We start from the raw sequence: 135,326 nt of genomic DNA on the forward strand, positions 1-135,326 counted from the left end.
AGGAAGCATTGTAGGAGCCAGAAGGGTCAAGGACATCACAAGAAAACCACAGAATCAACTAACCTGGGCTAGTAGGAGCTCACAGAGTCTGAACTGCCCGCCATCCAGAGAGCTTGAATGGGACTAACTCTGCGGTGTATGTTACAGTCGTGTAGCTCGGTCTTCCTGTGGGGCTCCTAACAGTGGGAGCAGGGCTGTCTCGGATTCGGTTGCCTGCTTTTGGGACCCTTTCCTCCTACTGGGTTACCTCATCCAGCCTTGATAGGAGAGGAGGTGTCTAGTCTTCCTGCAACTTGGTATGCCATAGCTGGCCGATATACAGGGGAGGCCTGCCCTTTCTAAAGAGAAACAGAGGAGGAGGCATGCAGGGTGGAGGGAGTGACTGGGAGGAGAGGAGGGAGGAGGGGAAGCCGTGATAGGGCTGGGGGAGAGTAATTAATGAATTACTTAATTAGAATCAGAAAGGACAAATGAAGCTTAAAGTGGGCAGAAGGGAAGGAATAACAGAGATTCAGCGAAGTTAGAGAACTTAGAACCACTTTCCAAAATCAACCAAGCTAGAAGTGACAAGCTCTGCACCTGACCACCTAAGAAAAAAGGTAAAAATAAGTAAAACTGGGAAGTTTACGAAAGTGCAGTACAGTTAATGCCACAGAAATAAAAACACACCCAAGTGGACTATAACAAACAACTATACCTTAACAAACTAGCCTAGAAAAATCCATCAATAGTATACAACAGATAAGACTAAATCAATAAGAGATTTAACAGGCTAAACCAATAAACTAAATAATGAGAGGTTTAAATAGTAACTAAAAGAAAAGAAAAGCCCGGACTGACCAGAGTGGCAAGTAAATCTACCAAAATGTAAAAGAGCTAACATCAGTTCTTCTCACACTCTTCCAAAACGTAGAACAGAAACACTCCCAAATTATGTTTTACTTATTTTATGTGTGTGGGTGTTTTACCTACATGTATGTCGGCGCACCATGTGTGTGCCTGGTGTCTGTGGAAGCTAGAGAGTGTTGGGCACCCTGCAACTGAAGTTACAGTTGTGAGCTGCCACATGGGTGCTGGTAATCAAACCTGGATCCTCTGGAAGAGCAGCTTTTGCTCTTAGCCACTGAGCTGTTCCTCCACACCCCGCCCTGTCCACCACCACTTTTAAGGCAGGATCTTGCTATGTAGCACCAGCTGACCTGGAACTTACAGAAATATGCTTGTCTCTGCCTCCCACATATCAGAGTCAAAGTGTGCAGCACAAGGCCAGGCTTGATTCTTTTTAGGCTGCCAGCATTTTCCTGATATAAAACCAAACAAAGACACTACAAGAAAAAAGTATAGACCAACATGCATAACAATACGAATGCAAAAAATGTTCAACAAAATACTACCACACAAAATTCAACATCACATTAAAAATATCATACACCAGGATGGATTACAAGGAGGCATGGATGATTCCACATACACAAATCAATGTGATATTTTAACAAAATGAAGGAACACTATGAAATTCATTCTAAGAAGCCAACATTAATCTCATACCAAAACTATATAAAAACACCACATAAAAAGAAAGCTATCAATCAAATTCCCTGGTGAAAATATATGCAAAAAGTTACAACACAATTCTTGCAAACCAAATTCAAAAGCACATTAAGAAGGTTATACTCCATAACCAAGTTAGTTTCGCCACAGAGATATAAGAATGGTTCAACACACAAAATTCAGTAAGTATAATAAGGCACAGAAGCAGACTTAAGGATGAGAAATCACATGATTACCCCAATCAATGCAGAAAACTCATTTGACAAAGAAACTAGGAATCAAAGAAATATACCTCAACATAATAAATGCTATATACCACAAACCCACTAGTCAACATTATATTACATAAAAACTAAGAGCATTTCCCCTAAAACTTGGCACAAGAATGTTTACTCTCTTTTTTCCACATTTATACATTAGAGTACTGTCTTAACTAGATCAAGAAGACAAGAGAAATAAAATGGATACGAAAAGAGAAGAAGGACAATTATCCCTATGTACAGACAACATGATCCTATACTTCAAAGATCCTAAAATCTTAGTAAGCCACCAGAAATCTTAGTAAACCTTGAGCAAAGTATCAAGATATAAAACATCCAAAAATCAGCAGCTTCTCTATATACCAATAACAAACCTGCTGGGAAAAAAATCAGGGAGGGGGCAGGAATCCCATTTTTCTAAATAGTTTCAAAAAAAAAAAAAAAAACACCTAGCAGTAAACCTAACCAAGAGATAAATGGTCCCACTTTCATATAAAAGTATAAAAACTTTTAATACATTCAAAAAGAAAATGGGGACATTAGAAAATGGAAATAACCCCCATGTTCATGAATTATCAGAATTAATATTGTAAGGGTGACTATGTTATTAAACACAATTTACAGATTCAATGCAATCTTTATCAAAATCCCAAGGACATTGCCAGATGTGGTAGCACAACCCTTTAACACCAGCACTCAGGAGGCAAAGCCAAGAGGATCTGCACACACATGCATACACAAAGAAGAAAAAGAAACAAAAACTGCTTTGTGTTTCCACCTCACCCTAATTAGAATGACTATCATCAAGAAAACAAATGACAGCAAATGCTAGCAAGAACGATGGGGAGAGGGAACACTTATTCGAGCTGGTGAGAATGTAGACTTCTGCTATCATTATGGAAATCAGTATACACATTCCTCCAAACACTCACAAGAGAATACCATACGAGCCAACTGCAGCACTCCTGGGGATGCACCTGAGAGACTCGAAGTCAACATACCACAGATATTTGCACAACCACATTTTTTGATGTATTATTCACAATAACCAGGAAATTAACTAGCGTAGATGCCATCAATAGATGAATGGATAAAGAAAATATGGCATGAATACACAATGGAATTTTAGGCAGCTGTAAAGAAAAATGAAATCATGACATTTGCAGAAAAATTGATGGAACTAAAAATCATTATGCCAGCAATAAAATCCAAACTCAAAAGGACAAATACCACAATTTCTCTCACACGCAGAACCTGGGTTTAAATGATATATGTGTGTGCACACATGTGTATGTGACTATAAGGTGTGTTTGTGCTTCCAGGTCATGAAACTAGAAAGGGGATCATGAGAAGAGAAGGATCTGACGGGGACAGACAAGATAACGGAATACACGTGACTCGGAAGCAGAAAAGGGAAGACAAGAAACCAGCCAGAGAGGAGACAGGAAGCACCGGGTAAGGATGTGGGAGTGTGGGGGGAAGGGGAAGGGGGGTGAGGGTGTATGAGTAATAATAAAGTATAATGGTACAAATTATGAAAATGCCACATGAACCCCATTACACTGTATGCTACCCTAAAAAAATAATTCTTGTTTGTTTGTTTTTTGGTTTTTTGAGACAGGGTTTCTCTGTGTAGCTCTGGCTGTCATGAAACTCACTCTGTAGACCAGGCTGGCCTTAAACTCACAGAGATATCCCTGCCACCACCTCCCAGCTTCTAAAAAATAATTTTTTAAAGATGGGAAAGAGTGAGGTTAGAGAGATGGCTCAGTGATCATGAGCACTTGCTGCCAGGAGACCCAAGTTTGGTTCTTAGGACACATCAGGTCCCCTTCCGGCCTCTACGAGCACCAGCATTCATGTGGCATACACACATGAATAAGAAATAACAAAAAATAAATCATTGTTTAAATGAAAAATAAATCACAAAATGGGAAAAAGTAGAGCTGTCCTTTGGCATCCATGGTATATGGCTCCACGGATGTTCGCGTCCCTTGTGTAGAATGGCATATTCTAACCTTTACTAATTACTGGTTTATAATGAGAAATCTGCAGTTCTTACCATCCCACTCTAGAAGTGCTAACTGGGGCTTTTTGAAGTCAGGCTCCTGTTCTCCAGTAGAGACTTGTAACCGGGCCTCACCGGCGCATGTCCATTCTGCAGTATCAAGAGGTGTTTGAGTCCTCCTAGACAAGGGGCCTTGACGTTAGGAACTACGTCAGTGTTTGGGTGGTCTTTATGAGCCAGGGTTGAAGCCTGGCTGAGAAGGGGCCCAGACTAACTTAGCTGAAGTTTGTTTGGTCAAGGATCTTTGTTAGCATGCACAAGCCATGACCTGTTTCTAAGTAACAGCGGAGAAACAAATGTGGAGTTCACACCCCAGCCTAATCACAGGCTAAGTAAGAAAAATAGGAGCCTCAGGGAAAAAATAAAGAATAAAGCAAAATAAACGTAATGGCTTGTCTGTGGAATTGGATGGTAAAAATCTAAGTGCCACCCTGTAAGACACGAAGGAGCTCCTCAGAACCCATTCCCCCAGGGCCTCATGTTTGAGTCACTGGCAACATGTCCGTTCATTTGGTTCTGTTTCCTGTTGAATTTGGAAGGTGTGTGCATAGGTCACATTTTAGAACCCACAGCCTGGTTCCACACGTCTGTCAGGAGTCCTCTTGATCCTGAAGCAGAGATCCTGAAGTCTCTGCAGTACTGGGTAGTGTGTCCTGACACTCTGGGAACCCCCGGGAACCCCGCCCTCCCCACCCGCTCTCTGGCTCAGGCTAGAAGGTTCCCTGTGTTCCTTCTGCACATTCGCCTCCCTCAAGCTTTCCTTTTCCAGGCCCCTCTTGGTTACAGCTTTCAGTCACTTGTTTCATTTGTCAGATATCAGAGGATGGTAATGTGACAGACGGAAACAACAACAGAGAGACAGATGTACAGACAATGAGAGAGTGTGAATGTGAATCTAGGCTGCTTCTCCCCAGTCTCAGGGAATCACAGTGACCCCAGCCACTGTGGGGTCCCAGTGAGATCCTAATGAGAGTAGCCAAGGATTCCCTCGCTTGTACATTCATCACTCATTCTCGCCTGTCTTACCACCTAGAGTGTTTATCACACACAGAGACTCCAGCCAGCTGGGAATTTGCAGTCTAGGGTAAGAGTCTTGCTAAATAAAGCCAGAGCTGTGAGGCAGGTGCTAACTGTAACTAGGAAAACAGGCTGTCTGCCCACTGGAGGGAGGAAACAACTGCAGAGCGGCCAGGAAACGGTTGCCCAAGGAGGGGGAGGTGAGATCGCCGGGGAGCCTTGCATCCGTGCAGAGGGAGGACACAGTCCAGCGGAAACCCTCTCAGTATGAACAGCTTGAGCGAAGGTTTGGAGGCGACCAAGCGCACCAGGCCCCTGATCAGCGGCAGTTAGCTGAACAGGGCAGAAATGGACCGCGCAGCTGGAAGGGACAGGACTTTCAGCACAGGCTCTGACCAGCCTCTGAAGGCTGGATGATGAGGAAGCTGAATTCTGTCCTTCCAATCTGTGGTTTTCTCATACACCATATGCAGTTGCTGGGGGTCTGAGCTGAGATAAACCACAACTGTAAATACATACCGGATTTCAAAGATGGAGTACCAAAGAAAAACCAGTGCTCATATGTGCCTGTGATATTGGCTGCTCATTAAAATGATTATATTTGGGACATGTTGTGTCAAATCAAATGTATCATTAGAAATCATTTCACCTTTTTTAAACTTTTGTTTTTATGCTTAAGGATAATTTTATTAACATTTAAAAGAAAAACAACAGGGTAGGCAGGCTGAAAGTATCAGCAGCTACCCAAAAGAGGAAGGGAGGTAGAGAAGAGAGAGAAAACCCTTTCCAGTTAGGTATGGAGTGTCAGCAAACAGCCACCCAGCAAAAAAGTGCCGGAGAAAGTATTTGCATTCTGGCCCACATTCCAAAGAAAGAGACAGAAAAGAATAAAAAAAGGAAAAGCTCCACCTTTCTGAGTCAGGACTCAGATGAGGGAATCTCACTGTGCTGCCCAGGCTAACCTCGACCTCCGGGACTATATACTCATGCCAGCATACACGGTCACTGTATTTGAATGTAGCCACCAGAAGTTGGGGGCTGTGACTGTGGCTTGCCCGGTGCCTTAGAATACGGGAAGCAGTCAGCAGGTGAAGGCGAGTCTGGACAAACGGACGGTTAGGACAGAGGGTGAGGCAAGGCTACGGCAGAGGGAGGGGTAGGAAGCCCAGGGGAGGCTGGGAGAGAAACAACTCAGATAAAAGGTAGATAATTACCCGACATGAAGGAAGGACAGGCCACACCCATGACAGGCAAAGCTAGTTAAGCATTTCACGTAAATTTGTCAGTGTTAGGCCGTCAAGAAGGTTCAGCTCAGCAGGTGAAGGTGCTTGCTGCCAAGTCTTAGGCCCTGGGTTTGATCCCTCAGGCACACATGATGGGAAAAGAAATGACTCCCTCAGTCAGATGGCAAGCCCCTGTTGATGCAGGTAACACCTACACTACTCACTGAATGCAGAGAAAGTGAGCCGGTGCCTACCTGGAGCCCTTACCCCTACCGGGTAGTGTTCATAGTACTGGAAGATACTCTGTACTACTCTGCACACTACCAATGGAGAGAAGTAAACCCCAACCCAGCTACCAACCTTCAACCCACCAAAGTGACCTGCCCGTGAGATATGCTGGTGCAGTGGCCACACAAACTGATTTGAGCTGAGACCCACTCTGGGGTAGAACCCATATCCAACACTGCCTAGGTGGTCAAGAACATGATGAGACTAGGCAGGCCATAAACCCAGGGGAAAACCAAATACTATTGTTCAGCCAAAGGAATGCAGAAAAAAAATGATTCCTACTAACATTCTGCTATATTCACAGATCCCTGCCTTGCTCAGCCATCATCAGAGAAGCCTCCTCCTGCACCAGACGGGAACGAACAGAGACCCACAGCCAGACAATATGCAGAGTAAGGAGATCTTGGAACACTCAGCCCTAAAAGGGATGCCTCCATCAAATCCCTCCCCTCAGGGCTCAGGGAACCCTAAAGAAGATGAAGCAAAAAAAGTGAAAGAGCCAGAGGGATGGAGGATGCCAGGCAATCAAGGCTTCTAGACACAGCAGGGCTGGTGCACATGTGAACTCCCAGAGATTGACAGCAGGCACAGCCTGCATGGGTCTGCACCACATAGGGTCCCAGAGCCGAAAGGAGGGTACACATACCCGTCCCTAACCCAGAAGCTATCTCCAGTTGGTAGCTATCTGCAAATGAAATACTAGTTTTCTCCAAGGAAGTCTCACTGGGAAACAAACCACTCTTAAAGAGAGGCCCCGTGCCCAGGCGCAGATGTCAGCACAGCACAAACCAACAGCATCTTGGGTGTGGGTGTGTGAGTGTGTGTGTGTGTGTGTGTGTGTGTGTGTGTGTGTGTGTGTAACTTGTACACCAACAGACTCACACAAGGTAACTCAGAGTTTCAGCAGTCTATTTTGAGCTGATAAACATTTGTCAGAATGCTCCACCTTCTGCCTGTCCTCCACTCACACTGTACTCACTGAAGTCACAATTTACAACTCTCCCTGTGAAGTGTTCATTAATATCATTTAACCATAGTTGTTTGTAATACTTTTGTCCACTGACTTTCACAGAATGACGGTTGACTTACTAACCTGTTGCAGTAATAAAGAATTATTTCACAGGATGTTAGTGGCACACATCTTTGATCCCAGCACTTTGGAGGCAGAGGCAGGAGGATTTGAGTTCCAGGACAGCCAGGGATACACAGAGAAACCCTGTCTCAAAAACACAAATAAATAAATAACAGTAATAATAATAATAATTACTTCTTGTGTATATGTTTTTTTAAATGCCGGCTGGCCTATCACTCTCCTGCACAGAAGGTAGCTGTAGCTCACCCCGGGGACCTTTACTGATATCTGGATCCACCCGGGGTTGCCATCACTCACAGGGGGGTCATGTGCTGTGTGCTGCATCTGGTAGCAGAGGCCAGAGAAGTTGTTCAACACCCACAACACAAGGCAGCTCCGTGACAAGGCAGCCCCATCCCAAACATCACTAGTACCAAGGAGGGGAACCTGCTCTAAGCCTGTCACTTGACATCCGCTCTCCCCCGAAGTAGAGGGCCAGTGATGGTGTTTCCTAAACTTTACTCTGTGACTGTGAGGGTGACAATAGAAGACGCTGTCCCTGGCAAGGAGGTTCCCCTCCAAGATGTTTCTGTCATCCACTTGACCCATGATCATAATGAGTATGCTGTTCATGGTGCCTGGCCAATCTGAGAGTGACTAGTCAGGTTCTGGGGACTAGCCAGTTATTACATTGGTTCTGAAATCACAAACCAGCCAAGCCAAACTCAGAAAAAGAGCTTTAATTCTATAATCCAGCCTCCAGTGGGGCTCACAGCAACATTGCAAGACATGGAAAAGCTGAATGGCTCCATCTTCTTGGCTCTGTGAAACCCCAATGCTCTACTCCTCCTTCCTATACCAGCCTCACTGAGCAAAGCAAAGGGCACCTCCAGAGCCTGGGATTCCGAATCTGTAAACTACTTTTCTCCTCCTCTCTCCCTCTCTATCCGGTTCTCCTTTTCCTGGCTCCGGAGCCCCATGGCACAGTAATACACAGCCTCGTCCTCAGGCTGCAGTTCAGAGATCCTCAGATAACCCAGGTTCCTGGCCACATCTTTGGATCCAGAGAAACGAGGGGGTATATTGGGACCCTGGTGCTTGTCTGAGCGTGAGAAATATCTCAGCAGGAACCTGGGAGGGTGGCCTGGATGCTGCTGGTACCAGTAAATGCTGTAAATGTTGATGTTATGGTTGCTGCTCAGGGCACAGGAGAGGTGGATGGTGGTTCCAAGCGAGGAAGAGGCAGACGGTGGCTGATACAGCGTGGGCTGAGGGCCACAACCTGAGAAGACAGAACCGTGGCCATCACCGGGGCAGAGCAGGGCAAGAGGAGGGGCCAGGAGGCTCTGGGCCCCAAGAGTTCCTTACCTGTCAGGTGAGCCACCAGCATGAGCAGGACGGAAGTCCAGGCCATGGCTTACGACCGAAGCAGTCTGCTTCCCACGGCCACTGCTCCTGGGGCCCCCGCCAGCTGGGAAACACTCTCCTCCCTGCTTTGAGAAGAGGGTCATTGCATCCCTGGTCCCTGCTCACCACCCTCCCAGGCTTTCTGGGCTCTGTAGGTCACTTACCAGAATGGTCTGATGGCAGCCTTGGTGGCCCTGCCTTTGTCCCGTAGAAGCGTACTGCGAGGAAGCACCTGCTAGAAACTTGTGGACCAGAACCCAGGAGCTGCCTGGTGGACTCATCTCCCTGAGGGAGAGTGACCTCAACTCCCCTGAGAAGCTGAGCCTCTCGGAAAAAGATTTCTTGTTCACTTTTAAATGCCTGTGAACTGGGACGAGAGCATGCATCCTCAGGGCAGTGAAAGCACCTCTTCACACAGCAGGAAACCAGGGTCTCAGAAGGAGTGGGGTGCTCTGATGCCTTCTAAGTTCTGAAGAGCCTTCAACCCAGTTCTTTCTGTCCTAGAACAAAGCCACGTAATGAGACTTCAAAAAAGAAGCAACAGAGATCATAACCTGGTGGAGAAAAGGAGGGGCAGGTCTTTAGGATGTCATCCCTGCCAGGATGTTACAATGATAGTTTAACTACAGACACTTGTGCTATCAGACTATTGTCCCCAAAGAATTAAGATTTCCCCAGGAACCTTGTTCTGTGAGAGGGAAGAGGCTGAAGCCTTGGGACCAGTCACTGAAGGGACTTGCCTCTGAGGAAGAGATTTCACTCAGTTCTGACAACTTATCAGATCACTATGAGACCATGATGGGTAGATTATGGGTGAGACCTCACCTTTGAATGAAAACAATAAATAAAAAGGAAAGGACATGACCACTCCTAGGTATGGTGGAGGAAATCTTTATTATAGATAAAAGGGAGAGCATAGTCAGAGGCAGAGACACCTGGGAAAGTCCAGAGTGGACATGACCAGACTGAGCTGGGCCCTGTGAGGTGGAGAAAGGGAGAGGGAGAGAGGAACCCCGTGCAGCAGCCAGGAGGCCAAAGGTACAAAGGGCAGGTAACCAATAATGTCTGGGTTACATAGGGAAGAGCCTCCGGGGGAAGGTAGCCCAGCCCCTGGGATGGAGAGTTCAGGGTAGAGGGCGGGGTCTGTCAGCAGGTGAGGACTGAGGGGTGCTGGAAGAACCCAGAGGGCACATCTGCTTTGATATGTTAAATAGGCACCTCAGCCATTTGTCCAGGTTTGAGACCTAACAACCTTGACCGTGACTGTGTGGCTAAGCGTAGCTTTTGCTCTTTACTTAAACCTAAGCCTCATGTCAGGACCTCAAAACCTTGTGGGGAGATTCACGAGACTGCTTTGGTTGTTCCTCCGTCACGTGTGGGCACACTGGATAAACCTCCTCTCTTTGCTTTTTGGTATTACTCATCTCTTTATTTTTATTTACTTCATGTGCACATGGCCAGCTTGACAGCCACTGTCTACAGGCTGGGCCAGCTTAGCTGCCTCTTTAATTGATGTACCGAGGATGGGTGACCAACCCGAGCTTGTTGGAACTGTCTGGGCCCAGTCTTGATAACAGAGTGATGCTTTAAAACCAGGATTGGATTGTTGCTGTTGTTTGTTTGGTTGGTTGGTTTGGTTTTGGGGGGTTGTTGTTTTGTTTTGTTTTGGTCTATGGTTTTTGCTTTTTTGAGACAGGGTTTCTATGTGCAGCCTTAGCTGTCCTGGAACTCACTTTGTAGATCAGGCTGGCCTTGAATTCACAGAAATCCATCTGCCTCTGCCTCCCATGTTCTGGGATTAAAGGTTATATGTTGCTACACCAGGCTATTAAAAACAATATGCTAATAAAGTCATGAAAACTATTTTAAAATTTCTGTGATCCTAACCCTCTAGAAAAATTTTATACATCATCTTCCGGATATATTAACACAAATAGTACAGTCTGCAATATTATAGATGGCGTTTTGTTTTGTATAGTCTGTAGTCCAGGCTGGAATGAAACTCACTGTGTAGCCCTGGCTGGCCTCTAACTCTCCGCCTCAGCCTCCTGATTGCTGGATTCCTGGTGTGAGCCACCATCCTTGACTATGTTTCTAACTCTGAAAGAAGCCTGCTGTCTATAATTTCAAAATTTTAATTATTAATAGCATCTGTTTTTATAATCATAATGACCATCATCATTATTGCTATCTCTGGATGATTTGGGGGATGCAGGGAGAAGGGACATAGTGGAGGCTTGGAGTTCCTCCCTCTGTACCAAACCGGACACAGGCGGCTGGGCACCCGGAACTCACCAGCCTCGGAACTTGCAGACACCGGAGTGTCGACATCGGAGAGCAGACGAGGGGACACCACAAGCGGACCGAGCCGGAAGTGGGTCCACGGGTGGCCACCGGGAGAACCCGGCCGGAGCGAGCGGGAGCTGCGGCGGCCCAGCGGGTGAGCAGTGGGCTGCTGGCCGCGCGAGGAGGCGGAAGACGCCGGCTTTCTCGGCATTTCCGGAATAATAGCGGCGCTCAGGCCCGGGCGGGGGCGGGGGGAGGGTCCCTGCGGGGCGCCGCTTCCTCGCCGCCCGCCCGGCCTCGCGCTGGGGCCTCTGGGCAGCGGTGGCCCGGCGCTTGGGGAGCGACTGTTGCTGCTCCGCCGAGCTCGCCGCGGCCCCGAGTGAGGTGTTCCCCCACCCGCGCGTAGGGAAACGGGCTCCGGGAGGCCGTGCTGCCCGCGGAGGCCTGCGCTCCGCCTTCTGCGCCGAAGGTTCCACTGCTTACCTCCCGGAGCCTGCTCGGTCCGGAGAGCGCGACCGGTCTTGGAGAAAAACTTGGGTGAACCGGTCAACTAGAATGGAAGGCCAGCATCTTACGCGCAGGTGAAAGGGAAGGCGGTGACCTCTCTTAACCGGTTTGTCACTCACGCCTCTGGGAACTGGACGTGAGAAGCCAGAAGAGTTAAGGGTTGATAGTTGGAGAGGCAAAACAAACAAACAAACAAAAGAAAACGTTTGCCAAGGTTCCTTGTCCCTAGCTTGTATTGTTATGGACTGCAGTTTACTCTAGCTTTAAAAACTTAAACTGGTGAGACGGCCCATCGCTTTTGCCACCAAGCTTGACAGCCTGATTTCAGTCCCCGGAACCCACATGGTCAAAGAAAAGAGCTGAATCCCACACGTTGTCCCTGATCTCCACTTGTGACGTGCAGCACGCGTGCACCCGTACATGCACACACACATAAAATACATGTTTTTTAAATTTTTAAGTAACTCCTACTTTATAGAGATATTGGTAGATAGAGCTGCAGCGTACTCGATACAAAGAAGGGGCTTAAGAGGTAGGCCTGTTTTCCTGGGTCTGTGAGTGTTTAAAAATCACTGGAGTATTAAAATCTCAGACTTTGGGTGCTTTACTGGCCCCTTTCAGGCCTTCTCATCAAGTTAAATCTACTACTTCATAAGACACTGACCCAAAAGGAAATGCCCACATTTCCAGTGTCTCCCACAGGACACAGTGATGGTGGCATTGTGGATGAGATTTGACAAGGTATAAACAGGCTGTCTTGCTATTCTCTCTTTACAGTCAACACCTAAATAGCACTTGCTTACCTAACGCCAGAATAGGACAAACTGTAGTCTCACAGCCTTGACAAATAAAATCAAACTTGATGTATCTTGTAGGTTTATGTTACAGAGTATTTTATATATTTAAGTGATTATATCTAAAAATCTTAGCTAGACATTTTGTTATATGCCTATATTCCCAGCACTCGGGAGTGAAAGGCAGGAAGATCAAGAATTCAAGGCCGTCCTGGGCTACATGGTGAATTTGAGGCCAGCACTGGCTACATGAGGCCCTGTCTCAATGCCCAGTCTCTCCACACACACAGAAAGCAAAAACTTAAGTAAATAGAAGTGTTACTAAATCAAAAGTGTGAATGTGGTATGTAAGGGGTGCTTGTAAGCTGTCAAATTCAGGTTTTCTCATTTGTTTTCATTTTGAAATGGAAGATGTGCCTTAACCGGAAATCAGGAGATCTTGAGATTAATCACAACTACATCTTCTTTTTAAAAGGTAGAATCTGATCTGGGAAAAGGAAAGTGTTCTGGGCTAGAAGGAAGGAAACTTATATTCCTTTCCTGGATGGATGGATGGATGGATGGATGGATGGATGGATGGATGGATGGAAGGAATATATATATATATATATATATATATATATATATATATATATATATATATATATATATATTTATATATATATAAATTCCAATTATATTCCTTTTCCTGGGTAAGTGATATAACCCTGCTAAGGCAGAATGTCTGTGTCTGAAGGGACTTGCCAATCTATTCAGTAACCTAGGGTCTTGGGTTGCAGAGGAGGGGTAGAGATACAAAATTCCCAGAACTTTGAAACCATGGAAGAAGAGCTCCTAGGAATGAAGGTATTTGCAGTACTCTATAGTTAAAGTCAGGTGCTGCTGCTGTTGTTTTTGTGTGATGAGGCCTCACTGTGAAGCCCTGGCTGTCCTGGAACTCACTGTATAGACCAGACTGGCCTCAAACTTACACTAAGAGATCTGCCTGCCTCTGCCTCCTACCACGCCCTGACTAACATAAGTTTTGGTTTTGGTTTCTTTTTGTTTTTAAAGCATCTGTAAGCATTTTATTCACGTTACAGATAAAGTTTTCTCATGCAGTGGTGTTTGCTCACCATCCTCTACTTCCCATTAGAGTGAGCGAACAGAGGCCTCTGCTCTCCCATCCCTTGCCTGTGTTCTGGGGGCTGTAAGACAGGAACCTGAGAGTCCACACCAGGCTTAGTAGTTAGGTACCACAGGGAAGTACAGCAGAGATACTCTCAGAGGCCGCAGGATAAAATCTTAGAGCACCCATTCTAGAGCAAACGGGTCCAGGGCACATCCACATGCTGCCCTCCAGCTCTAGTGTGACCCACATTCCTTATAGAGCAATATAATGACAATGTGCCCATCCCAGCAGCGCTGGCAGGACTGTCCAGGGTCTGGTCCTTTCTTCCCTCCTGCTTCCAGTTTCCTTTCTCGTCTCTGTCCCCTTTAAATTTCACTTCTGGTCCTCTGGCTCTGGTTAAGCCAAAACTTGACCAGCATGGACATCAGAGGCACAGCTGTCCACACACACATGCATTGGACATCAGAGGCACGGCTGTCCACACACACATGCATTGGACATCAGAGGCACGGCTGACCACACACACATGCATGGACATCAGAGGCACGGCTGTCCACACACACACGCATTGGACATCAGAGGCACAGCCGTCCACACACACATGCATGGACATCAGAGGCACGGCTGTCCACACACACATGCATTGGACATCAGAGGCACAGCTGTCCACGAACACATGCATTGGACATCAGAGGCACAGCGGTCCACACACACATGCATTGGACATCAGAGGCACGGCTGTCCACACACACATGCATTGGACATCAGAGGCACGGCTGTCCACACACACATGCATTGACATCAGAGGCACGGCTGTCCACACACACATGCATTGGACATCAGAGGCACGGCTGTCCACACACACATGCATTGGACATCAGAGGCATGGCTGTCCACACACACATGCATTGCTCCAGCAGACAGGCCTTGTGCACTCAGTGCCCAAGATAAGCAGTGACCTAGACCCAGTCCATGCAGAGATGGACCTATGATGCCCAGGATGGTTTTCAGGGGAAATAGGTCAGGAAGTCAGAACAAGTACATTTTTGAATAGCTTGGCTTTTTCCCCCCTGAGATTGTATATTTAAGGAAAACGTTCAAGTTCTTATTGGTGCAAATTTTATTTCTTTGTGGCCCTACAGCAACGACTGTGGCAGCCTAGGCTAACTGTGACTTCGGCTGCTTCCATGTGTCATAAGGAGTAACAAACCCCTTTCTAGGAGGAGTTTGCATTGACATCTCCATTGTTTGTGGACAGTGCTCTTTGCAGCCCATATTCTAAAATCCATTGTCTTTGTTCTCTTTGATCAGTCATAGACACCCATGGCACCAAATTTTTAAATAGTACAGAAGGGGTTGTGACAAGCTAGAGCCACCCCCCCACCCCCCACCCCCAGACCTGCATACCCTCCTTAGGCACCTGCTTCTGAGTTATGTGCAGATTCACCTGCCTTTTGTAAACGAGCACGTGTACACAGAGGCATGTTTGGTCACTGGTAGCGATGCTTCATGTTTGGGTAACTTGCACGGGGTTCCCTATGTAACTCATCCTGGCAACCTGTGGGTGTTCTGTTGTACTTACATGTCATTTCTTCATGTAACCAGTTCCCTCTTGACTGCTAGGTTGGTTCTGATCTTTTACTTTGAATGATAATGCTGCGGAGAATTCCCCCAGCGGTGGTTTCTCATAGATGTCTCATCTTGTCCTCCCACCACAGTCCTGTCCTGCCTCATAGGGCTCACTGTCCACACGAACAGTCTTGCGAGCACTTACCACTTGTTTCTGTGGTCTCCCCTAGGGACACTCTCCCTCCTCGGATAAGTGTTAGTTATCCTAGCCTATCCATATTCTTGGTTCAGGATCTTGATGGCCAAGAGTTGCTCCCTCTAACTTCATTCCCACCTTAGTACCAAGCCTCTTACCATCAGCACCCACAGAACACAGTGTTGTAGCCCTTCCCAGCACCCTCTCCTTACCCTCCCTACAACCAGGCTGCCATCTTGACCATGCCTCTCATCCTCTGCCTCTCCTGAGCTAGAGGTGCCACCTCCTTTGCTTCCTGCCTGGCCCCCTCCCTAGGCTGTCCTCCAGGCCCCTGCCTGGCCCCAGCCTGCCTGACCCCTCCCCAGGCTGTCCTCCAGGCCCCTGCCTGGCCCCAGCCTGCCTGGCCCCTCCCCAGGCTGTCCTCCAGGCCCCTGCCTGCCCCCACCCCAGGCTGTCCTCCAGGCCCCTGCCTGCCCCCCCCAGGCTGTCCTCCAGGCCCCTGCCTGGCCCCAGACTGCCTGGCCCCTCCCCAGGCTGTCCTCCAGGCCCCTGGCTTCCTGCCTGGCCCCAGACTGCCTGGACCCCCCCTAGGCTGTCCTCCAGGCCCCTGGCTGGCCAGCTGCCTCTCATCCCTTGGTCCACTCTGCTGTCACTCCAGTAGCTCCCCACGCCCTCGTCTTCCTTCTGTGCTGGACGGTTTTCACAGTGGCATGCCATCCTCCTAAAAGGAGCTGTAAAGCGCACTTAGAGTTTTCTGGAACTCATCCCACTCAGCCTTTGCTTTTGTCACTGGACAGATGGTCCCCATCAAGGTCACTGGGGTCCACTTAGGTTGCTTAAACCTATGGTCAGGTCTGGCTACTCTGTCACGCGTCCTACATCTGACACTGTGGTGGTGTCAAAAAGACCACCGAAGGGCTCAGTTCCCTAGATTTCAGGCCTCACCTCTCCCGCCACCTCCTGATGGCTCCTCTTCATCTCCTTGGCTCCCAGCTGCAATCCTTCCATGTAGCACTGCTGCTTCCTCTGCCATACCCAAACTGCCCCTGAACTCTGACTTGACCTGCTTCTCTCTCAAGTTTTCATCAACCAGCAGGAGTCTCTTCCTTCAGTTGCCTGAGCCAGAAATCTAGAGGTTGTCTGTGTTATCCCGTTGTCTAGCCCTGGCTCTTCAGGGTCCGGTCACCTGTGTGTCAGCCAGAGGGCCCCTTAGTATTTGAGATCAGGTTGTTGTACTCCAGGGCAATCCTTCACTGCCACCCAGCTTCCCCACCCCACACCGCCCACTTTATTGCCGCTCCAACTGTCCAGCCATGTCTCTCCAGGCCTCACCTTCCCTGATCCCTTCTGCCTGCACACCTCTCCCAGATGCCATCTTGTGCAGCCCTACCCTGTCTCTTACCCTCCCCACCTATGGAGACCCCGCACTGCAGTGTGAGCTCTAAGAGGACACGAACCAGTGTTGCTTTGCACCATCTTACCTGAGCCCAGAGAGCTGCAGGGCAGCAGTGGTCCAGACGGGAGGCTTGCGTGTTCTCCTGCAAGGTATTGCTGGCCATAGTACAGTGTATTGTGGGTTAGTTAAGACAGATGCCTGGCCAAGGGCTATGGTGTGAGAAGAGAGGCCTGACTGGTAGACAGCGTTAGAAGAGCTCGGAGGCTGATACAGCGCTGTGCGAGAGCCTGGCTTTCATACCCTGCCCAAACAATAAGCCAAGAAGAAGAGGGGTCACCAAACGGTATTTTTCAGAGTGGTAGAGTAGTCCAGCCAGGGAGTACTGGCAGAGGCTCTAAATGGATGTCTTTTGGTTGGTTGTGGTTTTGCTATTATGAGGTAAAGTCTCATGTAGTCCAGACTGGCCTTGAGTTCCCTGTGTAGCCAATGACTTTCAACTATTGATCCTCTCACCCTACCTTCCAAGTGTCCAAATATGGTTATTGTTGTTTTGTTTTTTAAAACATTTTTAGTGAAAAAAAGATTTTTTTCATACAACATATTTTTATCATGTTTTCCCCTCCTCTAATTCCTCCCCACCTCTCTACACACCCAACTTTGTATTCTCTTCTCCCCACTTTAAAAAAAAAAGCAGCACACACACACACACACACACACCAGTACAAATGAAAATCAGTCAAGGAAAATGTCAATAAGACAAAAAATGTCCAAACAAAGCAAAATGAGACAAAAAGACTACAGAAATATGTTCAGTTCATTTTGGGGTGGCCAGCTACTCCTAGGCATGTGGCCTGCCCTGAGGAGCAGTTAATACACACATTGAGACTGCTGGAGAAAAGGAAGTTCCCCTTTGCCAGTGGATATCAGTTGCAGATAGCGTCCTGATCGGGGTGGGGCCTGGGTCCACTTCCTTCCCTCAGCCCTGCCACAGTCTCTGAGTTCACGTGTGCGTCAGTTCTTCAGTGTCTGGAAGACACTTTATTGAAGTCTTCTATCACCCCTGGCTCTTAAAATCCTTCTGCCTCTTCCCCGTAGCTGCCTGAGCCCTGAGGGGAGGGGTTTGGTAGACATCCCACTTAGATCTAAGTCTCTTCTCTGCGCACGGTCCTGTTGTGAGTCTGTTGGTTCCGGTCTCCTGAGCAGGCACTGATGTGGGTGTAGCAGAACAGTAGTATTTGGTTTTGCCAAATGTAAGAAAGGAAAGTGACTTTCCTTGTTCTTCCCACTTAGCCACCCTGCCAACCCAGTCGTGTTGCTTATCCCTACTAATGGGTTTCCTCGTGACATTCTCATACATGAATATGATGTGTTTTTGTCACACTCATGACCGAGTGCCCTTTGTGCCCCATTCTCTGGGATTCCCTTCTTCTTCCCAACTTGTTGCCCTCTGCTTTCACACCCGTCATCTTTGTGTGTGACCCGGTGAGTTTCACTGGGTTATTTACAGGTCCTGGACATCTCCAGTAGCTACACCGATGAAGAAAATGTCTCTCCTTCCCTCAGCAAGTGCTGGTGTGTGCCGTTAGGTCCTTGCTGCCTGGGAGAAAGCGTCCCACCGCGCTTCACTCCTGCCTCTAGCTTGTACCTGCTTCTGCCCTCTTCAGAGCGGTCCCTGAGCACGGGAGGTAAGATGATGTATTGTCGTGTCTTCCCTTCAGGAGTCAGCGTGTGGAGCTGCAGAGGCGGCATTTCTGAGCTTTTCTCCTGCTGTTGTCTTGGGTGTGGTGCTGCAGTCTGTGGCCCTGACAGCCTGGAGCAGGAATGAAGACCGTGCTCATGGTAGCAGAAAAGCCATCCCTGGCACAGTCCATCGCCAAAATCCTCTCCCGAGGTGAGAAAAAACAAAAGTACTAGGCTGTTTGATGGCTTTAATCTGTAAGCACTGTCATTTGTGCTTTTTACAGCATTTCTTTTCCAAAAATGTGCCTCCACCAGCTGGTAGGGTGAGCTGGGATTGGCAGGTTTTAGGAAACACCTCAGTAGCGAATCTCCTGTGGCGTGCTGTGTCGACACAGAGTACGAGGGCTGAAGCCTCCAGGGAAGACAGTGGAGTAGAACTGCTGTGTCTGTCAGCACGCTGCACCAGTTGGGGTGCAGTCATAAGTGCAAGAAGCAATCCTGGGAGGAGGTAGACGAGACTAAGTCTTGGATTTTACACCACTAGATATTCACTACTGCCTACTGAGCCCTTGATGTAGTTAGAGTTACCCCTTCGACATCTCACAAGTGACCGGTGACCTGAGAGCCAGGAAAGTAGGGGAAGATTTGCCCATCAGGATCCACTCTGCCGTTGAGGGTTGGCAGATAGGAGTTGTTTCCCTCTAAACAGGAAGAGCACTTGGACCTTGACCTCCCTTTTACCAACAGTTGGAGGAGGAAGAACCCCTAGTTAAGCTGAGAATACATCCAGAGGTCCAGAGGGGTACCTCATCTCCAAGTACCAGGAGTGTTCGGCTGAGGGAACATATTATAGTACATGATAATTAGGAGGTTTCTGGCAACCTTAAAATCTAACTAAATGAAGGTAGAATTCAAATCAAGAAGGGAAAACAGAAATGCAGTGAGAGTCCAGGAGTCTCTGCCTTGAGTTCCCAGCCAGGATGGGACTCTGGCGTGAGTCACCATCACATTTTCATAGATGCCTTTGTCCCTGAGCACTGTAAGGTCGCCCCGTACCTAGTTAACTGCAGGTGGGCTGGGGAAAGTCACAGTGACCTCTGAGGGTCAGCATGTAGGCTCAGGGACCCACAGCATCTCCAACTCAGTCTCACAGTTGTCTGTGGCCTTGCCTCCCCAGGGAACATGTCCTCACACAAAGGGCTGAATGGGGCATGTTCAGTGCACAAGTACACAGGAACCTTTGCTGGCCAACCTGTCCACTTCAAGATGACATCTGTCTGTGGTCATGTGATGACCCTGGATTTTCTGGGTAAGATGACCTCTCCCCTCCTGCCCCTGACCTATTGAAAGGAGCACTGTACAGTACTACCCAGGGTCCAGTTAGAGCCTGTTTCCAGCAGGTCATGAAGTGGTTAGCAACTGGGTAAGGTAGCCACACCCATCTGCACGATGCACCTACCGTATCCCGGGAGCTGCAGAGGCCGAGCCTTGTGAAGTGTGAAGTGTGATTCAGTGTCTTCGTGGATGTGGTTTACAGGAAAGTACAACAAGTGGGATAAGGTGGATCCCGCAGAGCTGTTCAGCCAAGCTCCAACGGAGAAGAAGGAAGCTAACCCCAAGCTGAACATGGTCAAGTTCCTGCAGGTATGTCAGGAGGGTGAGCTCACCAAGGAGGCCCTCCAGCCCCTGTGTCGCAGGTGGCAACAGCGCTCTTGTTGCACCGTCATTTGTGTCCTCGTCCACATCTGGGACACCAAGGCTCTTGCTGGCAGCCCTGGACCATCTTTCTGCTGGAAACTCTGCTCCCCCACAGGGCGTTTCCATGTCTGGTTCCATGTCCCAGACATCCTTGTGACTGGAGAGCAGATATTCTGCTTTTATAATGGCTCAGCTAAGGGGTTTTCCCAGTTTTAAAATAAATATGTACGGAATGGAGAGATGGCTCAGAGGTTAAGGGCACTGGCTGTTCTTCCAGAGGTCATGAGTTCAATTTCCAGCCACCACATGGTGGCTCACAACCATCTATGATGAGATCTGGTGCCCTCTTCTGGCATGCAGGCATACATGCATGCAGAACACTGTGCACATAATAAATAAATAAATCTTTTATAAATAGCTAAATATGTACATATTATTTTTTAAAAACTGAAAAGTAAAGATAAGCTTAAAGAAGAAAAAAAATCTGAACACATGACCCAAAACAACCACTGTTAATATTTAACTGTTTCATTTTGGCTCTTTTAAAATTTATGTAGGTTGGGACATTAAGGTCATATTGTAGAACAGGAAAAGGGTCAGTGAAAGTGGACAAGAAAAAATAATGGAGTTGAATATATTCAAAGTATATTATATACATGTTTGAAAAACATTGAAAATAAAACCTTCAGTAAATCTACTTTAATCTTTTATTTCCCTCGGAAAACTATGGAGCACGTGTATGTTTTGTTACCACATAATAAAAATATTTTTAAATGCCTGTCACAGGGACTAGAGAGATGCTCAGTGGGTCAGAGCACTTGCTGCACAAGCGTGAGGACCCCAGTTTGGATCCCCGCACCCGTGGTGAATGCTGTGGAGGGCAGAGGCAGGAGGATCCCTGGGGCCTGCTGACCAACCATGTATCTACAGGGTCAGTGAGGGGCAGACAGGACGGTAGAGCAGGGCACCGCACCTCCTCTGGCCTCTGCCAGCAGGCTTCTGCACCCACACAGCCACGCACATGCACCACCCCACACGCAGAAGGATGGCTCACATTGTAATGATAAGTTTTTGATCTAACAGGATGATAGTTCTGAACCAAAATCTTTTCTGGGTGCTGAGACAGCCTCACTTCAGACAGCTTCTTGCTCAGCCCAGGCTTGGTCCTCCGACTGGAAGCTCAGTACCCGGCTCCATCTCCTGTCCCCAGAGGGGAGTGTCACAGAGATGCTTGTCAATGTCTGCTTTGTGACAGGTGGAGGGCAGAGGCTGTGACTACGTCGTGCTGTGGCTGGACTGTGACAAGGAAGGCGAGAATATTTGCTTTGAGGTGAGTATGGGACCCAGTCTGTTCCCTTCAGACCTTCTCCCCACCCCCTGACCTGATTGTCACACTGTTCCTGAGGCCAGCATAGGGAATATAGTGGCTTTAAAAAAAGTCTCCTCCCACTCCACTTCAGAAAGTGTGTGGCTACTTTAAAATACATACGCCTAGGGCTGGAGAGATGGCTCAGTGCTTAAGAACATTGGTTGTTCTTACGAAGGACCCAGATTTATAACCATCTGTAACTCCCAGTTCCGGGGCATCTGATGCCCTCTTCTGACCTCCCAGGGCACCAGGCATTCACGTGGGGCACATACATACATACAGGCAAAACACTCATACACATAAAGTGAAAAAAATTAAATCTTTTTTTTATTTCATTTTTTTAATGCATAAACTAGGGCCATCAAGATGTCGCCTCATGTAAAGGTGCTTGCCACCAAGTCTGACAACCTGAGTTCAGTTCCCAGAGCCCCACAGAGTAGGAGAAAGCCAAGTCATGAAAGTTGTCCTCTGACCTCTACACTCACACCACGGCTCATGCGAGCACACCCACACCCACACTGATAATAATCATCATTATCTTCATTTCTTTTTTTAGGCCCCATTCTGGACAGGTACAAGCTTCAGGGTCGTCAGTGTTTCCCTAGCTCCATGCCCGTTGCAGGCCTTTAGTTGCTATAGTTAATATCCTTGGCAATCTCCTAATATGTATCAGTTTTGTCTGTCTGTCTGTCTATATGTGTGTATACTGTGTACATGCCTGATGCCCTCAGAGATCAGAAAAGAGCACCAGATTCCCCAGAACTGGAGTTGCGCATGGTTGCAGGCCTGAGTCCTTGGTAATAGCAACAAGTGCTCTTAACCAGTGAGCCGTCTCTCTAGCCACAGACCTCGTCTCCCACCTTTACATGTCCTCGGCACTACTCCCTACTACCTGTAGGGAGCCTCCTACAGGGAGGCTGGTGACGTTTCCTGTGTGCCCTCTGTAATGACACTTGAATGCTGCTGGCTGGTCCTGCGGGTCCTGCTGTGGCTCCATAGAGGTCACCTCTGTCCTTATTCCCAGCCCCACCTGGGATTGGCACACTTGAGTGCAGGAGATGGTTCCAGTAAACAGGAACTCAGGGCGCCCAGCATTCTCCTGCCGCTCTCTTAGCAAACTTAATTGTATACTGTCTCTTCTCAGATACCCGCTTCTCTCCTTTCCCTGTGCACCCCACAGGAGTACCCCCTCTGGGGCTAGAAACAACAGCAGCTCATGGACCACTGCTTTCCCATAATGATGCCACTGCATGCCCCAGCTTCCCTGGTGACTTTCCTCCCCCTGAATGGCCTCAGCAAGTCTCAATTCCAGGGCCACCTATGCATAGCTCACACACACAGCATTTCCTCTTTTCCTTCTCTGTCTTTTCTCCAGTCATACAAAAATTCTACCTATCCTTCCAAGCACTCCCTACTCCCAGAAAAGGGAAGGGATTTGGGGCCATGAGGCCCTTTGTGGGCTTAGTAAAGTAAGAGAGGTAGTGGCTGTGGGCCACACTAAGGCAGGAACTGGGCTGAGGAGGCAGGTGCATACCTTACGTGGAAGTGTGTACAACTAGAAAGAGAGACAGCAAGGGATTTGTGGGGAGGCCAAGACATCTAGAAGGACAAAGAAATATAGGAAGGCCTGGTATGGGTGGGGAAGGGTTAACCTGGAAGGGGCCAGCCCAGCAGTGGGGGTAAAGAGTGAATTAATCACTGCCAGGATCCTTTCTTCCAGGTCCTTGATGCCATTCTGCCGGTCATGAATAATGCCCACAGTGGTGAGAAGACAGTGTTCCGGGCCAGGTTCAGTTCCATCACTGACACAGACATCTGTAATGCCATGACCCGCCTGAGTGAGCCAGACCACAATGAGGCGCTCTCAGTGGATGCCCGCCAGGAGCTAGACCTGCGCATCGGCTGTGCGTTCACCAGGTGCTGTCTCCTGCCACATGCAGACTGTCCCTTTAGCCAGGATTCTGCCTCTCCTCGGCCCTCAGAACCTGCATAAGCTACCAGAGATACCTTTTTTTAAAACCTCAGTAAAATAACTGTTGATCAGATGCACATCACACCCGCCACAACTTCATAAGCAGATTATTTGTGTGCCCTGTGTCCTCACTCGGTCCTGTGCACACAGGACGGACATCCTGCTCCTCTTTGGTGGCTTCTTGCTCTGTCACTTCTGCCTTCTTCTAAGTGAGGAGCATCCTCCTTGTGTGCCCTCTCTACATGTACCCCCAGATGCACAAGCTAGGTTGGCACAGGATTTGCCTAGAATGAAGTATTGATCTGCCCTCTTTCTCTCTTCCCCAACCCTCTAGGTTCCAAACAAAGTATTTCCAGGGGAAGTATGGAGATCTAGACAGCTCTCTCATCTCCTTTGGGCCGTGTCAGACTCCTACCCTGGGATTCTGTGTGGAAAGACACGATAAAATCCAGTCCTTCAAACCAGAGACGTACTGGGTACTGCAGGCCAAGGTTCTCTTCCCTTCTCTGTTCCTGTGCGGTGGTGTAGGTTTGGGATGTGGACTCTGAGAGTTTGACCAGTCAGCATCAGCACTTCGTTGGTCCAGGCTAAAAGCACAAGTGTGGGTTATAGGACCAAGCAGTTGTTGGTCCTGGTGCCCAGGGGGAAGAGGCACCAGCTTTCATGTGGACGATAGGCTAGGCTGAATCTGGATACATTACATTTGGATGGATAAGTAGGAGTGAGTTCCCTCTGGGGTGCGTGACGAGGTCAGCCATTCAGCCAGTGTCTGCAGTGGGGAAATCCACGCATAGGATGAAGACTGGGCTTTCCGATTGTATCCGTGTTTAGAGCCTTTTTACACAAGAGCCTCCTAAAGCATAACAGAGGTTTAAAGTGTAGGGCCGAGGACTGTGGGGATGGGAAGGTACTTTTGTTAGGCAGGTCTTGATAGGCAGGAGCAGAGTGAGAAGTACAGCTCTGTTCAGGTGTTCCTTTAAGGCCCTCCGTCAGCAGGGCCTCGGGACTATCTCATGCTCAGTGGGTGAGAAGAGTGAGGTGTCAGCTCTGGACCCATAGCTCAACAGTTAGGAGACATTGGAACAAGGCCGTTTGTCTGTGGACAAAACCAGCCTCCTCTGCTTGGCTTTGTTCCCCGCAATGTGCTTTCCTTTTGTCTTTCCTACAGGTTCATACCAACAAAGAGGAGTCTCTCCTTTTGGACTGGGACCGAGTTAGAGTTTTTGACCGGGAGATTGCGCAGATGTTTTTAAACATGACAAAGCAAGAGAAAGAAGCTCAGGTATTCTTTCTCTGTCCACATCTGTCACATCTGTCCTGGATGGGCGGGCCTTAGAAACCCTATGGTCAGAGGAATCATTGTGGCCTTTTTGAAATGCAGATGGCTTCTTGGTTATTCACACATACATTCCTGACGTACTTCTGCCCGTGCAGCAGCTGTGGAGCACTGCCCCAGCTGCTGTCCCCATCTGAGACACTGCCCCGCCATTTCCACTCCTCCAGTATTCCCAGGTGCAAGGTCTCCCCTGGCAGGACTCCATTTCACACCGGTGTTTTTTCTACACTATCCAAAGCTACTAGCTGCAGCTGGACCTTTGTTCACACTAGTGAGCTTGCCCGAGGTCACACAGCTAGAAGGATATAGGTCTAAAATCTCTATTCAGTCACCTTTCCCCTCCGGTGGTGGTGTTTTTTACTCGGGGCTTTTTTGGACCAGAGGAGTCTGCTTCTTGGTGATTAGGAAGCCGATGCAGCTCAGCAAGGCTGGCTGCACAGGAAAGAACCAGGTCCTGCAGCTGCCACAGCACCCGGCACTCACCCTCTTCCCGCCCTCCATCAGGTGCATTCTAATCGCCTTTTTCAAGCCTTGTGCTGATGCCATTTTGCTCAGAATCTGCTGACTCACAAGTGAAGCTGTTTGATATTGGTAACGCTGATGTCAGGACCCACCCCAGGACCCTAACCTCCAGTGCCCCATGCACACATGTTTGTTGGTCTGGAATCTAGAATGTGTTGCCCTGGCCAGTCTGTGTGAGGTTGGTAAAGGCAGGAGACTGGCTGGTTTGTTTGGATTATTTTTACAGTAGACAGAGAGTCAACTTTTCCATGAGTATTCTACCCCATAGTGGAAAGTGGTAGCTCACCAGACAAGCATGGCTTATAGATAATTTCAAAATGATTACCATTGAGCAAGTGTGAGATTTAGCATAGAAACATGACTTGCAGCTTCCCTTAAAAAATAGGAAGGTTTTGCAATGCCAGTGATAAACAGCCCGCAGGCTAGCCTGGGCTTCCCTGACACGGCCCGCAGGCTAGCCTGGGGCTTGGCCTATGTTGACTTGAGTGGGATTTACATCTACAGCCCCTTCCTCCACATTTTCTTCTTCCTTCAAGAAAAATAGGGAGTGTGTTTCTTCTCTTCCCCTCCCCCTTGCTTTCCTGATCTAAATACTCAGTTCAATTGTCAGGCTGCTGGGGAAAGTGAATTTCAGGAGCAGAAAGACCAAATGATTCAGTTCAGACCTTTGTCCACACATTTCAACTCTGTTATGGCTTTTTCATCTTGCCAAATGTCCCTCCATCTCTCTTGACCTTAGGTGGAGGCTACAAGTAGGAAAGAAAAGGCCAAGCAGAGACCGCTTGCCCTGAACACTGTGGAGATGCTGCGTGTGGCCAGCTCAGCTCTGGGTATGTAGAAACATTTCTCCAAAGCCCCACCCTCCACCCCACCCCCAAAGACATCTTTAGACCAGCATAGGGCAGAGCCAGTGTCTTAACCCACACCAAGCACCTCTCATGCTGTGGTGTTTGAAGCTTTGAGGGTGGGGGGCTTGAGTCTCATTTGAATTTCCTTTCTCTGTAAGTCCTAGACTAGGACTCCTCTGAATGCCCCTTCCTTAGCTGTCACAAGAGTCAAGCTGAAATATCGGTGGTCTTCGACAGTCTATCCTAAAGCGCTGTCCTCAGCGCTGGCAATGATACAGCAATGCCATCAAATGATCAGTAGCCAAGTGCCAGCTCCCAGGTTAGAGCGATAGGACAAGCTCTCTTAGAGTGCTGAAGCCTAGGACACAGAACTGAGGTGTAGTCCCAGCAGCCTCAGCTCCTCAGAGACCTAGATCCAACTCTGGCCACGTCACCAGCACCGCCACGACACTGTGAAGTGGTACCGTGGCACGGTGGGCAGTGTTCCCATTGGGCCGCTTTTGCAGATTCAGGGCCTCAGCTTTGGACAGGCTGTGTCCCAGGTGCCCAGCCAACCATTACCTCTGAACCCTGGCAGTGCCCACTAAGAGCCATCTTTGCCCTCTTAGGAGGTGCTGGTCTATTTGGGGAGAAAAGGAAAATGCCCAAGCCTGTGGGTGAGCTCCTGGCCACCTTCCAGACACCTGAGCCGCCTGTTTTTTGCAGGTATGGGACCACAGCATGCCATGCAGATAGCTGAGAGGTTGTACACACAGGGCTACATCAGCTACCCACGGACAGAAACCACTCACTACCCCGAGAACTTTGACCTGAAGGGTTCTCTGCGGCAGCAGGCCAACCACCCGTACTGGGCAGACACGGTGAGTGGGGTAGGCCTTGCCCTGCACAGCCCGTCAGCTGTGGACAAACCCAGGACCAGTGGGAAGCAGCCAGCCTGACGGGACTCTGCTTTGCCTCCCCTCCCCCAGGTAAAACAGTTGTTAGCAGAAGGCATCAACCGCCCACGGAAAGGCCATGATGCTGGTGACCATCCTCCCATCACACCTATGAAGTCGGCTACAGAGGCTGAATTAGGTATTGGGTACTCCTCTGCCCAACATGCTCACACTCCTCAAGCTTCCGGGGTGGGAAGGGCAAGCTGCCATAGGCACTGGGCACCAGCGGACAGGCTCAGGCCTCTTACCAGTATGGCTGCTACTCAGCCTGTCACTGGCCTAGGGAAGACAGAAGTGAGATGGTTGCAGGACACAGACAGCGTGGTGTCGGGGAGTGAGGCGGAGCAGCAGCACTCAAAGGCGGACTGTGCCGCCTGCCCAGCCTAAGGTTGTTCTGAGGACCGTGCTCCTGAGGACGCCAGTAGACAAGGGAGAGCAGGGCCATGGAACCCGGAGTGAAGCAAGAGAACACTCACAGCCGTGCCTAACGAGCGGTCCTCTAGAAACACCGTAGCGGGCCATCCGGCAGTGGAGCCGCTTCCCTCGCCGTATTTTCCTGCCTCCTTTAGGCTTTGAGGCTGGGGACAGGGCTAATGGTATGGCATTTGCCTGGCATGTGCTTATAGCCCTGCACTCAGTTCCTGCCATCATTGAGTATTCCCACATCCTTGATACCCATGCCAAGGCTCTGGTTAGTCCAGGGCGCCTGGTAACGCTCAGCCTTTCCAGGGGGTGACGCGTGGCGACTGTACGAGTACATCACCAGACACTTCATTGCCACGGTGAGCCATGACTGCAAGTACCTCCAGAGCACTATCTCCTTCAGGATCGGGCCTGAACACTTCACATGCTCAGGAAAGACAGTCATCTCCCCAGGTAAAATGGCAGGCCACGGGGTCCCTGTCTTCTCGTCTCCACAGAGACATGGGATCCCTGGATGGGAGGCCCAGGTGGGAACCTCAAATGACAGTGGTGTCTCTCTAGGCTTCACAGAGATCATGCCTTGGCAGAGCGTGCCCCTGGAAGAGAGTCTGCCCACGTGCCAGAAGGGCGACACCTTCACTGTGGGTGAGGTGAAGATGCTGGAGAAGCAGACGAGTCCCCCAGACTATCTGACTGAGGCTGAGCTCATCACACTCATGGAGAAGCACGGTATCGGTGGGTATCCAGATCTGGGGTTTCCGTTCCCCGGGCCCTGGGCAAGCATGCCCATGACCCCTGTGCACCCGGTCAGCGTGTGGTGACAGGTGGCCCAGTGTAGGACCCATGGCTCCAGCTGATCCACTGTGTACAGCTGTTTGCAAGGCCTTCCATCTGAAGATGTGGTGCAGCCTTGTGCACCATGGGACCAGGACGCACTGAGAAGTGTCTACCAGACTCAAGGTTAGCCCAGGATTCTGAAAGATTCCTCGGACAGATCAGCAGCCTCCCCAAAACACAGCTAACTAGGCAGGCTTACCCTAGAATTCTGGTCTAGGTCCCTGAAGTGAATCCTGACAGTAACCTCAGCCTGCAGCAGTTCCTATTGATGGCATAGCCAAGTGCTGAGAACCTTTTCCACATCCATGACTTCTAGTAGCCACATGTGAGACTGGACCCAAAGACCAATGTGCACTTCAGTTTGGGACAGTGAACAGAGTTCTTGTGTGACCTTCTGAACAGGAGAGTGAGAGCAGTACTGTTGAACAGGGTCCAGGGCCATGTAAAAAAGGCTTACCTTCCTGGGCGTAACGACTCATATCTGTAATTCTAACATTTAGGAAACTGAGAAAGAAAGACTGCCACAAGTTCAAAGCCAGCCCGGGCTATGCAATGAGACTCTGTCTTTAAAAAAACACTGACTATAGCAGCCATCCAGGGACTCCTGCATGTCAAACTCCCATGATCGGGGCCAATTCCTACCCTTGGCTCTGAGCCGTGGAACCTCTGACGGCTCCTGAACCCCCAGTGCCGGTGTCTCCCCTGTGAAACTCGCTCAGAGTACCCGTGGGGGATACATGTCCCCCTGCCAGCACCGGCAAGTGTGCAGTCAGGGTTAGGCTCCATTTTACATCCTCTGAGCAGCAGCACAGCAGAATGCCTCACCTTCCACTTTTCTGCCAAGAAACTTCTGCAGGGTGAAAGAAGCTGCATCCCCGGAGTGGGAAACATGCCTTGGGCATTGGGAAGGGCCTAGAGAAAGGGAGAAGGTGAGAGAGGAAATGGGTAAAACTACCCAGGTTCAACAGTAGCTTAATGAGCTCTCTCTGAGAGAAGCTGGACCCTGACATAAGAGGGTGTTATGTGCCACAGTCCAGGTGGAAGAGGCCAAGTTGCATTTAATGTTTTTAGGGAATGCTCTCTGACCTTAACAGAGTCCTTTACACTCTCTGGGCTTCTGTAGTCTAACTGCAGAACTAAAATGAACACAATGAAGACTGTTCCTGGATTCACAGGTGTGCCAGCACAGTACAAGGAGAGCCCTGCTCTGTCTTGGGAGCCTTTCTGCATCATAGCTTCTGGCAGCCATACACAAGACAGCAGTCTGGACCCAGTGAGCAAAATAAGCTTCAGTTTGTGACATGATACTCCTCCTTCCATGGGTATCTGGAGGGTCCAAAAAACCAGGGTTCCTCTGACAGGTGGATGTAACTGGAGTGCATAGTCCAGAGCATCTTGTTGGGGCAGGCTGAGGAATACCCAGAGCCATGCTGTGCCTTCCAGGGACTGATGCCAGTATCCCTGTGCACATCAACAACATCTGCCAGCGCAACTATGTCACTGTGGAGAGTGGCCGCCGGCTCAAGCCCACCAACCTTGGCATTGTCCTGGTGCATGGTTACTACAAGATTGGTGAGTCTCTCTCCCCACCACCTATGGCCTGCTGGGCTTCCCAGCTCCTTCCTGTGCTGCACCTCCGCTGCCTCCTGAAGTGGCCCTGTGCTCCTCGTGCGTTTCCCCAACCCCACTGCAAAGATGCTGTGGAGACTCTGGAATTTGACGGATGAACAGATTATAATGGGTCCAACAGAGGGTTCTCCTGCAAACCAAACCTGGTTTCTCTGCTAAGATACCTACCATCTCTGCCCACTAAAGTGTGCCCCTAGTTCTTTGGGAGATGGAGAAATACAGCACAAGATTTCTACACAAAAACCTTTTCTGATGGGAAATCAAGAAGTCTGATGGCAGTAGGAGCTGCCCTTGATGACTTCCAACTCTAGACCAGCAGTCCAGGGGGTCCAGGAAGACTGGGTCAGGCAGGACGGCAGTTCTTGCCGGCCTGGTGGGGCGGCAGGGTCCTGGGTCCCAGTGCCCACAGCAGCATCCACCCGCTGGCTTACAGATGCAGAGCTGGTGCTCCCCACCATCCGCAGTGCGGTGGAGAAGCAGCTGAACCTGATTGCCCAGGGCAGAGCCGACTACCACCAGGTCCTGGGCCACACCCTGGATGTCTTCAAGAGAAAGTTTCACTACTTTGTTGATTCTATTGCTGGTAAGAGCTGCCTCTTCCCTGCCCCTCGTCAGCAGCCATTCCAACAAGACAGAGCCTCCTGATGCCCACTCCCAGAGCTGACGTCACAGCACTGAGTCACAGCACTGACGTCTCCTCGTTAGCTGTTGTCGGGAGCGGGTTAATTAACGTCCACAGCAGGGGTATACCAAGTCGATGAACAGGGCTGTAGCTCCCTAGTCTATCACTGGCAGACAGTCTCACTTGGCCCCTTGACTGTGTGTGCTGGCCTCTGTCTGGTTCAGCCAGTTCCACCAAGCCATCTCTTGGAGGGAGGGCTGCCGAGGACCAGGAGGGACATGACTCCTGTGTTCTGCTTGCTCTCAGGCATGGACGAGTTGATGGAGGTATCCTTTTCGCCCCTGGCTGCCACAGGCAAGCCCCTCTCGCGCTGTGGGAAGTGCCATCGATTTATGAAGTATATCCAGGTATGTGCAGCTTGGGGGACTGTAGCCACTCTGGCCGCAGCGTTCCACACAGACGTCGCCTTAAGCCTCCACTTTGTCATTAGTCACGCAGAAATAATGTCCGTTGTCTTAATTATCACACAGAGTGATCGAAAGGCCCGGATCGGCACCAGTAACGACATAAACAAACCACCAGACCAGTGCGCGGTGTCCACTCACTCTTGTCACCATCTCTCTCCTTTTTCCCTGACATAGGGCTCCTCTGTGCAGCCCTGGCTGCTCTGGAACTCACTCTGTAGACTGAGCTGGCCATAAACTCACAGACATCCACCTGCCTCTGCCTCTGCCTCCCGAGTGCTGGGATTAAAGGCATGCGACCACCACCCACTGCCATCGTTTCTCTTGCTCCCATGAATATTGTTAACATTCTGGGGCTTTACAGTGTGTGTGTGTGTGTGTGTGTGTGTGTGTGTGTGTGTGTGTGTGTGTGTGTGTGTGTGTGTGTGTGTGTGTGTGTGTGTACGCGTGTACGCGCCCGTGCATGCGTGTGAGTGTGCACACATACATACATGCATTTCATAACATGTGAAGGTCAGAGAACAACTTGTAGGAGTCAGCTCTCTCCTTCCATCACATGAGCTCTAGGGATTGAACTCAGGCTTAACATGATGCACGTTTACCTGATGAACCATCCACCAGCCCCTTACTTTAGAATCCTTGCCTTTGTGAGGGAGGTAGGAAAGAGGAGATGTGGTAACCGTGCTTCATACCAGTGCTTGAGAGGTCCTTGCCTGACACTGAATTACGCATTCTGCGTATCTATCTGTTAGGTGGTCTCCATTACCTGTTCAGGGCTGTGAAGGGGAGGACATCGAGGAGAGAGTCAGACCCAGCAGCCCTCACCCCTGCTTATTGTCCCATCCCATAGGCCAAGCCAAGCCGCCTGCACTGCTCCCACTGTGACGAGACCTACACCCTCCCCCAGAATGGAACCATCAAGCTCTACAAGGAACTGCGGTGCCCGTTGGATGACTTTGAACTGGTCCTGTGGTCCTCCGGCTCCCGGGGCAAGAGCTACCCACTGTGTCCCTACTGCTATAACCACCCACCCTTCCGAGACATGAAGAAAGGTGAGTGTGCATGGCTGTTCCCAGCTTCACACTTACCAGACTCCAGTGGGGCCGGCCCCTTACCCTGCCTTCCCTACCTGTACCCACTAATACTCATCAGGGACCCCAGGAAGTACTTGGGCCACTGCTCGGGCACTGGGTATGCCTGGGTCATAAGTGAACAAGCGCTTGTTCACTTAGGAGCTGGGCTGGGTGAGAGGCAGGGGCCTCAGACAACGACACCTGTCACACAAAGCCCCCTAGGCTCTCAGACACCGCTGCTGTCTTCCTTTGCATTCTTTGCTGGAAAAAAAAGAGAGAGAGAGAGAGCATGTATCCAGACTAAGCAGAGCCACCAGAGGGCCTCAGTGCCCACACCCACTCTGGAGGTACCATCCCCTATCAGACTGGGAGTCAGTACCTTTCTTTGTTACCCGTGGCACTTATAAGGAGTCCTCAGGGGAACTTGATCTGCATTCATACTGCCAAGATAATTAGGGTCTCTTCCTGCCCCCAAGTGGCTTACAGAGCAACAGTTAAGTATCAGATGATCTGAGGGCAACCTAGAATAAGCTTCAGAAGCAAAATGAGGGTTTAGGGGTCAGTTGGAATCCCCAGAGCATTGAGGACTGAACATTTTTAGATAAGCCGAAACTGAATGATAACAGTTAGAACCCAGGCCAGTGTGAACAAGATGCCCCCAAAGCAGGCTAAGAGTACCACTTTGTCTGACATTGAAAGCAGCCAGAGATGAGGGAGCCAAGACAGCTTTAGGTCACTGGACTCCTCTTCCCTCAGGCATGGGCTGCAATGAGTGCACACACCCCACCTGCCAGCACTCACTGAGCATGCTGGGCATTGGCCAGTGCGTGGAGTGCGAGAATGGAGTCCTGGTTCTGGACCCCACCTCCGGTCCCAAGTGGAAGGTGGCCTGCAATACATGCAGTGTGGTGGCACACTGCTTTGAAAATGCGTACCGAGTACGGGTATCTGCTGACACCTGCAATGCCTGCGAGGCTGCCTTGCTTGATGTAGACTTCAACAAAGCCAAGTCTCCCCTTCCTGGCAACGAGACACAGCACACAGGCTGCATCTTCTGCGACCCCGTCTTCCAGGAGCTGGTGGAGCTGAAGCATGCAGCCTCCTGCCACCCCATGCACCGAGGTGGTCCTGGAAGGAGGCAGGGTCGTGGGCGGGCCCGGGGCCGGAGGCCTCCAGGAAAGCCCAACCCCAGGCGGCCAAAAGACAAGATGTCAGCCCTGGCTGCTTACTTTGTATGACAACCCATCTTCCCTCACTCCAGCTCCAGTTTGGTGTGGACACATCATGGTGGTTGTCTTTAAGCCACTGAAACCATTAAAATGCTTTTTATTTTGTATTCTCTGGAGCAAAAAGCCTGGGACCTTTTACTGGTGAAAGGGGGTGGAGGTTGCACCTATGGAAACCTATGCACCTGTACCCCTTCATCCTGTGTGGTGATATATTGTCACCCTGATAAAATTTGCCTGAAGATCAGAGGACAGAGCCAGCCACTAGATTAAACATAGATGCCAGGCAGTGGTAGCACACACCTTTAATCCTAGCACTCAGGAGGCAGAGATCTGTCTGGATCTCTGTGAGTTCAGAACCACCCTGCACTACATGAGATTGATTCAGTCTAGGAGAGAAACAGAGCCAGGCAGTGGTGGCACACACCTTTAATCCCAGTAGTTGGGAGTCACATGCCTTTAATCCCAGCACTAAGGAAGTGACATGGCTGGGTGGAGAAAGGTTATTTAAGAAGTGAGACAGGAACTAAAGCTTTTCAGGCTGAGGAGTTCTAGAGGTGAGACATGGCAGTGGCTTGTTCCTTTGTCTCTCTGATCTTCAGGCAAATTTTATTAGGGTACACAGGATATCACCTTTCCCCTTTTTGCTCTAAAATAATAAAAGGTTACAACTAATATAAGAAAAACTGTATACAGTAATTACAATAAGTATATACAGTATATACAGTCAAGAATTAAAGTCCAGTCCATTAACATTTGACAGAATCAGGGAAAATATTCCATTATCTATCCGATTTTGGTGAGTCCAAAATGTACCTAATTCACTTTCTATCTTAACTTGTATCACCAACCGAAAACTATCTTTTGATGTCTTTCAAACTTATACACTTTATACCTCTGTAGTGAGTTTCTTTTCTGAATTTGTTAACAAGGAAAACTATAACTATCTAGTTTTCAACTCCCTCAGAGACCCAAGAAGTAAATAATATTACCTAAGTAAACAGAAAGTGCAGGCAAGCGACTTCCAAAAAATGTGAGAAATGACAAAAACAACTGGCTGCCTGGGCAGTCACCCTAGGTTTCTCTGCAATGTTGGGGTATCTACCTTCAGCTTACAGGCCTACCATATCTGACAGACTCATCTGTGAAGCAGGATTTTCTAAAGAGCCTTCCTACTTTGTCTTGGCAAGGATCAGCAGTCCTTTCTTTTGTGTCCTGCTTGTCCATTTGGACAGCATACGGTCAGCAGTCGAGGCAAGGGCAGTTTCTTGCTCGGTGGCTAACTTGCCACAAAGAAAGTAAACTCCATGTGGAGTGTCTTCGATGCCCATCCTCATCTCTGAAGTAGATTGGTGCTGCCAGGAGCAGACTGTCTCATAGACTTTAAAAAAAAAAATCTATGGGGTTGGGGATTTAGCTCAGTGGTAGAGCACTTGCCTTGCAGCACAAGGCCCTGGGTTCGGTCCTCAGCTCCGGTAAAAAACAAAAAACTAGTTATCAAAAAAAAAATCTGTTATTAAAACATCTTAAATTCCATAACATCAAACATTTGCACAGGAGTCCGGCCAGCTCTTACACAGCCTTGATGATATCTATCATTGGCAGTTCTTGTAAGGTTACTGGTTAGGTTAAGGTTGGCTGTTTGAAAGCCTTAGGCTGTTTCTCTGTAACCTTATAATGCAATGCTGAGACTGGTTCTCCTTTAAATTTCTGTCTGGGTCTGAATATCTGATCTGTTTTAACTAAAACTAAAACTTTTATTTTGGTACTCATATTATCCATCTTTTTCAATGGTAAAACAGAAACGATCAAACAATATTTATAATTGAGATTACATAAATTCCACCAACATTAATTATCCTCTCATTTAATTGTTCCATTTTTAGACCATCAATCGTATTACCAAATAGAGACCAAACTCCCTGCATTGTAAATAATGTTTCTGAATTTGTTAACAAAAACTTCCTTTTAACTAATTCCCCCCTTTAAGGAACCCCAATTGACTCCAAATCTGCTGACAGTGACAGTTGAGGTGACGGTGTGGCAGCAGCCTGAGGAGGGGCCCAGGGAAGGCCAGACCCACGGGAGAGGGGAGAAGTGGGGAGCCCGCTGCCTGCACAGGGGAAGTGTGCAAAAGCGGCAGCTCCTGCGGGCTTGGAGCCCAAAACCTGTGGAGTGCGCTGCAGAGAGGCTGCAGCAGCAGCTTAGCCGGCAGGGGCGACTCTGGCCACGTGCAGCTCTCCTGAGCCGATAAATTCATGAATTTGTCCCCAAAAGTTGGATGCCAGATATAACTTGAATTCTAATAGATATTTTAATACAAATCCTGGAGCCTGATATTGGGGTAAATGCTGAAAGATCAGACCGGGAACAAGCCACTGCCACGTCTCACCTCTAGGACTCCTCAGCCTGAAAGCCTCTGGTTCCTGTCTCCTCATGCCTTACGTAACTCTCTGCTCAGCCATCACTTCCTGGCATGAAAGGTATATGTGCTTCCCAAGCAAAGGCATGAGATCTCAAGTGCTGGGATTAAAGGTGTGTGCCACCACTGCCTGGCTCTGTTTCTCTCCTAGACTGAGTCAATCTCATGTAGTCCAGGGTGGCTTTGAACTCACAGAGATCCAGACAGGTCTCTGCCTCCTGAGTGCTAGGATTAAAGGTGTGTGCCACCACTGCCTGGCTTCTGTGTTTAATCTAAAGGTTTGTTCTGTCCTCTGATCTTCAGGCAAATTTTATTAGGGTAACAATATATCATCACAATCCTGTGCGTGTTTAAAGTGCACCCTGCTCTGGCCACACCATGGCAATGCCAGCAAGAAAGCCACCTGGGACCATGGGGAGCATTCAGCCTGTGTGTGTACATGTACAGTGGTGTAGCTGTTCACAACACAAGCACTGGGCAGTCTGAGGTTAGCAGGAAGATGGGCACAGCAGCCATAGCAGCCTTGACAGACCAGGTGGAGCTGGCAGAGCCAGGTGAAGACTCAGTCTAGGTCTCAATCCCGTGCTCACTGCCTGCAGCCTAGCTCCCTGATCCCTAACCCGTTTTTATGGCCCGCACTCAGAAACCCCAAGCAAATCTGGCACATAGAATATGTGTGTGACTCTGGTAACGTTGTGGGTCTGTTTTCACTCCTGTTCTCATCATGAGTCTGTATTACCTCAGACAGGCAGCTGGGTACCCCATTTTCTAGATTTGAAATGCCAGATCTACAAAATACTCGGTAAGCCAGCCAGATTGCTCTGTGGTAGCTGGTGTAGCTGTGGCCACCTTTCTGACTGCAGCCCCTTCCTGTGTTCCTTCACCCACCCAGCGTGGGTTCCTGTTTCAGTTGTGAAAGAAACTGACTGCCCTCCGGCCCTGCCTTGCCATGTCCTGCAGGGGCTCAGCAAGACAGCCACTCTGTGGAATGCTTGGTTGAGAGGTAGCCGGTAGCATTCCCACAGGAATCCTCCCTCTGCAGTAGATTCACCGTCACACAAGGCAGGGAGACTCGTGAGAAAGCCATAAGACAACTAGTAGTCTATCCGCATGGCCCCACCAGGCTTCCCGCCTGAGCCCTGATAACCATAGATCATACAACAGAGGAAGAGGTGATACCTTGGGAAAGCTGCCCAGAGTAGTGGACCAGGAAGCTGCATAGAAGTTGCTGGAATGTGTCCCAGGAGTACAAGCTATAGGACAAAAAGGACACTCAGAACCTAGCCTCTCCACTCAGTCAGAATCTGGAACCTTAATAAGGCCACATGTCTTTGAGTTGGATACCTAGCACAAAGCTGTGGCTTTGCTATTCGGCCCATTCGGCCCAGTTCCATCTTGAATAGACTACAGGTGGGCAGCTCAGTGTGCAGTTAATTTGGGCTTGGGGAAAAGACTGTCCTATAGGCCTTAAACCCAGACTCCATTCCATCTTTAAAACCACACGGGCCTCTTAATGTGTCCCTGGGTTTATCCTGAAATTGTCCCTTTTGTGTAGAACTGCACTCTGAACCCCTGGCCCCTCACCTTTCATCCTCATCCTTGCTAATAGGTCAACTGGGGATGATTAGGACGAGCGGTGAGGCGTGTTCTAAGCCTGAACTGTCTTTGGAGCAGCTATGTCCTGGCATCACTTCTGCTTTGGAAGCTGATGAGGTCAGCGCTACAGGGCAGCCTGTGTTATTTGAGGCAAGCAGGATCTCAGGCTAGCCCTCCTTGTCTTTACTTGTGGCTCATGGTGGCAGGACCAGTGGTTTGTCCCCCGGCACTGCAGATTCCATTTCTGTTACCTTGTGATTGCAGTGCACATTGACATGAGGAAGTCTGTGTCATCGGGTGCAGCACCCTCCCAGTGCTGTAGAAGGTATGGACCTGTATATATATCATTCCTCCCTATCTCTGTGAGGACAATCGGTACCCAAGAGGGGGCCAGTAATCCATCACTGAGGTTTTTAAAGCCCAAGAGTGATGTATCTGGTCTCTGACAAGGGTGATATGGGCTGATGTGATTGGGAGGTTGTGTGCATCCACCTACAGAGTGTTCAGAGCAAGCTTCTGGAAAAGGCTTTAGGGGGCTGGGAGAGAGAACATGGATGGGAGATCTGGGACCTCCTGGCTCTACCCTACAGCTTGGGTGTTCCTTGCTGGAGAAGCACAGGTTTGAGCTAAGCTGGTTGGTAGAGCTAACTGAGATTCCTTTGACAAGAATAAAAGTTAAAAGCTTTGGTATAATGGACTGCAGGCAAGGCATGAACTATGTGGACAGCAACTTCAGGGTATGTCCTTGGCCTGGAGCCTAACAAGGGAGGGTAAGTTCCCAGTGCCTACCTTTGCTGCCTCCCTGAGCCGTCACCCTCAACTCGAATTACTTACCTCACCCCGTTATAACTGGCCTCAAACCTGGCTCAGATTGAGTGAACCAGGACCCTGCTTCTTGCATAGCAGACAGACACTCTCCCCACCATGCAAACACACACACACACACACACACACACACACACACACACACACACACACACACACACACACACCCAGTCCCCACACTCTGGAAGCGATTTCATTTCCAGGCTCATGGCTTCCCTGAAACCTTCCAATCAGAATTCCCTGAGACCTTAGTTCCCTAAGTCAGTGTGGTCTTGATGGCATGTACTTGTCAGCACAGTTCTGAGGGGCAAACAAAATGAAACAAATTGTTATAAAACCATAAGTCTCCCACAACAGATTAAAACAGATTAATTTGCAGAATTTCTTTTGTGATGTCACCTGAAGCCTTTTTTAAGATAGGGTTTCTCTGTGTAGCCCCGGCTGTCCTGGATCTCACTCTGTAGACAAAGCTGGTCTTGAACTCACAGAGTTCCACCAGCCTCTGCCTCCCGAGTGGTGGGACTGAAGGTGTGCGCCAACACTGCCAAACTACCAAACTTGTCCTTAAGGCTGCCTTTACTACCCAATGTAGTAAGAGAGTGTTCATTTCCTGTTTGATAGCCCAGGCCTCAGGCGACTTACCTCACTCTCAGTGGCCAGGCGGTCCTGCTGAGCACCCGGGGTCAGGATCAGGGACCCTGACCACATGGAGCCGGTTCCTAGGGGCAGGACCACAGTGAAACTTGAAGGGTGCTTCCGCACTGCACACAGGCACCATACCCGTCCATTGCTATCAGATGAGTGTGTTCTTTCAAAGAAAGCATTCCCATGACCCTCTCATTTAAAAATGAAACAAGCGAACGTGACCCAGAGGCATGCGCCTCTTGTCTCTGTATGTAGCCACATCCCTGCCCTGCAGCTGATCGCACAAGTTGTTTAATTTCTGAGCCTTGGGAAGCAAGGACTGCTTTCTGCCGACTCAAGCTTGGAGAAGTGGAGCGGCTCCCTGGCAAACGGGCACGTCTCCTCCCAAAAACAAGGGGCCAAGAGGCCGCCAGGGGGCAGCAGAGGCCCACCCGAGGCCCTGACTGCGCTTGCGCGGAGCCTGCGGCGCCCCAGGACGGGAAGTAGGCGTGGCCGGCCCAGAGCAGCTCGTGGGGAGCACTGCGGCAGCCTGGCAGGTGAGGCCCGCGGGGTGCTAGGGATGGAGGACGAGGGTGGAAGACTCCGGCCAGGGTGGCGGTCAGGTGGGGGCATGAGGTGCATGAGGGTGGAAAGAGACGGAGGAGGAAATGGAGAGGCGAGAAAGCACTAAGGCCAGGACGGGTTTCGGGGGCCCGAACTCAAGGGACGCGGGGTTGCCAGTGAGCAAAAGAGCGGGGCAAGCAACCGGGACCCTGCGGGGCTGAGGCAAAGCGTGGGCGCTAAGGACACAGAACTGGGAGTCCATTGACCCCATGGGGTGTGGCTGAACCCAGGTCCTGGAGGGGCTGAGCCGTGAGGCAAGTGGGAGTCCCACGGCGTGACAGCCCTCGGTTTTCAAGGCTCTCCCGTTCCCACCCCCAAGCGTGGGGGCCAGGCCCACGGCCCTGCCCCAGCCCTGCTAGTGAAGGCCCCACATTGTCAGCCTGAGTGTCTGGCGCCCCGGCGCCCCTGCGTGTGTTTAAAGCTGGTGTTTTACGCCTGGCTTGGAGACTCGGTCTGAAGCTGTTGAACTGGATTGGGCTGAGCCTCAGTCATGAAGCCCGGGGCTCCACCGTTACCGCTGTGGTCTCAGGCCAGCCCTAAGCTGTCTGTGTCAGGAGGAAAGGCACCAGGCTGTAGGAATGTCTGTAACATCCAGAGAGGCCCAGCGGAAGGCGGTGGGCTCCTCCACCAAGGCCTTCTACTTCCAGGCCCCTTGAGTAACAGATGTCTTCCCAGTATATCCTGGGACAAGTTCTGTGAACGGTCCTCCCCGGAGGAACTGAGCCCACCTCTGCCTCAGGGTCTGTATGCTCATACCCCGCCCTTTGTCAGATTTCACTTTTCTCCACAACAAACTGGGCTGGAAATGGCCAAGGCACTGAGCACCAGAGTCCTCAACTGAGTCCCGTGCGGTCCATTTCTCGTTTATGACCTTAGACTAGTACTTTCCCCCAGCACCGTTTTTTGTTTTTGTTTTTTTTCAGCTGCAGCGTGGCCTGATGGCACTCATAGTTCTGAGAGGTAAACAGAACAAATGTTTTAAAAACCATAAACCTCCCACAACAGATTAATTTTCAGAATTCCTTTGTGATGTCACCTGAGGCCAACCCTGTCTTTAAGGCTGTCTTTGCTATCCAGCGTGCTAAGGGGGCATTTTCATTTCCTGTTTCGTAGCTCCAGGCCTCAGGCTACGTACCTCACTCTTAGTGGACATTCAGTTTGCTGAGCACAGAGGGCCAGGGACCCTGACCTCATGGAGCTTGGGGTCCATTGAAAGAATACCAAGCCTGTAAAAAGAAAACAACATGGCTGTGCTTGTCGCCACAGAATGGCGTTAAAGAGGGTCAAGTGGGGACTGGACTCGGCTGGGGAGGAGCATCCGAAGCCTGCACAGGGCCCTGCGCTGAGTCTCTAGCACCAATAGAGAAAAAAATATTCTTAAGTGTTTTTTAGTGTTGTTTCGTTTTGTTGGTTTTTTTCAAACAGGGTCTCATGTAGCCCAGGCTGGCCTCCAGGTCATAACATAAGGTAGCTAAGAATGACCTTGAACTTGTGTTCTTCCTGCCTCCATCCCCCAAGTGCTGGAATTGCAGGTGTTCACCACCGTGCCCAGTCTTGTAGATGAACCCAGGACCTCATGTCTTCAAGGCAAGTAGCCACCAACTGAGCTACACTCCCAAACAGCACCCCACCACCCCTCCGCCCTTTGGTTGGCTGGTTCTTTTTTTTGCGGGGGGGGGGGGGGGGGGGGGGAGTGTTGGTTTGGTTTTTCTAGACAGTGTTTCTCTGAGTAGCCCTGGCTGTCCTGAAACTCACTCTGTAGACCAGGCTGGCCCAGAACTCACATAGATCCACCTGCCTCTGCCTCCCGAGTGCTGGAATTAAAGGCATGCGACATCGGCACCTGGCTGAATTTTCTTTTTTGAGGCAAGGTTTCACTCAGTAGCCCAGGCTGGCACCAACCTGGTGGCAGTTCTGCTGCTTCAGTTCCCCAAGTGCCGGGATTCTAGGCGTGAACCACCATAAAGTGATGATTTATTTAATGTGTATTTATCACACTTTTTATAATAACCATTTTTAAGTATAAATAAAATCTCTTCCATGTGTGAAGTAAAAGATTAGTTAAGATCTAGAAGGATTTACACAAGCTATTCTTAGCAGTCAGTTACAAATAGAGAAATGAGTCCTGAGGCTAGGGATATAACACACCTATGACCCCAGTACTGGAGAGGTTGAGTCAGGGAGGTCACAAATTCAGGATCTTAGGAGCAGCTGCCAGCTCATATGTATAAGAGAAGCACCAGTCCCAGAACCAGGAGGAACCAGCCAGGTGTCACATTTGGCCAAACCAGTCAAGGCCGTGCAGCCATGGGCGACTGGATCTTGGTTTCCCCCGACCCTCCCTGCAGGCCCTCCCGTGGTGACTCACACACATTCATGCACATGTCCCTCTCATCCTGAGCCCTTGCTGCCGTGAGACCACTGGAGTCAGGCCGCCCCACACCAGGCCCAGCACTTGTGTTCTGCCCCACCCCATCTCCCCAGACTCCTTTGTCCAGCGCCGACCACCAGCCAGCTACTGCTCCCCCCTCCAGTACCCCTGGGTGCCTTGCCCCTCGCCACGCCTTCCTGCTGCTGTCTGAACCTTCCTCTTCGGGTCTGGGGCTTCCAGAGGTTGGTTGTTTCATGTAACTTGGAAAGACATGCATCAGATTTAGGATTTTGTCAGAAAGAGGGAAAACAAGGAAGGGAATTGCTCTCACTCTTTGCCTCAGCTAGACTCTGGGGAAGGAAAACTGTGGCCTGGTTCTTCACCGTGGCCCAAGCCACACAATGCAGAAATGGCCACAGCAGGCAGAACTTCTCTGGGCATACTGCCTTTCTAGTGCAAGTGGACCGTCAGGACGGGCCCTGAGAGTAAGCCAGCAGATGCAGGCAGAGCTTTGCACAAGAGCATGCGTATGGTGCCACCCAAGGCCCACTCAGCATGCATGGTGCAGATAGCCTTGGGGCCTATGACAAACAGGTCCCGAGCCTGGAGCAGACAGCGCAGGGCAGTGAGAGCAGCTGTGTAGCCAGGTGCATTAAAGACTTGGGTCCAGAGTGCTGCAGTGCCAAGAGGATGAGCCCAGACTCCAAGGAAAACAGGCTCCAGGTGCAGGAAACAGTCTGAGGGCAAAGGTTAGACAGAAGCCTTCTAAGTGGCAGGTCGGGTGATGCCGTGGCAGGGTTTTCTAGCTGGGGCTTTCTGTGTGCTCGGGTGTGAGCGTCCTGTCCTTTCACTTTGATCCTAGTCAGAGTCGTGTGTTAGCCCATTCCGCACTGCCGGAGAATTGTGGTACCTTTAGGTCCTGTAGAGTTGCGTGGAATAATCCAGATGCTTGTCACTTGCTTGAGAACAGCTTTGCAGTATTCACACTTCTGTCCCTGCACACTAGGAGACTAGAGCAGTTGGCGGGTGGGGTACTGATGACATTTGGCCTGGTCCTCTGAGAAGGTGATGCCATCTCTTCGTCTCCATGCTCCGCCTGTGAACAAACTCCCTACTGCCTCTGCTGCGGTCTCCAGCCCCAGCTCAGGGCCCACTTGATTCTTCTGGCTTACCTTTGGTTACACTGTATCTGTCTCATTCCTGTCCGAATCTCTCCGTCTCTGCTCTGTTTACACTCCATCTTTTTACCTGCTTGTTCTTTGTAACCCAGGCTACATTTTATTAACTTGTAAATAAATGTGAGTGTAGACAGTGAGTTTTAACTCTAGTAATATATATAACCTTCAACAAAAAGTACTCTATCTAATTTTTGTTTGTTTTTTACAAAACTACTTTTAATACTTTGGGGTATGCCCCATAGGAATAAAAAACACTGGGAAAGGGTAACCCCTCACCTCCAAGAGGGAGCGAGGCTACCCGAAGGAAAGGAAACACAGAAAGGACCCACTGCAGAGTCAAGACCAAGGGAATGTGCTGGAACCTGTGAGCACTCCAGGAGGACAGGGAGCACGGTGGGACTGACTCCACACACACAGCACAGGAAAGGTGAACCGAGCCTCGTGGAGGCCTCCTGGTCATTGGCCTTTTTCTGCTTCTACTGCATGATCTCCAGGTCCCTCTGCTTGCGAGTGGCCGCAGAAAGTCTGTCGTCTCTCATTCCCTTAAACTGAACTGTTCTACTTAGCCATGCTCTGCTGGTGTTGGAGCCCAAGCTGGCTGCTGTAGACCGGTGCAGGATCCTGCCTCTTCCAGTGGTGGAGGCTGTTTGGTTTTTGACACAGGGTCTCTGTAGCCTGGCCTCCCTTGGACATTGCTGTGTAGACAGAATGGCCTCAAACTTGTGGCAGCTCTCTTGCCTCTGCCTCCTGAATGCTGGGCTTGCAGCCATGCGCCACCACCAGCCTGTAGCTTCTTTGTCTATCTTTTTAAAAACAGATTGATTCCACCTCTGAAAAAAGAAAGAGGTGTTGTGTTTTGCTTTCTTATCACTTGTACTTTTCTTGTTGCAAAAGGATACTTTATAGCCGGGCGGTGGTGGCGCACGCCTTTAATCCCAGCACTCGGGAGGCAGAGACAGGCGGATCTCTGCGAGTTCGAGGCCAGCCTGGGCTACCAAGTGAGTTCCAGGAAAGGCGCAAAGCTACGCAGAGAAACCCTGTCTCGAAAAACCAAAAAAAAAAAAAAAAAAAAAAAAAAAAAAAAAAAAAAAAAAAAAAAAGGATACTTTATAAAGGGACTTCAGGAATGAGGGGTTTTCAAGGAATGCAGTCCTTGATGGCAACATAATCTTGAAGAGGGAGCTGGTCACATTGTGTCCACAGTGAGGGAATAAGAGACGGATGCTGGGCTCCACTAGTGTGCTTCATTTATTTAGTGTAAGACCCCAGCTGATAGAATGGTGCCACCCACAATTATAGTTGACCTTCTCACCTAGGGAATCGCAAACAGACAGGACTTGTCTCTTCAGTAATTCTAGATCCTGTTAAGTTGACAGTATTAGCTTTTCACCACACCTTTGCTTTGTACCCTAAATACTATTTTGATTAACATGATATCAGGACCCTCCCACATCGACTTCTCTTTTTGTGTTTTGTTTAGTTTCCCAGGTTGGCCTGGGACTCTGCATGGAGCCCAGGATGATCTTGAACTTCTGATCCTCGTGGCCCTACCTCTCAAGTGCAGGGTCACAGGTGTGGTGCTGGGGATTGAACCCAGGGCCTTGTGCCTGTCGGGCAAGCAGTCTATGCTAAGATGCATCTCCATCCCCTCTTTGTGTTTTCTAGTCTTTTTGTACTAGAAACTGTTGTAAGTGAGGACAGCCTTTGCAGTCCCTTTGAGTTCCCTTTGCTCTTCGGACTTTCCTCATCCCTCTTTCATGCCTCAACCCTCCTCCCTCCCAGCAAAGTGTGGAGACACCATCTGTGTTCATTCCAAGACCGATGGTTCTAGGAGTCTCGCCTGTCTTTCTACCTGGTCCACTTAGTGGTTAGAATCTGAAAGGCCTTCAAGGGAGCTGGACTGTGAAGCTGCTCTCTAGGTTCTGCCTAGAACCTGGGGTGCTCAGAGTCTTACAGTCCATTTTAGAACTTGGGGTGCTCAGAGTCTTACAGTCCATTTTAGAACTTGGGGTGCTCAGAGGAGTCTTACCGTCCATTTTAGAACTTGGGGTGCTCAGAGTCTTACAGTCCATTTTAGAACTTGGGGTGCTCAGAGTCTTACAGTCCATTTTACCACCATAAAGATTGCCCTTTGTTTCCTCTGATGGCAGCACACCGGGTTGTTTCCTACTGGAAGTTCCTAAGCCAGAATATTAAGTAGAGCCCCCAAAGGTGCCACATCCTTGGGGGGCTAAAGGGAGTGGACAGTCCCACTGGGCCTGGGGTGTACCTGACAGAAGCAGAGGCTGCAAAGAGGGGCCTGTGTGAGCAGATGCTGGCAGGGAGGTTCTGCCCGGTGTGATGGGAAGTAGGGCTTTGCCCCAGCACCAAGGGGAGCGGGGGAGGTAGGGACCAAAGCGCATCACAGGGATCCTGAAAGAAAGGCAGAGGGGGTTGATGTGTGGCTCCGCTCAGTTCCCAGCACCACAAAGAGACAAGAGACGCTCAAGTATTATTTGAGGCTGGATGATTGTAAACGAAGATAGGAGTCTGTTTGTGTGATCGGCTATCTAAAGGGGTGACAGTGCCCTGCAAGACTTGGACACTGAGTACAGAGGGACTGGCTGGCCATGCCAGAGGTGGCTCTGAGCCACATGAGAGCTAAAATCCCACCCCAGGGAAGAGGGCAGGGTACAGCTATGGACGTGAAGAGTCTTGGGCATTTTGTGTACCTCAGGTGTGAAAGGGCTGATGTGGGCAGTGACAGCTTGATGCTCAGGCGGGGGTTCCTCCAAGCCCTGTCCTTATCCTGAGACCCTGGGCAGGGGACCACCTTCTCCAGATCCTGCTGAAATGGGGATTTGGCCTGGCTTTGCAGAGCTTGGGGCCACACCCAGGGCCTGGCAGCTACAGAACCCTCAGTGTCCTTAAGGATGTGGGAAGGGGCTGGAACCCAGCTGGGATGTTCAAAGCCCTTGACTCACATTTCCTGCCAGAGAGCAGTGAACAGACCTGACCATGTCCCAGAAGCCCCTCGTCCCTGGCAGGCGGCCCCAGAGGTACCCAGGGAGGAGCCTGTCTGCTCCTAGTTTGCTCTGTCTCCCAAGTCACTCTGCACCGACAGCCCCTGTGTGCTGGCGTTTCGGTTTCCCGCCATCTCTGCAGCCTGGCATGTGTCCCTTTCTCCCAGCTGGTCAATTATGGACATGCTGGCATCACTTCTTCCCTGGGCCCTGCTGGCTCCTGGCCTCCGGAGATCCGGTTAAACCCTTTACCTATTTTGATGACCCAGTCCCGGTGTCCCTGTCCTGCTTGCCTCTGACCATACCCGCCACTCTGCAGGCAACGTGCATTTCCTCTGTCACTTCTTTGAGATGGCTTCATGGCCTGCTTGTGATACTGTCGTCTAAGGCTAGTCTCTGGGCATGCATGTTTCTCCGCTTGAACCCATGACAGGATACTAAATGGGATTACCACTCCATTAGCTGTGTTCCCTGGACCATGAGGCCCAGGGCTTGTTGAGGTACCTGCCTCACCTTGCTTGCTGGTGAAAGAGACAAAGCAGGGTACCCCACATCACACAGAAACTGTCACCCTGTGATATTCTAACTCTGACATCTCTCCCCAGAGTGAAGACTGACTGGAGACCATCTCACCCCAACATAACTGCAAGTCCCCGGGATGCACTGGGCATGGCCTCTGGAGCCCTACAGAACAGCAGCCAGATGGCCTGTGACAGCGAGATCCCAGGCTTCCTGGACACCCTCCTCCAAGACTTCCCAGCCCCACTGAGCCCAGAGAGCCCTTTGCCATGGAAGGTCCCAGGGACAGTACTGAGCCAGGAAGAGGTGGAGGCGGAGCTGGCTGAGCTGGCAGTGAGCTTCCTGGGCAGCAGGTAGGCCTGGCCACCTCAGCAGGGTGCAACATTGTCTGCCAGGTGCTGACCTTGACCTACCTGAGCCTTAGGAGAGTGGCGTGGTCCCCTTATCTGTGGGGTGCATTCCAGGAGAGCCTGAAGTGCAGAGTGAGAACCCCAGTTACTGGGCCTTTTCCTCCTGCTTCTTGTCTCTCAGTTTTGCAGACAGGAGACTCCTTCAGCATAGATCTCAGCAGGCTCAGCATGTCTGGGGATTAGGTCAAGAGCATCCACTATCTTATTTAAAGATAAGTGGAAACCATTCTCTATGGTTTCTCTTCACTGTCAGAATGCAGCATCATTACTCCTGGGCTTTGCAGCTGTTGCTAAGTAGAGTAAGGGCCTTTTGAACACTGTGGTACTAAGACAGCTGCTAAATGACTGATGGATAGGTGCACTGGACAGACAAGGTTACTGTTCCCCGTAAGACAAGCACATGACTAAGTTACTCGGAATAGTGCACCTATTTAAAGTTACCTGCTTCTTATTTCTGCAGTTGTTTTTTCTTTCTTTTACTGATTTTATTTTATGTGCATGAGTGCTTTGCCTGTATATATGGATGTGCACCACATGCCTGCCTACAGATGGTTGTGAACGCCAGTGTAGGTGCTGGGAACAGAACCCTTTACAAGAACAGCAAGTGCTCTTAACCACTGAGCCATCTCTCCAGATCAGACATTTTTCCATTTAATGTGTTCAACTCATGGTTAAAAGTATTGAAGTAACAGAAAGTGCAACTTTGAGATGAGGGTGTAGATGTCGTGTGACTGTAGCATGGAAGTGTTACAGTCAAGGCCGTGAGAACAGAAGTCTGTCCTTTGACAGGTCTAAGGGCCAGAGATCCAAAATCGAACAAGGCCGTGCTGTCTTGGAGGCTGTGGGGAGATTGTTCTAGGACTCTCTGGTGGCCACTGCTTAGTACTCCTTGGCTTTTAGACTCACCTCTGGTAAATTGCCTTTATTATCACATGGCGTTCTCCCTGTCTGTGTGACCTCACGTTTTTAAATTTCATTTTGTGTGGGTATGTACAGCGTACATGTGGAGAGCAGAAGACAATCGTGGGTATCAGTCCATCGGTCCGCCTTTTGTTTGAAACAGTCTCTCATTGGCCTAGACCTTCACCATGCAGGCCAGGCGAGGTGGCCCTCAAATCTCCAGGGATGCCCGTGTCTCTGCCTCCCATCTCACCATCCCTGGGATTGCAGGTGTGACACGTACACTCCGATTTTTACGTGGCTTTGGGGGATCTAATTGCATGGCTTCGTGCTTGCGAAGGAAGCCCTTTGCCGACTGAGCTAGCTCCCCCGTTTTCTTTTGGGCCCCTTCCTTGAAGGATACTAGTCATATTAGATAGTAGGTTAGAGGCCGCCCTTCCACGAAATGAAAGAAAAAGAACAAGAAATGCTAATCATTGGGGGATGAGGAAGGACTGAATATGGTCATGGTCACTAATTATAAAAGAAGATAAAGAGCGAATTGTCCTTCCAGTTCTAATTCTGTCGTGGATTTTTGTTGTTGTTTGTTTTAGTAATGGGTAAGCACACAAAATATAGTTGATACTGAAAGTATAATATTTAGTATGTTGCTCCATAGCTTCCATTTTGAATGCCTATTTTAACTTTTCATTGAGTCAAGTTAGTTTTGATGTGGGATGTTTTTATTTGCATGCAAGTTTAACAGTAAAGTTTCTAAAAGTTTTCAAAGTAAAAAAAAATTATTTTTAGTTAAAAAGAAGAAGAAGAAGGATGGGGTGGCACAGAGCCCCAGGGACCTGCTGAGGCCCTGTCTGTGCATCAATAAACAAACCATAAGTGTGCCGTAAAAATTTAGTGCAGTGGGCTGGTGGTGGCACACACCCTTAATCCCAGCACTAAGGGAGGCAGAGACAGGTGGATCTCTGTGAGTTCGAGGCCAGCCTGGTCTACAGAGCGAGTTCCAGAACAGCCAGAGCTGTTACACAGAGAAACCTTGACTCACAAAAGAAAAAAAAAATAGAATACAGCTATAGTCTGGCTCCCAGCCCTCCAAATGGGTTTGTTTTGTTCTTTTCTAACGTTCTCTCTTACGTGTGGACATGGGTGTGTGTGTCGCCGTTACCTGCGGTGTGAGCCTCGTGTATAACCTGCACTGGTTATTTGCAGTGGTCCCCGGCATTCACAGTTACCCGTGCGCACACAGTTACTTTGGGCCCTCTTGCCTTGCTCCTGGCCCCACAGCCAGTTTAGAGTTGTGGGCATAAAATACGGTGATCCATTGTCTCTTTCTTCGGATTTTAAATGGTGTTCCTCTGAGACCATCCAGAAGTCATATCTCTGACCTCTGGGCTTTGCACACTCTTTTTCCTTTCTTCTCCGTTTATTGTGATTTCATTGTCACCTCTCTAGGTCCCTGAGCAATATAAAACTCACACTGTGGTTACCTAGATGTGGTTTTCATCCCATCATGTTGTAGCTCCTGGTGACCCTTGAGGTAGCCATTTCCTAGGCACAGTGTCCTCTGGCCTAGCTGAAGAGCTCCACTCCCAGGACCAGAGTCAGGCTGACATTTGTGGTGTGGCGGCAGGGCTGAGGCCTCCAGAACACATCCATGGGTGGGCCCTGGGATGGGAAGGAAGTGCTGGTGGCCAGAGGCCAGGCATTGTCTGTGTCCCCATGGCTGGAAGCTGCCTCCCTGCCCCCAACAAATGCAGCAGGCAGTGAGCAGGAAGCTTCAGCATGACCTCACCAGCGCCAGATGAGCGGGTACCTTCTCCCTGCCTCTACAGGAAAGCCCAGTGCCTGGCTGGAAATGCCTCAAACAGGGACCTTGTTCTCATGTCTTGGCTTCCTCCCAGATGTACTCTTCTTTATTGGGGTGGGAAGTGTGTCGAGAGAGGATGGAGATGCAGCTCAGGGTCTCAGCGAGCCAGGCCAGTGCTTTCCCGCCGGGCTGCACCCAGTGCGGCTGGTTGTTTTCTCAAAGGCTCGTCCACAGGCCTCCCGAGTCACTCTCTGTTTTGAAAAATTCGGCTCACTGTGCAGCTCCAAAGGCTGGCGGCGGCAGAGCCCGGCAGTGCTGTCCAATCATTTGTGCTGCCCAGTGCAGGAGGATTGACGCTCAGGCCTGCCTAGGACACAGGGCACAGCTGAAGGCCTGGGTGAGGTCTTGACTCACAAAGTAAAAGGAAAGCTGTGACCGACTTTTGCCGAGCCTGCAGGGTCTCCAGGTTCAGTCCTCAGTTCTCTAAAACTAAAGGCCATCGGTCGACGGCCAGTACCCTTAGGACAGGACTCAACAGCCAGGCCCTTAGAAGGTCGTTGTTCTCGTCAAAGCTGAAAAGTCAGCCTGCCATGGTCGGTGCATGACTGTAACCCTAGCACTCCTCTGAAGAGGCAGAGGTAGCAGAATTAGGAGTTCAAGGTCAGCCTTGGTTACATAGCAAGCTTGAGGCCAGCCTGGACTACGTGAGATACTGTGGTTGGTTTTGTTTGTTTGTTTGTTTGTTTGTTTGTTTGTTTGTTTGTTTGTTTTAAAGGGCAATAAAGGGGCTGGGGAGAAGGATGGTTCAGTGGGTAAGAGTGTTGTACAAGCGAGAAAAGCTACATTCAGATCCCCAGTGACCACATAAAAGCTGGACGTGTTTGCATGCACCTGTAATCCCAGTGTTAGGGGATAGAAGACAGGCAGAGCCCAGGAGCTCAGTGGCTTTTAGGTTCAGTGAGAGACCCTGTCTCAAGGGAATCCAATAGAGTGACAGAGTAAGACATCTGCCATTTCTAGCCTCTGCAGGAACATGCACACACACTTACACACACGTGCATACACACACAAAAGCCGGCATAGTGGTTCACAACTATAATCCCAGCTGAAGCAATGAAGATCACCACTTTGAGGCCAGCCTGGGCTATATGGCTATTTCAAGGCCAGCCTGAGCTACAAAATGAAACCCTATCTCAATTTTTTTTTTAATTAAAGAAGTTTTAAAAGCCAGACTGTCGGCCGTGAAGACTCAGCCAGATGCCCTTTGGAATAGGCACACTGGGCTAGAGCACATAGTCTAGCTTCGGGAATCCCCCACTAGACGTGGAGGCAGGTTGAGGATCGAGGTGCATCCTAGAAGCTTTTGAGGCCCCAGGAAGACTGACCCCTCTGCCACAGACTCGGGGCTTCTGTGTTAAACAGGATCCCCAAGGCTCAGAGCCCTGTGGAGGGCAGAGCAGCCATGGAGAGGCGCGTCCTCAGCCTGCTGTCTTCGCTGCCCTGGCTACAGCAGGCGTCTCTTCACCAGGCGCCTCTCCTCTTTGGTCCCTTGTCCCATTTTGCGCTGCTGACTGGCCAAGGCCCCAACAGGAAACTGACATTTCCTCTCCGGGCTGCCGTCACTTGAGGTGATGTTCCTGGGCACTGTCCTATGCTCTTGATTCTTTTGTTCCTCAGGACCTTTCTTCTGTGGTCCCAAGGAGGACCCTTATTTCCCAGCTCCCTCTCCACCAACTCTTCCTGGAGCTGGGCCTCCCAGCCTTCATTCCTCCTGGGCTCCAGCTCCTGCCAACCCATGTTCCCACAGCTCCTCAGGGCTCCTAACTCTGCAGAACCTGTGGGAACAGAACCTGGCTCCCTGTCCCAGCTGGGCTCCTGGTGGGGCTCCCCCACCCCCTCCGCCCAGCCGCTCACATCAGATACTTGGATTCTCTGTTCTTTCCTCTGACCCTCTATGATAGCTCCCAGCGCTGTTCTCCTCCGCCTCTCTCTGTCACCAAGGCCCTGCCCAGCGCTGTTCCCCTCTGCCTCTCTCTGTCACCAAGGCCCCTGCCCAGCGCTGTTCCCCTCTGCCTCTCTGTCACCAAGGCCCCTGCCCAGCGCTGTTCCCCTCTGCCTCTCTGTCACCAAGGCCCCTGCCCAGCGCTGTTCCCCTCTGCCTCTCTGTCACCAAGGCCCCTGCCCAGCGCTGTTCCCCTCTGCCTCTCTGTCACCAAGGCCCTGCCCAGCCCTTAGGCCTTGGCCTCTCTAGGCTGTCATCACCAGCATCCATCGTTCAGCCCATCCTCCATGGGCTCAAAGGGATTTAAGAAGTCAGTCTGACACTATCATGTCTCCCCTCAGAACAGACCAGAATTCCCTGTGACTGTAGCCTGACCCGCCCCCAGCAGCCCAGAGACCCTGAGCTGTAAGAGCATGGGGCAGCATGGGTCACCTGTCCCAAGGCATCACCTGGGACCCACTCCCAGGAGCAGTCTCCTGGGGCCGTCACCCCAAATTTAGCACACAGACCAGACACCATAGTCTCACAGTTGACTCACAGGATGGAGGCCAAATGGAGGTGAGAGTGTCAGCCTGGCTGAGCCCTTCTGGTGGTCTGCAGATAATCATGGGCATTCCTTGGTGTGTAGGTCCAGAATCCCCAGACCCCTGTCCTATAGCTACGTGGCTTTCTCCTCATGGGTGTGTCTGTATCTGTACTTACCCCGCCCTCTCCACAAAAGAAGCCAGTCATACCGAAGCAGGGACCCATCCCACTCTACCATAATCTCATCTTCACTCGTGCTATCCTCAGTGAACCTCCTTGGAAGAACGATCCCATCTGAGGCAAAACATGTTCAGCCTTCAGCATATGAATTGGGGGATACAATTTAGCTCGTAACATGCCCTGGTCCCAGGGTCTCCAGCTTGAGAACCAGGGCAGATTCCTGGGCACTGAGGTTCACATGCCTCAAGGATACCTTCCAGCAGATCCTATCAGATGGTGTGCCCCTGGTGTTATGTGGACATACGTTCCAGGCCCTTGGAGGCAGAGGTCACCTGTAGTGACCTCAGGAAGGGTGGCGGCATAAGTCCGTCTGGAGGTGGCGGATGCAGGCCTGCCCTTCAGCTGGGAGCTGCTCCAGCCTTCCTCTCGTGTCTTCTCCCCAGGAATGCGCCCCCACCCTTTGCTGCAGCTGTGACCCACAAGGCCATTTCCCAGCTGCTACAAACAGACCTTTCCGAATTCAAGAAGTTGCCTGAACAAGAGGAAGAGGAGGAGGAAGAGGAAGAGGAGGAAGAGAAAGCCCTTGTGACCTGTGAGTTCCTCTCATATGTCTCTGAGACTGTTTAGCAAGTGATAGACTCAGGTTGACACTGAAGGTCAGTGCCCTTGACAGCAGGGTCAGAGTACAAAGGAAACATGGCATGGCGGGAGGAAACCTGGACGGGCCAGCACCCAGGTCAGAGCCAGCCAGGGAGACACCCGGTCCTGACCAGGCACTGCCTGCATCTTCTCTCTTTATGCTTCAGAGCCCTTGGGAATGAATGAGCTTGTCCTGCCTTACACGTGAACCCAAGGTGTTGGCTCACAGCACACAGCCAGCCTCACCTGTGCTTGCTCCCCTCAGCTGGCATGAGGCCCTCAGCAGTGTGGCCTGTCTGCCCATGGAGGGGAGCAGCTATTTTCTAGGTCCCGTGCCCTGACTTACCTTAGTTGGGACCATTGGATGTCAGCACTCGGTGGCCCCATCTCCATGGGGTGGCAAAGTCGAGGCTAACGTGGCCGCTGTCGGAGCAGCCGCCGCCCGTGGGCTGGGCCCTACAGTGGTCCACCACAACCAGAGGGACCCAGGAGCTGGGAGTGTGTGCCCAGAGGCTTCAGGGCCCTCATCTGCAGGGCTGTCTTTCCCAGTCTTTTAGCAAGGCGTTGGTTGTTGTGAGGTCGGACTTGGCAGGAAGGACGTGGCCGCTGCAGGAGTGGGCCACACAGGCTGGGGCGGTGTGTTCCAGGCGGCAGAAGGCAGAAGGCAGGTTCTCCTTCGCTGCCAATTCTGTGTGCTTTAAGCTCGGCATCAGGGCATGTGTAGAAGGAAGGACACAGAACACAACAGGAGAAAAGGTACAGCCTCTCGGAATTATGCCTACCAGCCACCCTCCCCACCCTTTTCCTGGCCCCTCCACAACTCCCTGCCAGCCTTCATCCCAGCATGGCCTTGCCCCTCGCCTGGGAGACAACTATCCACAGTGACAACGGCCATTGTTCTCTATAAAGCCATCGGGCTTCCAGCCTGGTGGCAGCTGCCACCGGGGCCCACAAAGGAAGCACCCCCACCTTACCTCTCTAGACGGGAAACAGCATCACCTGCTGGTAGGGAGTAGAATTACAGCTGACGAGCCAGGCTTCACCAGGGCATGTGGAGACGGGGGGAGTCTGCCCTGCCCTCCCTGTCTGCCCCAGAGCTGCCATGCAGGCCTAGGCTTGTGAAGTCGAGGGCCTGTGGCAAGTCTGTAGTTTCTAAGTTGCTCCTGCCCAGCTGTATCAGCACGTTCTGTGAGGCTGTCCACAGGCAGATGTGACCTCAGCATCTCTGCCCACCTGCCAGCAGCTTCCCTGTGATTGTTGTGAAGCCAGACCTCCCAGGCAGTTCCTGAAGTCAGGGCTGTAGCCTTGGCCAGAAGTCAGGATAGGGCTTCAAGAGCCTGAGGCTGGGCATTCCTGCGGGGCTTGTCTCCTCGGTTTTAATTGCCCTTTCTTTGCTTGAGCAAAATTCAAGTCTAAACCTATTGCTGGAAATAGCAGTGTAACCTAAGACTAAAAAGGAGGCAGCCTGGGTCACATTAGAGCTGTGGTCCCTAGGTTGGGCCTAATACAGTCAGCTCTCCAGCTCCTGAGCCGCTCCACAGCTGTCTGGGCTGCTTGAGTGGCCCACTGCCCTGGATGCACAGCAGACTGAAGATTTCCTGCCCCCGCCTTGATAGAGGATTCTGGGTGGGTTTATTCTTCTCCTTGCTCGTGGCTTTTCTTCTGTGGCTCCCTCTGGCTTCCTTCCACGCCTTCCTTTTTCTTCCTAGCCACACTTCTGCCAATTCTTGTCCCTCTGGTGTGGCTTTGATGTTTGAACTCTGTGGTTCTCAGTTCCCTGACCTTGAGCTGCCCTCTTGGACGATGGCTCTGACTCACGTATACCTGCCTGCTGCACGCACCCAGACAGGCGAGAGGGCTTTATGCATTTGAGATGAAGTGAGGCCTGGAAGCCTAGCCCCGGAGTCTCCTTTGAACTTCATCCTTGGTGGTCTCTCCTAGAAGCTAGGCTTTGTGGGGCTTTTTTCTTTTTAAATCTGAGTTCAGCTCTGCACAGCACATTACCAGGTCCAGCACTCGAGAGTGGCTTGAGCCCCACTGGCTGTTCTGTTCTGCCCCATCCTTTAAATGAACTTTGTTTTGAAATAATCATAGGTACACATGCAGATAATTATGGGAAACAATGCAGAACTATCCCAACTGCACATGACCCAGTTTCCTCCTGGTAATAGTTTGTCACACACAGGATCTGAACATGGTCAGACACACGACAGTTTCCGTATCACAACGATCTTCTACAGGCCGCCCTAATTCACCTCTCCTGCTATATACCCAGTCCCTAACTCCTGGCAGTGACTGGTTTTCTCCATCTCAGTGATGTCATTTCAAAAAAGCCTGACATCTGGGGAATGGCATCTTCCATTTGGTGTGGTTCTCCGGGGACTGACCTGTCTGGGCCACCTATCAACGCTTCCCTGAGTTCTGCTCAGGGAACCCTCACTCAGGGTCTAGCTGCCGAGTCATTTGTAGTTGGAGGGAATCTGGACAGATGACAGGTTTGGGCTATCACAGATGAAGCTAGTGTGATTCATGCACTGTTCTCGTGGGAACAGCCCTCATTTTTCTGGGATTCATGCCCAAGAGTACAGTTGCTGGCTGAGGGGATAGTTGTGTGTTTAGGTGTGGTGTGGGAATCTTTTTTCTTTCTTTTTCTTTTTCTTTTTTTTTCTTTTTTCCTTTTTCTTTTTTTCTTTTTCTTTTTTTTTTTTTTTTTTTTTTTGGTTTTTTTAGAGACAGGGTTTCTCTGTGTAGTTTTGGTGCCTGTCCTGGAACTCACTCTGTAGACCAGGCTGGCCTCAAACTCACAGAGATCCGCTTGCCTCTGCCTCCCGAGTGCTGGGATTAAAGGTGTGTGCACTACCACTGCCCGGCAGAAATCTTTTTAACCATAGCTCAATTTTTAATCGGTGCAGGCAGAATTCACTTATGCCTCTGTCATTGGACATAAAGTATTCCTAATTAGCGGGCAGCCCCCAGACATTTTTTTGTCAGCAGCGACAGACTTTCTTGCCTAGTTTATAGGTTAGTGTGCTGAGCTTGCCCTGGTTGGTGAGGCGGGGCCCTTGAGGGCTCGAGTGGGGCTGTTTAAACCCAGAGGACATGGCAGGAAAGGAGTACGGGAAGGAGCTGAGCCCCGACTGCATGGTTTTGCTTTTTGGTTAACAATTTCTCCCTCATGCCCATCAGTGCTTGATGCCAAAGGCCTGGCACGGAGCTTCTTTAACTGCCTTTGGGAAGTATGTAGCCAGTGGCAGAAGCGGGTGCCGTTGACTGCCCAGGCCCCTCAGCGGCAGTGGCTGGTCTCAATCCATGCCATCCGGAACACACGGCGCAAGATGGAGGATCGACATGTGTCCCTTCCTACTTTCAACCACCTCTTCGGCTTGTCTGTGAGTGTTGCCCCAGCAGAGCCCAGAAACGGGCAGTAGAGCATGAGGGGGGGGCTGATGAGAAGGTCAGGAGCCCTGAGTGCTGGGAGGGCTGCGGCCAAAGCTGAGCCTGGGGAAAGACCGAGAAGTTGCTGTCCTGGGGCTGAGTGCTAGGCACCTCTCAGAGCACCACCCTGCGGAGCCTGAGACGCTAATTCACGGCACCAAGCTTCCGGGCACATTCCTTTCCACAGCCAAAGACTAAACAAAGCAACAGTTGGCTGTGTTTTTATATAAAGAGGCCAGGTGCTAGGTTCAGACTTGAATTGCTGTGTCTCTAACAGTGAATGCCTCCTGATGCGTCCTACCTTGGGTTATGTCTGCAATAGCCTGGAAGAGCTGTTGAGCCTGAGGCTCTGAGGGCTGACCTTTCCTAAGCCTCCCTGTTTGTAGTACTTGAGCAGTTTGACTTGTCGGATGGTAAAGGCCATGCCAGCTCTTCCAGACCCTACTTGTCTTGGGTGTGTTTTGTTGCCTGAGGCTAGGTCATTTATAAAAAATGTATTTCTTACTGCTCTGGAGACTGAGAGGCTTTATGTCATGGGCTGCATCTGAAGAGACCAAAGCAGTGAAGGCTGTCACATAGCAAGATAGAACAAGTTTCCCAAGGAGAAAACCTCCTTGATAGCCCATTCATCCCTCGGTGGATTGATCCCAATTACCTCCCAAAGATCTCCTTACACACCGTGGGGATTAGGTTTCCAACATAATAATGAAGTGTAGACGAACTTTGCAACCATAGCGCTGCCCTAGCTACTGCCTGGAGAACGCCCTCCCCGTGAGAGCAGCCGGCTAGGGCCCGACTCCCACTGTGTCCCACCAGGACTCTGTGGACCGCGCCTACTTCGCTGTGTTTGACGGTCATGGAGGAGTGGACGCTGCAAGGTATGCCTCTGTCCACGTGCACGCCAATGCCTCCCACCGGCCAGAGCTGCTCACAGACCCGGCAGCGGCCCTCAAAGAAGCCTTCCGGCGCACTGATGAGATGTTTCTCCGGAAAGCCAAGCGAGAGGTGAGAACGGGCCGCTGAGTCTAAAGTGCTGTTTGCAGAACGCTAGCTCTTAGCATCAGAGAGTTCTGGTCTCCATAAAGGAAGGAAAGTGAAAGTGACTGGTGGTTCAGGAAGGAAGGGTCTCACTAAGCACAGCTGGAAGTCATTCATTTTGTGAGGTCTGGGGCTCAGTTTTCATTTGAATGGAGGCAGCACTAAGCTTCCTGTTGTACTAGTCTTGTTTTTTATCACCATAACAAACTAATTAAGGTTGGAGCACTTTATAAAGACGGTTGATTTTGATTCAGTTTGGTACGTGCAAGGTACATGGCCTTCTTGATAATGGCCTTGCTAGTAGTGTGTCATGGTGGCTCAGAGCAAGAAATGGGGGGAAAGAGTGTGTGTGTGTGTGTGTGTGTGTGTGTGTGTGTGTGTGTGTGTGTGTGTGTGTGTACAAATGTGCATGTGCACGTGTATGGATATATATGTATCTCTGGTCTCCCTCGTCTCCCAAAGCCACCAGGGCCTAACTATGAGGAGATAGCTCTACCCTGTACCCTATCCATTCCTCATCTAGCCGCAGTCACCTCCCAGTGCTCACCCCAGCAAAGTCATCTTCCCCAGCACTATAGCTGATGCTCTGACCCTCTTAGTGCCTCATAATGGAAATTAAGTTATAGCACATGGAGACTTGAGACCTGCGAACCACAGCACTCCTGGGCCACCATGCTGGATCTCTACAACATAGACATGGTCTGCCAACCCGGCAAAGGCTACCTGACTTAAGACCCAGGCTGGTTCCTTCCACTGAGGACGGTAGAATGGCAGATCATTTACAGCTCCGTGAGCAGAAGTCACAGGGCAGAGAGGCAAGCCTGGCTTCCCAGGAATCCGAGTCCCAGCAAACTCAGTTTTAGGTACTCTGAATTACCCATGCTAGTCTGAGCTTTGGTACAGCCCCCAGCCAGCCAGTGCCAGGAGAACGTAGGCCCTGTAGGTGAACCAGGCAGCTTTGCGGGCATGGGCTCCAGACTGGCTGGTGAGCCTGTGAAAGGTAACACTAACAGCTTGGGTTTGTGTCACTAAAGTTCAGCAGCTCTGGGAGTGCTGGTCTCACCAGGACCAACAAGGTCCCAGATGTCAGTTCATCAAAAAAAAACAAAACAACCAAAAAGAAAATAGAGAGCATGATTAACAAAGTGTCCCATGCCCCTTGTTCAGCCAGGTCTCGACGGGCTGCTGGGAGCCGCTGGGAACTTCTCTTCTTGGAGTGACAACTATGTGCAGGCATGAGGCCCTTGTTTATGAAAAAAGACCATGGGCCTCTCCTCTGTGGCTAAAACCGACCTCACTGGGCCCTCTCAGCAGCAGTGAAGACAGGGTCTAATGTTGTGGCCATTTTAGACGTTGAGACACCGATACTTTAGATGCTTAAGAAACCAATCCTAGAAATGGGCCTTCAGGGCCTGTGCTCAGGCCAGCCCAGAACCCCACAACAGTGGCAGGTAAAGAGCAGATGGCCGCTGGCTGACAGTGAGCAAGGAGGCCATGCTGCCCAGAGTCTGGAAGACCTCGGCCCCGAGCTTCACTGGTAGAGGCCACCCTGGAATAACAGAACACTGGAGAGAGATTCTCAGTCATCATACACCGGCCCGAAGACCTTAGTGGAATACAGCAGAACTGAATTCCATTTCTCAACAGAAAGCTGGGGAACACCTAAAACTCCAAGGGCAGCCTAGTGGCCTCCGTCACACCCAGCAGGCCACCGGGATTAGGGTTACCCCTCAGAACAGAGGAAGAAGTTTCCTAGGCAGGTGCTCAGTTCCCTTCCCTTACCTCCTTCTCGGTCAGGGTCAGACTTAAGGGTCTCCCACTGGTCTGCACCTCAGCCCTTCTGTTCGTTCATACAGATTTGCTGAGGTGTAATTCGAGCATATGCTGTATTTGTTTACAGTATGCAGCTGAAGAAGCTGTGACTTACACGTACACTCATGAAGCCCTGCCTCAGTACTGGTCATGCCTAAATCGTCCTGCTCTCTGGCCCTGCCCACCCCACCCTTCCATGCCCGTTTTCAGTATCAGTGGTCTGCTTCCTGCCAGTTCCACGTTGGGTCTGAAGGGGGTGCTGTGGCACACGTTCTCTCCATACAGCATGAAAATGAGCCTGAGTACGGGGCGGGCCCGTGGGGTTCCTTTGTGGAGGACCGCCCTCCTCCGCGTCCTCTCTCTCCATGGCTCTCCTCCTCTCCCTGCAGCGACTGCAGAGCGGCACCACAGGTGTGTGTGCACTCATCACAGGAGCGACCCTGCACGTTGCCTGGCTCGGAGACTCGCAGGTCATTCTGGTACAGCAGGGCCAGGTGGTGAAGCTGATGGAGCCACACAAACCCGAGCGACAGGTAAGGGGTGCCCTTCATCCAAGCCTAAGACATTCTCAGACTCCTGCTGTGCTGAGCCCCAGCAGGGGACCCATGTCCGGGGACCCCACGGGGGAAGTGGAATGCCAGGAGGCCCCAGCACGGTATTGTTGGGGTAAACCAGAAAGTACAAACGGGTCCAGAAGACTCCCAGTGCTCCTGCAGAAGGGCAGGGGTCCCATGTGAGCCCTTCCTGGGAGCCCAGAGTTTCAAGCAAGAACAGGACCTTGTGCCCTAACAGGCAAACCCAGCACTGGGCCAGCAGAGAACCCGCCACAGTGGCAGGCAAAGAGCAGATGGCCGCTGGCTGAGAGTGAGCAGGGAGGCCACGCTGCCCAGAGTCTGGAAGACCTTGGCCCCGAGCTTCAATGGTAGACCCGGAGTCTGCCCTGGAATAACAGAATTCTCAAGTCACTCAGCCTCTTGAGTCTTGAGGTCCTCACCTTGGACATATGAGTTCCAGGTGCTCAGGTTCTGATCTCACAGACATGTCTGGACTGTCTCCTAGAGTCGGAAAGCGAATGCAGACTCGAGGAACGCCTCTACACCACCTGCCCAGCCCTGCTTCCCTCTGCTCCTCTCTGCCTCTGTCGCTTCATTGTGCAGCTGGGACCTCCCCTCGTCAGCACGCAAAGCTCCCAGCCTTTCTTACAGACACAGAGCGTGGCCTTCCATTCACAGTCCCGGCCCCAAGTCACAGACATTCACCAGGATTCTCTTCTTCCCGTTCTGAAAGGTGGCAGCAGTGGTAACTGTGCACATCACATGGCCCAAGCTCAGGTGTCTGCACAGCAGGTTTCTAGGAGCAAGGATGCTAAGTCACGGCAGACATGCTAGTCTTGGAAATTTGCCCAGCTTCTGTCCTCAGCCTGGACCAGCCCGAGCCGAGCACTGCTGCTCAGAGTCCATTGTCCACAGTCTCACCAGTCCACGGAGTCAGCCCATCTGCTTCGTGGCATTTCATGGAGAGAAATAAACAGATGCCTGTTCACTCCAGATAAAGTTTTGGTGGCAAACCAGAGTCACTTCCCCCAAGTCTAGTGGGTGAACCAGGTGTTTATTAGGATTACTTACAAGTAACTTGAAGCTGCATCATGGAAAACCTGCACCAGGCTCATGAAGGCATCATCCCTGCAGCTTCCTGCACAGCATTCTGGGCTCCCCAGACCTTAAAAACCCAGTGAGCTTCTCTCCCTCTAGAGGGTCTGATTCATTTGGAAGGAAATTGTTCAACACCAGCTGGAAGGCAAGAATACCTCGTTTTTTCTTTCAGAGTGAGTTTGTTTTAGTTTTGAGGGTGGGGTTTTGTTTGTTTGTTTTTTAGGTAAGTTCTCCCTATGTAGCTCTGCCTGGCCTAGAACCCGCTATATAGCCCAGCCTAACCTCAAATTCGAGACAGTCCTTCCACCTCTGCCTCTCAGGTGCTAAGACTACACGTGTGAGCTACCCCACCCAGCCTTCTAGAGCAAATCTGAGCATATTTTGTTGTTGTTAAAATTTCATTATTTTTATTTATGTGCAAGAGTGTTTGCCCACAAGTATGTGATCTACATTTGTGCCCAGTATCTACAAAGGCCAGGGAGGGTGTCAGATGCCCTAGAACTGCAGTTACAGGCTGATATGAGCCACCATGTGGGTGCTGGGAACTGAACTTGGGTTCTCTACAAGAGCAGCCAGTGCTTTTAACCACTAAGCCATCTGTCCAGCTCTTGAATATCTTTTCAAAAGTTCAAGATCATTGCATTCTTTTCTGCATCCACTGTGTCTGTCCTTGGCCTGTTTTTTGCACTGACTGTGGGCATTGCATCCATGTTGGGGAGGTCAGCTCCTGCCTGGGGACCTGGACATGTTCCCTACGCACCCCTCTTTTGTTGTGGGAGGACAGGTAGCAGGCAGAGACGTGGCTCCTGGTTTGGGAGGCACATGTGCTCATGCTAGTGTGTAGAAGAGAGAACCAAGGTTCAGAAAGGCTTAGTCACTTATCCAGAGCACACAGCTAAGGTGATAGCCTCTGCCACTCTCTTTCCACCACAACTACCGGGGATTGATATCTGCTCCCTGACAGGCCCTCCTTCCTTGGGCAGGTAAAATATAACCAGTTCTGGATGCCTGCCAAGCTTGGCCCAGGAGCTGGATATTTTATTCCAACACCTGCAAGCTGTATCCAATAACCCTTTCCACCCAACCCTGAGTCCTAGCTTGACCCTTCCGGGCCTCGGGGTTTGTCTGTCAGAGTCCCTTGATGGCATGGGTGAAGATGGAATTCGTGTCTGCACAGAAGCATGCCTATGGGCCAGGTGTCTGCTGACCTTAGCCTGCCGGGGCCAAGGTCAGATCCGAGCTCCTTCCCCATCCTGCCAACTCTCGCCTGTGATCCCTGTCACTGCCTGCCAACTGCCAGAAAATCAGTTAGACATCTGTACAAAGACCCCTGCTGGAGCCAGAGCCACAACAGGAACACGTGGACCTGGCAGCCTGGAGAGCTTCAGAGAGGGCCCAGCAACCAGCACAAGTGACTCTGGGTTGTGTGGGGACTCGTGATGGTATCTTACCCTGCAGTTGTCCAAACAGAGCCCACCCCACTCCTGGGCTCAGTTAGGCCAGCTGGCATTTAGTGTCTGCTTCGTAGGATGCTTCACTGAGGCAGCAAGATGATGAAATGGGACCTCGTGCCCTCTGCCCAGGCACTCTGTTTGGTGGAGAAGCAGGGCATAGCAGTGAGGGTGTAAGACCCAGGTCAAGTGCTGGGGAGAAAGCACATGAGGCATGGGCTGAGTCATGAAGCAGATGAGACTGCAGCAGTCGGTGATGAGAGAGAACAGATGATGCACCACTGACCTGCAGCTACTGGAACTGGAGTGGAAAAACAACTCTACCAACCCTCATCATGGCCAGGCCACTAGAGGGCAAGCTGAGGCCTGGTCTCAAGAGTGGGGCTGCGAGTTGTCGATGGCATCTGCAATTACACATCAGTGGCCTCAGGAGGGAGGAGTCCAGGCTTTGGGGAGATATGGAAAGGGCCTTGAGAGTCCACCGGGATGCCGAGGTGCTCTGAGTGGCACTGAAACCTTGCTGATGCCAGGGAAAGGGGTACTGTGGCTGTTCATAGCAACTGCTGTGCCAGCTAGCTTCAGCTGCGGAGAGGCTATTTCAGGAGGTGGGGAGGATAAAGCAGGAGGAACCAAGGGGAGGGTGTCAGAGGAAACAGACAAGGGTGGGTGGCTTACACCTGGAACAGGCATGAGCAGAGGGCAAGGCTGTGATCAGTACAGACTGAGGAGGCATCCAGGAAAGGGAAGAAGGACCAGGCCAGGACCGATCTCTCCAAGGCCAGCCAGCTCAGCACATTAAATCCTGGTGCTGTCGCCATTGTCGCAGACTGGATGGCCCTGTCGGCACTGAGGCCTTCGCTAGGGATTTCCAGATTGCCGGTCATGGTGGGGATCGTTGGCCCGGGTGCCCAGTTAAGCCCTGTTCCCACAGCCAAATATCTCAGGACCTAGAGCTTCAGAAAGGAGGGTTCTGCAACTTAGAAGCCTCTGGGAGGCTCTGCCCCAAGGGAGATGTGTCAGGTTTATCAAACAAATAAAATAAGGATATGAATGACCTCCCTCATCTAGGAGATGCCTTGCCCCAGAGGGCATAAGGTATATACACCAGCCTCCAGGAGACAAACTGCATCTGGAAGGCTTCTCCCCAGAGGGGATGGCAGAACCAAAGAGAGTTTTGAGATCATAGTGGCTAGACCAAGCCTCTGCCCATCCCCTGCAGTTAGGGTTGGAACGCCATGACCTTCTCACAAACAGACAATGCCTAGGGGTGAGTGGGGAGGATGACCACGGGCTGCCTCTCGCGCCTGGCTCCGGTGTGCCCTGTCCTGTAGCCCTCTGTACACAGCACACACCTCACCCAGCAGTTTTCAAGGTAGACCTGGAAGCCCCAGATTAAAGCTGAGGATCTGCACTGTGCCCCTCTGGCACACCAGTGACATCCCCCTTTTTTCTCAGTCAGTACATTTTGTTTCTGTATATGACTCTGTTTTTGAATCCAAATCTCTCTGTAGTATTTTTTAAATAAATATGTGTTTACAAAAAAAAGAAAAAAAAAAAAAAAGCTGAGGATCTGTCCTCCGAGTCTGAGCTAACACTGCTTAGAGACACACCATGGCTTGCGTGGCTGACCCTTCTATGCGGCCCCATTCCTTGATTATCCAGCCATTCCCACAGCTAAAAGACAGCGAGGCTAGTTACAGTGTGTCCTGTTTAATGGTGTCTGGCTTGGTTCAAGTACTTTGGCTTCAAGCGTGTCCTAGGACTGACTTAAGTTCTGTTTATATGGTGACATTTGAGCCCTCCCCTCACTCAAGTCCCCACCTTCCGACTGTCTCTTGCAGGATGAGAAAGAACGTATTGAAGCACTGGGTGGCTTTGTTTCTCTCATGGACTGCTGGAGAGTCAACGGGACCCTGGCAGTGTCCAGAGCCATTGGTAAGGGGGTGCACTGGGGCAGTGCAGGGTGGGGAGCCACAGTGACCTAGGGCAGGACCGTGTCCCTCGAGCACTCACAGCATGTAGACCTCCCAGACTACAGTGGAGCTGCCCCCAAATAAACCAGGATAAACTAAAAACACTGTGTTCAGAATGGGATCCACCCAACCCAGTGGACCCCAGCTCGGCACAGTCTGGGGAGCGTCAGCAGCTGCCTCCAGGACCCCAGCTGATTGTAAGCGGCAGTTCTCGGCTGCTTCCTTGGCACTGAGAAGGATGGACCGGGTCGCTGTACCCGGGAGAGGCTTGGGTTCAGGGTGCAGCTTGTGTTGACTGTGAGTCCTGTCACACACTAAAGTCCAGAAATCATGAAGAAGGAAGGGTGTGGCTCGGTCGGTCGGCAGAGTGCCTGCCCAGCACACACGGAGTCCCGGGCACAGTTCCTTAGCCGTGGTCCATCCCAGCTCAGGAGGGGGATGGAGGAGAATCAGAACTTCAAGGTTATCCTGGGCTGCATGGGGTATTTGAAGCCAGCCTGGGCTAGAGATCTTGTCTCCAATTATAACAAAGTAGAAACAAAGTCAGGGACCCTCTCTAGGCCCCCCTAAAATATAGTAGGAAACCCCTAGCCAGGGTTAAATAATCCATAGATGAGGTTCTTCTTTCAGCCCATGCACACCAATGGTTCTTTTCTTCCTCAAAAACAATGTTCAAGGTCCATTTTCCTCTGTGTACCACCACTGCTGGGACCCAGCTCAGAGACTACACCTGCCCCTTCCAACAACTCCATCTCCACCTAGGCCTTGGGAGATTGGCATCTGTCTTCTCACCTTCCTGAAGAGTCTTCGTCGGCTCCTTCCCCACGGCCTGTCTTTATGCTGCTGTAGCTCTTTATCTCTGGACACACTGGAGATGGCAGCCATTCCTGGAGCAAGAACTGCTCCTGTAGAGCTGGGGGGTGATGACTGTGCCCCCAAGAGGGTGGGAAGCACCAGGCAGGTGACCCCTCAAGAGCCAGCTGGGCTCTGCACCTCCATCGTGTGGGGATGGTGATAGGAGGTTGGTCCCGGGCCTGTGGGCAGTAGGAAACAAGGCTGTCTGTCTCTTCTTTCCCAGGGGATGTCTTCCAGAAGCCCTATGTGTCTGGTGAGGCAGATGCAGCATCCCGAGAGCTAACGGGCTCAGACGACTACCTGTTGCTTGCCTGTGATGGCTTCTTCGATGTTGTCCCCCACCAGGAAGTCCCGGGTCTTGTCCACAGCCACCTAATCCGGCAGAAGGGCATCGGGGTGCATGTTGCTGAGGAGCTAGTGGCCGTGGCCCGTGACCGGGGCTCCCATGACAACATTACAGTCATGGTAGTCTTCCTTAGGGACCCCCGAGAGCTGCTGGAGGGTGGAGCCCAGGGAACAGGGGGTGCCCAAGCAGATGTAGGAAGCCAGGGCTTGCCCACTGGCATCTCGGAACTTGAGACCAATAACTCACCAAGAAGCTGAGTGGTCCAGGCCCCAGCCCCACCCAACTCCTCCTGCCCTTGTGATCCCCCCTTCAAAGACCTTAGATCCAGCAGGTATAGTGGGCAGGGGTGCAGGCCCTCACAGCATCCCCTCAGCACCCCAGCCTTCACGAGGCCTGCCACAGTCTGTCCGCAGACCGCAGAACTGCAGGAGGCAGCGAGTGGACCTCAGAAGGAAGCGTAGGGAATGACCTCACCCGAGAGAGGATGGCTGAGGTGGGCCCAGCAGCACGGGGCTGAGGACAGAAACCACAGGCACCTGCTGGCATCCTAACCAGAAACACAGGTCAGGGCTCAGACCTTCGCACAGGCCTTTCAGGCCCATCCTGGGGTGAGGTCTGCAGCCAGGTACCTGGCCTGGGCTTGTGGCTTCTCACTGTACCCCAGCTGGGAGGAGCACCAGGGGACGACCCACTGCCACTCTTAGCTGAGTTCTAGGCCACCAGGGTCTTGTAGACCTCTTTCCCTTGAGCATCCTAGGGAGGTGAAGTCAGACGTGTGTGTGTGTGTGTGTGTGTGTGTGTACTTAGAGTTATTGCAAGGAAAGGTCTAATCCAGAATCAGTATTCAGGTTTTATCAGTGCCAAGCTGACCCACAAGGTCATGTAATTTAAGCTAAGCTTAGCATTTATTTTATTCCTGAAAACTTAAGTATTTTACTTTTTTATGTATTCATGAAGACATTTGCAGTATTACTGGGGTTTTTTGTTTTGTTTTTTTTGTTTTCCTGAATCAGGATGGAAACAAACTTTTCAGGTTGTGTTAACAAGCCACTTAAGTGCCTTAATCAGCTTTGGCGTAGATGAGGGCTGCTGGGCCCAGCGTGGATCCTGACGGGTGTGTTCAGGTTTTCAGGGAGGCAGCACTTGCTGTGGGGAGGTCCTTTTGTGCTTCTGGGAACCTCAGAACTTCCTTGAAGTGATCAGCAGAGGCTGTGACTGTGGGCATCTTGGGTGACAGTGGCCTCCTTGCCTACCCTTGAGGTCCAGCTAGATCCCACCTAGGAAGATCTTACTGCCCTTGGACTAGAAGTTTCCGAATCTTAGTATATTTGTCATCACATTGAGTCATTGAGGACAGTGCATGGTTAAGGAACTTTGGCCGGCCCGGAAGTACACCTCCTTGGGCACTAGCAGTCTGCTGCCACGGTCACCACCTGTCTCCTGTGGCTGGTGTCCTTGCCTGCTGGACTCTGTCCTCTGCCTGAGCAACATGAAAGAGTGCCACATCCCTGGAGCAGTGGGTGGGAGGCGCAGCAATGGTGCCTGGCTGCTTGGAGAGCTGTGATGTGTCAATCAGGCAAGGAAGCCAGGCCGAGGGAGGGACACCCAGAGCAGAAGGACTCAGGAGGCCCCCAGGGAGGCCCCAGTGTGAGCCAAGGCTGCAGCGTGCAGACACCAGCAGGTGCAGAGGCTCAGGGAGGGCAGCCTTGGGAGGAAGCTTGCCTGTGAGGTCCCCATAGAGAGGATGATAGTCCAGGGGTAGAGAGCAAAGCCTCGGCAAGCTTCGCAGAGCTTTGCTCAGCACACCTCTCTCAAAAGAAACAGGGCACACGTGCTCTTGATCCTGAGGCAAGCACACTGCCCGGCGGTGTCGGGAGAGCAGAGCCAGCTTTGGCTGGGCACGCCACCTGAACTTGGCCTTCACCCATTCCCACAGCAGGAACGGAGGAGTTGAGGCCATGCTGATTCCTTGGTCAAAGTCTCCTGGTAGGAAGCATCCTAAACACTCAGATAATTGCCCACTGTACGTGACTGGGTGTTGCTCAACTTGAAGGCCTGGTGCCCTCTCAGCACAGGAGTGTGGTTGTTGGTCCAGCCTGCCTGTAACAATGGCTTTGATAGAGGGAGATATTGACTTTGGTTTTCTCCCTTTTTTGCTAATCTTATTCTGTTCATTGCTGGCAAGAGTGGAATTTAGGCCCACATAGATGCCCCAGATAGTATGTTCTGATTCATACTCACATACAAGGTTGTGCCAGAATTCAAGGCCTCTGTAAAGAGAAGAATTTCCAGGCTTCTCTGAGTGCCTCTCCTTCCCCTCAGTCCTCTGCAGTGTTGATAGTCAAGCCCCTGCTGGGCAGTAGTCCAGAACCAACGCTAGGCGCTGCCCCATCCTCACCTAGTGACCAAGAGCGGGCACACTCTCCTGCCGTTGCGGGCTGGCCTTGTGCTAGCTCATGGCCACAGAGAAGGACTCTTGTGTCTTGACTGGAGCCGCCATACCTAGCCTACAAGAGGCTCCCCTGACCAGAGTAATCTTAAGTCCCAGCTTTACCACCGTCTCATTGCATGAGCTGAACAAGTCACTGTACCTCTCTGGCCCCAGTTACCCGTTTAAGGCACGGAGAGGGTGTGCAGCATTACCAGTCCTTCCGACCTGGAATTTTAGGGGCTGCTCGAAGTGAGCAGCTGCCGGAGCAGAGGAGCCCGTCCCCCACCAGGAGTAGAGAGGGGTTAAGTATTATTAGTGTCTATTCTTAAAATTAAGTGGGCTGGGAAAGCGCTGAGTTACAGATGCCAGTGTCTTGCATGGATACAAAAGCTAAAGCAGTCTGGCTGCCTCCCAGCAGAGCCGTAGGCGTCGGAGGTAGGAGGGGGAGGTGGGAGGGCACAGGCAGGCGTGAAGGGGTGTGGAAGCAAGGCATCTGCAGCAGAGCTGGGGAGTCTCCGGAAGCCCCTGGCGCTCTCCGAGATCTGTCGCCCCTACCCTCTTGGGTCCTGCATGCAGCGCCCCCTCCCCCCTCCCCGATGGTAGGTTTCAGCATGGGTGTCCTGGCTACCTCAGCTGTATTCTCAGGGCCAGGAGGACGGCCCTCGCCATACCGTAGGGAAGCCAGGCCAACTTGGTGTAAAGCAAGCTGTGTTTCTGGCTTGATTCTGCCTCTGTAGTGTCCAGGGATCATCTTCAGGAGTCCTGTGCTTTCACTGAATTCTGCAGCTTTACCAAACACACTGAGCTTTGCCAGTTACATGCCATGTGGGCCTTGCCAAGGGTTTATTTCAGGGGCCTTCCTGGGAGCCATGCGCAACAGCGAGTCTTGTTCTAGGATATCGTGTTTCTCTGATCTTAGGGACAAGTGCCAGCGTGATGAGCTTAGGACAGTCTCCTGGGGCCCGCTGTACTGGTGTCAATAAACGCATATTCAGTACCACTTGCATCTCCTGTCGGAGCGTCTGTCTGTAGTTATTTCTCTATCACTGACAAACACTGACAGAAAAACTTAAAAAGGAAGGCATCGGCTAAAGGTATTCGAGAGAGACCCCATGTGCTTGTGACAGACTTCATGGGTATCTACTTCAAAGCTAACCCAGGAAGTGTGAAGAGGTGACCAGGGATCCACACCAAGTGATCAGCTTCCTCAAGCCAAGTTCTGCTTGCTGGTTTCCACAATTTCCCAAAATTGTACCAACAGCTTGGGACCAAGCATTGGGAGATGAGCCTCTGAGAGACATTTTGGACTCAGGACCCTCCTGGTGTCCAGGGTATGTTCTGAAGCTGCTGAGGACCTGAGTGAGCACCTAGCCAGCTGGTCCTATTACCATCCTGAGACTGTCCGTCCCACCAGCTGTTGGGATAGGAAAGGGGGGGTCAGGCCTCTCAGGAGCCCCAACAGCATCAGCGGTACCTCACCGCGGCCAGGAGCCTGAAATGGCTCCGTCCCTTGGCCACTGGGACCCCCACCCTCTGCCTGGCACCCTTCTTCCTGCACGTAGGGCCTTCAAACAGGGCAAGGGCAGGAGCTCTCGGGAGAGGGCGGCACAGCCCTGGGTGAATGTACTAAGCTCTCTCGCTGGTTTTGAAGGCAGGGTTGTGGAACACTTTTTCCTTGTTTAGATTTTCCCGAGTTCTGTTTACTTAATACAGCAAACGTGCTTTTATTTTCAGTCAAATGTTATTTCGGTAGAACAGATGAATGTTAAAATACCATATTTTGGGTATATTATCTCCAAATACCCAAATGAACTAGTTACTTTCACATTACTGTGATTTAAAAAAAAAATGACAAAAAGCAAGTGATGGAAGAAGGTTCCAGAAGGGCACAGTCTGTCTGAACAGGGAAGGCATGTCAGGAGCATGAGAGGAGGCCAGCCCAGCAGCCTGGAAGAGCAGATCTCATCCACAGAGGAAGCAGGAAAAGACCAGAAGTAGGGGCAACTGTAAGCCTTCAAAGCCCACCCCCAGGGACCCACTTCCCCCAGCAAGGTCCTAAGCAGTGCCACCAGCTGAGGACAAGTGTCCAAGCACACAAGCTTGTGGGGTGCATTTCATATCAAGCCTTTCACTGAGGGAGTCATAAAGAGCTTGCTGTTGCTATGGAAACAAGCTGCAGCACAGTGCTGTGCGTCAGGACTTAACACACAGTTCTATAACTGAATCAAGTCAAAAAGGTTTTGTTTGCTGTGTCTAGAAACCATTTTTGCCAAGAGCAACTGAGGTATCTGGCTTGTAGAGAGCTTTCTTTAGGCTGGACGTGGAGGCACACACCTTTAATCCCAGCATAGGCAGAGGCAGAGGCAGGACTGTCTCTGAGTTTGAGGCCCGACTGGTGTCCATAGTGAGTTCCAGAACAGTCAGGGCTACACAAAGAAACCCTGTCTCAAAAAACCAAACCAAACCAAAGAAAGAAGCGTGTGAGAGATCAGCTGGTAGCATAAGGGTGCTAAGACCCAGCATCTCTCTACAGACCAGACAATGGCCTGAGCAGCCAGCTGGATCCGCAGTCCAGGTAGCTTAAGTCAAGGGTATGGAGGACAACAGCCTGGGAAGTGGTGGGCTCACTGTTCTAGTGAAGGGCCTGGGACTACAGGACCCAATGGCTAGAGAGACTGGTCCTTCAAGGCTTGCCTGGACAGGTGGGAACCTACCTCAGGACCATTAGCACAGATGGCCTTTAAGAGAGATGTGCCAGGACCCACCCAACTCCCCACTGACTGTAGACCTGCAGCCTTCCATCCCTCCACGATGACCTCCAGCTCACCTTGGGGACCTCGACACCGTGGGGACAGCCAGCAGCTGGCTAGAGTGGGATTTGCTCCCCAAGGCCTCCCCTCCAGTAAGCACTTGCAGGCTCAAGTAGACTGGAGCCCCCAGAACACAGGAAACCGCTCTTCAGGACACCTGAAAGCCTTCTCTGTGCCCTTCGGGGTCAGGACATCAAGTCAAGGTGACTGAGAAGCCACCAGTAGCAGGGCTCAGGCCAGCCAGGCAGCAGACATTAGCCTGGTGTGTGTAACACAGCTCCCAAGGCTGGGATGAGGGCAGCCTACAAAGCCAACCACCAAGTCTCCACCAAGAGTGAAAGATACCCGGCCAAGTCTTCAGGGGCAATTCTTCAACCTGAGGAAGGGGTTTCTAACTAGTTTCTGCCATTTGGTTAGTTTCCTTCCTCAAATAGGAAAGTAGCAGGAATGGCAGCCTCTTCCTGGGCTTCCTCGGGAGCCACAGAGACCATCAAAGCTGCCTGCACGAAGCACAGACTCAGAATATCCGTTCGGATAGGATGGGTCATCCAAAACGAAGTAGGCATGAAAATACCATAGGAAGCCCTGTTACTGTATAAACTATTGAAAGCCAAACAGTCTTCCAATAAACTTCACTCTGCTTTTTAAAATGTCCTGAACCCTCCCTAGAACCTAGGAGAGGCCCGTGTGCCTTAGACATCCGGGGACTTCTCAGCCTACGCCTGCTGCACCTCTTCCTCCCCAGCACTGTCCTCAGCCCAGGCCCCATCCACTCTGCCTGTGCCTCTGGGCCTCTGCTGTTCCCCAGCTCGTCTGCCTCGTTTCTCTCCGTCCTTCCCCAGTTGCTCAGACCGGCCCTTCCAGGCCGCAGACTGCTTTAGGGAAGGCAACCTCACCGGCTGCTACTGGGCCTGGGAGAGTGGGAACGGAGATACTGGAGCTGGGGTGTGCAAAGCCGGGCAAAGAGGCAGGCATTCTCTTTTTGTTGGTTTTGTTTTCACAACTGTACATAATGCATACACGCCTACTCCCGCCCTCTCTTCCCATCTCCCTTCCACCCCGGTAAAACACTTCTCTCCCCTGCAGACCTCTTTTCTCTAACTAGTGGGCTGGTGCCTGGCCTGTCCCCAGAGCCCCCTGCCCCCAGGGGACACAGCTGCCCACTAGGCAACAAGCCCAGAAGAAGATAATGCCAACATACAAATCTGGGGGTTCCTGATCAGGCCCTGCCCCCTGCTACCCACGCATCCATCTGCCTTCCCCCTCCCCCACCCACACAACTCCTCCAGAGCGCCTGGCAAAACCTCCTTAAGTATATGCTGCCTTACTGTTCCCTGATGAGTCGGCTCTGTATCTGAGTCTCCAGATGGTGGTTTGCACTCCCCCTGCCCCCCAATTGCATGTAGCTCGACACCCTCTCTCGGAGCCACCAGATGGGAGTGGGGGAGGCCTGAAGGACAAGTGAGGTGTGATGGGCAGATGGGTGCAAGCTGAAGGTACTTCACCCAAGTGACCAAGATTCCAGGATAAGGCAGAGGATGTGTTCGACTCGGCCAGTAGGAGAACAATCGAGATCTTAACACAGAGAGCAGGGGTCACAGTTCACCAAATGAGGGCTTCCTTCTGAGGAGGGGAACCTGAAAGCCTGGACCCCCAGGCTGGGTCTGGAATGTAGCAGAACCAGGGAAAGAGACAGGAATCCTGACTAGCAAGCTGGTATCTAACTTGACCACACATTTCTCCACTCAAGAGTTCTACATACCCATCTCAGCCTCATCAACTTGTCTGGGACCTGGATGGGCTCTAAGCCAGTCAAAGATAGGTCAAAAGAGGAGTTCAGATGGGATCTTGGCACACAGGTCGCCATGGGTCCATAACCCCAGCACGTAGGAGGCCAGAGAAGAGAACTGAAATCTCAAGGCCAGCCTGGGCTTATATTGGGAGACTCAGTTTCAAAAAATCAAAACAAGAGGCTAGGGAGATAGCTCTTTTGGTAAAGTGTTTGCCTTGCAAGCAAGAAGACTTGAATTCAGTCCTTAGAATCCATGATTTTAAAAAGCCAGACTTGATGATGTATGTCCCAGAACTAGGGAATCAGATGGGAGGATTCCTGGGGCTCTGTAGCTAGCCGGCTCTATTAGAGATTTTTAGAAGAACGGAAGCAATGGAATGAATATGCACTAAAAGGAGTTTTATTAGACTGACATATATCATAAAATCTGGGTAGTCCAACAATGGCTGTGTCACACCATAAAGGTCAAGAATCTGGTAGTTGTTCATCCATGATGGTGGGTTGCCTGATAGCTGCTGTCTTCAGTCTACATTAGAAGCCTAGAAAAGCTGGTTCTAACATCAGCGAGGATTGCAGCAGCTACAGCAGCAGAACAGATGGATTTGCCAGTAAGAAAGAAGGCCAACAGGCATAAAAGCAAATTTCCATCTTCCATTTCTCTGTTGTCTAAGCTGCCACCAGAAGGTGCCACCCACATTTAGTGTGAATCTTTCCATTTTAAATCAGCTAACCAAGAAAATCCCTCAACACTCGGGAGGCAGAGGCAGGCAGATCTATGTGAGTTCAAGGCCTGGTCTACACAGCAAGTTCCAGGACAGCCAGGGCTACATGGACTCTTTCTCACAAAAGGAAGGGAGGGAGGGAGGAGGGAAGGAGGGAGGGTGGGAGGGGGGAGAGAGGGAGTCAAGGAGGGAGGGAGGGGGGAGGAAGGGAGGGAGGGGGAGGGAAAGAGGGGGGAGGGAGGGAGGGAGGGAGAGGGGAAGGAGGGAGAAGAGAGGAGAGCAGAGCAGAGCAGAGGAGTGCCCAGCACTTAGATGATAGTAGACCCAGTCACCTTGACAACCGAGATCATCCATCCCAACAACCTAGCATACTTGGTGAGTTCTAGGTCAGTGAGAGACTAGCTCTCAAGAGAAAAGAATAAACAATAAAGGGGGGTAGCAACTAGGGAATGACACCTGAGGTGGTCCTCATACACACACACACACACACACACACACACACACACACACACACACACACACACGGCAAAACAACTTATTTTACCTCACATAACGTAAAGCATAGTCTTGAGGCCAAGGCAGGGGAGCATAGTGAGTGAGCACCTGCTGGTGTCCTGGAGAGTTGGGAACCAGTGCTCACTACAGTAAAATCAGTTATTTCTGGGCGGTTAGATGCCATGCGTTTTTATATACAAAAAAAAAATGTATTTCTTTCTGCTTCTTTGCTTGTTTGTTTGTTTTAGACAGGATCTCATGTATCCCAGGCCAGCCTTGAACTCCTGATCCTCCTGCTCCCTCTGTACTGGAATGACACCTATACACCACCACATTTTGCTTGTTTTTTTTTCCTTTCTCCTCCTTTTATCGTCGTCGTCCTCAGAACTCCAAGTCTCACCTATGCCAAGAAGACACTCATCATTTCGCTGTTTCCAGCCCTATATTTTCCAATTTTTTTTTTTGGTTGGTTTTTGTTTTTGATTCAGGGTCTCTTATAGCCCAGGCTGGCCTCAAACTCACCTGCACCTGGAAATACGAGCACACATGATCACACCTGGCAGGAGAAAAAAGAAAACATGTGTGTGTGTGTGTGTGTGTGTGTGTTTGCAAACACTTGTGCATGCAAATGTGTGCATGTATGTATGGGGGTGTGCATGCATGTGGGTGAATATTTGAGGGCCAAAAGTCAGCCTCAGTTTGTAGCTGGAAGTTTTCCTGGGTCCCACCCAGTCCCGTGGCCACTCCATCCCAAGTAAACACACAGAGGCTTATATTAATTACAAACTGTATGGCCTACAGCTCAGGCTTATTATTAGCTAGCTCTTATAACTTAATTCAACCCATTCCTATTAATCTGTGTTTTGCCACGTGGCTTCATGGCGTTACCTGTTCTCTCACATCTTGCTTCTCCTGGAGATGGCCCCCAGCTTCTGCTATGACTTCACCCTTTCTTCAGCTCCGTCTTCAGTCTGAATGTCCCACCTAACCTAATTCTGCCTTGACATTGGCCAAACAGCTTTATTTATCAAACAATGAGAGCAACAGTTGTCTTCTTGAAGACACTTCTTTCTTTCTTTCTTTCTTTCTTTCTTTCTTTCTTTCTTTCTTTCTTTCTTTCTTTCTTTCTTTCTTTCTTTCCTTTTTTTTTTGGTTTTTCGAGACAGGGTTTCTCTATGTAGCAGGTCTGGCTGTCCTGGAACTCACTCTGTGGACCAGGCTGGCCTCGAACTCACTGAGATCCTCTGGCCTCTGCCTCCCAAGTGCTGGGATTAAAGGCGTGCGCCACCACAACCTGGTGACACCTCATTTTTTTAAGATAAGGTCTTTCACTGGAGCTCACCCAGTAGGCTAAACCAGGCTGTCCAGCAACTCCAGGGACCCCCTGTCTCTGTCTCCCAGTGCTGGGATTACAACATGCCCCACCATGCCTGGCTTTGATGTGGGGAAGCTTGGGATCATACTCAGATCCTCCTGCTTGCAAGGCATACTTTTTTTTTTTCATTTTGTGTTTTGTCTACACACACACACACACACACACACACACACACACACACATATGTATATGCAGCCCATGTGTGCAGTGTCTGTGACGGCTGAAAGGTGTTGGGTCCCCTAGCACTAGAGCTACAGATGGTTGTGAGCCACCATGTGGGTGCTGGAAATCAAACCTGGGTCCTCTAGAAGAGGGACCAGTGCTCAACCACTGAGCATCCTCCAGCCCCAAGGCCAGCAAGTCCCCAACGGAGCTATCTTCCTAGCCCATTTTCTATCTTATTAATAAGTTTTTTTTTTAACAAAAAAACATTATTTCATAAAACCAGATTGATCCTCTCATTCCCCCAGGGTCTGCTGGCCCTGTTTCAAGGGTTCACACTGGTGCAGCTGGTTGAGTAGAGACCAGAGCAGCCTTCTGCTGTGGCCATCCGAGTGTGTGGCAGGTGGAAGAGGCAGGCAGGGAGCTGGGAGCGGGAGGCCCCGCTGCTCCCCAGATCTGATTCAGAGGCAGCAGTCCTGGGAGACCTGGAAACAGGTGTCCTCCCATCTTAAGAGTGCAGAGGAAAGACGCACCGGCATGAGGAGGAACAGCCTGCCATCCTCCCGTCCTGGGGTTTGAACACGCCATCCCTGAAACAAGCTGCAGCTTGGATTTCCCAGGCTGGAGGTACAGAAAAGCCTTGGGCAGGACTGGGTCCGAAGTAGAGGTGAGAGAACTGATTGGCACTATGCCCAGGACCAAGAAGCACTGGTCTATAGACATTTTGGAGTGGCAGAAACAGTGTCCACCTTGTTTTGAGCCTTGATGATGCTAATAAACTCATTTGTCCACGTGTGTTAGATTTACGCCTGAGACTAGTGCAGCTCGCTCTGAAGGAATGTCGTGTGAACAGGGCGATGCCAGGTCTAGTGGTCCAGCTGGTGATGCCTGCACTTGGGAGCCTGGGCCAGGAGGATCACAAGTTTGAGGTGTAGTGAGACCATGATTTAGGGTAAAATACTTGCCGGATTCTGCTAACCGAAGTAGTGGTATCTGGGGTCTTCCCTGGGAGGTGCCCTGAGGCAGGCCATGAGTGGGTGATGAGCTGGCTGTGCTTGAGGGTGGCTAGTGGCCTGATGGCCAGTGGACATACTAGTAATAAGCCATAGCCACTGCCCGGATGCCTACCCACTGGGCCAAGACACCAGCTAGTCCTGGAGGAGTGGGGGTGAGAGGTGGCACTCACCCCACATGCCTAGACGGAGTGTGTCATCATAGCTGTGGCTCTCCCCCCCCACCCCCCCTAACCCCCCCCACCCCCTACCCCACCCCCACCCCCGTGTCCTTCCAGGCAGTCAGAGCTGAACTTTCCTCTCTGTGGTCGCCACCTGCAGTGTCTGAGAACTGGGATGGCAGGTGTGTACATGTGTGCAAATGTGAGGTGCAGAATGTGTGTGTGAGAACACAAGTGTTTGTAAGGATGCCAACGTGTGTGCTTGTGAATGTGTCTGTGAACATGTGAGTGTGAAGAGAGTGGGAGTGTGTATGTATGGAATTGTATGTGTGAGTGCATGAGAGTATATGTGGAATATATCTGTGAGGTGTGTGTGTGTGTGTGTGCTGTGCATGGCTCAGAGAACAAGTGTGAGTGTGTGTGAGCTGTGTGGCTACCCATGTAGCCGAGTAGATTTAAATAGAACAGATTTCTTAGAAATCAGATGTGTGTACCAGCAGTTGGTCTTCAACAAGTCTTACTGAATTCTTATGTCTTGAGAGATAATCACTTGCTTAGTTTGGAGAATAAATGTGGAGTTGGCACAGTGCTGCTGAGCCTGGGTTGTGTGGCAGCCAAGGTCTTCAAAGGATTTGCTCTCTACTTTGTCTGTGAAACAAGTCTCTCTTGTGGGGAGCGGAAAGAAAATGTACTTACATGTGAGGAGAGCCCCAGGGGTGTCAGAGTGCCTTCCAGGCTACCATAGTTTTAATTATTAACTTGATTAATCACCTGGGAGGAGAGTCTCAATAAGGGATTCTCTACATTGAGTGGTCCTATGGGTAAGTCTATGGAGAATCATCTTAATTATGTTAATTGATTTGGGAAGACCTACCCCTCAACAAGGCAGGAGGTCCTGAATTGAAAGCAACTGAAGAAATGCAGCTGAGCACAAGCCAGGACGTGAGCATGTGTGCACTCCTCCTCGCTGCTCTTGACTCCTGCCTCAACGTCCCCGCAGTGACGCACTGTGACCGGAATTGTGAGCTGAAATGAACCTTCTTCCCTGAGTTGCTTCTTTTTGTTTTTGTTTGTTTGTTTGTTTTTTGAGACAGGGTTTCTCTGTGTAACTTTGGCTGTCCTGGAACTAACCCTGTAGACCAGGCTGGCCTCGAACTCACAGAGATCCACCTGACTCTGTCCCCGAGTGCTGGGATTAAAGGTGTGCAACTACCATGCCTAGCCAGTACCAATATTCTTGTGCTTTGGGGTCAGTACTATGTAAAATAAGGAAGAGTCCCCCAAACTCAAGCATTTATAATACCAAAACAATCTCCTGTGATTAGCAGGTGGGTGGTGTATATAGCGGGGATGCGTCGGACAAAGGGGTGACTAACATCCTGAGTGGAGGAAGCCAGTCAGTGCAAACTTCATCACCCTACTCAGAATGGCACACAATTTAGAACTGATCAAATATTTCTGTGATTTTCCACTTAATGTCTTGAACCCACACGTGACCGTGGATAACTGAAGCCACAGAAGGTCAGACAGTGAGAGAGAACTATACCAAAGTATAGAAAAGGTCAAGAAATTGTAGGGCCAGCAAGAGAGAGCCTGGGGCCATTGCCCTGCCCAGGCATGAAGGTGAGAAGGACCAGGCACGGCAGTGAGGACACAGTCTTCAGCCTTCTGGTGCTTCCCTCCCCAACCCACAGTCTCTTTCCAGAAGCTTCTAGTCAGTCCACCGACAGCCAGCCCAAAGGGCAAAGCAAGACTGAAGTGCCCCTCGATGGCATGGCCTGTGCAGAAGGGATAAATGGTGGAGTGGTCTCATGATGGATCCCTGTATGTCTCTGGGTGACACGAGCGTTATGCTCAGACCTGGGCAAGAGGAAGCAATGAAACACACAAAACTGTCCTGTTTCAACACTGAAAGTGGTAAGAACTTGCATGTGTTGTTTTTTCCCAATACTAGGGATTATCCACGGGGCCTTGCACATACCAGCTTCACCCTGAGCTCCAGCTCTGGCGCCCACGTTGCTCTGCCTGTCCCCTGTCGTCATAACACTATCATTCATTTCTTAGGTTAGCATGTAACCTATTATCATGTATGTTTGTTCTGAAAATCACACGTAAGAATCTAGTTCCATCCTAGAGTTGGTGTGAATGAGATGATGTGGACTTTCATGCCATGCTTCACACAAGCTGCATCATTTGATTTTGTAAAACTGGGTGTCTTAATCACTGTTCTCTTGCTGTGAAAAGACGCTATGACCAACTCTCATAAAGGAAAACATTTAGTTGGGGGCTTGCTTACAGTTTCAGAGGGTTAGTTCACTGTCGCCACGGCAGCACACATAGCCCTGGGGCTGAAAACTGCGCCCTGATCTGCAGGCCGAGAGAGACACCGCCTTGACATGCACTTTTGAAACCTCAAAGCCCACCCTCGGTGACACACTTCCTCCAACAAGGCCACACCTCCTAATCCTTCTAATCCCATCAAACAGCACCACTCCCTGGTGACCAGACATTCAAATACGTGAACCTATGGGGGCCATTCCTGTTTTGGTTTTTGTTTTGTTGTTTGTTTTTGTTTTTTTCAAGACAGGGTTTCTCTGTGTAGCCCTGGCTGTCCTAGAACTCACTTGGTAGCCCAGGCTGGCTTGCCTCTGCCTCCCAAGTGCTGGGATCAAAGGCAAGCACCACCATACCTGGGGGGAGGGGCATTCTTATTCAAACCACCCACTGAGCATGAAATGTTTTTCTCTTGTGTGAGTATTTGTGCTCACATGTGTGTAGTGTATGTACATGTGCATGTGGATGCATGTGCATGTGTGTGTGCTTGTCCACCTCATTTTCAGGTAGGGTCTCTCACTGAACCTATTGACCCAGCCAGGCTGGCTAGCTAAGGAGCTTCAGGGGTTCACCTGTCCCTGCTCCCAGTCTACGATGACAAATGTGAGGCCACAGCTGACTTTCATGCAGACACTGGAGATCACAATTCGTGTTCCTGCTTACACAGCCATCACTTTGCTTGCCTAAGCCATTTCCTCAGCCCCCAGGAATACTTTATAACTAAAAAAAAAATAAAAAGAATAGACAGACATGGTTATACGCGGGAGTTAGACGCAAGGGAATCATCATTAGCTGTGCAGCAAGCTTGAGGCAAGCCTGAGCTACACAGACTGAAGGGTTGGCGGTGGGCATTAGAAAGAACTCCTGGAACTACCCAGGCTGAGGAAAAGGCTTAGGTGAAAAGAAGGGCTGAAAAATGCTGGACAGAGAGACTAGGCAGTCAACATCAGGCACTGGAGATGTGGCGGGGCTGGGCTGCAGGAGACTCACAATCCTCCACCTCCTTACCCTTCTCCTCCCTTCTCTGCCTTCCCCTCAGAAATGACAACATGGCTGGAAGCCAGAGGAGGCAATTGGCATGATTGGAAAATTGAGCAAATATATTGAGGATAACACAAGGGATGATTCTCACTGCTGACGAGAATAACAAATACAGCTCTTAAGTAAAACCCCAAGAAATGGAGCTGAATTCTTTATGAGTATGTGTGCATGCAATTGTCAGCTTTCAATCACTGTGACAAAAAAAAAATGTCCTTAAATAATCAGTTTTAAAGAAGGGAAAGCTCAAAGTTTCAGAGATTTAAATTCTGGGTGGCTTGGCATTATTGTTTGTAGGCCTGTAATGACGCAAAGCCTACATGACAACGGTCATGTCCAACCTGGAGGAAACAACCACACAATACATGTATAAAAAGTTCTATATAAGGATATATTTATAAATTCTCTAGAGATAAGCTGTATAACTCTTAACAATATATGTGACCTCTCTATACAGGTGTATATACGTGTGTTAACTCTCTTTGTAAATTTAGATAGATATCAAGATATAGGAGCCAGCTTGAAAGAGCTTTCCTTCGGTGGTCTATCTGACCTTTGGAGCATCAAAATAAAAAATAATGAGAGAGTAATAGATGTAGTCCAGTGAGTAAACTGCTTGCTAGCACTTACAGTGTCCTGAGTTTGATCCCAGCACCAGTGTCTGATGAGTCTCAAGGGTATCCTTGGCTACATAGTAAGTTCAAGGCCACTTAAAGCTACATGAGATTCTGTCTCAGGAAAAGAAAAAAGGTGAGCAACTACTAACTACTGACTTATAGAGACATCTATGAGTCCATATTGTTCAGTGAGGATGGGAGCTCTTCTCTGTGTGCAAAAACAACTCATAAATATAGAAAGGGAAACAAACTGAAAAAGCAGCCATCTAGTCAACTTCACTCAGTCTAGGAAGAATAGGCAGGATGGAGTCATGGCTACTAATGCTGACAGGGTAGAGGTTTGATGAGAAACAAGATATTGCAAAATATAAAGTATATTTCAAACATTAGCTCCAACAGAATTCCTCTTCCTCCACTCTCCCGTCACACCCTCATCAAAAAGTGAGGCTAGTTTCTCTCCCCTGAAATAACTGTGGCCCTTAGAACATGGCAGGAGAGACACCATGTAACTCCCAGGGCCAGGTCCGGAAGACATACTCCTTCTTTCTCTGGAAGCTACCAAGCTGTGGCAATTCCCAAGTCCCAAAGGGAACCATCCTTCCTCATCTGTCTTTCAGCCCCCACATCCTAGGGTACCATCCTAGAGGTGAATCTGGAGTATGGTGGCTGTTCTTGGATGTCAGCTTGACGTCATCTGGAGCTAACTAAAACCCAAGCAGCTGGGCACGCCTGTGAAGGATTTTTCTTGTTTGAATCATCTGAGGTGGAAATAATCTGGATCTTTTGGTGTGGGAAGATCTACTTTAAATCTGGGCCACACCTTCTGGTGGCGGCCTATATAAAGGACATAGAAGAATGAAGCTTTGATTTTTGCCTGTTTGCCCTCACTCTGGCTGGCAAGTTCTTTCCTACTTCTTGGGGATCACAACATACACTGAAGACTAGCTGAGACATCCAGCCTTGTGGACTGAAAAACTATTGGATTCTTGAAATTTCCATGGGGAGACAGCAATTGCTGGACTAGTGGGACCTCTAGAAGGCCCAGCTCTAATAAATTCCGTGTGTGTGTGTGTGTGTGTGTGTGTGTGTGTGTGTGTGTGTGTGTGTGTGAGAGAGAGAGAGAGAGAGAGAGAGAGAGAGAGAGAGAGAGAGAGAGAGAGAGAGAGAGGAAAAGGAAGAGAAAGACGGGAGGTGGGCAAGGCCCGCCTTTGGTAAGGAAATACAGCGAATGTGCACAGGGTGCTCTTAGCGGCTGCAGCTGAGGTTTATCCTGTCAGGACCCCAAGGGCAGGCCAGTACAGACGCCTAAATGCTAACAATTGTACTTATCTCTAACAAAACGTCGCACAAAAGGGATTCTGTGGCATTTTTTTTACTTTTTATTTTGATTTGTTTTTATAGGGTCTTACTCTTAGACCTTAAACTCGCAACATTCCTCCTGCCTCTACCTCCCAAGTACTGGACTGTGGGTATGAACCAATTCTCTCTCTATCTCTCCTTTCCTCCATCCTTTCTTCTCCCTTCTCTCTCCTCTATCATTAAGTAGCGAACTGATAGCCAGGAGGTGGTGGTGCACACCTTTAATCCCAGCACTCAAAGGCAGAGGCAGGCAGATCTCTGTGAGTTCAAGGCCAGCCTGGTCTATAGAGTGAGTTCCAGGACAGCCATGATTACATAGTGAGACCCTGACTCAAACAAATAAAAATAAAAAAGAGCAAAACTACGAAGAGCCTGAAGTGCCATTTGTCCTGGTGGAAGACAGCCTACAAGAGGAATATTCTAGAGAAGATGGAGTCACCCTCCCCCCCACACACACACACATTTGTAACCCACGGAATGCAGCTGTGAGAGGGGCCAGATCTTGGGCATCTTATACAAAGCCCCTGAGTCTTAAATGTCACTGTAGCTGAACGCAGTGGGTTCGCATCCTGGTGAGTGCCAAGGCAAACAGGCACAGCCGAGACATAGAAGAGGAGAGAAAGATCTGTTACTGTGCAGGCCACTCCAAATCAGTGCTCTCGCAGGATAAATGAAGCAGGAGGGCTTTAGTCATGAGCTTAAACGTTCATATACGGGCTGGCCAATCCCTAAGCACAATCAGTTAAGGAGTTTATTCTTAGTCATACTCATTTTAAGGTCATAATTTAAAATAAAAGCTAGTCAACACATTTGGGGACATTCTTAGCTCCCATATGTAAAAGAGGAAAATGATGGCCAAAGACCATTCTAGACATGCTTATTTACACCGTGAAAACTCAGCTGAAAATAGGGTCATCAAAATGATTCAGTGGGGAGAAGTTCTTTCCATCAAACTTGACAACCTGGGCTCCAAAGAAGAGAGCCAATCCCAAGTTGTCCTCTGCTCACCACACATGTGCCATGGCATGTGTGTACCCACACATACCCACACATGCACACCCACACACCCACACATGCACACACATGCACACCCGCACACCCACACATACACACATACACACACATACACAAACATACACACACATGCACACCCGCACACCCACACATACCCACACATACCCACACATGCACACACATGCACACCCACACACCCACACATACACACACATACCCACACATGCACACACATACCCACACATGCACATCCACACACCCACACATACCCACACATGCACACCCACACACACCCACACATACACACACATACCCACACATGCACACCCACACACCCACACATACACACACATACCCACACATGCACACCCACACACCCACACATACACACACATGCACACCCACACATACCCACACATGCACACCCACACACACACACATACACACACATACCCACACATGCACACACACCCACACATACACAGACATACCCATACATGCACACAAATAAATGTTTTTTTTTAACTGTTTTTAAAAAAGATTTTAGAGAAAATGCTATTTGAAGACACATTAGCATGCAGGTTCCCACAAGTGACCGCCTTCCTTAGCTGCTAACAAATGCCGAGACAGCTCCTCCTCATTCTTCTCTGCCTGAAGGGACTCGGTCAGGCAGCTGGCAGGGCCCCCATGAGTCTTGAAGGAAGGGCCTGGGTGCTGCAGCTTTAGGTCCTGGCTGGGGAGTCCCTCGTGGGGAGAAGGCTGAGAACTCAAAGAAAGGAGAGGGGTGAGGGGGGATGGCAGCTCCTAGTGCCGTGACAGGGAGCTCAGGTATCCTGTGTCTCTGCACCACATGGCCAGGCCAAGGGGACCCTGGTTGGGAGGGATCTCGGGTATGGAAAGTCACAAAGAGAGGTAGAGGGACCGGAAAGAGTTGGTGCTCCTGTAAACTGCCACTCTTTAGAAGGTCAGATGCAGAGTTTGTATTCTGGGTCTGCTTCCTTCCAGATGAGGGTGCTACATCTTTCCAGTTAAAGGAGTGGAAATCTCCTGATACTAGAATAGGATAGGTCTCAGGACGGCCTGGGGCAATCTAATGATGCCTTTTTAAGGTTTTATATATTGCTCTGCCAAAACATCTTTTAAGACACATCTAAATATGACATAAATCATGAATAAAATCAGCAACCTTTTACATTTATAATTTATGTGGCCTAAAATATTCCCTAGGGTTTAATGTCCCAGAGAATCCAGGTTAAAAACATAAATAATCAGGCCAACTGAGAAAAATAAGAGGAAAGGGATAATTGCTGCCATATCTTACACTACAATTGCATTGAATGTGATTCATGTAAAAGAACCTACACATTTGTACAATTAAAGCTACATAAGCAAAGAGACTAACTAAAGAGACAATGGGGCAGAAAGACTCATTTAATGTTTGCGTTTCTTTATTATTTGACTTCTTGCTTTACCATTTGTTAATATTCTGATCCACCCCTTGGTGCCACCCTGCGTCCTGATGTGAAAGCCTCATTCTAAGGAAAAACCCCTCCCCTTCCTCTCTCTCTTCCCCTTTCCTCCCACAAGGTGTACACGCGCTCTCTCTCTCCTTCTCTCTCTCTCTCTCTCTCTCTCTCTCTCTCTCTCTGTTTCCCTCTTTCCTATCTTTCTCTTCATCTCTCTATTATAATAAACTCTCCATGTGGATGCAGTGTCTGGGTTGTGAATTACTGGCCGCCTGCTGCTCCAGGCCTGCATGGCACGCATCTGCCCAGCATGTTTCCCTGCACATGCAGGATACCCTCAGGGGTCCCCCCACACAATAATTCATAACATTGGTGCCCAATATTGCCAGGCAACCCACTGCTTCCTCCTGCCCGCCTCACAGCCCACAGCCTTTGTGACGACGGTCCATTGGCTGTCTGGCGCCATTATCGTTGGCCCTCACTGACCCTCTGGGACGCTGAGGCCAGTCTGCTGGGCCTTATACCTCATTGTGGAAAGATGTGCCTATGGCCCCCCACCCCCACCACTGCCACGGCCCATGGCTTGGGTTTGTTCCCCTGTGGCTGCTCGCACCATGCTACACCCTGGAGGGGGGGGGTCCTTCTCTCCCACCTGGCTGCACTGATACTTCTCCATCTTTCTTTCACAAAGTCTATTTCCTGTGTACAAATGGAAATGTGTGATTGATGTGGCCATCTATATTTCTTTCTGACTTTTAAATGCTTCAATTTATCTGTTCCCTATGTGCTCAATTAAAAAAAAAAAAAAAAACAAACATGGGGGCTGGAGAGATGGCTCAGAGGTTAAGAGCACTGACTGCTCTTCCAGAGGTCCTGAGTTCAATTCCCAGCAATCACATGGTGGCTCACAACCATCCGTAATGAGATCTGGTGCCCTCTTCTGGCCTGCAGTCATACATGCAGTCATATATGCTGTATACAAAATAAATAAATAAATCTTAAAAAAAAAACACACACACATGAACATGTGGTCAGGCGTCATATTTGATAGGGGCAATCATATGATCAGGTGGCACCATCTTAAATAAGGGCAACCATGTTTCCAAGCTGCCATCTTAAATAAGGTCAACCACATGGTCTAGCCGCCATCTTGGCTAAGTTCAAAACAGGCAGATCATATGACCTCACCGCCATCTTTACTAAGGACAGCATGGGCAGGGCACTTGGCTCTCAGATGGTAGGTATGGAGGGAGGTTATAGAATCACCTCCTGTCATGGTTTATTTTACCATTGTTTTATGGGCCAAGGAAAAGTCCACCGGCATTGGCCTGGTGTTCCCCAGCTGCCTCTCTCAGGCTCAAGCCATCTGGGTGGGGCAGAGGTCCAGTCTCAGCCTGCTGCTCATTCCACCGTGGCTGCTTGTGTGGGTGGAGCCTGGAGAGGTATGCACTCCCCTCCAGGGCATCAGCTGAACCACGTGTAGGTGGTATCATATTAAGATTTTATTTTTTTGTTTTTTGTTTTTTAGGGGTTTTTTTTTTGTTTGTTTGTTTGTTTGTTTGTTTCCAGACAGGGTTTCTCTGTGTAGCTTTGCGCCTTTCCTGGAACTCACTTGGTAGCCCAGGCTGGCCTCGAACTCACAGAGATCTGCCTAGCTCTGCCTCCCTAGTGCTGGGATTAAAGGCATGCGCCATCACCCCCCGGCAAGATTTTAAATTTTCAGAAATTAACATTAATACAATTCAGATACACTTTGGGTTACAAGCTCAGGATTTTAAATTTTCCTTGGCTACTCATTACCTGCTTTTCCAGGATTTGGATTTCAGTACTGGATTGATAATACTAATTTATCTAAAACTTTTGTTTTTTCCTCACTTGTCTATTCCTAAGGATGGTTTTTTTTTTTCTCGCTCTCTCCTGGTCTTGGGACTCCTGCTCTTCCCAATTACTAAGACCATGGGCTAAAAGGCTTCAAATAAATTCATACATTTTAACTCCCGTCTCTACTCTATATTTCAGCAGGCTGGCAGAAACACTGAAGCAGCAGTGGGGACCACAACCTGCAGTGCTTTCCCTGCTATGGACGTCAGCAGAGACTCTTGTCTATGGGATGTGAACCAACCCAGCCAAACGTAAATGTTCCCTGCCTCGACAGCCAGGTCAGATAACCACATGCTACTGACAAATGCCCCATTGCCCAGCCTTTGACTAGCTTTTCAGCCTTTGACTAGCTTTTTAGCATTTTTGGGGCCCTGACAGCAACACCCCAATGCCAGCTTGAAGCAGTTCCAGAAAAGACTACAATCACCTCATGTTCCCTGTCCAGAATAGGCTGAAATGCTGAGTCAAATGGAAAGCCCCTGGCATAGAAGACCAATTGGCTATCTAATGTCCATTGATATTTATTAATTAAAGTTGTTTTGCAATAAGAACCTTGACCTTCTTTATGCAGAACCAGGGAGGTATTGTATGACGTTAAGAAATAATTATTTCTATATAAATCACTCAGGATGGAGTTTCTGATCCACCAAGAGGGCCCTTTCCTTGTCTCAGAGAGTCCTTTTCTCAGATTTGGGCTGTACCCTGACTCACAAACCCCTTTTCTCCTGTTCTTATTAAGCCTTGGGATCTTTCCCGGCACTCTTCTTTGCATTCTCAGGAGATAGCTTAAGAAATAATTATTTCTATATAAGTCATTCAGGATTATAATCTGGCTGTACTCAAAGATCAGAACTACAGCTACAGGGCCTTAAAAATGGTAATAGATTCAGATACAACTGGCAACAGCTTAAAGAATGTCTCTCCTTACTCAAGGTCTGTTCAGGCTTAAGAATGCGAACCTCAGCCGGGCGGTGGTGGCGCACGCCTTTAATCCCAGCACTCGGGAGGCAGAGCCAGGCGGATCTCCGTGAGTTCGAGGCCAGCCTGGGCTACCAAGTGAGCTCCAGGAAAGGCGCAAAGCTACGCAGAGAAACCCTGTCTCGAAAAACCAAAAAAAAAAAAAAAAAAAAAAAAGAATGCGAACCTCCCTGTCCTTACTAACTTCATTAAGCTGTAACTGACTAGGAAACCTGTATATTCAGATTAAGTCATATATAAGCTCTCAAAGTTATAAATACATCTAACAGATTTTGTTCCCCCAGTTCTCAAACACCTGTAGAGAACTGAGAATATGGCATTTAATATAAAAGCCTTTTTTATAATAGACATGTCAGCTCCTCACAGCATCCTGTATCTTCTCCAAGAAGACACATGACCACAGAAGAACTTCCACCCGGAAGCTCATGGCAAGGCTGGCCATGCAGCGAGAAACTGAGATCCTGTCCAGACTGTGAATAAGTGGAACAATGGAGTACCAATTACCTCACACTGCAAAGTCAAGGTGGGTCAGTCTCCCCAAATTTCTACTCCACAGAAAAAAACTGTCAGATCTTCTGGACCTATCAGCTGAACAAGTGCTGCCTTTGGGGCTCCCCTACACCATGACCACAGAGAGACTTGGGATTGCTGCCTAGGTAGCTTTAAAGCTGTCTCACTTCTTAAATTTATCCTTCTCAGATCTGACAATGTTTGATAGCCAGGGTATCAGTTTAACAGCCCCAATCCCAAGATTACATATATATATATGCTCTCCAATTACAGGCAGGTATGCCTCATTCACAGACTTCATGGTACAGGATAGACTGGTTTCAGATATAACTCCAGAGGTTCAAAGTTTTGATACTGATAAATGCAGCTTTGATAAACTGATAGAACACTGACTACAAAGTGTTCTTAAGAGTCCTTCCCCACCCTGCCCCCTCCAGAAGCCATCAAGTGTAAACAGCGTCATTATCACAGTTTTTGGTTTGGTTTGGTTTGTTTTTCGAGACAGGATTTCTCTGTGTAGTTTTGGTGCCTGTCCTGGATCTCGCACTGTAGACCAGGCTGGCCTCAAACTCACAGAGATCCGCCTGGCTCTGCCTCCTGAGTGCTGGGATTAAATGCGTGTGCCGCCGCCGCCTGGTTTATCACAGTTTTTAGGGACTCTCTTCATTAGCTTCATGTCTAGACTGCTTCTTTTTGGGGAGCAGGGAGGTTAACACGGAAGCCTTCAGTGTCTCTCATTCTCGTTATGAGTTTTGCAGTCATTGATACCACTGCAAAGGATGTCTCCCTGCCCGCAGCAGCTGGTTGGCAGCACAGATCACAAACATCAATGTGGATTCCAGTGGCAGCACACATCTTCGAAGTCTCTGGAGAGACTTAACCCAGAAAATGAGCCATTCTTCATCTCGGGTATCTTCATGTCAGGGTGATCATGCAGTTGGGCACCATGTCTGGAGGCAGGACTCTCAAGAGCTCCAGGCTGCTGTACACCACCCTCAGTGCTAGTACCCCAGGTTCGACCATGTTTGCAGCCCGAGGGCAGCACCAGGTCTGGGGGCTCCGCCAAAGCAAATGAAGAGCACAGCGCTGCTGAGTAGAGCCAGTCCTGGGGCCGCCACTGGTCCCTCCTCACCCCGTCACCAGTTTCTTGGTCCGCGCGTGGCACGCTGTTGCCGCTGGTGCTGCTTGCCCCAGTGGGGAGAGGAGAGCACAGAGCCAAAACGCCGCCCTCAGGCTGCAAACAGGATGGTTGAGCTTCCTGACCTCTGCTGGCACTAGGCATGCACAAGGTACGTACACATATGCAGGCAAAATATGTAGACACATAGAGTAAATAAATCTAAAAAAGTTAAAGGGCAAAGCTATAGACTTAAGTAAGTTAAAAATGATTCATAAAACATAGTAACTAGATATCCCAGAAAACCTGCTCCACGTCTCGGTATGCTCCTGACACCCTCCCTCTCTGAGAATGTTTTGGGCAAACCCTCCTCTGTGTCTCTCTGTATTGCATAATGCACACTGACTTGGTCCAGCTTTACTGATGGCGGATAGGTCCTATTCTGGGAGCCAGGGACACTCACTCAAAATGGCTTCTTCTTTCGAGCTACCTGGAGAAGACTACAAACAGAGCAGCTTGTTCCTTCACCTTTCCTCTTCATTAATAGTTAATAACATTAACATTTACCTCTGCTATTGAAATCCTTAAAGCAAGCTTTTCAACTGAGAAAAGGTACTCTGAATCTACAGCCAATTTTTGAAGGGTTTATTATTTTGGGCTGCCATGTGGGTTCTGGGAACCAAACCTGGGTCCTCTGCAAGATCAACAGGTGCTCTTAACCAGTGAGCCATCTCTCCAGCCCCCTGCCCTATCTTTATTTATGATCTTATTGTATAATATAAACAATTTTATATGGGGGCTGGTGAGATAGTAGACTGGATAAAGGGATTGCTGCTCAGGCCTGATAGCCTTAGTGTGATCCCTGGAACCCACATAAAGGTGGAAGGAGAGAACTGTTTCTATAAAGTTATCTTGTGATCTCTACACATATGCTGATGCACATAGACACCCACACACAGACATTATATATACATTATGATGATAATAATAAATTTATATAAAATTTTTAAAATATTTTTATCAAATATATTCATATATTTAGAACATTTTATATTTTCCATTACCTACTGATTTCTTTTCAGGCTTTTTATTTCTTGTGTGTCTGTGTATAGGTGTGTGGGTGCACATGTCCATGCATCAATACTGAACATCTCTCTCAGTTGCTTGCCACCTTTTTGTTTTGTTTTGAGACAGGGCCTCACTGTGTAGCTCCAGCTGACCTGGAACTTACTGTATGGACCAGGCTGGCCTAGAATTCATTGAGATCTGCCTGCCTCTGCTTCCAGAATGCTGGGATTAAAGGCGTGCATGACTGTGCCAGCTCCAGCTTATTTTTTGAGATATGGTCTCTTGATGAACCAACAGTTCACCACTTTAGCTAGACTGAGTAGCCACTGACCTTCCAGGAACAGGAAGCCTCGTGTTCTCACCTCCCAAGTGAGGCACTGGAATTCTAAACACAAGCCTGGCCTTTTTATGTGAGAGCCATGGAGGCGAATTCAGGTCCTCATGCTTGGACACAATCACTTCTCCCACTGACCTGTCTCACCAACCTCATTTCTTATCTAGTTTACATCTTCAAACACTTTTTAAAGAAATCCCCAAGCCTTTCGATGGTAGCACAAGCCTTTAATCCCAGCACTTGGGAGGCAGAGGCAGGCCTAGTCTACAGAGAGAGTTGCAGGACAGCCAGGGCTACACAGAGAAACCCTGTCTTGAAAAAAAAAAAAAGCAAAAAAAGTGTCTAATTTAAAAAAATCATTTTTATAATAAGCAACACTATCATTTAATATTCTACATATTAAATATTTATTTTACATTGATCATGTGTATGTGTGCACATGTGAGTGTGCACATGTGAGTGTGCACATGTGCATGTGGAGCTGTACAAGCATTGGATTCCCTGGAGCTGGAGTTACAAGAGATTATGAGCTATCTGTTGTGAGTGCTCAAGCTCACGGCAAGAGCTGGATGTGCTCCGGCCACAAAGCCACCTCTCATATATATTTGAGACAGGGTCTATCTATGTCACCTTGGCCTTAAGCTTCTTATCTTCTTGCCTTCACCTCTCAAGTGCCAGGAAGACAGGGAGGTGTGTCAGCATGCACTGGATTCATGCAGCGCTGTTGATTTAACAGTTTTTGTCTGCTAGGCAAACACTATTGACTGAGCTATATACATCCCAAGTCCCATATTTTGTATTTTATAGTTTTTAAAGATTGTATATAGAAATTATCAAGTGAATTTTAAAACTCTAGCAGCCATAGCTTATATTTAAGACCCAAGAGGAGTGCCAGGCATAGTGGCACAGGTGTTTAATCCCAACACTTGAGAGGCAGGGGTAAGCAGGTCTCTTTCAGTTCCAGGCCAGCTTGGTCTACATCATAACAAGTATCAGGCCAGCTAGGGCTACACAGAGAGAGTCTACCAAAGGAGGAGGAGAAGGAAAGGGAAGAGGAGGAGGAGAGGGAGGAGAAGGAGGAGGAGAAGAAGTTGCTGTTGTGAATTGTCTGCTATAAATCTAGTTTATAATTGGCTGTATTTGTTGATAGCCTCAAATATATATTATTCCTTTTTATAGCATATAAGAAGCTACACTAAACATTTTGTTACCACTCTAGGATGATGGCTGTATTGAGCTATTGTAGCCTCAGAACAAAGATGCTATTGTTGGGTAGAGTAGGAACAAGGCCATTGTTATTTCTGAGCAGGAACTGCATGTCATCAGAAATTGACCATCACAGACTAGCCCAATCTTTCTTAGGGCACCAAGACATTGCCATAGAAAATTCCATACTTTATAGCAGACCCATACCATGACTCACAACTTTCTGCATAGCCAATTCCAATAAGAAACAACTCACTATGTAATTCATTCCTTAGCAAAATACTGAGATGCCAACCTAATCATTTAACACGAGCCCTACACAGATGTCTACTTGATTAGACCACCGAATCATTAATGTAGCCCCATGTGAGTGTCCCATCTGATCAAACCTTGCAATTTTTCTTGTAACTACTACAGAAAGAGTTTTTATCCCTCCAAATATTGTGATTCCCTTCAATTTATGCTTGGAAAGTAATGAACATTGTAATTTAAACATCTAACAGACAAATATAGACCTGACTAGCCATCAGCCCAGGCAGAACGCATGTTATTCTTTGACAATTTCTTACATATAGATAACGTATTTTGATCATATTCTTCCCTTCTCATATGCCCTCCTAATCCTTCTGAAGCATTCCTTTTCTCCATCTTGCTTTCATGTTTTTGTTTTTGTTTTAAACCCATGGAGTTTAATCAGGCTTGCCTGCATGAACATAAATGTGGAATTATTTACTCAATCATGGGCAACTTACCAGTGAGTGCATTCCTGGAAAAAAAAAAGTGACCCCACTCTCAGCACAATTTACTGCCAATATTTCCTCAGCTAGGTGTAGCATGATCTTAAAAGTTCTTATTAATAAAGTCACACCCGAGGCCAGGTATTGGGGTGAACACTGGAAAATCAGAGGGCCAGAACAAGCCACAGCTACCTCACCTCGCCAGATCCTCAGCTGGTCCTGTTTCCTCAGACTGGAGGCCTCTGAGTCCTCATATCCGAATGGCTCTCAGCTGAATTGTTGCTCAAAAGCCTGAATGCTTAACCAGGCCAAATGCTTAACCAGCCAAATGCTTCTAGTTTCTGGTCCTCACGCCTTATATACCTTTCTGCTTTCTACCACCACTCCCTGGGATTAAAGGCTCGCTTTCTGAAATTAAAGGCGAGTGTCACCATGCCTGGCCATTTCCAATGTGGCCTTGAACTCACAGAAATACAGAGGGATTTCTAACTCTGGAGTGCTAGGATTACAGGTGTGAGTGCCACCATTTTCTAGCCTCTGTATCTAGTGGCTGTCTGTTCTTCGACCCCAGATAAATTTATTAGGGTGCACAATATTTTGGGGAACACAATACCACCACAGCTAGGGGTGGGACCTCATGAGCCCTCTATGCATGCTGAAATGGTGACAGGCTTCATCTTGTGTAGGCAAATCATAGCTGCTGTGAGTTTGTTAGTTAGAAGAACAGCACTTCTTCTCAAGCATGAGAACAAGAACATCACGAGAACAAGAAGGGAAAGTACATGAGATGTAGATGAACAGTGTAATCAAGAAAGCCTTGTTTAGCCTGGCTGGGGAAACAAACACAGTCCTAAAACCTCGCTAAGCACTACACAAGCAAAAGCAAAGCCATTATGAGGCATACCTCAAAAGAGGAAATTATTAATTAATTGATTGATTGGTTGGTTAATTAACTAACTTATGGAGTGAATGCTGGCACAGCCGAGCTGAGTGGAAAGGGGACATTCTCAGACCCTCTGGCCTGCCAGGCTCTGCTTTGGTACTCTGTGAGGAGGGGCAGCAGTGAATGGGCACCCTCCATATCTGCAGCCTCAGAGTTCTGTGTGGCTCTGGCGTGTGGGTGAGGGGAGGTTACGCACGTCCTTTCCTGGCAGTTCCCTTGGACCACAGCATCCTCCTGATCCTACAGGTGGGGCGTGTGGAGAAGCAGCCCTTCCCTGCTCTCTCCACGGCTCTCCCCAGGGCAGCTTGGTTGGGCCATCATGGTACCTGTTCAAGAGGACTTTCCACTGGGCTCGAGTCTCAGCTCTCTGCTAACAGCTCTGAATACAGCCTTACTCTTACCAATTAATCAACCTGTCAAAGATTTATTTAAAGTAAGTGAACTACAAAAAGGCCTCTTAATATCCAGAACAAACAAGACAAGACCACACGCATGTTTGTTTTATTTTTCCAGTCTTTCCAGTCTCTTGTCTCATCTGTTGGGAAGTTCTTGGTTGGTGGCAGCTGCACTGATTGATGTAATAATGGGTCATGGGAACCTAGAATCTGAGCGAGAACACTGTGGTTTGAATATGGTTTATCTGCTCTGAGACTCATGCGGCGTCTCCACTGCCCTCTCTCTGGCCACAAGACAACTTGTACCACCTCAAGTTTCTGCCAGCAAAAAGACCACCACTAAGGTTCTTCAGTGTTGGACCAGAAACATGAACCAAATCTGCCAGAGGCCATAAGAATACACAGCAGATGAGAACTGATAAGATCAACCCACTAGATGAATGACTCTCTGATGCAGGAACCTCACCAAGTAAGGCTTATGAGGCCATAGGCTACAGTGAAAGCTGTTTGCTTCTGTCTGTGATTTTCTTGTGTGCTGCCATAAATCTTCCTTAAAACAATTGTGGGATTCTTCCCACAGCCCATTGGCGGTGTGTTTTCCACTTGTTGGGCACAATTATATCTGTGGAGAGATTCTTTTGGAAGGAATTTCAAGATGCAGTACTAAAGAAAGTTACCATCAGAATACATGTGCTCCTTTCCTACCGCTCAGATAGAAAAAGTTTAGTTCTTGCTGACATAGTGAATTTTTTTGCATATCCTGGGTGCAAAATTTCCAAACTATCTTTCCACCATCTTGGCACCTGTGGGGGCCTGCTGGGAACAGGACTTCTAATGTGATGCTATACCCTTCCAGGATTTAGACTAATAAAAAATTAATAAATGAAAATGGATTTGTGCTCTTATATTTTCTTCACACCTCCCCCGCCCCCAAAAAAAACTCTCTCTCCTTGTCTTTGCAGTTACATATATTGCTGACAGAAAGCTCTGGACAATACATGAGTTACATTTTGAGGGTCACATTACATTTCCTGAGTAAAAAATAAGAAGATTACGTGATAACACATGTGGAATCACATGGTTTTTCTTGGACTTGGAATGTTGCTCTGACTGGGCAGCCAGCAAGGCTGGAAGTGAGTAACCATGGCAACACTTGGCTCTCAGCCAAGCTCCCTGGTGAGCAGGTGAGAAACATGTAGTGGTTCAGTGCTGCCCACTTTCTCAAGAAACAGTGACCTTAAAAGCATCCCAGGACCTAAACATAAACAGTTCATTGGCTGAACCTTGAATCTTGTATCATAAAACTGAGATTAGAGTTTGTGCAGAAAGTCAGTTGCTGAGAGAATTTATGCAGGGAATTAATGTCTTTAATGTTACCAGCCAGAGTTTTGCAAGCAAAGAACTGGCACTAAAGTTGCTTCATGCCTGACCTTGGCTCAACAACCAGACACCTAGGAATCTGTCCTTGTGCATTCATTTGCAGGGGCAACTAGTCTACTTTGAATTTGCTCTGAGGTCTTAAATCAACTAATTGTGTAAAAAGCTGTCATTATAGCTGAGAATATTGTTATTTTCCTGTATCAGTCTGAGCTATGAAAATATCCTAGTATTATTTCTATTCATCAAAATTATATACCTTAAGATAAAATCATCTTGACCATCTACAGATATAATTGTGCCCAACAAGTGGAAAACACACTGCCAATGGGCTGTGGGAAGAATCCCACAGCTGTTTTAAGGAAGATTTATGGCAGCACACAAGAAAATCACAGACAGAAGCAGAGTAGCCTATGGCCTCATAAGCCTTGCTTGATGAGGTTCCTGCATCAGAGAGTCATTCATCTGATGGGTTGACCTTATGAATATCAGTTGTCATCTGCTGTTTATGCCTCTGGCACAAATCAACACTCTTTTCTTTGTAATTTACCCAGTCTGGACATTGTGTTGTGAGCCACAGAAGATACACTTTGTCTCTGGCCAGAGGACTGGATTCCCAGGATGCTGGACTGGTCTACACTGTCCTACAGTGCTTTGTTCCATACACGGGTCTCTCCACAGGAGCGTGTAGCAAAATTGAGAAAATAAAATGTTATCCTTTGTATACACTGTGTCCTACAAAAGGCTCCTGTCTTGAAGGCTTGGTCCCAGCAGGCAGATTCAATTATTTCTTATTCCTTTATTGAGAGGTTATTCGACCATGGAGACATGTTGTTCAGCTATTTGCTCCCTTACCCAGGGCTGGGTATATACCTCAATTGGTAGAGCATTTGTTTGTACACAAGAAACTCTGGGTTGGGGATTTAGCTCAGTGGTTGGGGATTTAGCTCACTAGGTTGGGGATTTAGCTCAGTGGTAGAGCGCTTGCCTAGCAAGCACAAGGTCCTGGGTTCGGTCCTCAGCTCCGGGAAAAAATAAATAAAAAATAAAAATTTAAAAAAAGAAATAAATAAATAAAAATTAGAAAGAAAGAAAGAGAGAAAGAAAGAGAGAAAAAAAGAAAGAAACTCTGTGTTCAGTTCCCAGCACTGTGCACACCTATAATCCCAGCATGGTTAAAAAGTCAAGAGGATCAGTAGTTCAAAGTCATCCTCAGCTACATAACTAGTTCAAGGCCAGCCCAGGATACATTAGACCCTGTCTCAAAAAAACCCACAAATGTGTATGTATATATCCCTTTAAAACACAAACATGAAAATCTTCAACAAAATATTATAAACTGAATGTAAGACAGATGACCTGAGTTTAATCTCCAGGTTCCACATGTTAGAAAGAGAAAACTGACTGTTACAAGTTGCTCTCTGATCTCCACATGCACACCATGACACATGCATGTGCACACACACATATACACACACCAATAATAAGTAAGCTGAAAATAAGATAAAGTAAGTATTAATAAAATTAATGAGATTTCTTTCAGGAATATAGCTTGACACAAAAATTTATCAATGTCATATAACACACTAGGAGAAAGGAAAGAAAAATCCACACAATCATCTCAGTTGATGCAGAAAAGGAGTCTGATAAAACACAATACCTTCAATGACTTTTATAAAGTGTCTAACGAAGGGTTAAAGCACTTGTGGTAGAGAACTTGCCTAACAGTGCAACCGCAATTCTTTGGGCTTGATCTCCAGCACATAAGAAAAGAGCACACAGCAAATGATGAAAGGATAATAAATTAATTCTGCAGTATGCATATAAGTTACCATTGATTATAGATCAAAGCAAATTTCCATGCTAGTGAGATAGACGGGGTTTTTCTCTAATCATGTTTTAGATTTCACTAGAGTCATAACACACTTTACATCTCCAATTTTAATAACTTGGGTCTTCTTTCTTTTTTTTTTTCTTTTTTTTTCTTTTTTTTTTTTTTTTTTTTTTTTTTTTGGTTTTTTGAGACAGGGTTTCTCTGTGTAGCTTTGCGCCTTTCCTGGAGCTCACTTGGTAGCCCAGGCTGGCCTCGAACTCACAGAGATCCGCCTGGCTCTGCCTCCCAAGTGCTGGGATTAAAGGCGTGCACCACCAACGCCCAGCGGGTCTTCTTTCTTTCTGTCATTTTGCCTGGGGCTTGTCAACCTTGTTAAGTTTTTCAAAGAACTGATTCTTTGGTTGATTTTTGTATATTGTTTTCAGTCTCTCTCTTATTAATTTCCTCTCTAATTTGTATTATTTTTTACCACTACAGAGTTTGTTGTTTTTTAGAGCTTTGTGGCACATTATTAGGGTATTTGAGACTTATTTAATATGAGCTCTTACAGCTATAAATTTTCCTCTTAGGACTGCTTTGACTGCATCTCAGAGATTCTGATATTGTTCTCGTTGTATCCATATTCATTTTTCTTTTTTAATTTCTCCTCTGACTTCTTGAATAACCCACATTCATTCAAAAAGATGGATTAATTGTTCAGTCTTTCTGTAGTTTTTCTTGTTGTTGTGTTCTACTTTTATTACACTGGTCTGATAGGATACAAGAAATCACTGTGATAGTTTTGTATTTGCTAATGCTTCATCTGTAGTCTATTATGTGATCAATTTTGGAGAAAGGGAAGTCTGTTGGATGTAGTATTCTGTAATATATATATAAAGTTCAACTGATCCATGCTATATTTTAGCTTTGAAATTGTGTTGGTTAATTTTAGTTTGAAAGTTCTATCTAAATATGAATGGGTACCAAAGACCCCACTATTATTGTGTCAGGACATTTGTGACCTTTTGTCCATTTACTATTTATTTTATGAAATTATAGGCTCCAATATTTAGTACACAAATACAATTATTATATCTTTTTAAAAATTTTTATGAGTCTGGAGAGATGAATCACTGGTTAAGAGCACTGATCAGTCTTCCAAAGGATCTAAGTTCAATTCCCAGTGCCCACATAGTTGTTCAAAACCATCTGTAATTCCAATTCCAAGAGATCTGATACCCTCTTCTGGCCATCCCAGGCAATACATGCACATAATGCACAGACATGATTGCAGGTAGACAATAAACATAAATATCATTAAAGATTGTGTTACTTTGTGTGCACATGTGCATGTGTGTGTGTGCATGTTGGTGTGTGTGGATGAAGAGTGAATGTATGTGTGCATATGTGTGTGTGTGTATGCCAGTATGTGTGTAGGTGTATGTGTTCATGCATGTGTGTGCACATGTGTGCATTTGAGTGTGTGCACATGTGTGTGCATGTGTGGTGATATTTTATTTGTGCTTTAACAAATAAAGTTTGCCTAGGGATCAGAGGAAAAAGCCCACCACTATATTAAACATGGAGGTCAGGCAGTGGTAGCACATGCCTTTAATCCTAGCATTCTGGAGGCAGAGATCCATCAGGATCTCTGTGAGTTCAAGGCCACACTGGGAACAGAGCCAGGCATGGTGGCACATGCCTTTAATCCCAGCGCTGGTTAACTATAGAGGTCTAGAGATCTGTACAGACAGACAGAAAGTGATAGAGCTGGGCAGACAGAGGAAGTGATGTAGCTGGGCAGAGAAAGGAAGTAAAATGGCAGGACCCAGAAAGGTATGTAAGGCGTGAGTATACAGGAAGTAGCTCTCTCTTGGGCTGGGGATTTTCTAGCAGTAAGAACTTGTGGCTGTGGCTTGTTTCCTCTGATCTTCCAGCTTTCACCCCAATATCTGGCTCTGAGTTTTTTATTAATAAGATCATTTAACAACTCATGTTACATGCATGTGTAGAATGAATTCTAATTGATCTTAATAACAAAAACCCAGAGTCAGATATCAGGGTGAAGGCTGAAAGATCAGAGAAGTAGAGCAGCAGCCACTAGAAAGACTTCTTACCTCTAGGAATCCTCAGACTGAAAGAGCCTAGCTCCTGCCTTATCACTTCCTCTCTCCACCCAGCCTTATCACTTCTTGTTTCCTCCTCCCAGTGCTGGGAAGAAAGGTGTGTGCCACCACTGCCTGGCCTCTAGTGGCTAGCTCTACACTCTTATCTCCAGGCAAGATTTATTTGTTAGAGCACCAATAAAATATCACCACATTCCCCCCTTTTTGTTAAAGTTTTAAAAAGGTTATAGCTAACATAAGAAAAACTATATACAATAAGTATAACTATATAATATATACAGGCAATAAATACATCAACAATGTCTAGTCTGTAAATATTTGACAAATTCAAAGAAAATACTCCAATATTTATCCTATCTTGGTGAGTCCAAGAGATTGTTCCTAATTCACTTTCTATTCTAACTTGCATTACCAAAACTATATTTTATGTCTCTCAAACTTATACACTCTACACCTCTTTGGTGAATTTCTTTTCTGAATCTGGTATCATGGAAAACTATAACTATAAATTCTTCAACTCCATCAGAGACCTGAGAAGGAAATAATATTAACTGAGTAAGCAGGAAGTGCAAACAAGCAACTTCCAAAAAATATGAGAAATGACAGAAACAGCTGGCTGCCTGGACAGTCACCCAAGGTTCCTCTGCAACATTGGGGCATCCATCTTCAGCTTGCAGGCCTAGTGTATCTGACAGGCTCATCTGTGAAGCAGGATTTTCTGAAGGGCTGTCCTACCTTGTCTTGGCAAAGTTTGGCAGTCCTTTCTTTTGGGTCCTACTTGTCCCATATGGACAGCACACTGTCAGCAGTCAAGGCAAGGACATTTTCTTGCCCAGTGGCTAACTTTCCACAAAGAAAGTAAACTCCATATGGAGTTTCTTCAATGCCCATCATCTTCTCTGACGTAGATTGATGTTGCCAGGAGCAGATATGTCTCATTGTCAAAAAGAAAAAAAAGAACCTTATGTTATTAAAACATCTTAAATGCCATATTCTGTAGATCTCTGAAGTGTTTGAAGACAACCTGTCTATTCAAAATACATCTGTTTGAGCTTGAAAACATACCTAATTGGACTACAAGTTCAATTATAATGACTAACTTACATTTCTTTATATCATAATTAGTTGGTGATAATAACTTTCAAGGACTAGAAATTTATGTTACATTGTTAAATTAGATATATAGGTATAATACCTTGAACAAGATTAGAAATGTATGTGCAATATGTTCAAAAAATAATCTCAACTTTGTATCAATGTACAAAGATCTATATCAATGTAAAATATTTAAAACAAGTAGTTGCTTTTTAAAAGTGGATTCAAAGTAGCTTCCTGAGACACAGAATCTGCCAGCTCTGATTGGACCAAGAGAGCCTTCATCCAGTAACTGATGGAAGCAGATGCAGAGATCCACAAGCAAGCACCAGGCCGAGCTCCAGGAATCCAGTTGAAGAGAAAAAAGAGGGATTCTATGAGCAAGGGGCATCAAAATCATGATGGGGAAACCTAAAGAGACAACCAAACCCAACTAGTGGGAACTCATGAACTTTAGACCAACAGCTGTGGAGCCTCCATGGGACTGGACTAGGCCCTTTGCATAAGCTAGACAGTTGTGTAGCTTGATCTGCTCAAGGAGCCCCCTGGCAGTAGGATCAGGATCCATCCCTGGTGCATGAGCTGGCTTTTTAGAGCCCACTACCTATGGTGGGACACCTCACACAGCCTTGGTGCAGGGGGAGGGGCTTTGACTTGCCTCTACTGAATGTACCAGGCTCTGCTGACTCCCCATGGAAGATCTTGGATATTTGGAGGAGGGAATGGGGGTGGGTTGGGGGGTGGGAGGGGTGGGAGAATGGAGGAGAGGGGGATCTGTGATCAATATGTAAAATAGATTTTTTTTTTTTTTTTTTTGGTTTTTTCGAGACAGGGTTTCTCTGTGTAGCTTTGTGCCTTTCCTGGAACTCACTTGGTAGCCCAGGCTGGCCTCGAACTCACAGAGATCCGCCTGCCTCTGCCTCCCAAGTGCTGGGATTAAAGGCGTGTGCCACCACCGCCCGGCCGTAAAATAGATTTTTTAAATCCTAAATTAAATAAAGCAAAAAAAAGTAGATTCAATAATCTATCCTTTTATCCTATTTCTTTATCCCCATTTTTTCTTTTCAAAACAGGAACCCGAAATCTAAACTCCTTTGTTCAGCTTTTTTTCCTGACCATTATCAATAACAACTTGTAACCAACCCCACTAAACAATGACAAATATCCATAACCCATTGGAGAACCAAAAACCACCTGCCCCAGCTCTTGGGAATGTGGACGTAGTGCTCTTAAATTTACCTCCTGCTATCTAGGGGTGACAGCATCTTTAGAAGATTCTGAAAAGAAAAATTTGGGTTAAATGTCAAGTCCTGGGAGAGTTAGCTCTATCATTTGTTGTCCAATTTGTTGCTTAAATTTAGTTTTATCATGAAACAGTTTCCTTTCTCCAACTATTGTGATTGAAAATGTTGCTAGGTATAGTCAACATGGCTGACATCTGTGTTCTCTTAGAGTTTGAACATCTGTCCAGGCCCCCATGTCTCTAGAGTCTCCTTTGAGAAGTCAGGTGCAGACTGGGCATAATGGCGCACACCTTTAATCTTGGCAGGAGGGAGGCAGGTCTACAGCTAAGGCTATACAGAGAAACCCTGTCTCAAAAAAACAAGAGAGGGGGAGAGGGAAGGAGAGAGAAAAAGAGACAGGAGGTGGGCAAGGCCGCCTTTGGTAAGGAAATACAGCGAATGTGCACAGGGTGCTCTTAGCGGCTGCAGCTGAGGTTTATCCTGTCAGGTCCTAAGGGCAGGCCAGCACAGATGCCTAAATGCTAACATTCCTCCCTTTTGTTTATTATAAAAAGGTGAGGACTTAGAAAGGGGTAGCAGGTGAGGCAGGGATGAGGGCACTGTGTTCTCAAGACTGCTTCCTGATGGCCTGGGGGCCGTCGATCATCTTTGGGAGATCTGAGAAAACTAGGGTGCTGGCCACATCCTGATGTAGCTGGCTGTTTCACGTCACTGTCCAGGCTCTGTGGAACTGTCCGGCACGACTTGGACCTGGCAAGATGCTGTTCAGACAGATCCAAGTCGACTCCCTGGAGCTCATAAGAAATCATGATGAGGTCACCAGTCAAGATGGAGGAGAGCCATGTGGTTGCTGTTAATAGCTACATGCACACACAGAGAGAGAATTAAACAGGAGCTGAGTAAATAGAAAGGGAGAACTGGTGTGTGCTGAGCAGGACCAAGCTGGCTTCTCCATCTCTGATTCACACACTGTAAGGATTCTGTATATGGGCAGCTCAGGGTCTTGTCTGGCGCCTAATTACATCACCAGTTGCAGACTGCATTCCAGCCTAAAAGCGGGATGTGCACCTCCACGCGCTCTCTCTGCATCTCTTTCTGCACCTCTCTTCCTGTGTTTCTTCTCCACCAGGCCTAGCTCTCTCTCTCTCTCTCTCTCTCTCTCTCTCTCTCTCTCTCTCTCTCTCTCTCTCTCTCTCCCTCCCTCCCTCCCTCCCTCCCTCCCTCTCTCTCTCTCTCCCTCCCTCCCTTCCTCCCTCTCTCCCTCCCTCCCTCCCTCCCTCCCTCCCTCCCTCCCTCTCTCTCTCTCTCTCTCTCTCTCTCTCTCCCTCCCTCCCTTCCCTCCTCTCTCCCTCCCTCCCTCCCTTCCTCCCTCTCTCTCTCTCTCTCCCCCACCCCCCTTCCTCCTAATAAAGCTCTAAAAGGTACCACTGTTCTGTCGTGATCGTGACCTTTCCACGAGGTAACCAGTGCCAGCCTCCAGCTTATCCTTCCGGTACCCCCTCCCCTCTATGGGGTCGCTGGCAGAAGTTGCAGGGGTCCTGTGAAATACCGGGGTAGGGGGCTGGTAAACGGCCATTTTGATTGGTATCTAAGGAGTATGAGAGCAAGTCTGACTGCAACGGCGGGGAAGTTGCTCTGAGAGCAGAACAGAGAAAGGCACAACCAGTCTTCCTCACAAACATGGGCAAAAGTTCTCAATAAAATACTTGACAACTGAATTCAAGACTGCATAAAAAGCTCATCTACCAAGTTGCCTGCATTTCATAGATGCGGGGGTGGGGGGTGGGGGAGGCTCTACATACAGTTCATCACATAAATGACCTCAAGGATAGACATCGTATGATCATCTCAATATATACAGAAACAGGGCTGGAGAGATGGCTCAGCCATTAAAGGCTAGGCTCACAACCAAAAATATACAGAAACAATCTTTGGTAGTATCCAGCATCCCTTCAAGACAAAAACCCTAGAGAGGCTATGGATGAAAAGAACATATCTCAACATAATGAAGGCTATACATGGCAAACATATAGCCATGTATATAATGGAGAAAATCTGCAGCACTGCCACTGAAATCAGGATTAAGATAAGGGTGTTTGCTCTATCTACACTCCCGTTTAGTACAGTGTTTTCAGTCTTACTGAAGCAATAATACATGAAAAGGAAATAAGAGTATTATGAATAGGAAAGAATGAAGCCAAAGTACCTTTATTTACAGATTATATGATTCTATATATGAGACCCTAAAGACTGCACCAGAAAACTCCTATAACTGATAAACACTTTCAGCAAAGGATACAAAATTAACATAAAAAGAATTTGTAGCCTTCCTCTATACCAATGATTATCAGACTTAGAGAAACAATCCCATTCACAGTTGTATTAAAAATAAGTAAATATGTAACCCTTGGGAAGCAGAGGCAGGCAGTTCTCTGTGTGTTCTAGGCCAGACTGGTCTACATAGTGCTTTTCAGGACATCCAAGGCTACGTGATAGACACCTTGTCTCAATAAACTAAATGTAAAAACATACCTTGGAATAAACCTAACCACCATGGAAATGAAAGACCTCTACAAACTTTAAGTTCATGAAGAAAGAAATTGAGGAAGACACCAGAAAATGGAAAGACCTGCCATTCTCATGGATCAAAAGAATTAATATTGTGAAAATAGTAATCTTATCAAAAAGCAATTTTCAAATTTAATGCATTGGCAATTAAAATTCCAGTGTTGTTCTTCACAGAAAAAAAAATCTTAAAAATAATTTGGATTCACAAAAGATCCCAGATAGCCAAAGCAACCATGATCAAAACAAGGAAATTTTTAAGAGGCATCTAAAAAAGACCTTCTGTCTTACTTTTCTATTGCCATGATAAAAACACCATGACCAAGACAACTTTATAAAAGAAAGCATTTAATTTAGGACTTACAGTTTCAGACCATTAGCATCCATGACCATCATGGTGGTGGACATGGCAGCAGGCAGGAGAAGTAGCTGGGAGCTCACATCTTGAGACACAACCATGAGGCAGAGGGCTAACCGGGAATGATACATACTGAAACTCCCAGTGGCACGCTTCCTTCAATCAGACCATACCCACTCCAACGAGGCCACATCTCCTAATCCTTCCCAAACAGTTCCACTGGGAACCAAGTGTTCATACATGAGCTTATGGGAGCTGTTCTCATCCAAACCACCACACCTGATTTCAAGTTAAATTATAGAGCCATAGTAATAAAAATAGCATAGTGGTGGGCAAACACACACACAAAAATAGATATGTAGATTAGTGAAAAAAAAAAACAGAGGACCCAGATATAAATCCACACAACTTTTTAAGTATTTAACATCATTATCCATCAGGGAAATGCAAACTATACTGCTTTGATAGTCCATCCACCCTAGTTAGGATAACTACTATCAACAATGATAGATGTGATACTATCAAAACGGTAAGAAATTCTAGCAAAGATGTGAGTAAAGGGAATCCCTATTCACTGGTTGGGGTGTAAAGTGTCACCACTACAGAAATCAATGTAGATGTTTTCAGGAAAATGAAATAGTATTAACACATCCACAAAGAACTCTGCAGCCTAAGACAAAGATACCTGCACAGCCATGTTCACCTGCTGTTCACAGTAGCCAGAAAATGGAACCATCCTGGATGTCTTTTGACTGGTAAGTGGATAGTGAAAATATGGTTCATATTCACAAGAGAATTTTATTAAGCACCAAAAGTGATGAAATTTTCAGGAAAATGGATATAGCTGGGAAACTGACTGAGATTAACCCAGGCTCAGAAAGACAAACGGTACACTTTGCTGTCTTGTGTGCAAATCCTCTTGAATTGACTTCTGTGTTTTAAATTGGAGTGAGTACCTGTAGAGCAGTGAGCAGAACTAAGAAAAAAGCCACAGGGATCTGGGGCAAGGCAGAAAGAGATGGGAATGTGTGCAGAGTGGAAGGAGGGGAGAGGTACTAGGTGTGCAAACAGGGTGGGCAGCAGGTGGGGAGACGTGTGCTCAGAAGCCCCAAACTGCCAACGTCACCAAAAATAAGGCCGTCTCAGAAACTCTTAACAAGTAAGAGAGCCTAAAAGTAATGTGATGACTTAGATGAAATCATGGTACAGAGAAAGAACATTACGGGAAAAGTAAGGAAATCTGAACAAAGTCTAGGTTTTAATTAATAGTAGTGGGTTGGTTTGTCCATTGTAGTGAATGCACATTAACAGAAGATGTTACTAATAAGGGAAGCCTGGAAAGGAGCCCTAGGAACTCTCTGAACTATAGTCCCAGTGTGTCCACCCTCTAACACTGTCCCGTCTTAGTCCATTTGTACTGTGGTGGATCAAATAAGAACGGCCCCCATAGGCTCACATATTCCTATGCCAGGTTCAGTCATTCATTCATATTCATTCTCTCTCTCTCTCTCTCTCTCTCTCTCTCTCTCTCTCTCTCTCTTTCTCTCTCTCTCTCACTCACTCTCTCTGCCTGTGGATCAGGAAACTTCTGAAACCGTAAGCAAGTCCTCAACTAGATGCTTCAGCTAATAGGGGTTGCTTTGGCACTGGTGTCTCTTCCCAGCGATAGAGCAGTAACCTGTAGCAGGAATCTTAAAGAGTCTTATTAATAAAATCAAACCCGGGGCCAGTTATTGGGGTGAAATGCTGGATGGTCAGAGAGACAGAACAAGCCACAGCTAACCTCACCTGGCCAACTTCTCAGCTGGTCTTGTTTCCTCAGACTGGAAGCTTCTGTGTCCTCATCCCAATCAATCTGAACTGCTGCTCAAAAGCCTGAAAGTTTAACCAGCCAAATGCTTCTAGTTCCTGGTCCTCACGCCTTATATATCTTTCTGCCTTCTACCATCACTCCCTGGGATTAAAGGCTGCTTTCTGGGATTAAAAGCATGATGAATCACCATGCCTGTCTATATCCTTGAACACATGGATTTCTGCCTCTGGAATGTTAGGATTAAAGGCATGTGCTACCACTGCCTATCCTTTATGTTTAATATTGTGGCTGCTCTGTCTCTGACCCCAGATAAGTTTATTAGCATGCACAATATTTGGGGGAATACAATACCACATTTCCTCTCTTTTTGTCTAAAATTTAAAAAAGCTTATAACTAATACAAGAAAAATTGTATCTAGTAAGTATATACAATATACACAGTCAAGATTACATTAACAATGTCTAGTCCATTAACATTTGACAGATTCAGATAAAAACTCCATTATATATATTAACAATGTCCAGTCCAGTAACATTTGATAAACTCAGACCAAAAAATTTTCATTACTTATCTTATTTAAAACAAGTAGTTCCTTTTTAAAAGTAGATTCCATAATCTCCCTTTTTATCTTATTATATCCATATTCTCTCTTTTTTCTTTTCATAATACATTCAGTAGTGTACTTTTTGTCATTTTTATATCTTCCCCTTTTTTTCAGTGTAGATTCAGTGATCTACCTATTTATCCTATTTTTTTTTATCTTTTTTCTCAGAGTAGATTCAATGATCTATCTCATATCTTATTCTCTTTTTCTTTTTGTTTTTTAGGGGTGAAGATATCTTTAGGGAATCTTGAAAAGAAAATTTTCGGGTTAATTGTCAAGTCCTGTATCATTTGTCCAGTCTCTGCATAAAAGGAAAGTTCAGGGCCTATCATAAGTCCTTGCTCGAGTAGCCTGTCAGGCTGGATCATCTCAGCTAGTCATCTCAAAATTGTCCTGACCAGTTTGTAGTCCAAAGTCAATTTTTCCATAGTGTTAATCGGCTTAATGGCTTTATCATAGTCCATGTGGAATATCTTTGTGGGGTCCCATCATCCTTTTGAAGATTTCAAAGTTGCTGTTAGGTGTGGTCATGGTTCCCTGCAGACTTTTTTTTTTTGGTGTCTCCTCTGTGGTTTGGAGCAATCACAGTCTGATAAATGTCTGTCTCTAGGAACCATAAACATTGTTCCCTAGAAGAGAAAATCTTCACAGCAATTTCTCCCCACCATTTGTCTTGCCAAACTTTTCCAAACTGACCTTTGCCGATGCTTTCTTGTAACACAATGGTCCTGGCAATTCTTCTCTGAACCAGCAGCAGTAAACTCTTCGTCCCAGGTAGCAGCATCACCGCAGTCACCAACATGATGAGGAGGAGCTGGCAACGTGGAGCAGTGGCCACTGCTTCCATGGTCCCACCACTGTTTGTGGTTTGTTCAGCCTGGGCTGAAGCTTCTCCCAAGCCTCCTAGGCTGGCCTCAAACTCGGGATCCTCCTGCCTCTCCCTTCTTCAGTAAATCCTACCAGCGTGCACCACCACAACTGGCCGAGTGTAGCTCAGGCCTGAGCCTGGGGCCGCAAGGCCACAGGCAAGAGGCTTTTTCGTTAATTCGTACCACGAACGTTGGGCACCAGATATTGGTGAAATTATTTAGGCCACTCCACGTAGTTAAAAGGATATTTATTTAATGGTGTAACTTACAAATTAAGGGATAGGTAGGTCACAGGGTCTGGGGAAGGTGTATCACAGTCCAGCGGTGTTCTCTGGAGCTCTGCTCTGTCAACCTCCACTGTTCAGGGTCCCGGAACAGAGAGCGCTGGCCCATCCAGATCTCAGGTCTCCAGGCGCCTCCCCTGGCCCCGCCTTGTAGGTGTGACAGTTGCCGAAGTCTCAATGGGGGTTGGAACTTCCAGATCAAAGCTGGAATGCCTACCCACTACAGTAACCAAGACTTATGATATGATAAAATACCACAAACTAGGTGACTAAACAATGAACACTTGTTTTTCATGGTGCTGGAGGGAGGGACATCCTGGTTAAGATGGAAGCAGATTCAGTGTCTGGTGAGGACGCCTCCCATGGTGAAAGGCCTCCGTGGGATTTTTCATAAGGGCACCACCATCCTCCATGCGGGCTCCACACCTATGACTCAGTCAGCTCCCAAACGCCCACCTCTTAATTCCTAGAATTAAATCCTAAAAATAGGATTTCAATGTCTAAATGGCAGAAGATACAAACATTAGACCATAGCATGTTCTAAACATTAAAAGTAATTTTTAAAAGTAGACAGTATTTCTGGGCACAGTAGCACACATCTTTAATTTCAGTACTTGGGAGGTAGAAAAACGTGGGTTTCTGTAAATTCAGGGCCAGCCTAGTCTATGTAGTGAGTTCCAGGTCAGCTGGAGCAGCATAGTGAGACATGAGACTATCTCAAAATGTGTGTGTGTGTGTGTGTGTGTGTGTGTGTGTGTGTGTGTGTGTTAGCTTGAATGTAATTGGCCCCCATAAACTCACAGGGACTGGCATTATTAGGAGGTGTGGCTTTGTTGGAGTAGGTGTGGCCATGTAGGAAGGAATGTGTCACTGTGGGGGTGGGCTTTTCTCCTATGCTCAAGCTATGCTCACTCAGACTCCTTGTTGCCTGCTAATCCAGATGGAGAACTCTCTGCTCTTTCTCCAGCATCATGTCTGCCTGCATGCCACCTTGCTTCCTGCCACGATGATAATGGTCTATAAGAGAACCACCATTAAATATTTAAGTATTTTCCTTTATAAGAGTTGCCATGGAAGGGGTTGGGGATTTAGCTCAGTGGTAGAGCCTAGCAAGCGCAAGGCCCTGGGCTCGGTCCTCAGCTCTAGAAAAAAAAAAGAGTTGCCATGGTCATGGTGTCTCTTCACAGCAATAGAAACCCTAAGGGGAAGGAGAGACAGAGAGAGAGAGAGAGAGAGAGAGAGAGAGAGAGAGAGAGAGAGAGAGAGAGAGAGAGAGAGAGAGAGTTGGTGAGGGCTACAAGGAAATGTGGTTGTGAGTCAGATGTAGGGGTGGTAAAGAATGAGGTTGATGAAGATGCTTATATTTTGGCTTAGAGAACTGTAAAGAAGGAGAGATTCTTGGGTAAGATATGAAACAGTGGGCAGAGAGAAGCCTGGGAGGTCATTTGGGATGAGGGGTTAGGTAGCTGGGAGAGCAGAATGTCTAGGCCCTGAAGACAAGGAGAGAAGAGGAAGACAGGCTTCTCTGTGGCCCAAACATTCTCTTCCCTGCTGGGTGCTGGCGTGCTGAGCAGAGTGGAGTGTGCAGCTGCCCTTGTGATGTGTGACTAGGAAGAAGACTCGCTCTCTTCAGGGTAACAAGCATGAATCCTGACCACTCAGAGTGGTTCACACTTTTTACTGTGATTGACGTGTAATAAGTCACTGACCCAGTCTCCCAGTGAGACATGAAAAGATGTCCCCTGGCTTCTTATTCTCAAATAGAGAAAGGATCTTAAGTAAAAACTAAGGCCAGCTGCATAAGTTCGGGCTTTGGTAACGAGTGTGTATTAGCGATGGTTTGCGGACTGTAATGAATCTCAACTTCCATGTGAGATGCTAAGAGTGAAGGGAGCCTGAGAGCAGCACTTTGCCCAGCACTTTGTACAACACGCCTGGCAGAATCAACTCGGGGGACAATTTGTTTTAGCTTATCAAAACGCCTGGCAGAATCAACTCGGGGGGACAATTTGTTTTAGCTTATCAAAACGCCTGGCAGAATCAACTCGGGGGACAATTTGTTTTAGCTTATCAAAACGCCTGGCAGAATCAACTCAGGGGGACAATTTGTTTTAGCTTATAGCTTCATGGCAGGGAAGCATGATGGTGTTGTTGGTAGCAGAAGAAACTTCTGTGAAGACTCAAAGCAACTTGCCTACATCTCAGCAGCCAATTAGACATCACAGACCTCAGGCTACAACCATGTGTGACTCTAACCCAAAAGTTCTACCCCCAAGACTGTCAGGGCCCATTTCAAAAAGTCCCCAAACCTCCTAAAGCTTTGCCAGTACCTAAGACCATCTTTTCAAATACATGAGCCTGTTGGCACCAAGAAATCAACCCCCAAAGAGACAGCTCCTTCATACCTTTTTTACAGTGTGGTACCATGTGGTGCCAGGGGCTGTTGCACTAACTTGCAACTGGTCTAGGGATATTTTTGACTGTCCCTTCAAAATTCTTGTGTGGAGAACTCAGTCCTTCAAATTCATATGTTGGTGGTAGTTAGGGAGGCTGGTCAGCTTCTTGTGGCTACAGGGAAATACCTGGCATAAACAATTTACAAAGGAGAGAGATTTATTTTGGATCATGGTGTCAGAGATTTTAGTCTACACTTGCTTGGTTCCATTGTTGTGGGAATGTGGTGTGGCAGAATATCATGGTGGAGTGGGTGTAATGGATCAGTAATGGTTACCTCAGGATGACCAGGAAGCAGAGCTGGGGTGCCAGGACAAGAACACACACATATTGACCTATTTTGTCCAGCTAGACATCACTGCCAAGTGCAATTTTAGTACTTCCAAATAACACCATCAGATTATGGAGCCATCAGTGGGTTAATCCACAAGCTACGTAAGAGACCTCCTGATATAATCACCTCACAAATGAGTGGGTCCACTAGCTGCAGAACATGCTTTCAACATGCGAGCTTCTTTGGGGTACTCATATCCAAACTATACCATTAAGTGAGGTCATGTGTGTAAAGCCCAATGATGAGACTAGTGGTTTTCCTAAGGAAAGTGGGAGACCTGAGCTGGCATGCCTCTTTTCTGACACCTTATGATGCAGCAAGACGACCCTTACCAAGCAGTCCCTTGACTAAGACAATGCCAGTTTTTTTTTTTTTGTCTCAGTTTCAGAGGAGGGAGATGTAGACAGAGGCTTTTCTCTGCCCCACCTCATCCGGCAGCCACTTTTAAATAATCACTCAGAGACTTATATTAATTATAAATGCTTGGCCGATGGCTCAGGCTTATTACTAGCTAGTTCTTACATTTTAATTAACCCATTTCTATTAATCTATATATTGCCATGTGGCTGTGGCAATTCCGGTTTGCTGGCATCTTGCTTGGGCGGCTGGATGGCATCTCCCTCGACTCTACCCTTTTTCCTCTTGTATTCACTTTGGCTTTCCTGCCTAGCTATATTCTGCCCTGCCATAGGGCAAAGCAGCTTTATTCACCAATCAATAAAAACAACACATATTCACAGCAGACAGAAGGACATCCCATATAAGTGAGACACAAACAGCAGAGGGGCAGACACTCCTCTGTTTGATGAGGAAGTCCTTACTGTTGGTGTCAATTTTTCTCAACAGAGACAAGCCTCGTGTAAGACATGAGCCCCCTGGACTGCAAGATCCCAGTCTCAACGCTGACATCTGCCCCTGCAGAGAGAGCAGGGCTCCTTCGACAGAGACAAGCCTAGTGTAAGCCCCCTGGACTGCAAGATCCCAGTCTCAACGCTGACATCTGCCCCTGCAGAGAGAGCAGGGCTCCTTCGACAGAGACAAGCCTAGTGTAAGCCCCCTGGACTGCAAGATCCCAGTCTCAACGCTGACATCTGCCCCTGCAGAGAGAGCAGGGCTCCTTAAGTGCTGCACTGCTTGCTGCCTCACCCTGGCTCATGCCATGTTTGTGTCAGGGTTTCTGGACTGACAGCTTCTAACTAGAGACAGAGGGCAGCAGAACTTAAGACACAGACAGACCCAGAAGACCCTGCAAAGGGATAAACAGCTTCTCTGTGGGTTGGCGTGGCGAACATCTGCCTGATAGTAAAAGAATTATCCTCTAAGTTTGTGCAATAGTACTTGGCCTATGTGGTGGTCTAAAAGAAAACAGGTCCCTATAGGCTCATAAGGAGTGGCACTATTAGGAGGTGTGACCTTGCTAGAGTGGGTGTGGCATTCCTGGAGGAAGTGTATCAGTAGGGGGTGGGCTTTGAGGTCTCAGAAGCTTATAGAACTTTCAGCTCCTTTTCCAGCACCATGTCTGCCTGCATGTCACCATGCTCCCCTCTATGACAATAATGGACTAAACCTCTGAAACTGTAAGCCAGCCCCAGTTAAATGTTTTCCCTTACAAGAATTGCTGTGGTCATGGTGTTTCTTCACAGCAATAAAACCCAAACTGAGACAGTATATTTCATGGTTTTCTAAAGTGTATTACTGTAGTTGTATTCCATTTTGATCAAAAGATTCTTTAGTAAATGTATTTTTTTGGTGGAGGGCATCAAAGCAAGGTTTCTCTGTGTAGCCATGGCCATCCTGGAACTCTTTTTGTAGACTAGGCTGGCCTCAAACTCAGAGATCTACCTGATTGGTTCCCGAGTGCTGGGATTAAAGGCATGCACCACCACCACCACCCAGCTTTCCAATGGTTTCTGAAAGTCTTAGCTAAGTGTCATTAGCCTGGACAAGATCACATGCCCAATCTTCCAGCCAACACTAATAATTCTGGGTGGAGAGCACAGGGTCCCATGCTTGGGGTGAGGGTGGTGGTGGGATCAACCCTTCAAACTACAGGAGTGTGCAGACAAGGCAGTTTACCCAAAGGAAACTGAGTTGTTACTACTAGGAAGGGGAGACATCTATGATCCATTGTTTCCTAAGATAAATTTCCTACTATAAATTGTTACCATTCTGTAGAAACATTCAGGTAGCCACCTGGCCAACTAAGTACAGCCCTATCCCTAAAGGACAGCTCAGTATAGTCTCACAGTATCCTACAGACTGGCTGGACTATGGTTCCCTATGGGTCTGACTCAGCACAGAATGATGGGATTAAACTCTGTCCTAGAATGGATAGTAATTGACACAGGACTTGAATGGAGCTGTCTGCTGGGACTTTGCCTGTTAGAAACTTCAAGTGCAGCCAAACTCATAGGGTTGCTTAGTGTCCGTGGAACCAAGTAAGGAAAGTTCTTTAGGAAAAACATAATGGCCAAATACTTTATGTCATTATAATGTATTAGTTCTCTTTCTTCTGGAAGGAAAAATTCTTTCAGATAGTGCATCAACAATGATATTACAACAGCTGCTTTAAGAAGGCCACATGTGCCCAGCCTCAAGTTCTACACCTGTCAGTGAACGTCTGCGCAGTAAAAACAGCCTCTTTATTAAAATTCTGAAGAAAGGACTTTTTGTAGTTGTTTTCTTTTTATTTTTTATATTTTTATATTTTAATATGTTTATTTTTTATATTTTAAAGGTTCCAAGTAACCCAGGCTGTCCTTGAACTGCCTCCACAGCTGAAGAGGACATTAAACTTCCAATGTCCTTGCTTCCTTCTCCTAAGTGCCAGAATTTCGTACCTATACCTCCACCCCCAGTTCGTGTGTTGTGGGTATCGAGTCCAGGGCTTCCTGATGTTTGGCAGGTGCTCAACTGGTTTGAGCTCATTCCCCAGCCCAGGAAAGATGTTTTACACTTTAGAATTTCATTGTCAATTACATTTTTATGATGAAGTAAATTGGTCACTGTTGCACGAATCCTAAATGGTCTTATAATGAAAACCTGGAGCCAGATATTGGGGTGGATGCTGAAAGATCAGAGAGACAAAGGGACAAGTCATTAGAGAGACTTCTCACCACTGCTGAATCCTCAGGCCTTATGGAAGGTGATCCTATCTCCACGAAGCCTCTGACTGAAAGCCTCTGAGTCCTGACATGAAAAGCTCTTGTAACTGTATCCTCAGGTCTTATATGCCTTTCTCTGCCCAGCCATTTCACTTCCTTCCTAGTGCTGAGATCAATGGTGTGTGTGCTTCCCAAATACTGGTAGCAAAAGCATTAGATTTCAAGTGCTGGGATTAAAGGTGTGTGTCACCACTGCCTGGCTCTGTTTCTCTCCTAGACTGAATCAATCTCATGTAGTCCAGGGTGGCTTTGAACTCATAGAGATCCAGAGATCACAGAGATCTCTGCTTCCTGACTGCTAGAATTAAAGGTGTATGCCACCACTGCCTGACCTCTATGTTTAATCTAGTGGCTTGCTCTGTCCTCTGATCCTCAGGCAAGCTTTATTTGATATACAATATATCACCACATTTACCCTTTTTGTCTAAAATAATAAAAGAAGGTTACAACTAATATAAGAAAAGCTATATACAATAAGAATAATAAGTATATATAATATATACAGTCAAGAATTATATTAACAATGTCTAGTCCATTAACATTTGACAGATTCAGAGAAAATATGCCATTATTTATCCTATTTTCATGAGTCTGAAATGTTGTACCTAATTTACTTTCTATCCTAATTTGTGTTACCAACTGAAAACTATCTTTTGATGTCTTTTAAACTTGTACACTTTACACCTCTTTAGTGAGTTTCTTTTCCAAATTTGTTAACAAGGAAAACTATAACTATAACTATCTAGTCTTGAACTTCCTCAGAGACCCAAGAAGGAAATAATATTACCTGAGTAAGCATGAAGTGCAAACAAGCAACTTCCAAAAAATGTGAGAAATGACAGAAACAGCTGACTACCTGGACCACCCAAGGTTCCTCTGCAACATTGTGGCATCCATCTTCAGCCTGCAGGCCTAGCATATCTGACATACTTTTCTGTGAAGCAGGATTTTCTGAAGGGCTGTCCTACCTTGTTTTGGCATTAATCTTAAAAGTTCTTATTAATAAAATCAAACCTGAGGCCAGTTATTGGGGTGAATGCTGGAAGATCAGAGAAGCAGAACCTCCACAGTTCCTCGGCTGATCTTGTTTCCTCAGACTGGATGCCTCTGTGTCCTCATCCAGAATGAATTTCAGCTGAACTGCTGCTCAAAAGCCTAAAAGCTTAACCACCTAAAAGCTTCTAGTTTCTGGTCCTCACGCCTTATATATCTTTCTGCTTTCTGCCATCACTCCCTGGGATTAAAGGCTCACTTTCTGGGATTAAAGGCGTGAATCACCACGCCTGTCTGTTTCTAATGTGGCCTTGAAGTCACAGAGATCCAGAGGGATTTCTGCCTCTGGAATGCTAGGATTAAAGGCGTGTGCTACCACTGCCTGTCCTCTATGTTTAATATTGTGACTGTTCTGTCTCTGACCCCAGATAAGTTTATTAACATGCACAATATCTTGGGGAACATAATACCACCACATTATATCAACTTTGAAATCTTCAAAAAGATGACAGGATCCCACAATGATGATTCCACATGGACGATGATAATGCCATTAAGCTGATTAACACCACAGAAAGATCGACTTTGAACTACAAACTGGTCAGGACAATTTCAAGATGACTAGCTGAGAAGATCCAGTCTGACAGACTACACAAACAAGGACTTGTGACAAGCCGTGAACTTTCCTATTATGCAGAGACTGGACAAATGATACAGGACTTGACAATTAACCTAAAAATTTTCTTTTCAGGATCCCCTAAAGATTCTTCACCCCCAGAAAGCAGGAAGTAATTTTAAGAAAACAACACTCACATTCCCAAGAGGTGGGATGGGAGGTTTTTGGTCATTTAATGAGTTTTGGATATTGTCATTGTTTATGACTGTTGGTTACAAGTTGTTAATTGTTAATGGTCAGGAAAAACACCGAACAAGGAGATTAGATTCAGAGTTTTTGTTTTTAAAAAAGGATAAAGAAAGAAGAGATTATAGATATGAGGTAGAACATTGACTCTACTCTGAGATAAAAGATGAAGAAATAATAGGACAAATGGGTAGATCATTGAAGCTATTCTAAAAAGAAAAGGGGGAAGATGTAAAAATGACAAAAGGTAGATTATTGAGTCTATTATGAAAAGAAAACAGAGAATATGGATATGATCAGATAAAAAAGGTCAATTACTGAATCTACTTTTAAAAAGGAACTCCTTGTTTTAAATAGGATAAGTAATAAAAATTTTTGTCTGAGTTTATCAAATGTTACTGGACTGGACATTGTTAATATATATAATGGAGTTTTTGTCTGAATCTGTCAAATGTTAATGGACTAGACATCATTAATGTAATCTTGATTGTGTATATTGTATATACTTATTGGATATAATTTTTCTTGTCTTAGTTATGAGCTTTTTTAAATTTTAGACAAAAAAGGGGGAAATGTGGTGGTATTATGTTCCCCAAGATATTGTGCATGTTAATAAACTTATCTGGGGTCAGAGACAGAACAGTCACAATATTAAACATAGAGGACAGGCAGTGGTAGCACACGCCTTTAATCCTAGCATTCCAGAGGCAGAAATCCCTCTGGATCTCTGTGACTTCAAGGCCACATTAGAAACAGACAGGCGTGGTGATTCACGCCTTTAATCCCAGAAAGTGAGCCTTTAATCCCAGGGAGTGATGGCAGAAAGCAGAAAGATATATAAGGCGTGAGGACCAGAAACTAGAAGCTTTTAGGTGGTTAAGCTTTTAGGCTTTTGAGCAGCAGTTCAGCTGAAATTCATTCTGGATGAGGACTCAGAAGCTTCCAGTCTGAGGAAACAGGATCAGCTGAGGAACTGGTGAGGTGAGATAGCTGTGGCTTGTTCTGTCTCTCTGATCTTCCAACATTCACCCCAATAACTGGCCTCAGGTTTGATTTTATTAATAAGAATTTTTAAGATTCTTGCTACAGTGAGTGATTCCGGAAGAAACAGGCGTGCGGCATGAACATGGGGAAGCAGAAGAAAACAAGGAAATATGCGACTATGAAGCGGATGCTTAGTCTCAGAGATGAGAGACTTAAAGAAAAGGATAGATTAAAGCCTAAAAAGAAAGAAAAGAAAGATCCCAGTGCGCTGAAGGAAAGAGAAGTCCCCCAGCATCCTTCCTGCTTATTCTTCCAGTATAATACACAGCTGGGTCCACCTTACCACATCCTTGTCGATACCAACTTCATCAACTTTTCCATTAAAGCCAAACTGGACTTAGTGCAGTCAATGATGGACTGTCTGTACGCCAAGTGTATCCCTTGCATAACTGATTGTGTGATGGCTGAAATTGAGAAACTGGGACAGAAGTATCGAGTGGCACTAAGGATCGCCAAGGATCCACGATTTGACAGACTTCCATGCACACACAAAGGAACCTATGCTGATGACTGCTTGGTCCAGAGAGTCACTCAGCACAAGTGTTACATTGTGGCCACAGTTGACCGGGACCTCAAACGAAGAATCCGAAAGATCCCTGGAGTTCCTATCATGTACATTTCTAACCACAGGTACAACATTGAACGGATGCCAGATGATTATGGAGCTCCTCGGTTCTAATTCTTACTCGACAAAATTTGTTTGCCTTTCTTTGACCAACTTTCTCTGTTGTCAATTAATTAAACATACTTTTTGATGCTTTTAAAAAAAAAAAAAAAAAAAAAAGATTCTTGCTACAGATCAGCAGTCCTTTCTTTTGTGTCCTGCTTGTCCATTTATACAACATATGGTTAGCAATTGAAGCAAGGGTAGTTTCTTGCCCAGTGGCTCCACTGCCTGGGGGCCTCCCAAACAGTTCAAGCTAATAAACTGTCTCACTAATCCAGAGGGCCTGGTCCAGACCCCGGGGAATAGGAAGAAGCAGAGTGCTAGAGAGGTCTCCAGAAATCCACAAAGATACCTCCACTGTAGACTACTGGCAGTGGTCGAGAGAGTGCCTGAGCTGACCTGCTCTGGTGATCGGATGGCCGAACACCCTGGCTGTCATGATAGAACTCTCATCCAGTGTCTGATGGAAATGGACATAGGGAGCCATGGCCAAGCCTCAGGTGGAGCTCCAGGAGTCCAATCAGCAAGAGAGAGCAAGGATTGTATGAGCGAGAGATGTTGAGACCATGGTTGGAGGAAGCACAGGGACAAATAGCCATGGAAGCGCATGAACTGTGAACCAATGGCAGAGGAACCCCCATGGAACTGGACCAGGCCCTCTGGATAAGTGGGACAGTTGATTAGCTTGAACTGTTTGGGAGGCCCCCAGGCAGTGGGACCAGGACCTTTCTTTGGTGCATGGGCAGACTTTTTGGAGCCTGGGGCCTATGCTGAGACACTTTGCTCAGCCTTGGTGTAGGGAGGAGGGGACTGGACCTGCCTTGGCTGAGTCTGCCAGGCTGGGCTGACTCCCCAGAGGAGTCCTTACCTTGGAGGAGGTGGGAGTGGGGGATGGATTGAGGGGGAGAGCTGGAGGATGGGAAGAGGGATGATGGGGGAATCCGTGGCTGATATGTGAAATTAAGTTAATTATAAAATAAAAGTACTATATAAAAAAAGAAAAGTCCACAGAAAATATTTACCCTTTTTTGTGTGAGTGATGAAATCAGACATTTTAGGAAGCAAATTGTGTAATGAATACATTTTAACATTATGTTTTGCAAGTTGGCTAGTCTCATTCAAACTTGAATAATGAATTGGGTCTTATAGACAGTGTTGGGAGCATTACAGTAAGCAGTATAATGCTGACTATCCATGTCTTTACAGTGACAAACCATGACAACTTACATAAGAGTCCATAGTTTATGACAGGTTCAAACTTGATAATGTGCCACATTACAGATATACTGGTAATATGTGTGTGTGTGTGTGTGTGTGTATGATTAATATATAAATATATATATATAAATGAATATACAGACTAAATATGCGTGTGTGTGTGTGTGTGCGCGCGCGCAGTAATTTTCAAAGTAATTGTTTTACCAGTAATGTCCTTTTTAACCTAATCATTTTGTTTTCTCACTATCAACCATGTTATTCACTAATCATTTCTGTGTTTACATTGTTTTATCTTTTCTAAAATATTACATATTTAGAATTATATAATATGTGAATTTTCTGATTGATTTGTTTCATTTAATAAGATGCATTTATTTCCTTCATAATGTTTTGTGGTTAGAAAGGCAGTTTATTTTAATGTCAATAGCATTGTGTGTATACCATGGACTGTCTTTTTTTTTGGTACAGTATTTTCTAACAAAATTAATTTCAAATTTGTATCAATATACATAATTTGTATACAATATACAAAAATCCAATCCAATGTAAAATATTTAAAACTAATAGTTCCTTTTTAAAAGTAGATTCAATATCTACCTTTTTTTCTTATCATATCTATATTCTCCCTTTTTTCTTTTCAGACTAGATTCAATAATCTACCTTTTATCTTATCATATCTATATCCTCTTTTTTTTTTCTTCTTCTTTTCTATTCGAACAAGAACCCTGAATCTAATCTCCTTTGTTTAGCTTTTTTCCTGACCATTACCAATAACAACTTGTAACCAACCATCCTAAACAGTGACAATTATCCATAACCCCACTGAATGACCAAACCCCACCCACCCCACCCCACCTATTGGGAATGTGGGCATCATATTCTTAAAATTACTTCCTGATGTCTAGGGGCAACAGCATCTTTAGGGGATCCTGAAAAGAAAAAATTTGGGTTAATTTTCAAGTCCTAGGAGAGGTAGCTGTATCATTTGTTGTCCAGTCTCTGCGTAATGGGAAAGTGCAGGGCTTGTCTCAAGTCCTGGCTAGAGTAGTCTGTACGGCTGGATCATCTCAGCTGGCCACCTCGAGATTGTCCTGGACAGTTTGTAGTCCTAAGCTGATCTTTAGGTGGTGTTTGTCAGCTTAATGGTATTATCATAGTCCATGTGGAATCATCATTGTGGGATCACATCATCTTTTCAAAGACTTCAAAGGTCACTGTTAGGCATGGGCATGATTCATTGCTAAAAATCTTTTTTGTGGGACATTTCTCTGGATGATTTGTCCTTTTTCTTCATATGTCTCATTTGTCCAGTGTTCTTCAAATTCCTTAGCCTTCATTCTCCTAAGAGACAAAAATAATGCCCTTTCCCAACCCTAATTTTGGGGAGGTTCCCTTTTGGCAAGTTATATCTGATCAAATGAAAAATATTTGTTAGTCATATAAGTTAGTTTAAATTGGATGGTCATGCTGGTTGATGAACTATCACCTCTTTTAATTAAGAGGTCTCTCTTGTTCAAATCGAACCTTTATCAATTTTGTATCCATAGCTTTTCTTCTCCTGTAGAAACAAAAGCAAAACCTCATCCCCAGTGTAACACATATCCTGGTTTCCATTCTGAGGTCAGCACATCTTTAAAGTATACAGGCTGATTTAATTCTGTAGTTTTTTCTATTATCCAGTGTCTCTCCACAGCTGTTGTTCCTTTCTCATTAGCACTGAGAAAATTCAAAGTTAATAAAGCATTATGTAATCTATTTCTGGGAGTTTTTGTTACCCCTTTCTGTTTATTTAACATATCCTTTAGAGTTTGATTTGATCTTTCTATGACTGCTTGGCCTGTAGGATTGTGCCTGTAATATGCTTTATATTGCAATAAGCAAAAAACTGTTTCATTTTAACAGAGACATATGCTGTAGCATTGTCAGTTTTAATTTGTACAGGTATACAACTGATGGTCATAACTTCTAGTAAATGTGTGATTACAGAATCAGACTTTTTGGAACTCAAAGCAGTTACCCATTGAAATCTGAATAAGTATCAATGATATGGTGTACATATTTCAATTTTCCAAATTCTGCAAAGTGAAATACATCTATCTGCCAGATTTCATTCCTTTGAGTGTTCTTTGGGTTACATCCTGCTGGTAGTGGAGTTTGGTTATATAAAGAACAAATAGTACATTTCCTTGTAATTTCCTTGGCTTGTTGCCAAGTGGTGGAAAAATCCTTTTTCAACCTCTTACTAGTGATATGATATTTTTTATGAAATTCTGAGGCTTCCAGCACATTTTCTATCAATAGTTGATCAATCTCTTCATTACCTTGTGCTAGAGGGCCTGGCAGACCTGTATGGGATCGGGTGTGAGTTATATATAAAGGATGACTCCTTTTCCTGATTATTTCTTGTAACTGAATAAATAACAAAATTAATTCTGACTCATCATGGATAAATTCAGCAGTTTCAATGTGTAAAACAACTCTTTCTGCATACTGAGAGTCAGTAACTATGTTGAGAGGGTCTGTAAAATCCATTAATACCATCAGAATGGCATATTTTCAGACAGAATTACAAGGACTTTGAACCACTTTACTTAAGTTTTCTGATTTGTAACCTGCCTTTCCTGGTTGGTTTGCAGCAATATAAATGTAGAGCCTCCAGATATTGGTGTTTCCCATACAATGTGAGGCAGGATCCAATTAGTTCTCTTTATAAATTGAATTCTCTTGCTTTGGGGATATTTGTTGTTACTCTCTCCCAAAATATTATTGAAAGTTAAGGCTGGCCTTGGACTTCTGAGCCTTCTGGTTCACCTTCTTAAAAAGTGGGATTCAGAAGACAATCTGTGAGTGACAGCTCTTCGTTCTACCTGTGGAGCCCAGGAGCAAACTTGGGTCCTTAGGCTTGACGGTAAGTACCTTACAGGCTGAGAATCTTATCTGCCCCTACCTTAGCCCCTATTACTTGAACTTCTTGCCCCCAATGAATTGATCAAATTTAAGCTTTACTGCTAGAACTTAAAGTAGAACAATAATAAGCATGTTGATAAGATATTAGTAAGCAAAACAGACATGTTAATCTTGTTTGGGAGACATAGGATTAGAACAAATGGAAAATAAACACAAATATATCAATGGCTACATAATTCCTTATTTTTAGACAAATGATAGATTTAAAAGAAATATCCCCTTTCTGAAGTACCCCCTCACTAAAATATGTATGGATCTAGAGTTTTAAAAAGTATTTTTAAAAGTGTTCTCATAATTCTGATAGCAACTGTGACAATCAAACATACACACATGGAAATCTACAGGTTGAATCAACCACATGCCACATAACACTGATTTCTAATTCAGAAGCTTTTATGTCAAGTGCCAATACTACATAATTCTTTAAAACATTTAGAACAGGGACATGGAGAGATGGCCTAGCAGTTAAGAGCACTGGCCACTCTTCCAAAGGATCCACAACTGATTTCCATTTAACAACCATCTGTAACTCCAGTCCCAGGGGATCCAATGCCCTTTTCTGGCCTCCAAGGGCACCAAGCATGCATATAATACATGGACATACATTCAGACAAAACACCCATACACATTAAAAAATAGAAATAAGAAAAAATATTTAGACCAGGAGACAACTTGATATTAATGGTGACCAATAGGGTAGAAATCAAAATCCTAAGCAAGATTTTTGAGGATTATATATGGTATAATGATATGGCACTCTGGGGCCTTTGGACCAAGGCGTCCCGCAGCAAGTGAGAGACAGAGACACCGTGCAAACAGCACTCAGTGAAGAGTTTTCTTTGGTTGGGGGAAGAGAGAGGGAGAGGGAGAGAATGAGAAAGAGCATGGGGAGAGAGAGAAGCCCACACCTCGTGGGAACAGGGAGAAAGAGAGGGGGAGGAGGAGTTTTCTTTTAAAGTAAGCTTTCCATCAGGATGCACAAGGCAGGTCCCCAAGGGGTGGGCTAGAATGCCAACATTCCTCCATTTTGATTATTATAAAAAGGTGAGTTATGGACAGCAAGTGTGGGAATAAGGGCACTGAATTTTCGAGACTGCTTCCTGCTGATTTTGGGGGGAAGTGGGGCAGAGTTGGGAGTCGGGATCACACACTGCAGGAGGTATGAGTGAAGAAGCATTTAGTTGGTTGTCATCATGGAGATCTCAGGCATGGGTATCTCAGCTTCCTTGAGGGAGCTGAGAAGGCAGGTTACTAGGAGGAAAAAATAGATTGCTGTCATTGTTAGGTAGGTGCCTGCTTGAGCCTGGAGAGGAGGTACCAGCAGTGAATTGAGGGTTGATGTGTTCTTTAGGAGTACATTAGCCATCACATCTGTTAAGCCATCATATCTGCTGTTTCTCTGGAGGTGGGGGTGCATCCATCCCAGTTGGCATCCTCAGTCGGTGGTTGGCATCCTCAGAGCTGGTGCAGGGGCTGGTGTATCTGGTTGGCCTTGGCCCAGGCAGAAGGAACCTGTAAGTGTGTAAAACAACCGGAACAGATTTATATCTTGGTGTCATAGAGAAAGTCTATGTCTTAAGGTTAAAAGGTATGAACATATTTTAGGACCTGGATTCAGCCCAGTGAAACTCTTTAAATCTATAACCAGAGGAAATTTAATGAATGGAAGTGGTTGAGTGAGTGAAGGAGGAGGGAGGCTTCCCTAAACATTATCAGATCTGAGAAGGATATGTAAGTGAACAGAAGTGAGACAGCTTTCCTATCTTCATATAAACAAACCAGGATATACAGAGAGCAGTCAATAGTAAAAAGTTACATTGAAGCCTGTTCTGTGAGTTTATCTGATCTGGTAACAAAGTAAATTGTATCTAGACCTAGTAGTAGCGCTAGGAGAGGGGGACCTGTGAATTTTACATAGAGAACTGAGAAGGCAGCTGAAGCAAAGTCTGGTTGTCGGATGGAATCAGAGATCTGAGAAGGAAAAATCATATCTGAGTGCAGACCAAGCAGCTTTCAAAGCTATTAAAAAAATGACAGGGACCAGTCCATACCCAGGTCTCCACATCATTGGAGGCAGAAGTATCAGAACAGCATCAATCTTCGGCCACCAGATCCATAAGGTGGGAGTTTTTCCTGTGGAAGAGGAACATAGAGAAGACTGATCTTATATTGTCTATGCAAAAGGGGTGCAATCAATTCTCCAATGTCCTGCCGTTTGTCCACAGTCTAGCCCGGGTCCTTGGTGGCAGGTGTCACGTTGGGCCATCTTGCCCAGAGATCAGTGTTGCCCATCATCCAGATGGAGACTTCATGGTGCCTCGTAATCTTCTTCAGAGAACTTGGGTCACTGCTAGGATCTGGGAATCTCTGTCTGATATAATAAGCTTTTATATCTGATTCCATCCGACAACCAGACTTTGCTTCAGCTGCCTTCTCAGTTCTCTATGTAAAATTCACAGGTCCCCCTCTCCTAGGGCTACTACTAGGTCTAGATACAATTTACTTTGTTACCAGATCAGATAAACTCACAGAACAGATCAACATTTTAAATGCCATATACTGCAGATCTCTGAGCATTTGAGGACTGCCTGTCTATTAGGTATGAATAGCTGACTATCAGCTAGTATTCCCTTAGTCTCTCATATCTTAGCAGCTTCCACAAGACTTACTGTCTCCTGAGAAAGTAAAGAAGAGTAAAGGGAAAGATCCCAGGGCTGAATGGGAACAGGAGAAAAGGGGTTTGTGAGTCAGGGTGTTGCCCAACTCTGAGAAAAGTTTCCCTCTGAGAAAAGAACCCTCTTGGTGGACCAGAAACTCCATCACACAATATATATCTTGTTGATCAAACATATGCCATCATTTATTTAAATTTTCTAGAAGTGTACATCTCTAAGTTAATTTTTGTTAATATGAACAGATAAATTTAGCAAGGACACAGAGGCTTACATTCCTAGACCTGAATAGACCTTGAGTAAGGAAAGACACTTTTTAAGCCATTGGTAGTGATATCTGTAGCTAGAGTTTTCCTGCCTTGCCCACAGTCAGGACAAATCTCTGTCACCTGCCAATCCACAGCTGCTCAGACCCAACCAAGTAAACACAGAGACTTATATTGCTTACAAACTGTATGGCCGTGGCAGGCTTCTTGCTAACTGTTCTTATAGCTTAAATTAATCCATTTCCATAAATCTATACCTTGCCATATGGCAGCTCGTGGCTTACCAGCATCTTCACATGCTGCTTGTCATGGTGGCGGCTGGCAGTGACTCCTCCGCCTTCCTGTTTTCTCAGTTCTCCTCTCTGTTAGTCCCAACTATACTTCCTGCCTAGCCACTGGTCAATCAATGTTTCACTTATTGACCAATCAGAGCAATTTGACATACAGACCATCCCACAGCACTCCCCCTTTTCCTTTTTTTTTTTTTTTTTTTAAAGGAAGGTTTTAACTTTTACACATCTCCAAAGCCAGCTTGGTATATTTGGGAATTTGGGCGTACCTTCTCATACTACTTCCTGGTGGAGGGGGGCACTGTATCTTATGGGGACACAAAGAAAATTTTAGGATTATGGAGTAGTCCGTGAAGGTGTATCGTTTGAGTCAGTTGCCTTGAAATGGTTCTGGATGTTGGATCGTCTGAGCCTTGGTGTCATCGGAGACCTTTCAGGGGGTCTTGGCTGGTCAAACCTGATGTATCTTAATCTGGAACAAATCCATAGCCTCTGGCTTTCTGTGGAAACAAAAGCAGAGCCTCCTTTCCAAAGAAACATATCCTTTCATCCAAATTTTGAAGTCAAGGTACCTTTAAAATAAACATTTTGACATAACTCAACAGCTTTTGCAATCAAATGTTTTTCTTCGGTTACGAATATCAAAGAGAACATAATCCAGATTCTCTTTGTGGTAGCCATCTTTATGTGGCTTATTTTTTATATTACCTTGAGCCTATTGCTTTAAACTGCAGCATTCCAAGACTGAAATGGCGCTGGTGCTGTGGCTACTGGCTCCACCCACTTCAGCTTCCCAACATGGCAGTGGTACCTTTTCCGCCAGCTCTGGGAGCCATCAACTCTCAGAAATAGTGGGTCTATGCTTCTTATCAAAGCAGCGTGTAGCCCAGAAACCTCTTTTTGTTTTGTACTAGCAAAGGCTAAATCCACCACACAGCTTAATGTGCCACTTGCAGAGGCCTCATTCCCACCACACCGCAGGTCAAGGACACACGCCAGAAACCCGCCATAGTAGCTCAAACACGCAGGCTGCTACTAGCTTGAAAGAGACAACTAGGAACTGTTTTTAGCTCCATTTTAGAATCTTTTTTTACTCAGGTTTTAGGTGGAAACTCTTGCCAACACGTTGGGCGCCATTTGTAGATGTAACCAACAGTCTTATTAAATAAGAAACACAGAACCAATGCAAAGAAGAAAGCCAAGAGGTTAGAGCTAAGAGCTAAAACCTTACCCTTCCTCCTGCAGTGGTCCTACCTCTCTGAACCAGAGCTACTTCCTGTGTTAAAGTCTTTATATAGACTTTCTGTTCTGCCTTCTCACTGGTTGTAAACCCAAACACATGACTGCCTTGTCACGGCCTCCAGGTTTTCTATGGTTGGTATTGAGATTAAAGGCATGTGTATCCAATACTGGCTGTATCCCTGAACACACAGAGACTTACCTAGCTCTACCTACCAAGTGCTGGGATTACAAGCGTACGCTACCACTGCCCTGCTTTCCTATGGCTTGCTAATAGCTCTGACCCCTGGGCAACTTTATTTATTAACATACAAATAACATTTTAATACAAATAAAATAACACCATAGATATCTGCATCTATTATCATTTTTAAGGCCCTGTAGTACTGATCTTTGAGTACAGCCAGATTATAATCCTGAATGATTTATATAGAAATAATTATTTCTTAAGGTCATATTATACCTCTTTGTTTCGGCATAAAGAAGGTCAAGTGTCTTATTCTATTGTAGAATCATTTTAGTTAATAAATTTATCAATTGACAATATTGGGTCCAGTTTCCTGGTATTATCAATAGGCATTAGGTAGCCAATTTGTCCCTTATGCCGGGGTTTTTTCTTTGACTTAGCCCTTTAGCCTGTTTGGGGGGGGGGCGATGATCTTCTATAGCTGCTTCAAGCTGAAACGGGGCTCTGGTGGTCAGAGCCCAGGGAGGCTGCAAGGCCAGCCAAAGGTAAGGAGGGAACCCAGGCAATGGGGTGTTTGTCAGGAGCGTGTGGTCATCTGACCTGACTGTAGAGACAGGGAACAATTACATTTGGTTGGACTGGTCCACATCATATCAGCCTTCAGCAAGTCTAGAGCTTGTGGTCCATTGGAGAAGAAGGTTGCAGCAACTGACACTTGGATGTGTCTGCCAGCCAAGTGGAAACCTGCTGAAGCAGGTAGACTAGAGACAGAAATTAAAAATTCGTGAACTTGTTTGGAGCCTTTAGTCTTAGTAATTGGGAAAGGGAGACCAGGAGAAAGAGAAATAACATCCTCAGGAATAGAGAGGCAAGGACAACTCCTTCATCTGGAGCAAGGGTGGGACATCTGAAAAGCAGCAGTAGACTCATATCCGTAAGTTTATATCTGGAAGACAACCCAAGAATATCCCAATCCTGAGTTTGTGACCCAAACTGCATCAGAATTCTATTAATGTTAAAATCTGGAATTTTAAAAACTTAATATATAGAAGGGGAAAGTAATCTGAAGCATTTAAATCATTTATTTATGTCAAAAGACCTAGCTGCTTTAGAAAAAGTAAGGCTTGACTTTTTTTTTTCTATGAAATGAGCTGGCAGGTTGGCCAAATCACCAGAAAGCCCCAGAGGGTAGCAGCTAGGCCGCTGAGCCCTGCTCACATGAGTGCAAGCAGCTGCAGAGGAAAGAATGCCAGGCTGTGACTGAACCTCTGCCCCACACAGACGGCTCAAGTGCGAGGCACCCCGCCCATGCTTGAGACACAGACAGAAAGTGACTTTTTGCTGTCCTTATTAAAGAAAATATCTATGAGTTTAAGATATGTTTCCACTTCTGCCATTCTGGAGCATAGAAAATTTGCTCAGAACTAGAACTCTGCTTTGTTTGGTTTGGTTAATTAATAATTGTATTTTATGTGTATGGATGTTTTGTCCACGTCCCACGTGTGTAGTGCCTACAGAGACCAGAAGGGGGTGACAGAGCCCCTTGGACTGGAGTTGTGACTGCGAGCTGCCAGGTAGATGCTGGGAATTGAACCTAGGCTCTCTGAAGAACAGCCAGTGCTCTTAACCACTGAGCCGTCTCTCCAGCCCCTAACTGAAGTGTTTGTCTGTCAGTGTTCACACTTCACTTTTATTGCCCCTCCAGAGCTTTTAAGTCATTTATGTGGTGTCATATCTGATTAATCTGTTTGACTGTCACAGTTTTTGGGTTTTGCCTGGCTCCTCACAACCCTGATGTGTGCTCTAAGGTCCAGTTAAACTCCTGAGTATATGAAAGTGTGGAAGAGTGCTAAGACACAGAGTTCATTCCTCAGCAACAAAAGAAAAAGGAAGTTGGGAGTCAGGGGATGAATGTGATTAAATTTGTTATAGAAAGACCAATCCCAATAGAAGAAGAAACAACTGGAGACGGCACCACAGTCTCAGTAAGATGATACAACAGGCCTTAGCCAACAAGCGGTTACACACAAAGTTTGCTTCTCAAACTTTAGATGGAAACTAGTAACCTGGGTTCTAGTTAAAATGCAGATCTGGATTCTGGAAGTTTGAGGTGGGGCCTGAGATGCTACAATTCTAACAAATTCTCAGAAAAGCTGGTGCTTCTGGGTCTGGAGACCGTAGTTTCGAGTAGCAAAAATATAGTGAAGAGATATTAGGATGGGGGAGAGCGCTTGGTAAGTAGGGTGCTTGCTACAGAAGCATGACAAGCTGAGTTCAGATCCCCAGCACCCCACACAAGCCTGGCCCAGCAGGACGAGCTGAAAGGCTAGCCAGCCCGGCTGAAATGGAGCTCTAGTTTCAGGGAGCAATGCTGTCTCAAAAACTCAAGTGGAGAGTGACGAGGGAAACACCTGAGGTCAACCTCTGGCCTCCACATGGACATGGACAGGTAAGTGCACGCATGCACACACATGTGCACATACACCTTACACATATAAAGTAACTAGAAGAAATCTTAAATATATTCATATATATTGAACTTTATGGAAATTTGTGACTGGGTAGGGGGTGCTACATTCAGGAGTGGGGTAAAATACATATTGGATAAATATTCTACCACAAAGCTTACACCAACAGCCCATGAGGCATTACAATTATAGCTGTGTTTGCAGTTTGTATTTGCATAAAGGTAACACTACCCACTAGATACAAGATCAGGAACAGGGTTGGGTGGGGTAGATAACAATAACAGATAACCTTTATTGGGTACATAGTATACTTTGTACTGGGCTCTGTGGTGGTATATTGTGTAGCCTAATAAAATTTGCCTGAAGATCAGAGAACAGAACAAGCCACTAAATTAAACATAGATGCTAGACAGTGGTGGCACAAACTTTTAATCCTAGCACTCAGGAAACAGAGATCTCTGTGAACTCTGGGTCTCTATGAGTTCAAGGCCACCCTGGACTACATGAGATTGATTCAGTCTAAGAAAGAAACAGAACCAGGCAGTGGTAGTGAGCACCTTTAATCCCAGTAATTGGGAGTCACACCCCTTTAATCCCAGCACTAAGGAAGTGACATGGCTGGGTGAAGAAAGGTTTATAAGGCACGAGGAGACAGGAACTAAAGCTTCTTCAGGCTGCGGAGTCCTAGAGGTGAGACATGGCAGTGGCTTGTTCCTTTGTCTCTCTGATCTTTCAGCATTTACCCCAAAAGGCTCTGGGTTTTTATTATTATTATTATTATTATTATTATTATTATTATTATCAAAGACCAATTAGATTTTGTGCTGCAGGGTTCTTTGTGTGTTATCTTATTGACTCTATATAATGTATATGTGAGGTGGGTATTATTGCAAACCCCCTAAGTTGGGGAAATTGAAGCTATGGTTTTAGCAATTAACTGCTGGTAGTTTGGCTATGTAGAGTTCATGTAAATATGGGCAGTCACGTGGCACTGTCCAGCGTGCAGTAGATATGCTGACCTGGAGCTCAAGAAGAGTTATTCTTGGGCCAGTGAGATGTTTCAAAAAAATTAAGGTACTCGCCACAAAACCTGATGACCTAAGTTTAGTTCCCAGAACCCACATGGTAGAAGAGAAATAGCTCCTACAAGTTGTCATTGACTGTTTAGAATAACAGTCTTATCAAATAAGAAACACAAAGCCAAACACAGAGGCAATAGGCAAAGAGATCAGAGAACTAGTGAAGAGCCACGACTACCTCATCTTACCCCCCCACAGCCCTCACAGCCCTCACAGCCCCTCACAGCCCCTCACAGCCCCTCACAGCCCCTCACAGCCCTCACAGCCCTCACAGCCCCTCACAGCCCCTCACAGCCCCTCACAGCCCCTCACAGCCCTCACAGCCCCTCATAGCCCTCACGGCCCTCACAGCCCCTCATAGCCCTCACAGCCCCTCACAGCCCCTCACGGCCCTCACAGCCCTCACAGCCCTCACAGCCCCTCACAGCCCTCACAGCCCTCACAGCCCCTCACAGCCCCTCACAGCCCTCACAGCCCTCACAGCCCTCACAGCCCCTCACAGCCCCTCACGGCCCCTCACAGCCCCTCACGGCCCTCTCAGCCCCTCACAGCCCCTCACAGCCCTCACAGCCCCTCACAGCCCCTCACGGCCCCTCACAGCCCTCACAGCCCCTCACAGCCCTCACAGCCCCTCACAGCCCTCACAGCCCCTCACAGCCCCTCACGGCCCTCTCAGCCCCTCACGGCCCCTCACAGCCCCTCACGGCCCTCACAGCCCTCACAGCCCCTCACAGCCCTCACAGCCCCTCACAGCCCTCACAGCCCCTCACAGCCCCTCACGGCCCTCTCAGCCCCTCACAGCCCCTCACAGCCCCTCACGGCCCTCACAGCCCTCACAGCCCTCACAGCCCTTCACAGCCCTCACAGCCCCTCACAGCCCTCACAGCCCCTCACAGCCCTCACGGCCCTCACAGCCCTCACAGCCCTCACAGCCCTCACAGCCCTCACAGCCCCTCACAGCCCTCACAGCCCTCACAGCCCTCACAGCCCTCACAGCCCTTCACAGCCGTCGCTTCCCCAGAGAGAGTTTCTTCCTGTCTAACTTGTGTTTTTATTGCCTTCCTGTTCTGCCTTCTCATTGGCTCTAAGCCCAGACACATGACTTCCTCGTCACTGCCTGTCTATACAGACCTCCAGGTCTCTATGGTTGGTACTGGGATTAAAGACTGTCACCTCGCTTGGCTATGTCCTTGACCACACAGAGACTCTGCCTGCATTGTGATTGGATTAAGGGCACGTACCACCACCTGACTCCTGTTTATGGCTATGGGACCTTGATATTTGACCTCTGATCTCCAGGCAAAATTTATTTATTAACATACAAATAAAATCACATTTCAGCACAATTAAAATAACACCACAACTGACTTCCACAGGCATGCTGTTTGAGATATGCCCTGTCTACCCACCCCCAGCAAATAATTTCAAAAACAAAATTAAGAGTGTTATTTAAAGCAGCAAAGATCTAAGAGGAATTAAGACTTTGGAGTGAATGAAATGATCCAAGAAGAATCACAATGAACCCCTTCCAGCGGCTGCTAGTCTTATTTCATTTTCCTTTAGTATCTAATTACTACTAAAAATATTATAGAGAAGAAATCTGAAGGTCAATATTTAGGTATTTGTTTTGTTTTTGAAACAGGGTCTCCTGTAGCTCAGACTGGCCAAGAATGACCTTAAACTTGTGATCCTTTGCCTCCACATGCAGGATTATGGATATCTACTATTTGGGTGGGAGCTCCACCTCAACCCCTGGCACCCTGGCATCCCTATACCCACAGAGTCTGGAATGTTTGGAAGGAGTCTGGTGGAAGATCCACCTCAACTCCCCTCCCCATCTCTTTCCCTAAACCCGCCCCTTCAGAGCCTGCCATACACAGCTCCTCCCCCAGAGAGGCTCAGGACAACTCCCACAGGGTATATACGCTGCAGCCCCCACCCCACCCCCTGAAAGCAGACAAGTGTTTCTTCTGATCTTGAGTCCCCATCTCCTCTCTGTGGGCCGGGGAATCGCCCAGGAGCACTTTACCCATTAAACCTGGGCTTACCAATTACCAGTTCGGTCTGGTTCAGTTTGCTGCATTAGCAGAGAGGCCTTCAGGAAGCCTAAAACCTATCATCTACCACCATTCCGGACTAGTTTTTAGCTTTTCAAATAAGTAACTTTATCCACTGATAGGATATTATTAGTTTGTTCTTTACCCCTAAAATGTATCAACTTCCGGCTACTGGAGAGATGGCTCAGCCCTTAAGAGCACTGGCTGCTCTGGCAGAGGACCCAGGGTCAGTTCTCAGCACCCACGTGGCTGCTCACAACCATTTGTACCTCCAGGATCCAACATCGTCTTCTGACCTCTCCCCGAACCAGACAAAACATTTGTACACATAGAATAAAGATAACTAATTCATTTTTAAAGGTGTGCGCTTATCCAGATTTCATCTTAAAGCTGGCTTGGGGCATGCCTGTGGGAGATTCCTGTTCATGTTCATGGAAGTTGGAAGACCCACCTTAACTATGGAGAGTACCATCCTCTGGGCTGAAGGCCTAGGCTGTATTTTAAAAAGGGAGAGGGGAGCTGAGTATTAGCATCGTTCTCTGCTTCCCGTTTCTGCACCGTGAACAGCTGCCTCGAGCTCCTGCCACCAGGACTTTGAGCCATGATGGACTGTTTTCTCAAGCTGGGAGTGGAAGCAGGCTCTCCTCCCTCACGTTGCCTCTGTTAGAGCACTTTAGTTAGAGAGAGCACTTCAACACAGCAACAGAATATGTAGCCCAGACAAGCTGGCTCCTGCTTCTTAATTTTCTGGAACCTAGCGAGCTCACTGAATTTTCTACTTTTATTTACTGAGGAAAGCTTTCCTCCATTTTAAGAATCAATCGATTCCCTCAATTTTATTATTGGAATCTGTATAGTTTGAATTCCTACGATTATCTCGGTTATTTTCTCTCTCTCTCTCTCTCTCTCTCTCTCTCTCTCTCTCTCTCTCTCTCTCTCTCTTTTAAAGACAGGGTCTAACTACGTAGCCCTGGCTGGGCAAACGCTGTGATTAAAAGCATGCAACACTATCCTAGATCATTTTCTTTCTTAAGGAATTCTATGACTGGAAACTTTTCTTATGTCCACCTTTTATACTGCTGACTTGCTTTTCTGTATCATCAGGTCTGTTTTACTGTTTCAACTGCCACTTTTATGTTGGTTAAGTGGTTTTAATTTCATGATACTATCCATTTATCCTGATCTTTAAAAAAATACATCCTACAGAGGAGTCTGCTTCCAAGTGAGAGGACCGAGCAGACGCTATATATAACAGGCTGCTCAGTCTTCTCTCAGAAATCAGGCCTTCAATTTCAGTTTCCTGAGACTGAGCAAGCAGTTTCTGAGGAAGAGCCATGAACAAAGGACAATCAATCTCCAACACCCCCTACAGCAAGGACAAGGAGGCTTGGTATGTGTAGTACCAGGCCTGAGCCAGCCCCAAAGTCAGCTCATACTAGGTCAGCCAGCCTCCACAGTCAATAAGCTCAAGGTAATAACCAAATAAAAGCTTGGAGCTTGTCCAGGCCCGCCCCCAAATGGAAAAGCTATAGCCTTAACCAGCCCCTGTGTTGGTTTTAAAAAAGTGGCACTGGTTACCGTGTGAGAAAGGTCGTGAGGCACGACAAAACCCAGTATCAGAGCTTCATTAAGAAGAAGTGGGGACCAGAAGAGAGTGTGGAAGGGACACTCTAGCCTGTGGAAGGGACATGTGAGGAGGAGGGAGAGAGTGGGGGGGAGCAGAAAGAGAGAGGGGAGGAGTCTGTGTCCGCTTTTAAGGATTCCCCTCACACATGCGCAAATTGTGTGACCGCGTTGCGTGCATTTGCTCAATCATGCAGCACAGTGACGACCGTAAGACCTAAGACCCCTTGCTTAGCTATGAACTGCACATGTGCAGTCATAGCCGGAGTGGCAGAATCCTGACACCCTGACTCGCCCTAGCCAATTAGAATGTACTAACTGTTGGCCTTCCTGGGCACGCCCCAACTGCATAAGCACCGGCGGTTCAGTAGCCAAGTGAGGGGCCTTGTGTCCTAAGTAATCCATGAGCTGTGTGATCACGCAATCTATGCACATAAGCCTACATGCGCATGTGCAGGGGAATCCATAAGAAGCAGGACACAGACTCCTCCCCTTTCTTTCTCTCTTCTCCCCTCCTCTCTGTGCATGTCTTCCACAGATCTGGTCACACTCTCTTCTGTCCCTCTCTTCTCCTAATAAAACTCTGACAGTGGGTTTTGTCATGCCTCGTGGCCTTTCTTGCACGGTAACAGTGCCACTTTATGAATAACATTGTTCTGCCACATTAAAACCAATGTCAATATGATTGCTATTTGCTTAAGCCACTCATATCTGAGATGACCTAATTGCCCTAGGAACTCCCCTTAAGCTGTGCTTAAAAGGAGCCCACGTGTCACTCTTGGGGTTGTCCCATTTTGCTTTTAGTAGGATGGTTGACCCCAGCATGCTGGAAGCTTTCTCGAGATAATAAACACAGTTACTGATTGCATATGTGGATGACGGTCTTTTGTGGGACTTCTCTAGTACCCTAACACCAGGGACAACAACCTGAGACACAATCTTCCCATTGCTTGGCACCCACCTACTTTGAGATTCCAATTTTATTCTTCAGTTTATTAGTGTTGTGACTGGTCTGACCCACAATATCAAGTTTTTTCTAAATCTTGTTCAGATGCTTCAGCAATTCAAACTGTGCTGTATTTCAGTATGCCCATCTGGGTTTCTACTCATCTCTACCAAGCTGGTGTTGTGTGACAAAACGCTTCCTGGGGAGACACAACACACACCTATTCACTAAAGATAGGGAGCTCAGGACAGACCAAAGTATGAATACCACCAAATTTGAAGAGTGTCCTCCCAGCTGGGTTTTTTTATTTTATTTTATTTTATTTTTTTGGTTTTTCGAGACAGGGTTTCTCTGTGTAGCTTTGCGCCTTTCGTGGAACTCACTCTGTAGACCAGGCTGGCCTCGAACTCACAGAGATCCCCCTGCCTCTGCCTCTGCCTCTGGGGTGCTGGGATTAAAGGCGTGCGCCACCACCGCCCGGTATCCCAGCTGTTTTAAGTTGGTCTAAACCTCTTCCAGGCGGGGAGCTGGTTTGTGCTTCTGCAGGCAGCTCCCTGAGTTCATCTGAGAGGGACTCGGCTTTTATTTATTTCTCTTACTCTGGAGAAGAATAGTCTGGTGAGTCTGGTCAGTTTCAAGGACTTCCCAAAGTCCCTTCGAGTTGTTTACCTTCCTGTTTAAGGAGCTCCTCCGCAGGATAGAATGTTTCGATCTCAGGAAACTGTTACACAACACCTGGGTCTCAGTCCCTGAATTCCGAAGTCATTCTCCAGGGTCCCCACCACAACTCTAAACCTTCCCTCCACTCTTGACTTCTTCACAGCACTACAGTTAAGAATCGTATTTTGTCTATCTCCTCTCTAGAAGGGTGGCTGGCTCCAACACTCTAAGTATTCAGCAAATCTTGAGCAAACCTCTAATTAGGGGACTCAGTGCCTTGTGTTTGGGTTTCCACTTATGTCTCACATTTTTAGGTGTGAAAACATCTTTCTGGGTCTGGGTCATGCTTTTTGGTGTCTGTCTCAGTTTGGTAGTCTAAGACCATCAGGGAGTGGGTCACGGATTCCTAGAGGCCGGTCTCAGGGATCCAGTGGCTGGTATATGGTGAATCCCCCGGTCTCAGGCCA

General features: G+C 47.6%; 4 protein-coding genes across 10 annotated transcripts; 3 read left to right on the forward strand and 1 right to left on the reverse strand.

Annotated features, from left to right (window-relative positions):
- Nucleotides 1-8,204: 8,204 nt before the first annotated feature.
- Nucleotides 8,205-11,417, reverse strand: Vpreb1 (V-set pre-B cell surrogate light chain 1). Of its 3 annotated transcripts, none has more exons than XM_076548396.1 (4): nucleotides 11,182-11,417; nucleotides 9,051-9,381; nucleotides 8,848-8,972; nucleotides 8,205-8,761 (listed from the first exon to the last, which is right to left on the reverse strand). In XM_076548396.1, the coding sequence occupies exons 3-4, from the start codon at nucleotides 8,891-8,893 to the stop codon at nucleotides 8,397-8,399; spliced, it is 411 nt and encodes a 136-aa protein (XP_076404511.1). In that variant the 5' UTR covers nucleotides 8,894-8,972; nucleotides 9,051-9,381; nucleotides 11,182-11,417; the 3' UTR covers nucleotides 8,205-8,396. The 3 variants fall into 3 exon arrangements, with proteins under 3 accessions (XP_076404511.1, XP_015842032.1, XP_015842033.1); XM_015986546.3 differs by having other exon boundaries at nucleotides 8,848-8,969; nucleotides 9,051-9,386; XM_015986547.3 differs by having other exon boundaries at nucleotides 9,051-9,386.
- Nucleotides 11,190-33,489, forward strand: Top3b (DNA topoisomerase III beta). Of its 2 annotated transcripts, none has more exons than XM_015986542.3 (18): nucleotides 11,190-11,326; nucleotides 18,464-18,636; nucleotides 19,603-19,734; nucleotides 19,963-20,069; nucleotides 21,379-21,453; nucleotides 23,213-23,409; nucleotides 23,799-23,955; nucleotides 24,633-24,746; nucleotides 26,062-26,152; nucleotides 26,876-27,030; nucleotides 27,139-27,244; nucleotides 27,835-27,981; nucleotides 28,090-28,263; nucleotides 29,809-29,937; nucleotides 30,428-30,577; nucleotides 30,923-31,023; nucleotides 31,931-32,132; nucleotides 32,910-33,489. In XM_015986542.3, exons 2-18 carry the CDS (start codon nucleotides 18,567-18,569, stop codon nucleotides 33,389-33,391), a joined length of 2,589 nt encoding a protein of 862 aa, XP_015842028.1. In that variant the 5' UTR covers nucleotides 11,190-11,326; nucleotides 18,464-18,566; the 3' UTR covers nucleotides 33,392-33,489. The 2 variants fall into 2 exon arrangements, with proteins under 2 accessions (XP_015842028.1, XP_042114894.1); XM_042258960.2 differs by lacking the exon at nucleotides 11,190-11,326 and adding an exon at nucleotides 11,342-11,753.
- Nucleotides 31,991-68,987, forward strand: Ppm1f (protein phosphatase, Mg2+/Mn2+ dependent 1F). Of its 4 annotated transcripts, XM_076548394.1 has the most exons (9): nucleotides 40,910-41,057; nucleotides 43,262-43,446; nucleotides 46,627-46,893; nucleotides 52,805-52,953; nucleotides 56,187-56,389; nucleotides 57,252-57,440; nucleotides 59,675-59,818; nucleotides 64,230-64,323; nucleotides 65,440-68,987. In XM_076548394.1, exons 3-9 carry the CDS (start codon nucleotides 46,691-46,693, stop codon nucleotides 65,817-65,819), a joined length of 1,362 nt encoding a protein of 453 aa, XP_076404509.1. In that variant the 5' UTR covers nucleotides 40,910-41,057; nucleotides 43,262-43,446; nucleotides 46,627-46,690; the 3' UTR covers nucleotides 65,820-68,987. The 4 variants fall into 4 exon arrangements, with proteins under 4 accessions (XP_076404510.1, XP_006993094.1, XP_076404508.1 ...); XM_076548395.1 differs by lacking the exons at nucleotides 40,910-41,057; nucleotides 43,262-43,446 and adding an exon at nucleotides 31,991-32,132; XM_006993032.4 differs by lacking the exons at nucleotides 40,910-41,057; nucleotides 43,262-43,446 and adding an exon at nucleotides 39,251-39,403.
- Nucleotides 68,988-116,570: 47,583 nt separating this feature from the next.
- LOC102917385 (rRNA-processing protein FCF1 homolog) lies at nucleotides 116,571-117,283 on the forward strand. The gene has a single exon (XM_015986535.3). The coding sequence runs from the start codon at nucleotides 116,597-116,599 to the stop codon at nucleotides 117,197-117,199; it is 603 nt and encodes a 200-aa protein (XP_015842021.2). The 5' UTR covers nucleotides 116,571-116,596; the 3' UTR covers nucleotides 117,200-117,283.
- The last annotated feature ends 18,043 nt before the right edge of the window (nucleotides 117,284-135,326 follow it).

The sequence above is a fragment of the Peromyscus maniculatus genome, chromosome 12 (assembly GCF_049852395.1).
Source record: "Peromyscus maniculatus bairdii isolate BWxNUB_F1_BW_parent chromosome 12, HU_Pman_BW_mat_3.1, whole genome shotgun sequence".
NCBI classification, from domain to species: Eukaryota; Metazoa; Chordata; class Mammalia; order Rodentia; family Cricetidae; genus Peromyscus; species Peromyscus maniculatus.

Excerpts from the sequence above, each read along its gene's own strand:
- Vpreb1 (XM_076548396.1), bottom strand. The coding sequence starts at position 8,893 with ATGGCCTGGACTTCCGTCCTGCTCATGCTGGTGGCTCACCTGACAG. Across the intron at positions 8,762-8,847 it reads GCTGGTGGCTCACCTGACAG|GTTGTGGCCCTCAGCCCACG; the intron begins GTAAGGAACTCT and ends CTGTCTTCTCAG.
- Top3b (XM_015986542.3), top strand. The coding sequence starts at position 18,567 with ATGAAGACCGTGCTCATGGTAGCAGAAAAGCCATCCCTGGCACAGTCC. Across the intron at positions 19,735-19,962 it reads GATGACCCTGGATTTTCTGG|GAAAGTACAACAAGTGGGAT; the intron begins GTAAGATGACCT and ends TGTGGTTTACAG. Across the intron at positions 28,264-29,808 it reads CATGGAGAAGCACGGTATCG|GGACTGATGCCAGTATCCCT; the intron begins GTGGGTATCCAG and ends TGTGCCTTCCAG.
- Ppm1f (XM_076548393.1), top strand. Across the intron at positions 46,894-52,804 it reads GTGAGCTTCCTGGGCAGCAG|GAATGCGCCCCCACCCTTTG; the intron begins GTAGGCCTGGCC and ends TCTTCTCCCCAG. Across the intron at positions 59,819-64,229 it reads CACACAAACCCGAGCGACAG|GATGAGAAAGAACGTATTGA; the intron begins GTAAGGGGTGCC and ends TGTCTCTTGCAG.
- LOC102917385 (XM_015986535.3), top strand. The coding sequence starts at position 116,597 with ATGAACATGGGGAAGCAGAAGAAAACAAGGAAATATGCGACTATGAAG.